This window comes from Pan paniscus, chromosome Y (assembly GCF_029289425.2).
Source record: "Pan paniscus chromosome Y, NHGRI_mPanPan1-v2.0_pri, whole genome shotgun sequence".
Lineage (NCBI taxonomy): Eukaryota > Metazoa > Chordata > Mammalia > Primates > Hominidae > Pan > Pan paniscus.
The window spans coordinates 9,579,796-9,723,974 of NC_073273.2; the positions used below are offsets into that span (position 1 = coordinate 9,579,796).

Sequence of the window (144,179 nt, forward strand, 5' to 3'; positions counted from 1 at the left end):
ATAACTTCTTTGTATTTATTATTGAAGTATTACAAATAAGAGGAAGAATAATTATTCTAGAACATATTTATATGTATTAATCTGTTTCTTAATAATTATCTGTAGTTTTTTTCTGGAAAATGCATTTGTTTTAATTTTATATTGATTTTTAAATAAAGTTACTTGCAAAAACTTTTCCAAAGTTGCTTTTTCTTGTCACCAATAAAAGTTATCCACAATGTTTAGCTTTGCAAGTGAACTTTTTAAAAAAAGTATCATATTGTTCAATTTTTTTTTCCTGACACAATAATATTTCAACAGCTTTATTTTGGTTCCAATGATTGATTAAAAATCAAACCCTTTTTAATCCAATTTTCTGTTTGAAACATCTAGATGGCATTATTCAATTATTTTGGAATTTCTTCTGTAGCTAATGGAGCTAATATACTAACAATTACTGATGCATATTTCTTAAGTGCAGAAAAATTAGAATTAAAAATGTACACAATTGTTTTTTAAAAATAGTAATTTGATGTCAATCAAAGCCAATCATCTCAGAATTATATGTTCAATTTTTCCAAATTCACATATTAAATCTGTGAAAATGTCATCTTCAGGCATAGTTTTCTTAATGTAACTAAGTATTACCTTTTGAAGTAGCAGCTGGTTTTTTCCCTCAGCCTTCTATATTCTGGATTTCTGGATATCACTTTTAGACTGTGGTCCCAATCACAGAATACAAGGCTTTATGATTACACCATGCGTTTATAGACACTTTTCAACCCATAATCTGATTGAAAAGGAAATTGAGTTTTTTCTTTTTGTTGTTGTTGTTGTTGTTGTTGTTGTTGTTTTGAGATGGAGTCTCACTCTATTGTCCAGGCTAGACTGCAATAGCACGATCTTGACTCACTGCAACCTCCACCTCCCAGGTTCAAGCGATTCTCCTGCCTCAGCCTCCCGAATAGCTGGGACTACAGGCATGCACCACCATGCGCAGCTAGTTTTTGTATTTTTAGTAGAGACGGGGTTTCACCATGTTGGCCAGGATGGTCTCAATCTCAGGACCTTGTGATCCGCCCACCTTGGCCTCCCAAAGTGCTGGAATTACAGGCATGAGCCACCGCACCCGGCTAGAGTTGTTTTTAATTAAATATCTACTTGCATTTTTTAGTCATTGCTGCTGAAACAGATTTTTTTTTTAAATCGTCATAAGCAAATAGCCCATAAATAAATAGTTGTAGGCATATGAGAGATGACAAAACCACTGTGGCCAGACCAATTAACTACTCTCTCTGTGCTAAGCTTCTATTTCTAGAACAGAATTTACATATATCTAGCCTATTATTTCCTTCTTTTTCCCCAAACCCACCATATGATGATCTGGCAGTGTCATGTAAATGAACCATATAGAGAAAACAAACAAACAAACAAACAAACAAAAAACTATGTCAAATACTTCTTCCATCACCAGGGAAGATTGGAAGGAGCTAGCCATTCCTAGCCAATACTGACTCAGTGCATATTGATTTATTATCAAGCACTCTGCTGCATGCTGTCCCTGAAAAAGAAGCATTATCTATGTTTTGTATAAACTGTGTTAGGAAAATAAAGTTGATTTTCAGACTTATGCCCCTACTGAAGTCATCATTCTGTTAATATTTTATTTTCCTCACCTAATGACGGAGCCCTGACAATAGCTATAATTATTAAACAAAATGAACATTTAACAAACACATGCTGGATATAATCAATGTAACTTATAATAATACTTCATTAAAAATGAAAAATCTAAGACATATGCTAAGCCAATTAGCTTGGATAAACAATAGTAATAAAGTGGTAGCCCTGGGACCTAATGAGAATATATTTCATCCCCTCAAAATTAAAACTGTATGCACACTGCAGTCCAGCCATTCTTCTAGTATATTCATTAGACACTCTCACACATGTGTACCTAGAGGCATAGGGAAGGTTTTTCTTTGTAGCATTTCGACAAACACATCATGGAACATGATGAAATTCTGTAGACTGAGAACTATGCCATCAATAATGGCAGCTCTCAATAAGAATGTTAACAAAAAATGTGAAATAATACACACCTTATGTATTCACAGAAACATTAAAAATTCACAAAACAGTATTATTTAGAAATAAATATTTTAATAAATTTATAAAAATATGAAGGTAATAACAGGTTGATGATAATGGCACCTCTGGAAATGGAGAAAAGCAAATGAACCTGATGGGGTGTATTCCAATTACAACCAGAGGTAATATACATAGAACAAGGAAAATAGTAATAGCTGTTATTTTTAAGTGGGGTAAAATTAGTATTTATTATGTTATTTTGTATTTGTATATATATTTTAATTTTACTCAAAACAAAATAATTTTACAATGAACAATATTCTGTATAAATTGGAATCACCTTGTGAAGTAATTGCTTTAAAATTTCTCTGTCCCCATTGCCGCTTTAAAGGAATTAAAAAAAATTAAAAATTGGAGAATGTGGTATCTTTCAAAGAAAAACATTTTACATTTATAAGTATGAAATAAAATGTATTACTAGCACATCACATTTTTTGACTCATTATCCATGTAAAATCATGTAGTAGAAAAAGAGAGAAGGACATAGGCAGAATTTGACCTATGAGTAGAGGAAATAATTGTATGTTTATTTAAAATATCTTCTTAACATATACAAGTGGATAAGAAACATAAGAAAAGTGCTCAACATCACTGATCATCAGAGAAGGGAAATCAAAATCACAACAAGATACCATCTCATACCAGTCAGAATGAGTATTATTATTAAAAAGCCAAAAAAAAAATATGTGGGCAAGGCTGTAGAGGAAAAGGAATACCTATACACTGGTGGAGGGAATGTTCAGCCACTGTGGAAAGCAGTTTGTGGATTTCTAAAAGAACTCACAATAGAGCTACTCTTTCACCCAGCAATCTTATTACTGTGTATATGCTCAAATGAAAATAAATTATTAAAGCTACCAAAAAAAGACACAAGAATTCTCATATTCACCACCATAGCGAAGACATAGAATAAACCTAGGAGCACCTCCATGGAGGATGGGACAATGACAATGTGGTACATATGAACCCTGGAATAGTACACAGCCATTAAAAGAACAAAATCATGTCCTTTGCAGCAGCGTGGATGCAGCTGGAGGCCTTAACCTAAGCAAATTAATGAAGAAACAGAAAATCAAATATTGAATATTCTCATAAATAGGAGCTAAAACTTGGGTGGGTGCACAGAAATAAAGATGAGAACTATAGACACTGGAGATTCCAAAGGAGGGACAGAGGGAGAGGGGCAGGGGCTGAAAACCTTCCTGTTGGGTACTATGTTCACTATCTGGGTGACGGGATCGATAGAAGACTAAATGTCAGCATCATGTAATACACCTCTGTAATAAGCCTGCGCATGTACTCTCTGAATCCATAATAAACATAAAAATAAAAATAAAAATATTAAAGGAATTATTAATGTATAAATTACATTTTAGAACTGATACTATTGCAGTCAGTCATACATGACTGAAACATGTTGATAAAATCTATGTAAGCTTTATAGAAACAGTGAATAGTCTCCTGACTGTCTTTAAAAGTATGTAAGATGGGATAGCTACCTTTATGCAAATTAACTAGACTTCAGTTGCACTAATTAAGAGAGCAACAGCTGAGTCAATCAAATGATAATAGACAAGTTATAATTGATGTCAAAAGTCTACCTTATTATAAATTACCTTTGAAATCATATCCCAAGTTTTCTTCTATTTTGAGAAACATCGTTATACTAATATATAGAACAAAGATTGATTTTGCAGATTTGCATGATTTCAGTAGAGCACATTTCATCTTCAAATATGATAAGCACTTTCCAATACATAAAACACTGTTAGAGGAAACTTTCAATCAGGCTAGACGCACATTTCAAAGAGCCTATGATGTTGCAAATCACTTATGCCTCACTCTCGTGTTACCATGATAATGCATAGCACTTACATAGTGTTTCTTAGCTTGAAAGAGCCTGGGAACTTTAACTAATCAATCCTTAGACTACCCAGTGAGAGAGTGATAAGAAGCCCCTGGAAGAGATCATGTAACTATACAATTCACATTTGCTTAAATATAATCCAGTGTATGTGCTGTGTTGTGTTTTCCTAGCTTTCTATTTCAATCTTCAGAGAAATAATAGTTATCTGTGAATATATGATGCATAGGCATCTCCTATGAATAAAATTATGTAGACTGCACTCTGTCTGCCATTAAAAACTAACAGATGTATGTATATCCAATGCATAGAAAACATCTGGTACATTCTGCTGTATTTTCTTATTCATTTCGTATCTTATTTACAGGTATTTCAGAGTGGACTTGTTAGATTTGAATAGGCTAAAACTTTTTAAAGGAGGAATATACAATTATCTCCCTAATTTTTATAATTGCTTTTTTTTTTTGGAAAGTGTTCTAAAATTAACTTTTATAATTATGCTGAATGTAAAAGAATATTGTATGTGAATGCTCCACCTAAAGAAAGAGTATTTAATACTCAGTTTAGAATCCTCTCTAGTAGGATTTCTTTCTCTGCAGGTAGCTGGCTGTAGGGGTCTACCAAAAACAATCTATTTCTGCAATAAAGGCCAACACTGGCTTACTCAGGAAAGAACTCTTTCAGTCTGCAAAACACAGTGCATCTTTTCCCTGAGTAAGAATAAATTCTTATCCAGTTTTACTGTTGCACTAAAATTCAATTAAAGTTAATCATTTCCTTTTTTATTACAAAGAAGTCTGCTTAATTTCTAATTACTTCTACTAAATCTATTCTCTGTAACTATCTAAAATTACATAAACATATACACACTCATACAAAAGAAACAGCACAACTGGAAGACCAAACAATGTGTACATATGAGCTGTTAAAAGAAAAAAAAAAAAAGCCTTTCTACACCTTTCTACTCTGCTATTTTCATTATAGGTTACAGTTGTAATTCAATCAGTGACCTATTTTAAATGAGTGCCTAAGACATCACTGGAGAAAGTATATACAATGTGAGAAACATTTCCCTATGCATACACTTTATGTGTAAATATATTTATACCGTGTAGTTAAAATGGTTACTTTTGTTGTCAAAGACTGATACTGGCTGAAGTTTTCTTAATATATGTGTCTGATGTGTTGTTTTGTATTCCATAATCCCTTTATGCTATATCTAAGACTTAAAATGTTTTAAACTTTGGATGTTGGTCTTTAGTGGGAGTGGGGGTGGGAGGGCCCATGCAGTTGCTGTCTGGGGGATCTTATCTAAACAAAGAAGTCAATAACAGGCAGCTGAGTGGGCAGTAGTGCAGTCCAGTGAGACATGTATAAGTTTCTCAGGAATTCTCAGAAGTATTTGAGGGAAATGAAACTGGTTTACCAATGCTCTTTTAAAAAACCAGGTAAAGAACATCCTGCAGTGTCCTGAGGAGAAAAATGAGCAAGTCACATAATTTGAGCCAGGAAAAATACTAGATGATTGCAGGAGAATAGAAAATGTCAGGCAGCAGTTTCACATGACTAGCAAAAACACACTGTTAAAGTAGCTGCATACACTAGAAGCTGATAAGACTGAAAAACCAGAGTGTGGGCAAAGCTGGCTAGCAACAACTGGACCCAACATGGTGTTGGATTTGAGCTAGGTTTCACCTTGGAGAAAATAGCAAAAAAAAAAAAAAAAAAAAAGTCAGTGCTACTACCATGCAGCTACGCTACTTCCATGCAGCAATGCAACTGATCAAAGGCGCCAAATGCCTAACTGTGGCTGGTTAACATGTGAAAACCGGAAATTCCTGTTTATTTAATTCATGTTTACTTTTTCTGTTACATGAAGTAAAAAACATTCCTTACCGACACAATGTTTCATTTTTCTTCCTTATTCTCCACCATTTATTTTCTTCTCACATTATAGTTTGTAACTTATTTTGTCAAATATATGCAATGAGGTAACACTGCAGTATTGCAGAAGGCACACTGCATTGGAAACAGACTTATAGTGCAACGGGAAAACGTCCCTTACCCCCGCTGCAGAGCTAGCAATGAGGACAGGCTGTGGGGCTCTGACCCCAGGCAGCATCCAGGGGTGAATGTTTACAGCTCCTAAATCCCCAGCGGGCATGTGTTACACGGTGTTACTTTAGTTTATCAATCTGTAGAGGGCTTGTGTCAGCTCAATTAGACACTCTGCCTTTCTGCAAAGACAGAAGGCTTTCTGGATCCTGGGGTTTCCTGCCTTGGTGTAGCTGAAGAATTGGCTCACACGTGGGCTTGGAGAGTAAGTGCAGGTTGCATTGAGTGGAAGTTGTCAGCAGATGGATGGGGAGCCAGAAGGGAGACGGAGCGGGAAGGTGGTTTTCCCTCGGAATGGGGCAGGTGAGCGCTCTCCTTCCACAGCCCCACGCAACTCTGTGTTCTTCTACGGTGGATGGCCTGCCGCCTCTGTCCTTGCGCTCTTCTTCCTCCGGTGTCTTCTCCAGGTCCAATTGCTTGTGTCTTCTTCTGCTGATGGTTCTTCTCGACGTCAGCTACTGTGTCTCTGCCCGCTAGGGTCTCAGGGTTTCTGATAGCACAGGATGGGGGTATGGCAGGCCAGGGTGCTCTTGGAAAACGCAACACTTGGGCAAAAAAACAGAAGCGCATGTCCTCACCAATTTGGGCAAGAAAACAGAAGTGCATGGCCTCACCTAGGTCAATGAGCACAGGCCTGAGGGTGAATCACTAGCCAAGAACCACACCCTCCTCTATCAGGCACTTCCCTGCCCTCCTGTCCATATCAATATTTTTTTAAATTTTAAACTCCAAAATAGTACCCAAATCCTTCAAAAAGACAATTGGAGAAAACGGCATTAGAAGAGTCAGTCTAGGATTCGGGTCACTACATGGAAAATGGAAACACAGAGAGCATGTCCTGCAGGCATGGAATCACTGTGGAAACATACCTTGCTGAGAAGGAAGGCGACACAAACTGGCTTCTCTCATCTTTTTGTTCTCTAATCTCTGCAGTGTCATCCCTTGGCTGAGCTGAAACAGGAAGTAATTTTTATGAGAGCCTAGGAACCCTGCCTCCCAGGGGCCAGGCCTCTCTATTACAGAATAGTGCCAGGGAGAGGTGAGTGACATAGCTGTGGGCATAAAAACCCAGGACCTCACACAAAGGAATATCAGAGACAAATATAGTATCAAGGGATCAAGAGAGAATTAGTCTCAGGAATGATATCATGCGTGATATTTGTGAAAACAACAAAAAGTAAAACAGAGCTTATGAGGTAGTAAACATAACAGGAACTTAAAGAAAGGCAGGCAAAATTGTAAAGTCCAGGGTATTCACCTTTGTTTCACTGGATTTTGAAAATCCCTTCCAGCATTCTTTTCCCAGTATCTTCCATTCATGGATTCATTCAAGAAATATTTATTGAGCTAGTATAGTCTAAGAATTGGGCAGATGGCATCATATGCACTGTTAGTATGTCTATCATTGATAGAAATAATGTTTCTTGTTTTCTACAGTGTTTTTCTCCCAAACATTCGTCTTGCAAATTTGTATCCTTACAGATGCATCAGTTGTTCCTGACCTGAGAAAGTTCCCCCAACCCCTGTAAACCCAGTTAAGCACTTCCTTCCTCTCCAGCTAAGTTACTAAATTGTATCTATTGTAACACTTGTCAGAGTACATTGCAATTATTGCTCTTCTCTTCATCCTCCAATTAAACTATGAATATTTTGAAGGAAAAGTCTATAAACACGATGGCTTGACATTTGTCAATATTTATTGTACAAAAGGTTATGAGATATTTATATATAATATTCTAACATTTATTCTAATTTTTGGAAAACAATATAAACAATGTTCACTGCCGATTCCCCATGAACTGCTTAACTTTTTAAACAATGTCTATGCTTTGGAGCAATTAAGCAAACTTCCAAAAAACAACTAAAAGTGTTTTTATTTTATTTTGTTTTGTTATATTGAATTATTTTGTAGAGATAAAGTCTTACCTCATGGCCCAGGCTGAAGTGCAGTGTGCAATCACAGCTCACTACAACCTTGAACTGCTGAGTAAATAGAAGATAGATGTGTGCCAGCATGCCCAATTTAATTAAGTATTTAATTAGTTACATTTGTAGAGATAGGACTTGCTATGTTGCCTGGGCTGGTCTTGAACCCTGCGCTTGAAGCAATCCTCCCTTCTCAGCATCCCAAAGAGCTGCAATTCCAGGCATGAACCACCAGACCTCAAAGAAAAAATTTTAGATTTTAGAATATTGCAACATATTAGACTTAATTTCTTCTTTCAATTTTGCATTAGCAGTGGCACTTGAGAATAATTGTATGTTACGGGGAGAGTGTGATTTCCCATATTTGGTCATCGAATTTTGAAATCTTTATTCTATTTACTTAAATCCTAATAACTGGTAGTCAGCCCAGCCAAAAGTCGAGTATATGAGTGTTTTTGTGTTGAGGTTATGAAGACAAATGTAGGAAGATATTAAGAACCAAAGACACTTATTTTTCATATATGCTAAAGCTTTATCCTTGCAGGTGAGGCATCATACATGGCATGGATAGTTTTATAAAATACCCCGAAATACATACTTTAGTAACCAGTTCAGCACTTGCAATTTCCCCACTTTGTTTTCATCAGGAGTTAATGATGTATGGCACTTCTAGTAAGTAAATGAATATTTAAATTGCTGTGAGTTATTTTAATTATTGCTCAGCTAATCATTTAAGTTATCAAAGATCTTTACTCGTGCAATATCATAAATGCTGGACATTAATCAACAGGATTTATGTAACTAGAAGCTGCCATCTAATGTGATATTTTTCAGTAAGATGACAGCAGTAATTATGCCGAAACATAGTCATTCCCGTAGTTTGAGCCATTATAGCAATTTCCACCCTAGGATTTCACAGTCAGAGTCCAGATCTGGGCAACAATGATTAACATAATGGTTATTAATGAGAAGAGATTTTGATACATCTAGCTGTGTTTAGATGTCAGTGCCTTGAAGGGATGGGTTTGGCATATTAATAAGAAAGGGTGCATTGGACTGGATACTAAGAAATGTATTGAATTGTTTTTCTTGTCCTCTATAACGTGAAAGGTCAATTAGAGATACAGAAGCAATGGAACATCTCACAGCATGGCCTGACATTTCACTACAGTTTTATTTTTTAACCATGTACAAAGTTCATTAAATATGCAAAGGTAGGACTGTTATAGGACAAAAGTGGTAGAGTCAGAGGTCACAATCCACAGCAAGGTGTTAGTCACTTGTGGGTGGCACCCTGAGTGCTGAATTAGAGTGAGAATTAGCTTTCAGGCTGCCAACAGGGATCAAGGAGAATGAAGCTATCAGCAGTTAACATCAATGGATTAATTGAAATGAACGTTGACAGAGATTTTGTTGGCTTTATATCAAATTCAGTATAGTACTTCGAATTGAGTATTTGATAAGGATAAACCCTTTTCAAATTTCCCACATGTAAAATTGAGGATTACTTAAAAGATTACACAACCCATACATTATGGATACCTCATTTAAATTTATAAACACATGTGCAAACTTGCAGTGTGCAAATATTTGTCTATATCTTAATATATCCAAATCCATGGATGAACAGTTAGAAATTTAGAAATTATTGTCCCATTTTACCATTCCCTTTCCTAGAATTTTGTCACAAATATAATTTTTTCCATCTGTTTGAAGTCTACTATCTGGAGGAATGTAATATGTAGATACAGTAAAGCTGTGAGATCAAAAAGGCTTTGTATCAGAGAAAGCAATACCACTGGTGTTATAAAAGATCCATTGTGAGGAGAAAGTTATACTTCACATGACTACAAATACAGAAGTATTATTTCATCAAAAGCTGATATCAGTCAATACAATTTGTTTTTAATGTTTTATTTAAAATATTTAATCTCAAAAGGATTACTTGAGTAGAATAATGTTATTGGTAATAAATAATGATTAAGAATTTTATTTAATTTGTTGATTATTTAAAATGTAAGTAAAATACTAAAGAGTAGAGTATAATGTAGTTTCATGAAGTATTCTCTATGGGTTTTGTAAAATTAATGGCCTCGATGGAATTTGTTGACACAGAGAAATTTCCTTATATCGTTTTATTATTGTACTTTCACTGTATTACTTGCTTGCATGTTATAACTGATAGAAATAAAAATATTTTATTTACACATATATGAAGGATGAATTTTTGTTTATGTTTTCTAGTGAGAGAAAGTCACCAATAATTTTATCTTTATAGGAAAATTTTGACAAGCCCAAAGCTCTTAACTTTCTTTGCTTTTGAAGGTTCTTATTTCAGTCTAGGTATGAGATGGAATTGACTGTGATCATTTTTTGATTTCACTATGAATACTGAGTTTCTGATCTAGTGTTACAAATATTTAGACTTAAAAGCTTACTTTCTTCTTTTTCTCCCTTTGGACCTGTACATGTGATACCTGCAGTAATGTGCACCGTTATCTGAAATGAGGTTGCTGAAAGATACAAGCATAAATGGAATTTTTTTATTTCTGTGAACCTTTAGGAACAAACAAATAAAACTAAAAGATAATTATGATATGAACTTAAATCCGCAGTTTCTCACAGAAGCACAATAAGGGTGAAAATGCATTTAAAAATACATACCACATCCAAAACATGAGACGGAAATGAAAAATTTAATGTGACATAAAGAACAATTTAAAAGTTAACAATTATTTCTGATGGGAGCAAGTAGCACTAAAAATCCTATTTTCCCTGTTGTAATTCATGAAACTATTACTGTATCTTCAGGCTTTAAAAAGAGTTAACTCTAACTTAAGCAACAACTTTTTGGCCATTTCAAACAGTGGGTGCGTCATCTTAGAATTTCTCCGAGAATCTCTTGGGAGAAATATAATCTAATCTAGCCCTATAAACAAGTGAATTAATCAATGAAATCATTATGACTGTAGTCTCACAATTTCATTGTCCTTCTCTTTTTGGTGTATACATATCTCTTTAAAATTCAAAAGCCCCTAGAAAGCATGTGATAAATAATAATGACTGAAACAGTTGAAAAATAAAAACTGAGCAGCAGATGTGTTTCAAGGTTTCCTTTATGAGAATGCTACACTAACTATGTAATATACACACGGTATAAATCACCATGAGAAAATAATATTTGGGTAGCACTTGACAATTTATCCAGCAACAGCAAATAGTCTCATTTGACCTTTAAGAGGATTTTTAAACACATGTTTGATAAATGAGGCAAATGTGATTTACTAATACAAATCAGACCTGTTACATCTCCTTAGGAACATGTCAGCCAATAAAGCAGAGGCATGAGTTTTCTTCTGGAGGGAAGAAGGAGGCAACGTTTATTAAAATCATGAGTCTTTTTTTTTTAAATATTTCATTGTTTATTAAAGTTTTGTTTATCAAAATCATTGTCTTTATTTCCAGTTACAGTTCCTGTATTTGCCTATTACAGCAGTTATCATACTTATTATTCCTCATTTATCTGTGCCTGTAACAACTGCACTCTCAGAAGAGCAAGGACCATGTTTTTCTGAGCTTCTTGCAGACTGTCAGGCTTATTGTAGCATTTAGAAACTATCTGCTGAATGTTTGTGACATTTTCATGTAAATTACATTCTAGGCCACTTGATACTAATTTTCGGCTTAGTATTTGGGTTTGGAGAGCTATTTTTCCTTTTCAGTTTTTTTTCATTTTTTTAAATTATACTTTAAGTTCTAGGGTACATGTGCAGAACGTGCAGGTTTGTTACATAGGGATACATGGGCCATGTTGGTTTGCTGCACTGATCAACTCGTCATTGACATTAGGTATTTATCCTAATGCTATCCTTCCCCTAGCCCCCCACCCCCCAACTGGGCAGATGTGTGATATTCCCCCACCTGTGTCCATGTGTTCTCATTGTTCAACTCCTACTTATGAGTAAGAAGATGTGGTGTTTGTTTTTCTGTCCTTGTGATAGTTTGCTTAGTATGATGGTTTCCAGCTTCATCCATGGCCCTGCAACCGCAATGAGATACCATCTCATGCCAGTTAGAATGGCGACCATTAAAAAGTCAGGAAACAACAGACATTGGAGAGGATGTGGAGAAACGGGAACACTTTTAAGTTATTTTTCTTTAAGTATATTTTAAGGATATACCTATCCAGACATGAAGGTGACAGTGCAGGCTGTAGGCAATGGGACCTCCAAAGGAGGCACCCTGTTGAAATTGGAGGCTCTGCAGGAGAGGGCAGCCAGGGCACGGAGTGTGGAGGTGCGCCTGTAGGAGGAGAAGGTGCTGGTGGTGGACGATGTCACGGCGGTGGTCTAGGTGGTGGTTGAGGAGAAAGCCGACATGGAGCGGCAGGTGGAGGACCAGTGAACACAGCCTGGCCCTGGCCCCAGCATGCCCCAGCCGGCCACAGAGTCGCTGGAGGTCCTTCACAGGGAGCTGGGCTCCGTGAATGCCCCAGGCCACATGCCCTGCCCATGGCTGAGGCAGAAGCTTTGTCAGAAGCGTCTGCCTGGCCTGGAGGGCACAGGGGCCATCATCCAGGGCATCTCCGGCTTCTAGGCCAGAGCCATATTCTTGTAACTGCCCATTCGGGATGACTGGCAGCAGGAGGTGGGAGTCGGGCTTCTGGGGGGCGGGTAGCAACGGAGCCAGGCCAGGGGCACACAGGGTCAGCCAGGAGGCAGGGGATGGGAGACAGCGAGGGGAGCCGAGGCAAGGATACTGCAGATAGTAGGGCAGCTTGCTTGCGGGTGCCCTGAGAGCATGTGATAGGGACTGGGAGCCAAGCTCAGCACTCACAAGAGAAAATAGGGGTGCCAAGGATCCTTCACTCACAGCAGAAAGTTGAAGGGCACGTTTCCCTGGGAAAGTCCTTGGAGGAAAGGGAGTCTGCATGCTCATACCAGCCATCGAACCACACCCACTCCCCGTGTGTGTGTCCAGAGGCCTCACACCAGAAACACAAGGTACTCAAGACTCGGGTTCATGGTGCATGGGGCTGCTGTCCTCTGCAAGGCAGGCACCAGCTACCCAGACAGTCTTTCTTCCCTCTGCCTGTGTTGCACCCAAAGAGCTGCGGGCCCTGAGCATATATAACCTCCTTTGCACACATGCCTCCGTTGCACACACATGAGCCCCATGGGGAGCACCAGGTACAGCCCTGCAGTCCTTTCTACCCACACCGGTTCCCTCAAGTGGACACACCCACCCCTCAGGGAGAACAGAAGAGGGTACCACACACCTTGACACCCTCAGCAGAGCCTATCTAGCACCCAGTGCACAAGGGCCACGTGCAGCTCAGGAACTCTGAGGAAACAGCTGCCTCACACCACAGCACCCCACACCCAATCCCCTGCCAACTTGTGCTCCCCACTCCTTGTTGGCAGAGTCTTTCTGGGCCTCCTTCCACTTGCCCACAAGACCACCATATCCGTTACCCTGCCCCTCATGCTGGACGGAGACAGGATCACCAATGCAAAGTGCCAGGCCAAAGGTCTAGGGGATAGCCCTGCCCAACAGTCTCCCAGCTCTTGCAAAGTTGCAGGGTGTTTCCTGGCACACCCACCCAGTCATCCGGAGGCTCCTTGACCGGAGGCAGATTATGACGCACACCCAGATGTCGGCAGGTTTCAGAAACCATGAGGAAGTCCTGCTAAGTAAGCTACATGATGGATTTGCAAATCAGGCTAGGGTGCCTGGGTCTGGGGGAGGGATCGAGGGTCCTGGTCAGGTTGAGGTCCTCTTGGGGTCTGGGGGTGTCTCAGTGGGAGAGCTGGGAAGGGAAAACGCATGCTTCACCCCAGCCAGCAGGCCCTCAGCCCAACTAGATGAAATGGATCCTTTGAGTCTGTCCTCTTCTTCTTGGTGTAGCAGGTGGAGGAACTCAGCCATCCAGGGTACTGGTGGCAGGATGAAGTGTTCCTTTTGTCACAGTCTTTATTTCCACAATGAAGTGATCTTTAAGGAATATCGTGTTGGCATCCTCGGTAAGGAGTGCCTCCCGGAATGATAGAGCGGGTGGAGTGTGGGAGGCTAGGCCTGGCATGAGCCTACCCAAATCTTCTTGCTCCAGGATACATGGCATCTGTCTCTACTGTAGTCCAGTGTTTCTAGAGTCATGCAGCAGAAGCCCCCAGCTTCAGGCAGGACACAGCCTAACTGAGCTTCTTCCGCTGGTTGGCTGACCGTGACCACTCAGGGTCAGCCAGGATTGCTGAGGTGGGCACCGCTGAGGGGTGTCATGGGAAAGGACCTTGCTGGTCTTTCCTTGGCATCTGGGGAACTGGCTTTGAACCATGACCTGACCAGTCACGGATCCCTTTTCTCAGTCCCCCAGATCATCATTCAGGGCCTCTGTCTCAATCCCCTGCAGCACTACCGGAAGGATTAGGCCCTCAGAGAGGAAACAGAGAGGAAACCAGGTAAGCAACCCAGGGCTGGGGGCTCAGGGGCCTGTGGGTCCTGGAGCTGGGACCCACATGGAGAACTCAAGGCTTGGGGAGGAGCCTGCCCTGAGAAATCCCAGGCCATCCCTGGGCTGAGGGAGAAAAGCCCATCAGGGAACTGTAACACTCATATTTCAGAACTGGGGCACCCAAAGTCACCTAAGACACAGAAGTGGCAAAGGTCAATGGGTGAGAAGCAATCTCAATGGATAGCTGCCGCATCATCCTTCTCTGGCTCCCTTCCATGCCTTGAGGCCTGCTACCACCTGGGACTCAGTTTGACCTCCACTAGGGCCCTCTTACCCACCACAGAGAGGTGCACATGAGGCGTGTCTAGGTCTGTGTCCTTCTAGAATGGCTATCCCAGTCGTGTCATGTTTTGTTTCAATGACCCCAGTCCCCCCTGACATGCTTTCTCCCCTCTGCCATCCTCATTCATGTTTCCCCGGCCCCTGAGACATTTCCTATGACATTAAAAAATAGACATAAAGTTTTTTAAATCCCTTAATAATACAGATGCAGATACAGGATTTTATTATAAAAAGTGCCCTTCCTCCTTACTTGTATCAATGTCTTTCATGATGGGCGAAAGAATGCAACATACTTTGGTAAGTTAAAAAAAAGTATGAAAGTAAAAGTAAATACCATTGTAGATGATCAGTTAAATGGCAGGGAACCTTCTCTGTGTGTGTAGCGAAGGAATGTGGCTGAGCATTAAGGTCTACATTAGTATTGGTGTAGTCCCCCAGTTTCAATCATACCAGTGTGAGGGTGGGTATGTTCTAGCCTCCGTGTCTGAGGTGTGCACGCATGTGCACACTTGTGCCTGTGTACCTTTGTGTACCTTGATTTGGGGGGGCCACAGTCTTGCCCACATGTGTGCCTCAAACTCAGCTCTTGAGATGGCAAGCAGGGCACTGCGGGGTTTGGCAATCCAACTTCAGGACCTGTGAAGCCTGCCCTTTTGGGAGACAGGAAGAGTCTTCATGGTTTTCACAAATGGCAGAGGTAGTAGGAGGAAATGGGTGCCTGGTGCGAGCTACCTATAGGAGATGTCATGGACCTGAAATGACACCTGGTGGGAAATAAAACCTAGCAGCTGGGTCTTCCTGTGTGTTCAGTTGGGGAAGGCAGGCATTCAGAGAAGAAGCAATGGAACCCACGTGGTTTTGGGATTCGCTATCCAGGAATCCCTGTGCACTAGACAGTGTCCAGCCCATGAGAGAGGAGGACAGCATGTGGGTCCAGCAGGTCCTGAGTCTCCAGGGAAGATGGCATTCTCCCCAAGAGGGTTGGTAGGTGGAGGAGAAACCTGGGCTGTGGGGTCATGTAGATGGGACACTTACCACTTAGCCAGGTGGGAGCTCAGGAGAGGGCCTGGTGAGCAGCGGCCTAACTGGCTGGTGACACCCCGTTCCAGTGCTGCACGTGTGCACATGAGCTTCGCCCCGCATATCCTCTCCAGGTTGCCTCACCTGGGCAGACAGGAAGCAAGGCACACAAGATCCTAAGCTTATGGTCATGAGTGGTCCCAGAGAGGGGGTCCCCAGGATGACTGCTCCCTGGAGAGGCAGGCATGCAGGGTCCCTTCAGGACAGGGATAAAAATGCACAAGTCCAACTCTCCACCCAGTGGGTGTCTTGCCCTGATGATGTCAGCCATGGCAGATACAGCTCTTCCACCTAGATTGCAGAACCACAGGCTTAACGACTTCCCCCCAGGCTTCTCCGGGACAGGCCCATGGACTCTGGAACAGCCAGTGCCCCATAAGTGTTCCTTCCCAGCCTCCAAGCTCACAGGAGGCTCAGTGAGGACTCTTCTCCTAGTACATGACCACCCACAGGCACTGTCAACAACCCAGGGCCCTTCTCCATTCCAGGGTCCTGCCGTCTTTCCCAGCAGCAGGATAATGGGAAGGGAAAGAGCTGGAACAGACAGAGCAGAGGCCACAAACCTTACCCTCCCACACGGCAAGGGAATGAGGGGATCCTTCCCAGCCCAGGGAGCTGCTTCCCGAACACACCTAGAAACCCAGCACCAGCTGAGCAACTCACTCTGCCACAGCTGGGCATGGCGGATTTCAACGTGTGCCAGAGAACTTGATCCTGGTTGTAGAAGGTGTACCTCTCCTTCAGGTCACATTATGCTGACACCCTCCTTAACCCAGATGGACTCCTTGTCCTCACTACATGGTGTTGGCTGGAAGTGTTACTCCTGGTGCCCCAGCCGCTGTTTCAAGTTGCAGAGACTGACCAGCAGACCCCTGAGTCCTTGTCCTCCTGTCCAAGTCATATCCATAGAAATAGTAAAATAGTGGCACATTAGACCTCATGACATTTTTAAGGCTGACCTCTTTATAAGCATTTCATGCAGATATTTATGAGTTTATCTCATTTATTTTATTTATTTATAGCTCTCATTTCAAAGTCAATTTTTTTGTAAGAATTATTTCAACATACAACCAAATGTTCAGAGCTATGACATCTAGGTTTTAAGCTTAAAAGTCTGTATCTGCTATTATGCTGGGTAAAACCCATCCAGCACTTATAAAAATAAGTAATTATTAGGCATTGCCATTGTACTGGTCTAAAACACTGAAATTCTCTGCAAACCCATTTGAAAATATTCCTGATGGGACTGAACACAGTACTTGCTTCTAATGAATAGAAAACAGTGCAAGCATTTTCTGGATACTGGGCCACTTCTGGCCTAGGTCAGAAAAGGTGACACAGCTCTGCCTAAGTCTCCTGCTCTCATGGGGCCAAACTCCTCAGGAGCCCCTGACGAGTATATCACGAAGTCTAACACCCTGATAACACTATGCAGAAGGGACATCCCATGGAGAGACTCATAGAAATAGAATGAGATGCCCGAGAATCTCAGCAGTCCAGCCCCACTATTTGAGTTATGCTAGCCATGGCACCAGGGAGATGAGAAGACACCTGACCTGAGCCATCATTAGATTGCATCCTCCTGAGTGCCCCTGAAACACAATCATTTGCCTGAGAGACTGTGGAAGACTGCAGAGACTGAAGTTAGTAAATTATAATTATTGTTTTAAGCCATTAAGTTTTACATAATTTTGAAAAGCACTTTAGACTCCTAGAAAAACTGAGTTGTCTACTGATTTGAGTAATTACGGAGAGCTTTAAAGGCCAATGTCATGAATGCTAATACCCTGGAAAAGCCAAACCATCGAGACTCTTCTAAACACAAACAGATCTTTAATGTCCCCTTGCTATGGCTGGAGAATAATCTAACATGTATCTGATGGAGTTTTTTGAAAGCTTCTGTTCACATCTCCTGGCTGGGTATGGGTCAACTCTGATCTGCTTTTATGCTAGTCAACTGCAGCAACTCATCTTTCATTTTAGGTCCTGGCCTACACTGATCTTTTGATCACTGACTGTACGTATGTTTTGAGTACTACCATATTTTATCCAAATGGGCTAAATAATAATGCTATAGTTGTTTTGTAAACATAAAGCATTCCAGGAAGATAATATTGCTAATCAACTGAGCTTTAAAACAGAAATGAGGCAGGGCACGGAGGTTCACACCTGCACTCCCAGTAGTTTGGCAGGCCAAGGTGGGTGATCTCTTGACGTCAGGAGTTTGAGACAAGCTTGGCCAACGCGGTAAAATTCCATGTCTAATATCATACCAAAGCTAACCGGGTGTGGTGGCCCATGGATATAATCCCAGCTACTTGGGAGGCTGATGCAGGAGAATCCACTGAACCCCGGGGACGGAGTTTGCAGTGAAGTCAGATCACACCACTGCACTCCAGCCTGGGCACCACAGTGAGACTCTGTCTCAGAAATAAAAATAAAATAAAATAAAAAATAATAAAAGAGATAGGAGAAATGACTGAGGAGAGAAATGCATAAAACTTGGTGGGCATTGTGGCTCATGATGGGAATCCCAGCATTTTGAGGGGCTGAGGTGGGTGGATCACTTGAGGATGGAAGTTTGAGGCCAGCCTGAGCAAACATTGTACAACCTGGCCTCTACTAAAAATACAATTAAAAAAAAAAAAGCCAGGATTGGTGTCATATGCCTGCAGTCGCAAGTACTCAGGAGGGTGTGACTGGAGAATCGCTTGAACCCAGGATGGGGAGGTTGCAGTGAGATGAGATCATGCTACTGCACTCCAGCCTAGGCAACAGAGTACGGTTTCACCTAAAAAAAAAAATCAAAGAGAGAAACAGAGATACAGAAAAATAAGAAGGAAGGAAGGAAGGAAGGGAGGGAGGGAGGAAGAAACAGAGACAGAGGGATGGAGGGAAGGAAGGGAGAGAGGGAGGAAGGAAAGAAGGAAGGAAGGAAGGAAGGGGAGAAAGGAGAGAATGAAGGGCATAAAACCAAAGGAAATGAATAAAAATAAAAGCTTGCCATTTTGCCTATTACCCACATCAATTCTGAACTATGTTTAAAATAATATTTTGGTGTCTAGTGGACTAACTGAAAGTTTAAAATAAGCTGGTTTATATTGTCAAAATTATTCATGTAACTAGGGTGTTAACTAAGATTCTTGTAGTTTTCAATAACTAAGTCTAATTGACATTTGTCATCAAATCACATACTATTAGGGGCAGGGTAGTCTGTGGTATGCTGCCTAATCTACACTAAATTAAAAATGAAACCAAATCTGCAAAAGATTTTATAGTTATTATTATCAGTAAAAACTGTTTTGTTTCCTGATTTGTGGAGGGTTTTATTTCCACAGTTTTGATGGCTCTGGCAGAAAGACTTCCTGATCCAAATTCACCCCTTATCATCATCACAGTATATACATGTTCAGGGATTAAGGGGAAAGAGCATCCAATCCTACTGCTTTCCTGCGTTGGTTCCCATACACAAGTAAATGTCCTGTGTTAGTGACTATCAAATATTCATTTATTTGATAAGGAAATTTGTGTTTCCAAACTGTAAAACAAAAATATTACTATCAGTTGTATTTTTATTATTTATTTACTTAGAGGCAGGGTCTTGCTCTGTCACCAGGCTGAATCACAGATCACTGTAGTCTCAGACTTTTGGGCTCAGAGGATCCTCCAACATCAGCTTCTCAAAGTACTGATATTACAGACTTGAGCCATTGTACCCAGCCTCAAGTTTAGAGATAAAGGTTAACGAATATATTGTAAACCATACAAATAAACGTAATTGCAGATTCTCTAAAGAGCTGTAAGAAACCACTGAAAAGATGCCATTGTGGACAAGGTTGCTGGCAACAATGTAATGCAAGCAAAGGAGTGGATCCTTCCCCACTGATCCTTCGGATGATACCAGAGGCTGGCCTGGCATTTCCACTGCAGCTTTTTGAGGGAACATGAAACACAGGTGTGTGCCTGTGTGTGTGTGTGTAAGCATACATACATAACCAGTTGAACAAACTGGGATCACCCACACAATGGAATATGATGCAGTTCTTTGTAGATCTGGTAGAATTCATCCAGAATCTATCAGTTCCTGGGCTTTTTTTTTGGCTTGTAGGTTATTTATTACTAATGATTCCATTTCAGAAATTGAAATTGGACAAGCTGAAGCTGAGACTGTGTCCACTTAGATTCTGTTGCAGAACACAGAATGGAATGCCTGTAATTTTGGCTGTGATGGTTACTGGAAGGTCTCTGCACAGTTGAGCTAATTTTCTGCCTGCCGCAGAAGGGCCTGGGGCTGACAATCAGGTCCCTTGACACCTGCTGTTGTACAGATCATTTAGAGCCTGGTCTCTCCTAAGAAAGTTGCATATTGCCCAGAAAGTTTCTCAAGGATTATAGAGTTCCCTGACTAAAGTGGAAGGGCCAGAGCTGAGAGTGGGTCATCCCTATAGGGGACAGAGGCTGGAGAGTCTAGATCCATTTTCTGCTGGACAGAGCCTGGACAGCCTACATTCATTAGCTCAGACAGGCCCTTTCCCCAGCAGGGTAGTTGCTTCCCAACAGCAGTGGGAGGGGCTGGACCCAAGACTGGAATTCTCTGTTTCTCAATAAAGTCATGTGCTCTAGGGATTCTAACACCCCAGTGATTTCCACTAGATACATCAGAAGTGAACTTCCTTCCAGGGGTACCAAGACTTATTATATAAGCTACTTGCCCACTGGGTCCAGGTAGGGCCAGAAACTTCATCCTTAACCACTAAATTGCCTCTGCTTTTCAGCCTGGGGATGGGTGGAGCACACAGGGCTAGGATGGTCAAAAGTATGGCAGCTGGGAATGGGTGGGGTCACATGACCCTTCCATGGATAATCACCAAGCTGCCTCTTTGTCACAGTCTTGGAAGTTTTGCAGAGAAAACCAGGGTGGGATTTGGCAGTTGGCCAGTGATTTGAGCCTGGCAGACCCATCAACCATGGTTGGTTGCTGCAGAATGATGCTGTTGCCTAGTTTTTCTGATGGTGCAACTCTGCTGGCTGGAATGCAAAGCCATGAGTAAGATTACTGTTATGGTCACTGTGAGCCCCATCCATGTACTTTGTTTCTAATTGACCGTCATTGTCCGATACCCCCACTGTTTCCCACAGGATAAGACTAGAGAGAACTTCATGTGACGAATTGCAAAATGGAAAAGAAAGGACAGAATGTACATCTTCAACTCTCTCCTCTGTGAAGAAACTGTGAGTCCAGGGGAATTTTTTGTATGCAACATTGTGCTGGCTTGGGGAGGAGAAAAAGCATCAAATTAAAACTGTTCTTTTATCCTATCTGTGTGGCTATTCTCAGTTCTACAGTGAAAAAAGGTGCGATAGATCCAATCCCAAGCTATAGAATCATTCACTCAGGTGTCCGTATCTAAGGATAGTTGTGAGTTGAGGTTTTTTGCAGAGAGGGTGGGAATTAGCAGAATCACAGAATGCCTGTTCTGTCGCATCAGACCCTAGAAACAGGCAAGTTAAAAGTCTGGTCCAGGCTGAGCACAGTAGCTCAGACCTGTAACCCCAGCATTTTAGGAGGCCAAAGCAGGCATATCATGAGGTCAGGAGGTCAAGACCATCCTGGCTAACATGGTGAAATCACCTCTCTACTAAACATACAAAACAAATAAATTAGCCAGGCCTGGTGGCTTGTGCCTGTTGTCCCAGCTACTTGGAAGGTTGAGGCAGGAGTATCTCTTGAACCTGGGAGGTGGAGGTTGAAGTGAGCTGAGATCATGTCACTACACTCCAACCTGGGTGACACAGTGAGACTCAATCTCAATAAACAAACAAATACATAAAAATGAAAACAACAACAAAATACTGTTCCTAAGGGAGGAGTTTAAAAGGTTGGGTGCTTCCATGGAAAAGCTGAAAGGTAGAGCAATCCAAGGGTTGGGTATAAGGAAGAGCTCACGGGACCTCTGAAAACCACCTCTTTGTCCCATATGGAACACAAGAAATGGTGAATGCTGATCTCCACTGCTTACTGATATAGGCAAGTTACCAGCCAGAGATACACGTCTTAGTCTGTTTGTGTTCCTATAAAAGAATATGAGACTGGAAAATTTATAAAGAAAAGATCTTTCACTGGCTCCTGGTTCTGCAGGCTGTAAAAGATCTGTGGTGCCAGCATCTGCATCTGACGAGAACCTCAGGAGGCTTCCACTCATGACAGAAGGTAAAAGGAAATAACGCATGTCACATGTGGAGACAGCAAGAGAGAGAAGGGGAGAAGGTAATCAGGCACTTCTCAACACCTATTTGGATGTAAGCTGCATTGTGGGAACTAATAGAGTGGAAAACTCACTTATTAACCATGGCGAGGGCACCAAGCCATTTATGAGGCATCCATCCCCATGACACAAACAAACAGCTCACACTAGGTGCCATTTACAGTGTGGAGGACCACATTTCAACCTGAGGCTTGGAGGGACAAATGTTCAAACTATATCAATAGGGAAGTTTAAAAATCATGCTGAGTTTTCACAAAACAATCCTTTTTCCTCTTTAGAATCTTGAGATTACAAAAAGCTGGGATTCATTAGCTTCCAGAGATTGGCAAGATGGTATTCAAAATCTTAGTCAGCAACCTGAGAAGTCAGGGCAATAGTTGGGTAGTTTGACTTCTTGGAAGGAAAATTTAGAAGCTCAGTATATTGCTAGAGTGAGTGACGATGAAGACTGATGAAAAATGCCTACGTGCCTGCTCTCAGAGGACCCTGACAGATACAAAAGTCAGGAGGATTAGAAGCAAGATACCTGGGCAGAAGCTATAAAAGTCAAGACATGGCTGGATGTGGTGGGTCACGCCTGTAATCCCAGCATTTTGGGAGGCCAAGGTGGGTGGATCACCTGAGGTCAGGAGTTTGAGACCAGCCTGACCAACATGGCAAAAACTTGTCTCTGCTAAGAAATACAAAAGTTAGCCTGGCATGGTGGCAGCCACCTGTAATCCCAGCTACTTGGGAGGCAGAGGTTGCAGTGAGGCGAGATCGTGCCATTGCACTCCAGCCTGGGCAATAGAGCAAGACTCCATCTCAAAAGAAAAAAAAAAAGTCAAGATGTTAGATGTACAATAGAAGTTCTTTGAGGTACAAAGTGGGAGCTGAGCTTTCTTGACTGCTTGACATCCAGTAAGCCAGGAGGAAACAGTTTCGGAAGTGCTTGAATGTCTATTTAAATCCCTCTTTTATCTTGGAGGTCCTAGGAGAGTTATGAATGCCAGTCTGTTTTAGAATCCAGAGATAGGCAAGTGAGGAATCATTTCATTGAGAAGCAGCTGTTAACAGCTGGGGCTTTACATATGTGGATTAATACTTCAGTTCTCTGAGAGAAGCTGTGAAATAACAGTTCCCTATTGATTCTAGGGCAATGTGTCAGAGATAAACGCTAGAAAAAGATCATGATTCAGTTTTTCTTACCATTTTTTAAGTAAGTATTTTCATAACCCTATGTGCAAGAGTATCCCAACTTGTTTCTAACTTTATCTCATAGGGAATTGATGTGGGTGTGGCTTTTTATTTGTTGCATTTGTGGATGGAGGAACAAATTAGAGCCTCCTATTTTATCACTTTGTTGGAGATACCCTTTTTAATTAATTTTTACTTATTTAAAAAATTTGTACATAAAAGTTGTAGGTATTTTTGGCATACATGTGATATTTTGATACAAGCAATGTTTACTGGTAAGGAAGGGATCAAAGAGGGGATGGGGTGTGTTAAATTATAGTCGCTTAGAAGGAATAAGATCTAGTGTTTAGTAGCACAGGATGAGTACATTTAATAATCACTTATCATATGTCTCAAAAGAATTAATAGAGCAAAGGTGTAATGTCGCACATACCAAGAAATTATATGCCAGGCTCAGTGGCTCATGGCTGTAATCACAACACTTTGGGAGGCCAAGTAAGGAGGATCACTTAAGCCTGGGAGTTTGAGACCAGCCTGAACAATATATCCAAAGCATTGTCCCTACCACACACACATAAACACAAAAGCTGGGCACAGTGATGTGTGTCTGTAATCCCAGCTACTTGGGAGGCTGAAATGGAAGGCTTGTGCATTTGAACCCAGGAGTTCGAGGCTGCAGTGAGCCTTGACGGTGCTACTGCAGTCCAGGCTGGACAACAGAGGGAGACCTTGTGTCTAAAAAAGAAAAAAGAAAGAATAAATGCTTGAAATGAAGGATACCTTATTTATTATTTACATATTTGTAGATTTATATAATTATTTTTGATTTGGAGTCTTGCTCTGTCACCCAGGCTAGAGTACATGGTGCAATATTGGCTCACTGCAGCCTCAGGCTCCCAGGTTCAAACAATTTTCCTGCCTGAGCCCCCCCGATTAACTGTAACATACTACAGGTGTGCACCACCATGCCCAGCAAATTTTCATATTTTTGCTAGAGATGGGGTTTCATGGTATTGGCCAGGCTGGTCTGGAACTCCTGACCTGAAGTGATCAGCAAGCCTTGGCCTCAAAATGCTGGAATTAAAAACCTGAGCCGTCACACCAGGGCAGTAAGATACACAAGACTAGGGAGTTTTATTTTTTCACTTCATCCTCACAATCCTACATTGTAGGTGAATGAAAACACAACTTCATAACACAAATAACTCACTTGAAAATCCAAGTTGGTAACTTCTCCCTTTAAAATTATTTGCACCCTTACCTATAGAAATTGAAGATCTTGTCAAAATTTTATCAAGAAAATATTTCCTCATTTCAGATTAGTCTGTTAATTGTAAGAATTATGGATTATAAAACTTCTGGAACTTCATGTATTTCATTTCTTTAGGTTGTATAATCAGAAAAATTAATTGGTTTAGTTATTTAAGTCCAAATCTTTTTATTTTTACCATTTGATGATTTATTAAACCTTTAAGCAATCCCCTGTCTGAAACGTTATGCTGTTGTTTTGTTTTATACACTTCACTTCCCAAAAGTATGAGGTTGAAAGTGCTTCCATTCATATAACCAATTAAATCTGATAGGCTGAGAGTGGTGGCTCATGCCTGTAATCCTAGAACTTTGGCAGTCTGAGGAGGGTGGATCAGGATTTTAAGAGCAGGCTGGCAAGTGTGGTGGAATGCTGTCTGTACTAAAAATACAAAAAATTAGCCAGCTGTAGTGCACACTTATCTAATACCAGTTACTCAAGATGCTGAGGCAGGACAATAGATTGGACCCAGAAGGTGGAGGTTGTAGTAAGCCAAGATGGAGCCACTGCACCCCTGCTTGGGTGACAAAGCTACATCCCATCTCAAAAAACAAAAAAAAACAAAAAACAAACAAACAAACAAAACTGATAAAATTCCAACCACTCTAGATTATTCCTATTTGTAACAACTTATTACTACACCATGATTTACAACAACCATTGTCAAAACTTTTAAGACAAAAACAACATGACTACCTCCCAAGACCAAAAACTTACTTTCCACCATTTAAACTAGGAAAATTTAATTTCATTATGTTATGCACTTGAGAAACTTAGCTGGTTCACGTTTCATTTAGGTAAAAAAAAGTTTTCATTAGCATTATCCCTCTTCAGTCACAGAATGCTTCAAGTAGAATGTTCTGGATGTCTTAAATTTTAGTATCAACCACATCTAATTATTTCCTTTGACCTGTACTATTCCTCTAAAAGATAAACATATGGTGAGGCAGAGAGTCTTGTAGTCTTTCTGAAGACTACTCAAACATTGTAAGCTTGTAAGTTTTTAAACAGAAACAGCCTATTTAGAAAACTTGTGCAGCTTGCAAGGGAGACATAACATATGCCTAATTTTGTATCTATTTATGTTCAAAGAAATCAAGGAAAATGTTCAACAAACAATGCAATTTACTCTCTCATTGAATTTGCTTTTAAGCATGTGCAGCTGAGCAAAAACATTAGGCATTTTGCATTACATGTAAAATTTTATTCTGAAAATTTTAATGTAGATATTACATCTAAACAGATAGTTTTCAAATAGCATTAGCAAGTATGAAATTACTTGGAAATAAAATTCCCTTTATTTATTGGAAATAAAATTCCTTTGAATACCTCAAAAAATTCATGGAGGAAGTTAGTATCTACCTCTCTCCACAAAACATACATGTTTCTTTTAGTAAGATGCAGGTAACAATGCAGAAATAACAGGTCAATTTTCGATTTGCAAACAAGGTTTAGTATGCAATAACTATTATTTGAATACTTGCTTTAATATCTGCTTCAGCCTCTTTTGTCAGATCCACCTTCCCCACCATCTCCTGTAGATGACAAATATCTTGAGCTACCACATGTTTCACAAGGAGCAGGGTGTACCCTATCCAGAGAAGGTAGATTGCTTTGGTCTTTTCTGTCAACGTGCCCACGATCACGGGAATAAAAATCACCACAGCTCCTTGAGTAACTCTCCTGACTTATGCCATATCTATCTCATTTATTGCTATAATCATGGTGGCTGCTTCCACCATAAGACAACAGAGGCACTCGTGCAGATGGTGCACCATGAGAGGTCCCTGCAGGGTTGATAAAATAATATGTTGGACTATATTTAAACATTATTACTGCTATCACTAAAGCATGATTAAGTTAAAGTACTATTTGGAAATATCTACTTTCCTCTGTCTTTGTGGACAGGATATTAATTATGCCTGCAATAATCTGAAGGTTTTATTAGTAAGAAGTGTAAGAGAAGTATTTTGAAGCTTAACAAATTTAATTCTAAAGTAAAAGTTGAGTCACATTTTCTGAACATGAACTGAAGTTCTCACCTTCATATCATTCCCTATGCTTTCTTCTGTTAAGAATACTCAATATTTCGACATGTTATATTTGTCCTTCATAATTTTCCTTAGAATTTCATTAGAATAACGATCTGGTCTATTAAATACAATTCCATAATTTACAAATCCATCCCGGACCCTTACCATATCTCTGAAATGCATCTCTATAAGAACTTCCACTTGGACGTTCAGAATGATCTCTAACATCATCTCACCACAGCCATCAAAATCACTAAATTGAAAAAAAAATTCTTAATGTCAGAATGAAGCATTTAAGAATTCTATTTGACAAATCCAGGAAATGTTACAATACCTATATCCTCTAGAGAAATGTTCATCCCGACTAGAATGACCATAATCATGGTATGCATAGTCTCTAGACAGTGGAGCATAATCCCTAGATTCTCGGGAAAGTGGATGATTTCTGTGGGCATAAGTTTAAACAACAAATATTAAATTTTCAACTTCTAGTATCCAAAACATAACTAACTTACAACTTAAACAAAATTAAAAGGCCAAACATCTAAACAGATATTTCTCCAAATAAAATAGGCAAATGCCCAAAAAGCACATGGAACAGATACTCATAATCAGTGATTCAGAAAAAGCATTTCAAATCCAAAGTGAGATACCATACTTCCCACACACACTAGAATGGCAATAAAAAGCAGGAAATAGCAAGTGTTTGAGAGGGTGAAGATAAATTGGAACCTTGATACAAGGCTAGTTGGAAGGGAAAATGATGCAGCTACTATGGAGACATGTGATGTTTCCTCAAGAAAACAAACATAATTATTACAGAACCAAGCAATTCCACTTATATATACACCCAGAATTGAATAAGTGTACTCAAAGAAATACTGGAGCATAGAAATACTGTGGTAGAAACAACCCAAATAAAATAATGGGTTAACCGCTTGTGGAAGGAGTGAAGTGCTATGATGTAAATGAACCTTCAGGACATCATGGAAAAGGAAAGGAGACAGATACAAAAAGTCATGTAGTGTTTGAGCCCATTAACATTAAATGCCCACAACATGTAAGTTCAGAGGCAGAGCAAAGACTGATGTTTGCCAGTAGCTGAGGGAAGGAAGAAAATGAAAGGGACTGCTTAACTGGTAGCTGGAGTTTTAGTTTGTAGTCATGAAAATGTTTTGGAACTCGATGGAGGTAGCTGCTGCACAACACAGAATGTATTTAATGCCACCTAACTGTTTACCTTATAATCTTTAATTTTATTATGTGAATTTCATCACCATAACAAAAAAATCAACCTCTAAAAATTTTTTTCTTTACCTTTCCTTAATTGCATAACCATCATCTCTTGGTGACATACGGTCATTTCTCCAGGAAGAGATTGGCTCTCTGCATGGAGGACCTCCATAATTCTCTCTTCCACATGATATGGGACCTTTAACATTAAAATGATGAAACAGGGAAAGAACAGCAAATCCAAAATACTATTTTCTCTTCTCTCAAACAACTTTTTAAAATTATTTCTTCTATGACTCCATTTTTCATTCCCTAAATTACTAGAAAGTCATGACACTGTGAATATTTCTTATGGCTTTGGATAATCCCATGGCTACTGCAAGGCCAGTTCTTCTAACAAAGCTGAAGACAGACATTAATTCTTAGGTAAAAGTTCATTTGTAATGGTAAATAACTAGTTAGTTATTATTTTTCTTTTCATATGAATTACTGATGACTACCAACGATACAGGGAAGACATGTAAAACCACCAGACTCTTCACAGATTTTTACGTTTACATACATTGTCCCTTCTCAGCTGAAGAAGGTAAATTTTCCTATGTTGTTCAATCCACCTCACACACACAAATGATGCTACCTTTGAATGATTGGATGCTAAATTTTTACATAAAAGGTCTTCTTTATCTCTAAGTGGTTGTCTCTACCTTAAATGTTGACAAATTGAAATGTACTAGTGAAAACTTTCTAATGATGACCAAGATTTACTTTTACTGCAATAAGCAATCCTGTTAAAGGAGTCATTACGACATTGTTGCTATTTCAAAATAGAAAATGTTCTCCTTTAATATACTCTTTACGTGCTATTCCTTAGAGTTCAGTCTTTCACCTATGATATGTTCACTGGCTAATTTTCCAATGGAAATGTGTTGCTTATGTATGCTGAAGTCAATAAACATCTAATTTCACCAATACTCTACATATGAAATGTAAAATTGAAAACTGCAGTTTTCAATTTCCTCCATATTAGGGTGGAGGACTAATTAAGAATTTTAATTTGTTCTGCCTAAACTTCTTTGCTAAGAACTTTTATTTACTGTCTTGCTTTCTTCTGTTCTGTCTGCAATCTTAACAATTCTCCTTCTCAAAAATATTACTTCTATTCAATCCTACTGCTCACCTCAGGTTGCTTAGTTCTAAATTCTCTCCTCAAATAATTTCCAGTCTTATGCTAAGGATCTTGTGTTAATGTTTAAACATCCCGGTATAATCTTAATTATTGATTTACATGACCTTATATTTCACACCTCTGCACTTCTGTGATATCCACTTAATTTAAGAATATTGGACTCCTTCATGTCTACCTTTCAAGACTTGATTTTATTTTTAAATAATAGGTAAGCCCAGTGACTCCTTTTCTGCTAAATGCTCTTGTAGTTCTTTTGAATCTTCATAGAAGCAGTAAGAATGCCTTGCACATAAACATTATTGAGGTCTCAGAAGCTGGATGGTCAGGCTCAGCGGCTCACAGTGCGAGCCAGTGTGGAAGGCTGAGACAGCTGGACTGCTGGAGCCCCTGGCTTTTATATCAGTTTTGACAATGTAGTGACATCCTCTGTCTACAAAAATACAGGGAAAAAAATTAGCTAGGTGTGGTGGTGCATGCCTGTAGTTGCAGCAACTCAGGAGGCTGAAACAGGATAATTGTTTGAGCCCAGGAATTTGAGGCTGTAGTAAGCCATCATTTCACCAATGCACTCTGACCTGGTAAGAGCAAGACTCCAACCCAATGAAGAAACTGAACAAGCAATTTTTCAATTGGCCTGCCAGGGGACCATTACCAAGGGACCTAGGAAATGGAAGAATTCATTAGAGGAAGAAGCCTATCATCAAAGAATACTGCTAGGGACTTTTAGAAAAATTAAGGGGAATTATCTAGCAAACACAGGATTAAGAGGAATGTTGGCCTCACTCTAATCACTTCTTTCAACTGCAGTGAGAAGCTCGAGTATTTCTTCAACATAAATCTGAGTGTACCTAGTGAGATAGAAAGTATAATAAAAGCTATCGATCAGTAATTATGCCCAATGATGTGTCACTTCTGTTTTGTTCAATGAACTTAAATTTAAGAATCCAGTTAAAATAGCTCATTTTTAGTCATACAAAAAATATGGTCTTTTATCAGGTAGCATTTACCTTGGCCTCCCATCCAACTATTGCTTCTTGCCACAGCAGAAGGAGCAGATGTTTCAGGAGGAGGACTTCCACTTCGTAAAGATGGACCTCTTTTAATTGGAATAGCTCCCCTAGAAGAACTCGTGTTGAGATCAAGAGCGTATCCACCATCATCTGTATTTCAAACAAAATCGTTTTAGTTAACTAGCATCACTGTTTCTTGAATGGCTAAGTTTTGTTGTTTTTCTACATATTAAAATGTTACAAATTCACATTTGTTTAAACTAATAAAATTAACATTTCTATATGAAATTAGTACAATTCAAGCAATAAAAGTCTGTTTAGAAAATCTAGAAGGAAACTCAAGAATTATAATATATTGGTGTGAGAGAGAGATGTGGGAAAAATGGGGAGTGAACAGGGAGCAGAAATCTATCAGTAAAATATCTAAGTATAATATACATAAAGAAAAAATATTAAAAAATGATAAATGACTGTTTATATCATTCTATTATGAGGAAAAATTTTCAAAGCATATCAAAAAGATAAACTAAATTCCATTCAAAGAAACTCAAATATTTACAATATCAAAAGGTGACACATCAGGAAAATATATTATCTCTAAAATTTGTTAACATAGTATAGAATTCTTACAATTCCCTTGTGAAACACTAATTTTCAGATTAGACTATGCTAAATTTTAATAATCTTTAAGAATTGCTTATTAAATAATATAAAAATATTTTATATATCTACAAATCTGTAGACATATGCCAATTACTAGGTGGTGTTACAGGTTAGAATACGCACATTCTCATACATGGCAGAGTATTATTGAATCTCACACTCAAGATCAGTGGAGACAAAATTACCATGAAGCTATGCATCGTAAAATGCAGCAAACACTGCAATTTCAACTTTAAAAACACATCTCCAATTAATTACACATCTGGTCATTAAAACACAAAATTAAAGATCGATTTTTGAAGGTTGGTTAATAGATAATATAAGTTAACCAATAGGTTGATTGATTGATTGATTGATTGAGATAGACTCTTGCCCTATTGCCCAGGTGGGAGTACAATGGCATTATGTCAGCTCACTGCAGCTTCTGCCTCCCAGGTTCCAGTGATTCTCCTGCCTCAGCCTCCCGAGTAGCTAAGATTAGAGGTATGTGCCACCATGCCAAGCTAATTTTTTGTATTTTTAGGACAGACAGTTTGCACCATGGTTGCCAGGCTGGTCTGGAACTCCTGACCTCGTGGTCCACCCGCCCCATACTCCCCAAGTGCTGAGATGACAGGCGTGACCCACCTCGCCCACCCCCATCCAATATATATATATTTTTAAATACATGGTTTGTTTTTCTTTTTTATGTAGAAATTGACCCCTCATTTCTATTGTGTAAATCACTCATAAATACCATTTTCAGTGACTCACCTTCCAGCAAGAAAGATACATACATATCTGTGAAGCAGTGGTGTTTTGTCCTTTCCAGAGTCATAGACTTTTTTTAGAAATTAAAGTTCTACGTTTCTTAAATTCAAAATGCTTTATGGCAGGCCAATGTACAAACTCTCCATATGAAAATTACAAAGCAATAGATTTGCATACATGTTTGCACATGTATACACAAAAAAAACAAATATTGGAAAATCAATCCTAAGTACTGAATTACTTTTTTTCCTGTTGGAAAGTTTTAAATATTCCATTGTATTTTGATAATACAACTGATATGAAGTTCTGGGCCCCAAAGTAGAAAACTCTATGAAGTATAATTAATATAAATGAGTTCTTCAGAAAACCTGTTGAGTACAGGCAATCAGCATTCATAAACTCAATTCAGTTTGAAATTTGTGTTATTTCAATGCAAAGTTATTACAATTTTAAAACAAATTTTAGATATTAGTGCAATCATTCTTATAATACACCTTTAGTACTTAGAAATAATTTTGCTTCTTATCAATAAGTTAATTTTCTTATCAATAAGAAAATTACTTCTTACCAATAAGTAAATTTCCCAAAATAAATAAAATTGCGAAATTTTGATATCTTCAAACTTATTTTCTTTCAGTCCTATGGTTCCATCTTTATATTTTAGAACATTACCCAAGTGTCCTTCATGTGAGGGCAGCCACGCTCTTGTTCCTCCACTACTTCCTCTTGCAGATCTCAGACTTCCTGAAGGGCTTCTGTTTCTTGAAGAAGGTGGTGGTCTCCGCCTACCACCACTTTGAAAAGATGGTTTCTTTGCTTGTTCTACTTTTATTTCTTTTCCATCCAAAGACTAAAAGTATTAAGAGTACTATCAATAACGTTGGCAAGATTAAACCTAAGCACATTTTACAAACATTTCTACATCAACCATAGTTCAATTCTAGATATTTTCTCCCAAAGCAAATTTTTTTTTCTCCTAAAATGAACACATCTTTCACAATACCAGATTTGAGACATTTACTGAACACACGCCTTCCATTAAGGGATCAAACACAAATTCTATTATTCAAATTCCTTGAAAACTCCTCAATTATTAAAAAAAAACACCTCAAACAAAAAACATTAACCCATCACACATTCTATGGAAGAATGTGGCATGTCTTTTTTTTTTACAATATATCATCCACTTCATCTTTGTATTTGCATCACTGACTTAAAAGTTTCAGTGTCCCAACGAAACTTGTGTCATTTAAAAAAATGAGGTTACTTATTCAAAATGATTAGTCACATTAGTCATATGAGTTGTTTCTTGTTTGATCTGCTAACACTTACGTAAAATATCCCCATATGATTTATAATTCTATGTTTACTCTAGAAACATTTCTGTAAATGTGATCCTTGTTTGATCTCATTAAGGTTTCTTGCCTTATTCATTTCTTATATTGCCTTAGACGTGCCCCTAAAAAATGACTCTTAATATAGTACTTCATGTTGTTTCTCAGAAACGCTTAAATGTGCTAATTAATTTCACAATAACATTTTTCAGTATGATCTTTTCTATAGGCCAAAGTATTTTTGAAAACGGTTCAGATAATAAATAACTCTATTTTAAAATTACATGTTTTTTGTTATTTGGGGGAAGATCTTAAATCCCTTACAAGACCTCTTGCAGCCACATCGCCAGTTGTTCCTACCTTGAAACTTCTGCTGTTATTTCTGGGCCCAAAATATTTTCCCCAGATTTGCGCATGGCTGCTTCCTTCCCAGTGTTTCAAAGTCAGTCAAAATTCCTTGAACTGTTAATTGCCCCTGCTAACTCTAAGAACCTCTTTTGTTGGCCGTCTTAACATTTATGTGCATATAACTTCATATTTATGTTTACACAATAAAATATGTGAGATGAAGTAATTCAGAAATAACGTTGGCTGGGCGCGGAGGCTCATGCCTGTAATCGTAACACTTTGGGAGGCCAAGGTGGGTGGATCATGAGGTGAAGAGATAGAGATCATCCTGGCCAACTTGGTGAAACCCAGTCTCTACTAAAACTGCAAAAATTAGCTGGGCGTGGTGGCATGCGCCTGTAGTCCCTGCTACTTGGGAGGCTGAGGCGGAGAATTGCTTGAACCCGGGAGGGGGACGTAGCAGTGAGCCGAGATCGTCCCACTGCAATCCAGCCTGGCAACACTGTGAGACTCCATCTTAAAAAACAAAAAAACCAAACAAGCAAAAAATCTATACAAATTACCTGCTCTTGTGCTTGAAAACTAGGGGGGAAAAGGAAATTATCATAGATTACTATACGTAAGTAAAAATTATCTCCACAACTACCACAAATTTACTCTGGGTTTCTACCACAGCTTAAAATACTAATTATAAGAGTGAATAAAAATGTACTTTCTGCTATGTGTCAGCAACTCTAGTAGATGCAACAAAAATAAAAGCAACTAGGAAGCCTTAAATATGCACTGTAGACAATTTAACCATCAATAGATTAATACACAGTACAGTGAGTATAAAATATCTACGATTTGCAACGGGGAAGAAAATAGAAAATTGAAGTTGTTTTTGAAGGATGAATTGTTATTTCTGAGACATACATAGGAAAGAATAATTGTCAAAAAGTCCAAAAAAGCATTTTAGGGGTAGCATAAAGAGTGACAGGAGCTAAAAACAGATTTGGATAATGTTATAAAGCAGAAAGACAGATTTGGATAATGTTAGAAAGCAGAAAAGCTCTAAAGGGCCCAGAATGGAATGATCTTGACTAGAATGTAAAGGAATTCAATAGTTAATAGAATTACATAAAATTTTAAAGCTTTAGTAAACACACAATCCCTAGATTTAAGACTCAATTGGACAAGAGACCATTGGTTTGATCAAAACACGTTCTCAAACACATTGGGAAAATGAGCAATTAGGTATTCATGTTACATAAATCACTCTGGTGACAGGAAAAAAACATCCTTAGGAGAAAAGAGCAAGGACAGGGCAAAAAATGCCAGTTACTTCTTCTGTTGTCCAACTTCAATGTTCTGATATTGTTTTCTATTTTCAAGTACTTAACACATCCTTAAATGTAAAGGTCTTATTTAAATGTACTTTCTCAAGAATATATTTGCAGAAAATGGGAGAGAATCTTTCCTTCCTGTGAGTCTGTCTAGATGTCTATCCACAGTTTGTATATGCTATAGAAGTATTTCCATGAATTGGAAGTAATTCCATTGATAGCATTTAAAAAATGTTGACTTAGTCCTTTCATTTAGAGGAGGGTTCCTTCTAGGTTTTAATGCTCTTGGAAACCTTTGAAAATCTATTTACACCCATATTGAAATACAAAAATAGAAAAAAAGTTACCATATATTAACTTATGTAATGTTAATTGCAGTACCCTTCCAAATACACTTGCATGTGTATGGCACAAAGAAGACGATGGCTAAAGCATTTTGGTCCATATGGCATTCTACTATCTTCAACACTTTAGTAATACTAAAAAGACCTAGAAATACTGTTAACTGAAAACCAGAGTTAGAGTATTATTAATAAGGGACTCTTACCTTTCCATTCATATCTCTGGCAGCATTCTTAGCATCTGCAGCATTCTCAAAAATAATGACCACAAAATCTCTGGACTTACTGGTTCGACCTTTTATCAAAGGAACTAAGATACATAAAAACATTTTATATTTATAGAATGGACTCACCAAGGTACTAACCATCTGAAAGTTACATCAAAAAATAACTGCATTTCACATCACTACTATGATTCTTAATACTAAGTCACCCCTATAGTCAGCCTATTTTATTCCAGTTTGTTCCCTAACTCCATAACACATTTACTTTTCCTCATTTTCCTTTCTAAGCAGTAAGTGATTCTTACCCTTCACCTGCTGCTATGAGAATTTTCCAAATATCAGATAGATACTTCAAAATAAGAGTTTACAAATCACAAGGTGTTTTAATGTATGTATACAATGAACTTTGAAAAATACATACTTTAAAATACATATATAACCTACATATTTTAAATAACATATTGAAATATACATACAAAAATACACACAAACAGAGACACGCACACACACAAAACATATGGCTTTAAGAGTTACCTTCCAAAAGGGGACCATGTTTTGCAAATACTTCTTTAAGCACCTTTTCATTGGCTTCTCTATTGAGGCCACCAATGAAAAGCTTGCCATGACAATCTGCTTCTACCATTGTGCTGTAAATGGTTAAAAAAAATCTATATTAGATAAAAATAAACAAACTAAAAAGATAAAATTTTATTACATACTGTGTTGAAAATTCAAGTAAAAGTCCCTTCCAGAGGCTAACATCTTTTTAGTATTTCTTAGTTTAAATATGTAAAATTCATAGCATACAGAGCAAAAGGGGCACTGACTTCATGGACAAATGCTGCATTTTACTATGTAGGTGACAAAATCTAATTTCTAAAAATTAGATAAGAAAAGCTACTGTAACTTTCCTAAGTTGCAATATGAAGGATGCTCCCAGTTAAATAATTTTATTTGAAAACTATATATTTATGAGGTATGGTGTGATGTTTTGTGTATTTTTTTTTCTTGAGATGTATATCTCCTGTTGCTAAAGGGCACTGCTCACTACAGCCTCCTCCACCCAGACTCAACTGATCCTCCCACGTTTCACCTTCCCAAGTAGCTGGCTGGGCAATTTGTGTGTGTGTGTGTTTTGTTTGTTTGTTTGTTTGTTTTTAAATAGACATGGTTTTCCTTATATTGCCCAAACTGGTCTCCAACTCCTGGGCTCAAGCAGTCCACTGGCCTGGGACTACCAAAGTGATGGGATTTCAAGTGTGAACCACCACACCCAGCGTGATATTTGTATGAAAGATTAAATCAAGCTAATTAAAATGTTCTAGGGGGAGATCATTTTAAGTATTTTACCATCTTTTAGTGATTTGAAATATATAATAGATCAAGGATCCCCAAACACTGGCCTTCACACCGTACCTGTCTGTGGCCTGAATGTAATGCCTGAGGATAACCTGTAATACCTGTCTGTGGAGAATGTAACGCCTGAGGATGACCTGATGTGGCAGAGTTTCATCCGGAAACCTCCCTAGCCGCCCCCCACCCCTCCTGCCCCACCCTGTCCCGGTGACAGCCCCACTGCCCCACCTGCCCCCTCTCACACCTCTTCCACCAGAAGCCCCGCCCCACCACGTGCCCCTCGGGGCCCTGCCGCCAGCCCGTACCCCTAAACGTGTCCATCTCACTGCCTTCTTCCGCTGGGCAACACTTGTCTGAGGAAAAATTGTCTTCCACCAACCGGTCCCTGGTGCGAAAATGGCAATAGAGTAAAGGAGCCCATTATGTTATTCAGGCTGGTCTCCAACTCCTGACCTCAAGCCATCCTCCTACCTGCACTTCCCAAAATGCTAGGATTACAAAAGTAAGTCAGTGTGTGAAGATAGTAGAATAACAAGCAGATTTATTTTGTTTTCGTTTAAGTCTATCCAACTCCATTTAACTCCATTACACCCACTTATTCGGTTTAAATTACTTAGGTGCCACAGATACATGAAACATGTTTCAAATACTGTCATACAAGGAAGGAGACAATTACAGGCTTTACAGAGGCAAATTTAAACCGAGGTTATTTATGGCCCCAGACTTCTACATACACTAAAATACGTCAATATTTGATAATTCCCCCCAAGCAAATCACATATGTGACATGTGCTGACTAAAGTACGGGTTTTTAATCGCAGTGGTTAAGTATATTGCCTGTATTTTGAATTATGATGACATTCACAGAGAAAAACTGCTTTAATAAAAAGTGCCCATGAAAACAATGGCGCCTTAGCACCACCTCCCAGAACTTGCCCACATGTCAGATATGTCCGACAGTTAAAGGTAGAATCTTCAAGAAAAATCAAAGAGTTTAACAAAAATGAGTTTCTTTAGAGCACTAAGGAGTTCTCTCCCCACTGTCTCCTCCCATAATTCAAGCCCATATATAGAAAGCCCATTCGCTTTGCTTTCTAGTCTTGCCGAGAGACCAACCTGTCCAGAGAAACAGAAAATACAGGTGCTTTTCAGTAGGACAAACAGCCTCAGGGTCTCCCGTCACTCAGGTCATATGCATCCGGCTTCGGGACACCACAGGGCCAACTGCAGGAAAGACCCCTGCAGCTGGCCTGAGTGGGAAGCCATGCCCGGAAATCACGCCTACCTCCAGCCAATAATTGGCATCTGCCAATTATTGCAAGAGCGGTAGGCATCTCCTGAGGAGCCCCTCCCCTGGGTGGCCTGCAGCTCCATCCTCCCGCGGTAATCCTCCTCTGAGAAGATGCTTGTGCAAGGTGGTGGTGGGTTCAGGCACACGCGGACTGTGAGCCCTTTGGAATTGTGACATGGAAGACCTATACCCTAACTGGCATCCTGAGTGCCGCAAGCCATTGACTCACAGGGAACACATGAAACATCTCACTTCATTAGGCAGGCTAGGCTGATGGTACTGAATATTGGAGATCCAGAGGCAAGAGAGAGGGTCTAGTCCTGCCTGCTGGGGCAAGGGCAGCGGCGGTGGTTTTCGGGGAGTGGGGCCGAGGGGGCATCTGGGAGGAAAGTCATCTGGCACCTTCCTGGGGTGGAATTCGTCAGCACCGGAATTCAAAACCCCGCAAGGACTCTTTCAGATCTAGGGAAATACAGACTCCAAGTTCTATGCATCCTCCCTAGGATGTTGCACTCCCAGGGGTATTCCAAAGGATCTCTTGTCCTATGCCCTGGGCACACCAGAGACAAGCTGCCGTGGTCGCCCATCCAATGACCTGTGTTCACTGCCTTGGTGGCGCAGAGGCTGCTGTGAGCGCAGCACCCACCGGCCGCGGTGCCTGCTAGCGGGGCTCTGGAAGTCCAGGGCCTCTGCCTATGGCTCCTGTATGCAGCTAACCATGCAGGGAATCTGGACCTCATGGTGACTGCGGCAGACTGTGGGCCCTGAGGGACTCCCCAGGAATCCTGGGTCCACGTAGGTGTGAGACCGTGATTCTCAGCTAGGCGAGGCCCCCGGGCCTCTCGAGGAGCGGCCCCCAGAGTCTAGGGGTGCCAGGGGCATGGGGTGGGCGGCTCAGACCTTGGTCTGTGGGAGCCCTAGGAGGGCACCGTGTTAAGTCTGGAGGCTCTGCGGGAGAGGGCAGCCTGGGGGGAAGAGGCGTCCTCCTGGTGGATGACATCATGACAGAAGTGGAAGTGGTGGCCAAGGAGGAGGCCGACGTGGAGCAGCAGCAGGAGGACCACTGGGCAGAGCCGGGCCCTGGCCCCAGTATGCCCCGGCCCGCAACGGACTCGCTGGAGGTCCATCATTTGCAGCTGGGCTCTGTAAATGCCTCAAGCCACAGGGCATCCCCGGTTTCCGAACCAGAACCATGTCTTTGCAGCTGCCAATTCGGGATGGCTGGCAGCAGGGGGTGGGCGCTAGGTCCCAGGAGCAGGGTTGCGGGGAGCCAGCTGGCAGGCACTGGAGGTCATCCAGGAGTCAGGGGATGAGGAACAATGAAGGGAGCAGAGGCCAGACTTCTGCAGATAGGAGGGCAGCTTGCTTGCAGTTGCCCTGAGAGCACGTAGAGTAGGGACAGGAAGCAAAGCACAGCACTCACAAGAGAGAATAGGAGCGCAAAGGACCCTTTATGCACTGCAGAAAGTCGAAGGGTACATTTCCCTGGGAAAGTCCCTGGAGGAAGGGGAGTCTGTATGCCCATGCCAGCCATGGAACTACCCCTACTCCCTGTGCCTGTGTCCAGCAGGCTTACCCCAGAAACACATGGTGCTCAAGACTTGGGCCCACATATGGACCAGGGTCGCAAATGATGAAGTCCTGCTGAGCTACATGATGGATTTACAGGTTAGGCTGCTGAGCCTGAATCTGTGGGAGTGGTCCAGTGCCTGGGTGAGGTTGAGGTCCCCCTGGGGCCCAGGGGTGTCTAAGCAGGACAGCTGAGAAGGGGAAACACATGCTTCACTCCAGCTAGCAGGTCACTTCAGTCCAGCTACATGAAATGGTCCTTTGAGTCCATCCTGTTTCTCCTTCTTGACCAGGTAGATGGAGGAACTCAGCCACCCCAGGTACTGGCATCAGGATGAAGGTTTCCTTTTGTCACAGCCTTTACTTCCACAATAAAGTGATAATTCAGGAGTACTGCGTTGGCATCCTCGGTGAGGAGTGCCTCCCAGCAAGGTAGGGGAGGTTGTGTGTGGGAGGGTATGTCTGGCATGAACCTTCCTGATTCCTATCCCTCCAAGAAACAGGGTGTCTCATTCCACTGCAGTCCAGTGGTTGTGGGATCATGAAGGTCAAGCCTCCAGCTGTAGGCAGTACACCTACATCTGACCTTCTTCAGCTGATTGGTTGCCCCTGGCTACCCAGGTCCCGGCAGGATTGCTGAGATGGGTGCCACGGTGGGGCATCATGGGAAAAACCTTGCCGGTCATTCCTTGGCCTCTGGGGAACTGGCTTTGAGCCATGACCTGACCTGTCCTGTACCCCCTTCTTCAGTCCCTCAGATCATCAGCCAGGGCCTGTGGCTCAATCCCCTTCAGTACTCCCCGAGGGAGGGAGGCCATTAGAGAGGGAACAGAGAGGAGGTCAGGTTAGGAGAACCCAAGCTTCAGGCAAGAGACTGCAGTGAGCAATCCCAGGCCATCCATGGGCTGAAGGAGAAACGGACTTCAGGGAACTGTAACACTCACGTTTCAGGATTAGGGCACCTTAAGTCACCTGAGAGGCATAAGTGTCTAAGGTCAGTGGGTGAGAAGCAAGTCTCAAGGGATAACTTGCTCAACATCTCTAGCTGGCTCCCTTCCCCACCCTGAGGCTGATTAACACTTGGGGCTCAGTTTGGGCTCAACCGGGGCCCTCTCACCCTCCATGCAGATTTCCCCCCAAGGCCTGTCTAGGTCTGCGTCCTCCCAGAATGGCTCTCCCAGGCCCATCATTTTCGGTTACGATGAACCCAGGCTCCCCTGACATGATTTCTCCTTTCTGCCATCTTCACTCACACTTCCCTGCTACCCAGACAAGAGAGGCCACTACACAGAGAATCTGGAGGACCACATTGGGCTCAGAGGAGGAAATGTGAAGAGACTGCAAAATGGCTGACTCCTCTGGTATGTGCCCAGGGAGGGAAACTGGCCGGGAATTAAGACCCACTTGGGTACTGGTGTGGACACCCAGTGTTGCTTATCATGATGAAGACCTGCTTTGTCGCATCACCTAATATTAATATGGAGGTTATTTTCTTAGAATAGTGAAACAAAGAGTATGAAGAAATAGTGTTTGTTCAGATTTGTATGGAAATACTGCAGACACATCCATTTTCTGTTGCAATTCTTATGTGAGACTTGAAGTGCTTACTGAGTTTTAAGATAGATTTTGATTGTTCTGCTCCTGCAAATTTTATGATCATTTTTGCAATATAGAGACATAGAATCCAGAAAATTTTTAAGTGACTTTCAGCTTCTTTTAGAGTACATACTTATAAATTTTGATTTTTTTCCCCTTGTGGTTCTCTTCAGTATATTATTTGTACTTTATATGCAAGGTGATACATTTGTTTTTTTTTAATTTGCCTCTTGTGCAACCTTTGTTTAAAGGACATTTTTGTTCCTGTTAGATATGTGAGTTTGCCTGTGAGCTCTTTTTCTAGTACAGATTTTTTTTTCCATTTTTTTTAGATTTGTGTGTGTGTGTATGTGTGTGTGTGTGTTGAGACAGAGTCTGGCTCTGTAACCCAGGCAGGAGGGAAGTGGCATGATCTCAGCTCACCTCAACTTTAGCCTCCCAGCTTCAAGCGATTCCGCTGCCTCAGCCTTCCCAAGGAGGTGTGATTACAGGCGCACGCCACAATGTCCAGCTGATTTTTGTATTTTTAGTTGACATGAGGTTTCACCATATTTGCCACGCTGGTCTCAAACTCCTGACCTCAAGCGATCTGCCCGCCTTGGCCTCTTAAACGCTGGGCTTACAGGTGCAAGCCATGATGCCCGGCCTCGTTTGTTTATGTATTTTAACCCTTGTTGTATTGTCTTCGTGAACATGTATTTTAGAGTTATTGAAATAATATGCTTTATTTATTTACTCAATACTTAAGTAGGATTTTAAAAGCAATGTTTTCATTCACTAAATACAGTATTGTGAATAGGTTAAACCTTGTTTAGTATTGTCATTTTCTTTTTCATAAATTCTTCAAGAACTCTGATACTGTTTTTCCCCCACCTGAGGAGAATATGTAGATAGTTACAAAAAATTGTGTGAGTTAGTTGGGATGAAAATATAATTTGAAAGACTAATATTCACAAATACAATTCCACATTTGTATTTCGCATCATTTTGAAAATTTTTTTGCTGATAAATAAAATCCTGCATTCACGTTCATGTTAAATATGAACTTTTGAATCATTTTCAAGAATGAAAACAATCCAAGACCATGCATTAGTTCAGGAAGTAGTAGAAATCAGTTATTATGAAGAAAAGTCATATTTATTGAAGATATATTTAGATAGATTTTGGAAGGCTAAGTCAAAATTTTCCTTGTTGATGCTCTGGCATTTTATCATACTGTGACCAGACTGTGGCATCAGTAGTTATAGTCACTAGGCTACCAAAGTCCTTGGGCTGCAGTAATTATTATTGAGGAAAGTGGCAGTGTGGTTGGCTGTTTAAGGAGACTAGAGGAGTTCGGAGTTTCTACCCAAGGCACAAGGGCCTGGTTTATTGAGTGACCTTCTTTTGCTGAAGTAGATAATATCCAGGAAAAATGTGGACTCACTGTAGTAGCTAGGGCTTTGAGACTGGTGAAGCCTATTTGTCTCCAACTGCCATTGTCAGATACTGGTCTGCACATAAATGCTTTTTGTAGGCTCACTGACTCCTGTAAATTCCAACATAGAATTTGGATTTAAATCCCTATTCCAAATTATTAATCATAGATTTAATAAGTAGATATTAAAACATGTATTCAGAAGAAAAAGAGACATCAGATAAGTGCATAATAAATCATCCTGATCAAATACCTTCAAAAATATTACTACAAAAAATCACTGAAGATTAAATGTTAAAAAGTTATTTTAATTGGGGAAATAGAAAAAGGTGAGACTCGTTTTAAACTCTGAGGTGTAAAGATACTATTATTAGAATAAGAGAATAATATAGAATGTCTGATTTGTGTGTACAGCAGCATAATAGCTATACAGTATGGCTAGAGATTGAAATCGTATGTAAGAAAACTCAGAGATTAAAAACAGATTTTTTTAGAGACTTTGTTCTGTAATTAAAGAATTTTAAAATGGTTTCCTACTGATCAATGATTCACTTATATTTATCATTTAGGCATATGCAGTATGCCCCTTTGTATAGGAACAAAGTTATAGTTTCTATCATGTAGTAAGAAAAAAAATTGATGGTGTACCACAATTTCATCAGAGTTTTTGTCCTGAGTAATGAAGCAAACAATGGAACTGCCTATGTCAGGGTACAGGTGGGCACAGCTGGAAGCTTTCATCACTTGCGCCTAACATTTCTGGATTGTCATTGGTCCCTCCTAGAAAGACAAATGGACTATATCCTTAAGAATATATGTTAAATTTAAACCCTGAATATTAAGATAAGACTATGATTTGTCTCATCACTTCTGTCTCGTCATTACTTTAAACTTGTATCTATAACTTTTACACAGAAATTCAGTTCATTTCATCACCATTAACATTTTACATCACACAATTTTTCTATTTCATTATCTTTTTGGTCACTTTCCTTTTCCTTTTTAAGGTAGAGTTTCGCTCTGTCACCCAGGCTGGAGTACAGCGGCCTGATCTCAGCTCACTGCAACCTCTGCCTCCAGGATTCAAGCAGTTCTCCTGCATCAGTCTCTTGAGTAGCTGGGATTGCAGGCACACACCACAACTCCTGGCTAATTTTGTATTTTTAATAGAGATGGTGTTTCCCCATGATGGTCAGATTGGTCTTGAACACCTGACCTCAGGTGATCTACCACCTCAGCCTCTCAAAGTGCTGGGATTACATGCGTGAGCCACCATGTCTGGCCTTTTTTTGTTTGTTTTTTTGTTTGAGACAAGTTCTTCTTAGGTCACCCAGGCTGGAGTGCATTGGCACAATCTTCACTTACTGCAGCCTCGACCTCTGGGCTCAAGCTATCGTCCTGCCTCAGCCTCCCACATAGCTGGGACTACCTGTGTGCAACATCAACCAGGCTTTGTTTTTGTTTACGTGTTTAGTGATGAAGTCCTGCTATATTGCTCAAGCTGGTATCAAATTCCTGGACTCAAAGTGTCCTCTTAGTTTAAGCTCCCACATTGCTGGAATTACCGGGGTGAGTCAATGAAGACAGACTTGTCACTTTTTAATAACATTTTAAATTCTACTCTGCAAAATTAACAAGTCAATTTTTACTTTTGAAATTCAAAATTCCAAGTCAAGTTAAGCTACATTTTCATAAAGAAGTAAAAATGAAACAAAACAATACAAAACCCTTCTTTTTCCTTTGTACCGAACTGAGAAAAGAGTTGGGAAGGAAATCATCTCTACCTTGCTTTACAAATCTGGACTGTACAGAGAAAGTTCCTCATATAATTTTTGTTAGATCTAAAATCCTGTGAAGTCATCATCAGAACCATCATCTTATAAAACAAAAACAAATCTCCTAGTGGGTCTCTGATGTGGATTAAATATCTTATAATTAATGATGTATACAAATGTGATTACACTTATGCCTTGAATCATAATATTAAAAATATGAACCTCATTTTTTTAGAACTACTACGCTAATAAGAAAAATAACCACTGACCTGGTGAAAAATTTGTGGCCTAGAGAGCTAGCATTCTGAACTATTCAGGTTCCTCAGATAGCCCAAGAGTGATAAGAGCCAAATGGGAGTCTGGACATCGTGGAGGAGTAGCAATTCCAGAATATTTCTTGCTGCCTCAGTCACCAACCAGAATCTGTCATGCAGTAGAATGGTAGACACCTTCACAACTCTCAGTGGTGCCTCAGGGTGCCTCAGGCCCAGTATCACAGCAGTGTCTTCAGGATTCCTGAGTGCATAGGCAAAGATTTAACACAGTGCAATCATTAGAAAACCTGAACCTTAAACCTACATCAGGCTTTCCAGAATATTGCTTTTGTCATGATACACAAGGTTCCTAGCTCATCTTCATTGAAATCAGAAATCTATGAATAAAGAGTCCACAGACAATGGGGTTGCGAGGAGATAACTAACAGAGGTACTAATAAGCCAAACACAGTGAGGCAATTTCTTTTTAGCCTAAAACAAAAAAGTTATTGTATAAGTGATATAGTCATGCATTATAGAAGTGAATTTGGACAGATAAACTTCCAGCAATGTAATTATGGGATAATGAATTATAGGACATGAGAAGAGGCAGGCACAAACTTACATGTTCCTGACACAGTGGGCAGCTGTGAGAATCCAAGAGCTGCCAACTATGGAACCACTGCAGATCTGACTGCCACAGATGATGATGACAGCCTTCCAAGGCATGGCATATCGCAGATAAATCTGATCTGCCAAAGCCAAGGGGAAAATTCACACAATTAATTTGAGTAGAATTGCCACATGTAGACCATTTAAAAAAAAATTTAGATCCCTCCTATTTCTGCTAACCAGGTCGGCATTGTTAAATATGACTAGCAAACACAAACTTCTACCTCTTTTCTGTTTTTCCTTTGTTTTTGTTTTTACATTTTTCTGAAAAAAAAAAGTTTTCCTCTTACTATTTTTCTAAGTTCCCAGTTTCTTTATGTCCTAACTTAAATTTCTTCAGTCAAACTACTGGGAGTCATTCCAGCTTTCTCCCCATTGCAACCTTTAGATAGCTATGATTTTAGCTACTTAAAAGTTATCAAAGTAGATGGGCAACAAAAAATTATTTGATTTGGAGATATTAGATAAACAAGGAAAAATTTGGAGATAAGGCTCCTGTCTCTAAATTGGAGGGGGCTTATCTTCCTGAACTTACAATCTTAGTGTGATATCAGAATGACAGTTTAAATAGAACATTCAAGTTTTGGGTTAAGGAAATAGCTCATATTTTAAAAAACATTTGAGAGTTTCTCAGAAAACTGAGTTGAAGCAATGCTGGTTAATGCATATATAGATATAAAAACGATGAAGATAGGCTCTCTCTAGAAGAAGTGAGGAAATATAGATGAAATTAGAAGCATAACTATGATCTTAAGTGTAGTTGTCTTTGAATCAGACTTTGCAGAATGTGAGCAAATAATTGTGGCCTCCTTTGTGTTTTAATGTGTTATTCACTGTAGCTATGACAATAGGTGTTAGCTATAATACAGCTGTGGTTAAGTGCACATTTAGTACATGACACCAAAAGAGATCCCTCAGTTTCTAAGGAAATAAGTGGAAGTACAGTAATGTGAAATAGCCATTGCTAATATTGTGATAGGTTTTCTGATAGCCAAGGGAAGGAGGAAACTGATAATCACAATGTAATACAGTCTAGTACACCAGCACCTAAAACACATTACTTACCAACTGCTATGCTGTTTCCAAACATCATAATGTCTTTAACTTAAAATATATTCAATTCAAAATAATTCTATTACACATGTAAGATACTGTGTGGTAGAAATGACTTTGTGTTAGGAGAGTGTGTCTTAATGTTAGTCCTATTCATCTTTTGCCATAAGAACTTGAACAATCCATTCTACTTATCTAGTATAAGAGTAAGCAATTAACATAACTATAGTAATCATGTTTCATGACCTGTATTATACAGTAATCTATATCATACAGGGATACAATGGAAATTGAATCATAGATCAAGTGTGAAATACCTTTGTAAACCACAAGAAAAATAATTTCTGTGATTTGGTAGATAAAAAACTCATATATTTTTCAGGAAGAGCTTTCTTTCCTCTCTGCTTCCCTCTCTTCTTTTCTAATTCCATTCTCTTCTTCCTTTATTACCTCTACCAAGTTTTTGAGCCTTACTCTGAGGCTGTGGCAGAGAGAAGTGTGGCCAAATAGAAGCAGGGGTGGAGGTAAAAGCTGAAGCATTTGTAGAGGTAGAGACTGAATGGGACATAGAAGCAGAGGTAGTCATGGGCCCTTGCTTGTACCAGGGAGCATAGCTAGACTGTGTCACTCCCTGGAGTCAGAAAAGGAAAGGGTGCACTTGACCGAAGACTTAGGGCTTTGTGCAATGGTCCTCAAAGTGACTCAAGATTCCCACTTGCACCCAAGTGTCCTTTTGCTGTAGATGGCATACGAAAGGTGCTCCCAAGTCACCTTGCAAGAAACAAGAGACAAGATATCAAACAATATTTTAAAGGAGGGCCAGAAGTAACTTTTGGTTTTCAAGATATTCCTCTTTCTCCCTGATATTTATACCCCATGAATTTGTCACCTGACAGTCAGCCTCCCACATGGCTTTCTTGGCCTCCACCCAGAAAGTGAGTTCATTCAGCTTGAGCCAAAATTGGGCACAAGTGCTGACTTGTAGGATGCTCAGGTGCCGTTTTTGCACAATTCCAGGACTTTCTGATAGAAAACAGAGAAGAGGTGTTTGTGTTTGTCTTCAAATTTTAGCCCACATTAGAGGGAGAAGTATGGTGAAGGGAAAGACAAATCTTTTATTATTCATGAGAGGATACTATTCTCTTCCTAAATATGCTTCTCTTTCATTCCAGTGTCTTCTTCTTTACTCACCCCCTCATAAGGGACCAACTACATAGCCAACAGTCATATAGTTGTATATTTTCTCTTGTTCCAGACATTGCTCCAGGCGTATAGGAAGGAACCTGGGTTGAAAATGTAGTGGTTGCTTCAGGAAGATCAACCCAGGTCCTAGAGGTCCTTTGGGACCTAAATAGGGCATGGCATGCTCAAAGGTGACAATCTCAGCTTGGGCAGGATCCTGGAGGTCAATAAGCCCCACTCGGACCACAGCCAGGGCTTCTGCATTTTTTCTGGGGAAAAAAAAAATCGAGGAAAAAATCTTATTATTTCCACAGTTCAGTGTGAAAAAATCCTGGAGTTCACGTGAATCACATGAAGTCCAGGTAAGCACTCAGTTGCAAATAGTACTTTAGAAACTATTTTCAAAGATCATTTGAGACCAATTGGTCAACATGATGAGAATTTTTCCTTACCAACAGCAAGAACAACAACAACAAAATTATCCAGATGCAGTAGCGTGTGCCTGCGGTCCCAGGTACTCAGATGGCTGAGGTGGGAGCATCCCTTAATATTGGGAGTTTGAGGCTAATGTGAGTCACACCACTGCATTTTAGCCTGGACAATAGAGGGAGAGTCTCTTTCTCTCTCTCTCTCTCTCTCTCTCTCTCTCTCTCTGTCTCTGTCTCTGTCTCTCTCTCTTTCCCTATCTCTGTCTCTCTCTCTTTCCCTATCTCTGTCTCACACACACAAACAAAAATAAATAAATAAATAGAAAAGAAACATATTCAGTAACAATCTCAATGTTTTACTTGCTTTATAATGATATCATAATCTTGAAATGAATTGCTCAGACTTACATAAAATTGACACATCTAGCTGTGCTAATGATCCACTGTTCATGTAGTATGGAGCCAGCGCAAAAATGGGAAAAAAACATTTGTGCAGAAATCACCCAAGAGATTTCACCAATTTCTGCTTCCCAGCAGTTGGGACAGACAGGGATAATGCCAGGGCATAATCCACACTCTGCAGAGGAACCCACACATGGTATAGAGTGATTAGTGTTACTACCCTTCCTTTTCTAAAATCTAAATTTAGACTTTTAGAAAAATGCTTGGAAATTCATTATCTTCAATTCTGAGAAAATACATAGAAATATACATTATTCATCCCACAATTTTAAATATAGTACAGAGGTTATCTTCATACTTCCCCTTCTAACAATAAAGCGTATATATATATATATATATATACACATACACACATATATATACACACACACTGTTACATATATACTACATATATACACATATATACTATATAGATGCTATATATAAATATATGTATATATAGTTTATATATGTAGTATATTATTATTTATATCTGATACTAGTATCCAAGATGTTATACTATTATCCAATAGTGTGTGTATATATGTATATACCTCAAGTGAAAATAATAAAACCTTTCTAAGGAGTAAGGCTATCTTTAAAATACTGCTCTCTGAATAGAATTGTGTTCATAACACATAGCTCATACATCCTGTTTGGCAAAAAAAAAAAAAAAAAAAAAGATATTCTCTCAATATTTACACATCTCTGCTGATTCACACAATAACCTAAATTTTGGTTTTGCAATGGTCTGAGAACATAACCTCTGTTGCTACAAACTCTGGTTTTAGGGTTCAACAAGAGTCTTCATACCAAGTACATTAACTCAAATATCTGACTCCACTAAAGCTGCCTGTGGTTTCATGGGAAATAACAGCTGTCCTGAAGAGCCAGAAAGCCTGGAAACTTTCTTTCCAAATCACAGCTAGTTGACACTCATCCAGGGAAACATTGAGTTCTGAATGCCTAAGAGGTTGTTGTCCAGGCTTGGGTCCAGACTGAGATCCAGGCATCAGGAGAGGTTGTTTTGTTAAAAGTGCGGCTGGAGCAGTATGCAAGGATGAAAAAGAATGAGAAAGAATTGACTCTTTAGTAAATGCTGAGGGAAATATATTCTGAGGAGGATTAGCAAAAGAGCCTATGGATAGCAGAATAGGAGAGGAGACCAGAGGAGAAATACCTGAGCAAGATGGGAAATACAGAATGAAGGGAAAGTACAAGAAGAAAAGACTGAACAAGAAGGGGTCAGTGTACATACAGATGGAAGAGAACAAGAATGAATAAAGAAAAAGCATAAAGAGAGATAAGAGAGGTACTTGGGACATGAGGGCTTTCTTTTGTCTTGATAATTTTTAATTTCCTGCCATAGAGCTGGTAAACAACTCTTCCAGGAAGCCAAATGCTTGTAAACTGGCTTGGTTGGATAGAATTGATTTTATATTGGCTTTGTGTGGCAGCTATCTCCGTTGACAAAGCTATAAAATACCGATCTGGGGAATAAACGGTTTTTACTAGCAAAAAGGGTACACGTTTGGACAAGCAGCCAAAATGACTTGTTAATAGTGTTTCTCTGTTCGGCTCAATTTCAGGAGGAGAAAATGATGCAATTATAACAGCTTTATAGGGTTCTGGGTCTTAGTATTTCTGTTTCAGGCTGGATCCAGGTTCTCACTTTGCCGGCTTTAAAAACACCGAAGGATTCAATAAGATGAACTTCAGACTGGATCCAGTGTCTGCTCGGGTTACAGGCAGTATCCAAGATATGAGTGTTCTTCCTTTAAGCAAGATCCATGGTTTGACTACTGGAGATAGAACCTTGGGCCAGAATCTTAATAGGAAGGTTTCAGACTGGATAAAAGAGTGAATTACATCAAGTTCAGGCTGGATCCAGGCGCCGACTATTTGATATTTCAAATAAACCCATGGTCTGCCTTTATTCATTTGAATGTAAAACGAAGATCTGTCTCTATCTTCAGTTTCTGCTTGATCCAGAGTCTCTCTGCTTGGGTTTCAGGGCGGGTCCACGAACGATTTGTAGTAACTCTTTGCTGAGTCCAGGGCTGAAATATACAAACTGTCTCACGTGTCCGTGTGAAGAGACCCCCAAACAGGCTTTGTGTGAGCAACATGGCTGTTTATTTCAGCTGGTGGCAGGCAGGCTGAGTCCAAAAAGAGAGTCAGCAAAGGGTGATGGGATTATAATTAGTTCTTATAGGTTTTGGGATAGGCAGTGGAGTTAAGAGCAATATTTTGGGGACAGGGGGTGGATCTCACAAAGTACATTCTCAAGGGTGGGGAGAATAACAAAGAACCTTCTTAAGGGTGAGGGAGATTATAAAGAACCTTCTTAAGGGTGGGGGAGATTACAAAGTACATTGATCAGTTAGAGTGGGGCAGAAACAAATCACAATGTTGGAATGTCATCAGTTAAGGCTATTTTCACTTTTGTAGATCTTCAGTTGCTACAGGCCATCTGGATGTATACGTGCAGGTCACAAGGGATATGATGGCTTAGCTTGGGCTCAGAGGCCTGACACCAGCTTCAGTGTGGGGCCAAGGAGAGAGTGGCTGACTTTCAGGACGAACCCAGGGTCTAATTGTATCACACTGAGTCTGTAAGCGAGATGTGACTGTATCAATTTCAATGAAGTTTTGGGGTTTTATTACTTGGCTTACAGTCCAAATTTGGAATACTTCAGTTTCAGGTTGGTCCCAGGATTTAATGAACTCATTTGAGTCTGGAACCAGTATCTTATCACTGTATTGGCTTCAGGGTGGGTGCAGGGTTGAATTTCAGAGTAAGTCCATGGTCTGATTGCAGCAGGTACATGCTGAGTCCAAGGGTAATTTATACTAAGTTGATTCTGGGTCCAGGAGTGGGTCATTTGTGATTCCACTTGGGTCCATGGCCAAACTGCATCGTTTTGTGTTCGGGACCAAAGTGCGAACATATCCTCTTCAGGCCACATCCTAATTGCTTGAGATTCAGGCTCAGTATGTTGTTTTATTTTATCAGTTTCAGAATGGGCCCAGAGTCTGACTGTATTGCTTTCAGCATAGATCCAAGGTTGCAGAACATCACCTTCAGACTGGGTCCAGGGTCTGACTGCATTCTTTTCAGATTGGTTCCATGGGTGGATTATTTGCCATTCTGGCTGCATCCAGGTAGTACCTGCTCGAGAATGAGGTTGAGTAACATTTATTCTTACATTGTTTTGAGTCTGAAACCAAGAACTCACAGTATTAATGTCAGGCATGGTCAAGCATTTTGCAGCTTGCATTTCAGCCTGATACAACAGTGTATCAGACAAGGACAGGGTCCAGGGTCTGACTGCTTGAAATTCACATGAGTCAAAAGTCTGATTGTATTAGTTTTAGGTTGAGTCCAGGGGTGGATTGTGCCTGCTTCAGTCCAGTTCCATAGTTTTACTGTATCTTCTTCAGAAATGGTCTGGGATCTCATTGTACCTACTTCAGATTGGGTGCACGGGTAGAAGACATCAGTTTCGGATTAGATCCTTGTTTTCAATGTAGTAGTGTTATGTTTGGCCCAGGATTATAGTTTACCAGGTCCAAATGGAGTAAATGTGCTCAGTGTTTGAAATTCTGGTTGAGCCCAAGGTTTCATTTTCTTCTGATCCAGTTTTAAACAAAGGTGTGCTAAGCAGAGCTTCAGGCTGGGGCCATGGTTCTGCTGCTTGTGGTACAAGCACTGTCCAAGATATAAGTGTTCCAAATTCAGACAATGTCTATTCATTGATATTTTCAATTTCATGATGTGTCCATAAAATAGATGCTTGATTTTCTTCATGAATCACAGGTCATGAGTATCAGGTTGAGGTGGTAATGAAACTCTAAATATTTTAGCTTCAGGCATTGTTCAGAGTTTCTTAGCTTCAGTGTTTTTTTTGTTTGTTTGTTTGTTTGTTTTTTTTTTTGAGATGGAGTCTCGCTCTGTCACCCAGGCTGGAGTGCAGTGGCACAATCTCGGTTCACTGCAAGCTCCGCCTTCTGGGTTCAGGTCATTCTCCTGCCTCAGCCTCCCGAGTAGCTGGGACTACAGGTGCCCGCCACCACGCCCAGCTAATTTTTTGTATTTTTAGTAGAGATGGGGTTTCACTGGGTTAGCCAGGATGGTCTTGATCTCCTGACCTCGTGATCTGCCCGCCTCTGCCTCCCAAAGTGCTGGGATTACAGGTGTGAGCCACTGCGCCCGGCCTCTTAGCTTCAGTTTTACGCATTGTCCAGTATGTGCCCATTTCGCTCTGTGTATAAGCATTTGCATCTGGAAAATCATCATAAGTCCACTTTGAGAGTGTGGAAGCTGCAGCGTCTGTCCATGTGTTCTTTACTGGAGACTCAGACTGGGTCCGCGGGGTGATTGATTCTGACACAGGTAGATGTCCAGGTTTTTCCTGCTGAAGGGATAACTGGTTGCATGGTAACACGGTGGAAACTACAGCCCATGCCCCTGAATTTTCTGCTGAGATTCATCATTGTTCCATGATATAAGAAGATATAAGAAGATCAGATCAGTCTGTATCCAGGTAATTCCTACTGGAGGCCTGCAGCATGCAGCCACAGTATAGTTGTGTGAGATACTGCCTGTGTGGAGGTAATCACTGCAGAAGATTCAACCTGGGTCCACAGCATAAGTATATCAGATACAGGATGTGTCCAGGGTTTTGTTTCTAAAAGCAAAGCTTTGGTCCAAGGTATGACTATGGAAGCTATTGCCTTTATTCACAGATTGACTGCTAGAGATACAGGCTGGGTCCACAATGATAATATATTAGATATAGGCAGTCTCCAGGGATTCACTGGTGAAGATTCAGATTAGATCAATCCTATGTATGTATCAGATGCAGGCTGTATCCATGTAATTAATGCTGCAGATTCAGATTGGTTGTATTAAATACATAAGGTGGTTGTATTAAATGAAGGCTGTGGCCAGATCTTTACTGTTGAAAATACAGCCTGTGCCGAAATTGTTACCGTATGAGCAAAAGGCTCTGTCTAAGGATTTACTGCTGGAAATTCAGCCTGGGTCCAGGGTATAATTTTGGAAGCTACAGCCTCTGTCCAGGTATTTACTGGTAAGCATTCAGTTTGAGCCCATGCTTTCAGTGTACCATGAAAAGTTTGTGAAAAAACGATTAATGATGGAGTTACAGGCTGTGTACACAGTGTGAGTGTATCAGCAACAGGCTTTGTCCAGGGATTTACTGCCAAAGATTCAGTCTGGGTCCATGGTATGACTATATCAGTCTCCACCTATAACAGAGGACTTGGGGCTAGAGATTCAGACTCTGTTCAGATCTTTACAATTGGAGGCTAAGATTGTATCATGGGATTTCTAGCTGGAAATTCAGCCTGGTTCCAAGTGATAACTGGTGTATATTTTGCTTGGGTCCGTAGTTCGACTGTGCCAGGCAGAGGTTACAACCAGAAACTGATTGCTGGTGATTTTGTCTGTGTCCATATTATGACTGTATCAGCTAGAGCCTCTCTCCTGGGAATTATTACTAGAGATACAGCCATGTACTGCAGTGTGACTATACCAGTTACAGCCACTGTTAAGGGATTTATTGCTGGCAACAGATCCTGGGCCCATGATGTGACTATTTCAGTTTTAGACTGTCTCCATGGGTTTACTGCTACACAAACATTCTTAGCCAACGATGTCACTCTATCAAGTAGAGTATATGTATAGAGATTGTTGATTTTAGAATGAGCCTGGTTCCACAGTATGAGTATTTCTGTTTCAAGCTTTGTGGAGGGATTTACTCCTACAGATTCAGCTTGGTTCAGCGGTATAACTGTAGCAGGTATAGGATGTGTCCCCTCCTTTACTTTTGGAGATTCAACCTCAGTACACCATGTGAACATATTCGTTTCATATGTTTCCAGAGATTTACGGCAGGTGATTTGACTTGGTTCCACAGCTTGATTGTATAAGCTATTGCCTGTGTCAAATTCTTTAGTGCTGAAGACTCAGCCTGGGTCCATGGTATGAGTGTATCAGACACAGATTGGATCCAAGGCTTTACTGTTAAAAATTCAAACTGAGTCCACGGTGTGTATCAGCTACATGTTCTGTCCAGCAAACTACTGCTGGAGATTCAGCCTGAGGCCATGGTGTGTCTGTGTCATACACAGACTGTGTCCAAAGATTTCCTGCTGGAGATTCAGACTGTGCCCATAGTGTGACAGTAGCAGCCCAAGGCAGTATCCATTGATATCCTGCGGTTAATTCAGCCCCTATCCACAGTGTGATGGCATCAGCTATGGACGTTCTCCAGGTATTTACTGATGGACATTCAACCTGGGTCCAAGGTACGACTATGGAAAGTATAGGCTGTGTCCGTGGAATTACTGCTGGAGATACAGCCTGGGCCCATGGTGTCACTGTGGAAGTTACAGCCTCTGTGAATGGATTTACTGTTGGAGACTCAGCTTGTGTCCACAGGATAATGGTATCAGATTCAGGTAGTGTACAGAGATTTACTGCTGAAGAGTCATTTTGGGCTCATGGTTTGATCGTATAAGATACGTACTGTGTCCATGGATTTATTGCTGGAGACTCATCCTGTATCCATGGTATAGTACTATCAACTACAGACTTTGTCCAGGGATTTACTGCTGGAAATTCAGGTTTGGTCCACAGCTGGTCTGCATCAGCTATTGCCCATGTCCATGAATTTAGTGCTGGAGAATCACTCAGGATCCTCTTTGTGATTGTATAAGTTTCAGACGGTGTCCAGGCATTTCCTTCTACATAAATTCAGCCTGGTTCCAGGGTAGGACAATGTCAGCTGTAGCCTCTCTCCAGGGATTCATTGCTGGCATTCTACCCAGAATCCATGGTAGAATCCAAGATACTGCTGGACTTTCAGCCTGGGTCCATGGTAGGAACATATCATGTGCCCAGGGACTTAATCCTAGAGTTTCAGCCAGAATCCATGTTGTGAGTATATCAGTTTCAGAGTATGTCCAGTGATTTAATAACTGATTCAGCCTGGATACGTGTTGTGACCGTATCACATATAGAAGAATATATCCATGAATTCATCACTAGTGATTCAGCATGGGTCCCTAATGTGATTATATCAGTTCCCAACTATTTCCAGGAAAGTATTGCTGGAGACTCAATGTGGGTTCACAGTGTTATTGTTTCAGTATGGAACTGTGTAGAGTAGTTTCCTACTGACAAATAAGCCAAGATCCACAATGAGACTGGGTTAAATTCAGATAGTGCCAGGTATTTACTGCTAAATATTCAGGCTGTATTTTTTCCAGGGATTTGTTGGTGGCATTTCATCGAGGATCCATGGTATGGCAGTTTCAGCTATAGTTTTTGCTCAGGGATTTATTGTTGGAATTCTATCCTGGATCTATGTTGTGACTGTCTTAGCGATAGGCTCTGTCAAGGGAAGTAAGGCTGGAAATTCTTCTTGGTTCCAAAGTGTGACTTTACCAGACACAGAATGTGTCCAGAGATTCACTGCTGCAGATTTGGCGATAGTCCACAGTATGATTAGATAATCCTCTGGACAGACTGGGGTGAAGTGACAAGATCATAAGTTATAGCAACATCAAACTCCCTGGTTCAAACAATTCTTTCACCTCAGCCTCCCAGGTAGCTAGGGCTGTAGGCACACTGCAAAACAAGCAGCTAATTTTTAAATTTTATTTATTTTTTTCTAGAGACAGCATCTCACTCTGTTTGCCAGCCTCCTCTGGAATCCCTGGCCTCAAGTGAGGCCCTGTCTCAGTTTCCCAAAATACTGAGATAACAGGCAAGAGCCACTGTGGCTTCAAAGGCTTCTTAAGTTCCCTATTTCTTAATTTTTTTAAATCACTGAAAATGCTTCTGGTTTATTTGTGATTAAGGAAAATGCATGTCTTTATGTGTATTTACAGAACTGTTAACGTGTTTCTACAACTGCCCCCCCAACCCAAAAATGCTAGCTTTGCCTTTATGTAGTAAGTACTCAGCAGTCTACTTGTGGCTGATTCTAGATACATAAATTATTATTTCTAGTCATGTGACTATGTTGATGGTGGCAGATGGAGGGATCTAGAAGCTTAACTGACAACGTCTCGATATTGCTGCCAAAGCTACTGTGATCTGAAGGAATAGAGATGAGAAGGATATGAGATATGCATTACTCCATCAGGCAATTGATAGCATGTTTTTCCTAAGAGATTTTATAGCATAGCTTTCAATCATTAAAAAATATCCCTGAGATAGTTCAAATTCTCCTTTCCTTCCATCCTATCTCATACAAACTTACTTCATAGACTCTTGGATTGTGGCAAATCACCTTACACCAAGTAACAGAATACAGAATAATTTCAATGCCTGATATTGTGACTTTACTTCCATTTTTACCCATATAAAGTTGAGTAATATGGGCTCATTTGTTTATACATTTTTTATAAACTTCTGCTTTTATTTCTCCATTAATTTTCTTTTTATTGTCCACCTCTAAATTATATTAATGATATAGAGGACATGACTTTTGTGGCTTACTTTGATATTGGTATATAGCCAGCAGTGAGATTGCTGGATCATATGGTAGCTCAAATTTCAGATTTTTGGAAAAAATAAAAGATTTGGAAGCAACCTAAATGTCCATCAGCAGATAAAGCGATAAAGAAAATGGGGGAGGGATAGCATTGGGAGATATACCTAATGCTAAATGACGAGTTAGTGGGTGCAGCGCACCAGCATGGCACATGTATACATATGTAACTAACATGCACAATGTGCACATGTACCCTAAAACTTAAAGTATAATAAAAAAAAAAAAAACAAAAGAAAATGTGGTACACATACACAATGGAGTATTATTCAGCCGTACAAAAAGAATGAGATCCAGTGATTTCCAACAGCATGGTGGAACCGAGATCATTATGTTAAGTGAAATAAGCCAGGCACAGAAAGACAAACATTGCACGTTCTCACTTATTTGTGGGACAAGAAATAAAAATAATTGAACTCATGGACATAAAAAGTAGAAGGATGGTTACCAGAAGCTGGGAAGGGTAATGGGGGCCTGGTAGGGAGATGGGGATAGTTAATGGTTTTAAAAAAACATAGAAACAATGATTGTGACCTACAATTTGATAGCACACCAAGATGACTGTAGTCAATAATAACTTAATTACACATTTTAAAATAATTACAGAGTGTAATTGTATTGTTTGTAGTTCAAGTGATGGGTGTTGAAGGAATGGATACCCCATTCTTCATGATTGGCTTATTCCAGATTGTATGCCTGCATCAAAACATCGCATGTACCCCATAAATATACACACCTACTATGTCCCCCCCAAAAAAATTAAAAAAAAATAATATTGTGAAGAGACTATACCAAGAGGGAAATAAGCCCTATCTTCCAAAGCATAATTTTTCTTTTACCAGGTTTGTTTTATTTATTTATTTTTTATTTCTCTATCTTTCTCTCTGCTACAAACACACACACACACCCCTTCATACACACACTCCTTCACACACACACATACACAAGATGATAATCTGGCCAAATGTAAGTTTGGAGATATTGAATTACAGTTTACCATCCAGATTGTCAGGTCTGAAAGCTATTAGAAAATGAAGTATCAATCATCTAATATTTGGAAAAAATTTGTAAGCACATATCATGGAAGTTATTGATAATATGATCTTTAAGTACTGTAGATTTTAATGCTGCTTTTAATGTTGGTTAAGTGGGAATTTTTATAATCTTGCTATTTTATAAGAACAGTTAAATCAGAGATAAAATATAATGTATTGCTGCACTAATTTAGAAGGTGTCATGAATACCATACATATGTATGGATGGATATATAGACATAGACCCTTTTTTTACAAACTTCACTGAATTATAGCATTTATTTTTGATGTTCTTTTACTCCAAGTGGGAAAATTACCTTTTTTAAAAATCACTAATTATGGTAAGTAAATACACTGTAGCCCAAATGTAGGCCCAGCACATTGCTGGTGTCTAGGCAAATTATTCCCCAAAGTTAGTAATTAGTAGAAATAGCTTTAGACTTTTACTAGGATAAATGCAACTTTGATTTTATGATGAGATTTATATTTAGTGTTGAAGACTTGTTTGATTAACGAGACTGGTGAGTCTATTAGGAAAAATAACCAAGACCCTCAGGGAGAACTACAAGCCTGAAGATCTAGATCAGCATAATTAGGGAATCCAAATGAGCCTCCAGCCCTAAGTGGAATCCAAATGAGCCTCAAGCCCTAAGTTAGACGATATTGCTCCCAGACTTTTATCACTGCCTTCATATTCATCTCTGGACTAGTCATTTTCAATGCATGGAAAAAAAATAGGTGCATGTATTTTTAAATTATTGAGGACAGTATCCTACTTAAGCACAATACTGTATTCATGCATTTAAGTGTCATGTAAGGATTAATATTTTGATTTACTCCAAAACAATAAGTTACTGAACTCCTAGAGGCCCATCCTAAATAATATAAATAAGATACAGTCACTATCTGTTGTTCACCTAATAAGTACCTGACACTATGCTAGGAAATAGGAGGTGGGTGGTGGGACTTAATGAGTCTGTCAGTCCATTGTTTTTATATATTTTATATAAATATATATATATTTATATATGTGTGTGTGTATAATTGCTGTTATAATTATTGAGCATCTGCTATGTGTCAAGCACTGTAATGGACACAACAGACTCAGTAGTATGCAAAACTAGCACACACTTTGACCCCATGGAGTTTGCAATGTAACTAGGAAAGTATATGTGAAACTGAATATTACAAAGAAGAATGCCAGAAGAGCAGGAAATATTTCAGGAAAAAAGAATTATTTCAGATGTTTATGAACTTCACCTACAGTTTCAATCTTGTAAATATAAACATGCTGTTCTTTATACAAAATCCCACTGTGGACTCACAAGCACAGATAGGGTACACGCAGGAATTGTTTTCCCAAAGCTGAGATAAATTGAGATTGAATATCAGCCACCCTCAGCTAATCTCTTAAATAGACACGCATACTTAAGGAATGCTTGGACTAAGTAAGCCTATGACACAGGGTGAAGACAATTTAACCCAAAATTAAATCAGCAACTTGTTCCCCCTTGGTTCACTTTAATTGTGCTAATTATCAAAAACCCGAATATGTGGTCAAGCTGGGCACAGAAGGCGTTAGAGAACTTCCACGTATTATTATTTACTTTTCAAGTCTCTACACCTGAAAAGCAGAAAAGGCAGGTGCTAGTAATACCATTTTATGGATGAAGACACCAAGACTTATAGCCAATAGCCCACCCAAGATCAAAAATACATAACAAGAGCTATTTCCAAACCTCAAAGCACAAATCTCTTGGGTATGAACTCTTGTCTCTTTGCTGAGTCAGATTACTTACTATTCATATACTTTGCATCATTACATAAAAGAAAATTGCTCAGTTACATGCACTTTAAGCCTTTTAGGTATATTCTATCAAAAACACAAGATCAATTCAAAAATAAAAATTGCTTTAAAATTTATAAATTTGAGCTATTTACTTGGTAGTATTCATGTATTCATGACTCAGCAGGTAGCAATATAATGTATGCTTGTCAGATATTATTCACTATAAAATAATAAAATAGTGCATCCCTGGGTAAAATTAAGAGCAAGACTCCATCTCAAAAAAAAAAAAAAATTCTACTCCCACGTCTACAGAAAAAACGCCAGTTTAAATTAAATTCTGCTTGCTCCCATAGAATAAAATAGCCCTGTGTATTTAAATTACAAAAACAGCAGCCTTTCTGTTATATAAATTTATGTCCCGAATGAGTGTAGTAGATAGTGCATATACCACCACTGATATTTGTAGCTGGGCAATTAGAAACATGTAACTTGCAAACATCTATAATATTTATATTTATAATATCAAATATCTATAATACAGAAAGCCAAACAAGAAGTATAGGTTGACCAAAAAAAAAAAAAAAAAAAAAAAAAGAATAAACAGGCCATATGCACAACTGCAGCTCAATAAAGCATGCTGCTGTCATTTTGTGGTAGATTATAGTTTTACTGTAACCAAGAACCAAACAACTCTAGAAGAAGTAGGTGTGCATTCATGTATGAGTGCACACACACATATTTTTGTTTTCTCATTTTTACTGATAATAACAGTAATAATTATTGCAGAAAATTCAGAAATGGAGTTTTTAAAACTCTAAAAATTGTACAACCATTCAGAAGTAAATGCTACTACCTTTTCCCCACATTTTCTTGCAGATCACCAATTATACATCAGATTTTTTTGTGTATTTATAATGATTATTTCCTCACTGCCATCTCTTCTTTAGAATGTACTTGAATCACTCTACTATAATTCATTTAAGTATTCCCTTTTTAAAGGAGGTTATGAATTTGCCAGCTGTTTTTCTTTTAAATGTTTGCAAATTTGATAGTTTGAAATAATAACTCAATGATTTATTTGCATTGTATTTATTTGATTACTAGTGACAGTGAACAAGAATCTCAATGTTGACTATTTTTATCCGTTTATTAGTTCGTTATTTGAGCATGCTCTTTATTTTATTGAGAACAGTATCTTCTTTCTCTAAAAACAATAACAACTACACAAATTCAAAAGTACATTACTGAGGAAACATATTCATATTTGGCAAATAAAATAACGTGATGGTCTCATAACAACCCTTTCAATGTGATAACTTAGAAATAGTTTTTTTTTTTTTTTCTAAGTTGTCTTAAGTAACAAATGTTGTCTTTCCAAACCTAGCTTCAGGGGTAAAATAATAATAAAAATGCATTTGAATCCAAAATATGCAAGAATCATTGTGTCTAGCTCCTGTAGGTAGACAATATAAGCTACTGAAATCTGTCTGATGCATAAAACGGGTCCTTTTTCCTCCTTAATGATTCAGTCTGCTGGATTTCCATATTCATATTAACAGCTAAATATTTCTAAGTCATCCAGACAGGACTTATGAACCAGAATGTGATCTTTGTACCAGCGATTCATTTAATACAATTATTTATGGCACTACTGAATTGATATTTTGAAAAAGTATGAAAAAAATCTTAGCATATATAAAAAATCTTTAAATGATATGAAATACTCCATTTTACCATTATTACTTCTAATAATAACACCAAAATTTGCATTTATGTTATTTGATCCTCACAGCAATCCACAGACCTAGAAAGAAGAGGCATTTTCATCCTATTTTTATAAAGAAAGAAAGCAAGGTGCAAAAGACATTGAGTAAAAACCCAAGGTGATATGTTTAATTTGTAGCAAGGAAGAGGCTGAAAATTTACCCTTCAGTTTCTAAATCCTTTCCTCCCTTTTCCTTAACACTACTGACCCTCCTTCCGCATAATTATAGCATCATTGTCAGAGTTCTAGGTTTCTGTTAATACCCTATTTGGTCTACAGGTGATGTTCAACTACACCTCTCTGTTTACCACCAAACTATGAAAGCGGAAGACAGGAGCTTTCCAGTGAAAACTTCTTAAGGAAACTTAGAGGGTGAACTGTCCTTTCAAATAATGTCTGCTAAGGATAAGTCTCTGGGTTAGCCCGATCTATTTTGTACTCTCATTCACCTGTAGCATTATTCATACAATTCTCTGAGCCTGGAAGCCTGGAAACCTGGAATGAATGCGTTTGTTCATGCTTTCTCTCTCCTTGCTTGCTTTTCTCTCTCCCTCTCTCTCTCTCCCTCCCTCCCTCCATCTCCCCTCATCTTTCTCATCTGTCTCCACCCACCCCATTCTCCAAGGCCCACCTCGTATGCCATCAATCTTTCTCATTATCTTCCACAAATTGAATGTGATAATTCTTGCCTCTGAACCAATACTACTAAGTAAACTTATCTTTTAATTCAAACCTATACAAGTTGTCGTACTCCCTTATCTGACAATAAAATGCTTTATGGTTTTGCCTCACATATGAAAGTGTTCAATATCATTAAGAAAAATAATGTACAGATACACATCTGAGGAGGTATTGGCATATACAATTGATATAGGCATAGAAGTCTCAAAAATGGGTTTATATCACAGAACAAGAACTACCCATTAGTATTAAAGTACAACCTACTTGCCTAATTGTAGCATGTAGCTGAGAACAACCTCCAACGATGTGAATAGTTTGCACTAGGGCCCTTCAGAAACTGATTACCCTTCCAAAATGCATCCAGCTTTGACTTTAATGACAAGTTCAATTATTTTTTCTCTAAATTCATTGATGGCAATGTGTGTTATTGCCACCTTCTAATTGTAGCTTTCTGCCTCTTTGAATATGTCCCATGGCATAAGTTACGTGCATTTCAGCAATAGAAGCAAAAAACACTTGTGCCCAAATGACATTTGGGACTGACTTCACAATCTGCTCCAGGATTTACTCTAGGTGTTGTTTCCCTAATGTAGATCTTCCAAACTGAACCGCTTCAATCTCTTTTAGTACATAGTGCTGGAGTTGTAAATAACTGCTCAAAAGTCAACTGTGGTATGATCGAGACCCTAAGCAAGAAATTATGTGTAAAGAAAAGATTTCTTCTCTTTCCTAGGCCTGTTAATTCATCAGCAAAAGTAAGGAATTAAAAAATAGGAGAGGTTTCCAAGTCTTACTGTGCAGAATCACCTGGGAAGTTTTTATTTGTATAAAAAGCACAGTTTTTTATCCTCATCCCAGTCCTATAGAATGAAAATTTCCAGGGATCGTTCTAATATATCTAGTCCATAGATCCCCGTTGAGATACAATAGATTATATGGTCTCTAAGGTCTCAGGCATCACTAGACTTTTATAATCCATGAATATTTATGAAATCCAAATGATAATAAGAAAATGCTTTTTTATCCATCTAGACGCATCAGGCAAGGCAAAGAATGCTCAACTGAGTATCAGGAGACTTGGAATAAATCGTGGCTTTTTCATGACTTTGTAATCTCAGAAAAGTCCTTTCCTCTTAGGGCTTCAGTTTTCTCATGTGTAAAATAAAATAATTGGATCAAAGCATAATCTAATCTGTGATGCCTTGTGAGTTGTGCCTGCAGAAGTTCAAATAAGATAGATGAGGATAAGGCTAACACAAAGACTTGTGCCACCAGGGGAAAGGCTGTTGACCATCTCACACGGTTATATTCATTATCATGATGCCAAGGCCTCAGATCTACTCTGCAGCCTTTTTGACTCAGTGATCTAAGTTATCAGCACTCAGAGAGTGGGTAGATTCACATTGTGCTGGATCACAAGACTGATCAGAAATACAAATAATTAGTTTGCAGTGAAAAACAGGACTATGATAATAACTGTAGGAACTGTAGATGAGGCATCTTTTTTTCTATCGACTTTATGTAAAAGATACAGCATGGAAAGCTACCTGTAATGAAAAGGCCAGGAACTTATTTATAATGAAAAAAAACATAACTGAAAGAGAAATAGGCAATATATTACTTTGGTGAGAGCAGTCTCTTTTTGAAAGTAAGATCTACCTAGAAGGACCCATAACCGACAGTATTCTTTTGGTGAGCCTAGAGCCATAGCAAAGGGAGTTAGGGGAATTAGCAAAAAAATTTGAATACATCTCTTACTGTTTTGATTTCAACTCCCTTTACCCTTTCCCAAATTCACTCAGAAACTTCCACGAACCTAGACTTGCAGGAAGTATTCAATAAGGATCTGCCTTTCAGAAGCTGAAAAAGACAAATAGGGCAGCAATGAGGTAGGGTGAAGTAGTAATGAGAAATAAGTTTAAGGACAAATCGTGGAGAACTCCAAATTCCATAACAATGAGTATAAACAGAATTCGTAGGTATGAAGAGTGATAGAACCTCAAATTTCAGTTAAGTGACATGTCTGACATAGAATTGAATTGGAGTTAATTGGTGATATCTTGAAAAGTTAGAATGAATATTGAACACTATCCAATATGTGGCTAGTGATTAGAGGTTCAAGTGTATTCATGTGATATTCCGTCAAAGTCTTGTAGCAACATATAGTATTTTAAAAGGGAGAGATGTTGGGAGTGAGTATAATTCAAAGAGGCATCTCAATTTCAAGTTAAGCAAAATATTAACATACATGTTAACTTTGTGAACTCCCACTGGACAGAAAAAGACATAATTTGAGCAATAATAACTTCAATCATCAAAAACACATCACATGTATAAAAGTAAATAAATTCAGAATGATAAAAACTTATTAGATATCATTGGAAGTTGCTAAGACATCGACCCATTTTTCTGAAAAGAGATGAAGGGGAAATTTTAAAGCATTCATCGTCCCTTTCCAGATGAAGAGCATTTTAAGATAAGCTGATAATTATGGAGAGAAAGTTATTCTTTGTTGAATTGATAGATTCAAAAGGAATGATAGAAGAAGAAAATCTCCATTTTGTGTCCCCTAAAAGCGTAATGTAACTTGACAACAATAATCAATTAATTCTAAAAACCTTAGTTGAAGTGTTGGTGAGAAATTTGATGATGGAAGGGTCAGGTTGACATCATCTGAACCCACAGTGACAGTTTCCATTACTGGAAGTAGGACAATCAGACATTATATGCCTCCAAGGCAGTGTAATGGAAAGTATACACCACCACTCACTAAATATTATTGCCTAAAATTGGAACAAAATACAATTAAGGCTCTGGAGCTACACACAATTTTAAGGGAAATACCAGAAAAAGAGGAGTATATTAAATGAAGTCATAAGGAACCAATCTGTGATATTCAGAATGTGGGATGGTCTATAGGACAAACGGTCCGGTTTCTCTCTCAATCAATTGCATGATCTGAGGGATTTTTGAGTATAGATGATATTAGATGGTGTTAAAGAATTTAATTAATTTTCTTAGCATAATAGGTTAATGTTATTAAGTATGCCAGTGACATGGTGATATGTAAAATCTATTTAAAATATTATTGTCAGAGATGTGTATTTAAGTATTTTCTGGTAAAATAACATAATGCTGTAATATTTTATAAACCCCTCTCAAATAAAATTAAAAAGAGTAGTTGGGCGATAGAAGCCTCAATATTCCAAAGTAATGATGGTTGTTGACTGTACATGATGGATACATCGCAACTAATTACTGTTCTCTTTGCTTTCATATGGAATTCAAAAATTTGCATAATAAAATGCTTTTTAAAATTACTGAATATGAATTGATCTGACTAGAGCAGAATTGGTGGACAACACCTGTCCAAGAGGTACACTGCAGAGTAGCAAATCAGGGATGCCCCTTCTAAAAGTTGTAATGCCATGCAGAACTTCCTCTAACATAGCACTTATCACTCTATATAATACTTACCTACTTAAATGCCAGTTTCCATATATTGTGTGCTGCTTATTCTTTAGTTTTTGCTACAGATTGATTCTCTATCTGTTTCCATGTTGTACTATTTTCCATAAATCTGGCTTGCTTGGGCTTCTTTACCCTCTGGCTTCCAACTACATTTGGCCAAAGGAAAATACTGGCTAGATATCTGCTATAGATTGATTCTCTATCTAGTTCCATATTGTAGTATTTTCCATGAAGCTGGCCTGCTTGGGTTTCTTTACCCTCTGGATTCCAACTAGATTTGGCCAAAGGAAACTACTGGCAAGATATCTGAGGGTGGAAGGAGAGAATGAAGTACTAATTCCTTTGTTTCCTTCCCTTAGAGACTGCAAGTTGTCTGGGCTGATTTGTCTATCTGTTAATAGCTCGTGTGGTCAAATCTTTCATACAGATAGAACTTTCACTGTGGGTTCCAGAAAGGATTTCCTCCCCTTGACCCTTTAGGCCTAGGAGTAGTAGTAACTTTTGAGTATGCCATCTGTTATTTGCTAAGACCCTGACTGATAAAGACTATAAGCTTCATTAAAGCTTACAAATTATCTCACTGTCTTTTGTTCATTGTGATACCTACAATATATGACTGCCTGTCATCTAGGAGACAAAAAATTAATATTAGCTAAAGGAAAAGGAAAATAGAAGGATATGAATAAAATCCCACATTAATTTCCAATTTTAAAAAAAGTAACTGAGAAATAGAAAATACATGCTTATTGTTTTCTTTTAAAAAGAGTCCATTCATTAGTCAGTTTCATATACAATGAATTGGCCATGCAGACGGCCAGTGCTGAAGAGAAATGTTTGAAATGCCTGCTCCTGTAACTACCAAACCTTTAAATTTATTTTCCTGAATACGTATTTCACAGGTAGGACAATTATCAGTAATTTGATTTACCCAATAGGCAGCTTTGCCTTGTTTATTTGTGCTTCCAAATCCTCCTCTTCATTTAATTTCACTTTTTCCCATTCCCAAATACAGCACAATCAGGAGCTGTGCTATATACTCTCCTGGCTCTGCTTTCCAGCGAACAGAAGTAGATATAACAATTTGAATTTCCCCATTGTAGTCTGAATCAATGACTCCTGTATGTATTTGTACCTCTTTTAAACTTAAACTAGACCTTCCTAAAAGTGATCCTATTGTTCCCAGTGGCAAGGGTCCACAGACTCCTGTTGGGACCTTATGTGGGTGTTCCCCAGGCGGAAGGCTCACAGCTTTTGTGCAGCATAAATCTACTGCCACACTACTGGCTGTGGCAGGGGACAGATATTGTACAGAGGTGAAGGAATGGCCTGAGCTGGAAATGCCCCAGTCTGGAGTGGGGGCTGGGATGGGCTGGCACCTCATGGCATTTCCTGAAATTGGGTTCCCATCTTTATCAAACTTAGAGTGACACTGACTAGCTCAATGTTTTCCTTTTTTACATTTTGGACACATTTCAGACTCAGCAGTTACTTTTTCCTGCTATCTGGCAGGCTGACTCACTGATTTTTTCTACATTCTTTTTTAGTATGAATAGCTTGTTTAAATTCTTGAGTAATTTAAAAGGAAAAGCCTCAAATATTTCCCTGCTGATCTGGGGGTGTATTCTAACAGAGTACTGCCAAGCCTCTAAATCACCCTCTCTTCTAGCTTGCTGAATTACTGCCTGTATAGAACTGAGAGCACTCAAGGCACTGCTTGAACACTCACTGGGGCAAAAAGTTTTCACCCAGGGTCCTCTGGAAAAGAAAGATCTGGAGGGCCTTTTTCTTCAGTATAATAATGAGGGGGTGCAGAAGGATAGGGATGAACCTCTCCCTCCTTTGCCGCTTTAGCTTTAGTTGGCAAATAAACCTGCTCTGAAACCTCCTGTGTTACTTCCGTTATACTCTCCTTCCTCCCCATCATCAGTGTGAAAAAGTTCCAAGGTGGAACTAACCACAGCCCGCACTGGTCCCATTGTTACCCTGATGCTTCTGAACTCCCCTTCTTACTCACCAAGGGGATTGCTTTAAGAGTCCTCGGGTGTCCTCCAGCTGGTTCCACATTCTCCAACCATCACTCCAGTGATCCTTTGACCTGGATTCAACCCCTTGCGTATGGGTGCCCCTTGCCGAGACAAGCTCAGCTGGGGAAACCCTAACCCAGCGGTGCTAGAGGAATTAAACCACACACACACACACACACACACACACACACACACACACGCACACAAATATAGAAGTGTAAAGTGGGAAATCAGGGGTCTCACAGCCTTCAGAGCTGATGGCCCTAAACAGAGATTTACCCACTTATTTACTAACAGCAAGCCAGTCATTAGAATTGTTTCTATAGATATTCGATTAATTGAAAGTATCCCTTATGGGAAATGAAGGGATGAGCCAAAATAAAGGGATGGGTTTGGCTATTTATCTGCAGCAGGGGCATGTCCTTAAGGCACAGATTGCTCACGCTATTGTTTGTGGTTTAAGAATGCCATTAAGCAGTTTTCCACCGAGGGTGGGCCAGGTGTTTTTTGCCCTCATTCTGGTAAACCCACAACCTTCCAGTGTGGGTGTTATGGCCATCATGAACATGTCACAGTGCTGCAGAGATTTTATTTATGGCCAGTTTGGGGCCAGTTTATGGCCAGATTTTGGGGGACTGTTCCCAACAGGTGGCATTTACAAATATTTTACTGTGTACCTATTTCCTGCAGCTATTAGTAGGTTGGCTCAAGATCCAGGAATGAGATGATACAATTGAGGTAACAAGGCCCCAGAAGAGCAATAGGAACTGGGGTCAAGATTGCAAAGAAAAAGGAGCATGGGCCTTGAAACGTAAACACATTTGCTTCCTCTGGGACAAGTAGAAAAGGAAGAATGTCAGAGGTAAACAGTCAAGTTGGGATAATGAGAAACACACTCTAAATAAGCTCCATCTTCTCAGGCAGATTAGAGGGTTAGATCATGGGTTTTAGGAGCAGCTCAGAGGTACAGAGCAGCTCAAGTGTGTAACGGAAGAACAGCTCTTTAAGGCACAGAGGACTGATCACCTGTATTGAGGGCCCAGCTGTAGTTGGGGGAGCCTGAAATTAAGTACGCCCAAACCATGTGCTTGTAGGGGAGTTTATTTTTTATTTTTATTTTTACTTTTGGTAGGTCTGTGGAGGAATTCTAAGCATCCATCTCTTCTTCACCTTTCAGTGAGGGTGGAAAGATGAAGATGTTTAAGGATTGGAGGTTTGCAGAGCCTACCTTATTTGATGTGAGAATGGCAGCCTATTTAACTGAAGATTCTGGGCTTATCTTGCATAGTGAAGGGAAGCAGAGGAGAAGGCAAGTGGCAGCTAACCCAGGGGGAAAGGGAGGGTGGATTAGCAGTCTCAGGGATCAAGGACTAGATCTGGAGAGACTGGCAGGTGGAATTATAACAATTGTCCAAGAGTACAGAATTGCAGGATTAGGTTTCAGGTGGATACTGGAAAGCAAATGCACTGTGCTGCCATTGGATGGAGTCATGGAAATGAACAAAGTTCAAGGTCCCTGGGGTGAAGGAGTCACCAGGGCTGCAAAGGTCATCCATGTGGCCATTTGATCTGGTCATCTGGGAAGTAACTGGACAAGAGAAAGTGAGGATGAGGAGTGGCAGGGAGTCTATTTCAGCAAGTGGGATTGAATCTATTTTTTAAGAACTCATATTCTGTTTCTAAGTGTGTGTCTTAGACCACACTGGATTTACAGCAGTATTTTTGGCCTACATCGTGAACTGCTGCTGCCAGATGTTAAAAGTAGCAAGGCTTTACCCTAGCATTAAGTCTTGCTTTGGGCTTCTCAATGAGACCTACTTGTTTAATGTTAAGTGCACACCCTTTACAATTTTGTATAGCATTGCTGGGAATTGGGCTTGCTCCAGCTATAAAAATGAATGTTGGAAGCACAGTTTTTTGAGATGTTTGGATTGTGTTTAGACTAATAACTTCATCTGCAAGATACAGGAGTGGCTAGATTCCTGTTTATTTAACTGTGAGTTTCTGAAGGCTTTGAGGAAGATTGTCATCCTCACACAAACCGCCATGGCTGTATTTCCTCACCTGGAATGTCAATCCTTTTCTCTTCCTGATAAAACCATACTGTCTTTCAAGACACAGCTGGACTGTCACCCTGGTGATATCTTCCCTGACTCCCACTGAGCAAATGATTTAGGTCTCATTCCTGCATGCAGTCTTTATTTACCTCAGTTATGAAGTTATACCTTATTGTGATTATTTCTCCCTGATTAAATTGTGAGGTCTTTAGAGACAGTGACTATATCTGTCTACATTTGTCTAACTTGTTCCCAGTATGCTGCTTGATATGTGTTAAGTAGTTAGTAAATTCTTGCTCTGTGAAAACATAAATGGAAGGATGGCCCATTCATTTAGGAGTTCATAAGAGTTTGCTAACTCTGAGTCAGAATGACCCAAGAACTGAAACATACAGAGAGCACCATCACTAAAAACTGTGGGATTATATTCTTTTGCAGTTTTATTGCTGAATGCACATTTTGTTCAATGGTTCTTCCTGAAGAACTCATCAATTTTTAGTTAACGGGACCAGGTGTGGTGGCTTATGCCTGCAGTCCCAGCATTTTGAGAGGCTGAGGTGGGCATGTCATTTGAACCCAGAGGTTCAAGAGCAGTCTGCGCAGCTTGACAAAGCCCATCTCTATAAAAAACACAAAAAATTAGCCAGACTTGGTGGTGTGTGCTTGTAGTCCCAGCTACTCGGGGGGCTGAGGTAGGAGGATCCCTTGAGGCCAGGAGGCAGAGGTTGTAGTGGGTCAAGACCACACCAGTGCACTACAGCCTAGGCAATAGGGCAGGAACCTGTCAAAAAATCTTTTTTAGATAAAGGACTGGAGATTTTAAAGCACTAAGTAGCATATATTACATAAGGGATGTTAGGAACATATGAAAATACAGGTAAACAGTAATTAGGAGAGTCAATTTGTATGCAGCTAGAATATCTAGTTGTATAAGTTTGAAACTTTGCTTTCCAATAGGTTGAAAAAATTCAAACTCAAGTCTGGAATTTTTTTTTTTTTTTAGATGGAGTCTCACTCTGTCACCATGGCTGAAGTTCCATGGTAATTATCAGGTCACCACAACCACCTTTGTCTCCCGGGTTCAGGTGATTCCCTTGCCTCAGCCTCCTGAGTAGCAGAAACTACAGGTTCCCGCCATGATGCCTGGCTAATTTTTGCATTTTGTTAGAGATGTGGTTTTACAATGCTACACAGGCTGGCCTTGAACTCCTGACCTCAGGTGATCCTACCACATTGGCCTCCCAAAGTGCTAAGATAACAGTTGTGAGCCACAGTAACCAGCCAAGTTGGAGTCTCTTGAAGGTGAAATTGTTGCTTTGTGGAATTTAGAAAACAGTATATTCATTTACATCAGTTTGGCTTTCATCAGTTTTCTTGTGAAAAATTAATAATTTTCTATGTAGATTGACATAAAAGAAATTTATGGCCAAAGGCAACTTTAAGTAAAAGCCATGGATTTGCTAAGAGGAAGAGAAGTAGTGCTGAAGCACTGGGTTGAAGCTTTTGAATTTTAAGTATGCATGTTTATTTTTGAAATTCAGAATTATGAGATTAAAAAAATTACTATATATATGCATATATATGTATATATGTATACACAGTAACCGTGATAAATATATATATAATATATAATCACAATATTCTAATGTTTATTGCCAAGTAGAGTTCTTCTTGATAAAGGTGATATCACCTATAATTAGAAAATACAAATTAAGAGGAAAAAACACTAGGGTTTTGCTTTTGACATATTAAATATTAAGATGAAAAAGAGACTGAGATGCTATCACCAGCTTACAGTAAGACCAGACAGAAAATTTTGAGAGGCCACCAATACTTGAACAGATCATACATTTTGCAGTTAATTTCAATCCTTCAGTTCTGATAGTTTTGTTTATGTCCAGTAACTGAGTTCCATATGTTCAGAACTGAGTTCTACACCTGCAGCTTTTACCAGCTCTATGCTCAACAAAGAAAGTATGGTAGTCTGACTTTATTTGCATTGGGTGAAACTATTTCTTTTGTGTTATTCACCTTTTTTAAGTGCTCACAAATATTTCATTCTTCAGATCTTACCTGGGATTGACTGAAAGCTCATCTGTCTGTAGTTTGTGCAATAAGCCTTATTTTCCACTGGGAATGTTTTGTTAATTGACAAAAATAGATATGCCAGGAATCTTCGTTCATTAAAAAATGTGCCTCCATATTCTTTAATATTGTTTTCTCCCTTCTTTAGATTTGATTTGTTTGATTCTAACCTCTGCCTACCTTACTCTTCTTTTGGCAATAATGAAAAAGTAAGTTAATCAAGAGAGACAGAAAAAAAATAAGGAACAACATTTTGGCAGACAGTTTATCACTTCCCTACCTCAATTTTCTCTACTGCTATTTCCTCTCTCTCAGGATACATACAAAATAAATGTAGTTTTTACCTCTCCATGGCCTTCCAGATTGCCAGCAGAGGGAGCTAATACCTAGAGCCTTTAACTTTCCTTAGAGTAGTCAGTGCTAATAGAGTTGCCCTGTTACTATGTAAGGGAACTTCCCCAACATTTGTGGGCATGCTGCATAAGTCACCCTTTATTAAAGGACTCTTAGATGACTTTGTCTGTGGGAGCCATCTGCTTTCTGCCTGGATCCCAACTGCTGCTGACAGATGCACAGATTATTTTGGATGTTGGGGATGTCATCAACAGGTAGACGAGACAGAGAGCTCCTTCTGTTCATGGTATAGAAGAGAAACAGCTATTTAGGTTAATCTGAGGATTTGAAAGAGTTCTTTTACTTGGAGTAGGACTCCAAGAGTAATAACGTTTGCAATAAAATGCACTAAATACTTTTGTTCTGAAATTTGAGTGTCAGGACTACTCTGAGCTCATTAAGTAGAATTAATATTATATTTATTGCATGAGTACCAAGAAAAGAAACAACAATGTAAAACCTGCTTAAATGTTTCTGTTAAATGAAATAAGAAAACTTAAGGTAGATAATGACTAGGATTTCTTTTGACCTTCTTATATCTGGCTCCACTGGCTCGTGAAATTGTGGTATTTCAGAAAGAACTGCAGAAAGCAGGAAATGCTATCATAGCTGAGCATGAGGAGTTCGAAAACCACAGGCCAGCTCTGCAGTACAACTGCAAGATGCAGTGAGTCTTGCTCCTTGCCAGTTCCACTTTGATACAAATACACTTCTTCAATATGTAGACTTGGCCCAAGTCACACCTGTGCAAATCAGATTTATTTTAATATCAAACATTACTCTCCCAAATATAGTAAAGTTCCTCTTTGTCATCTGAGAAAATTCTCTAGTGATAATATGATCTTACATTCATAATAGCAATAACATGGAGAAGAAAGCAAACACACCTAAACGTAAAATTTTCAGAGTGCCAGATTTTTTCCACTATTATCTCTGGATTCTCACCCTAAGGATTACAAACATTCACCGTGTCTTCTGCCCACATGCCCTAGAATGTTTTGATATGACTGAAAAAGATGGTGAAATCTGTTAAACCCACCTAGTTTGTGTTCTGTTTGTCATTTTTAAAATAGGGACCCTGTTGTTTACTGGCATAAATATTCTCAATTAAAAGAGTACAAACAGGATAAGAAAACGTCTCCTTGTGAAGCAAGCCGTGATTTGTTTTGCGATAATTTCTTTTCTGATTCCGAATCTTTTCAGAATGAGCATTCTGCATGGCTGAAGGCCCAGATACTAGATTACAAACTTCCATAAAAAGTTAAGTATTCAGGTAGCCGATTTTGTATTGCAACTGAAGCAAACTCAGACAGGTTAGAGACATTTTAAATCTATGAATATTTTTCTGTGTGTAAAGCTTCTGATGCTTGTGAAAATGGAATGACCCTAATTTATTGAATATTAAGTAATTGTTATGTTAGAGGAAAAGCCACAGAAACGTGTGTCATCTTAGAAGTAAAACTCCCTATCCACTTTGGTAATACCATCTGGATCATCAGCAAAAGTCACTTGTTTCATAGGTGCCTCATGGCTTGGGAGAGCCTTGTGTCTCAAATGGGAAAGGCGTGGTGGTGACATAGAAGTCTCCAGGTTTATCTTAGAATTTTCTTTTCTATTTGTTACCTCAATGTTAACAGCAGTTCAGTAGTTTCATGGATTCCTTGATAGATATATGCACACACAGGAGGAGCAAGGCGGTTTAGCAAAGAGAACATTGCTCTCAGAATCAGACAACTGTTCTTTTGGATCCCTGTTTTGAAGTTAGTTGTTTAATCTTGGACATGTTACCTTAACTTCGTTGGGCCTCAGTTTCCTCATTTTTAATGGGGAAAATAATGCCTATTGAGCCATGATGAAAGTGATGAAAGGAGATGGGTTACAACGCAGTGCCTGGCACATAAGAAAACACCCAATAAATGGTGATTGGTATGATTGGTATGATTTTATTATTGTGTGTTCACTGTGGATACATCTGTGCCCCTTCCTACTTCATAATAAGGATATTGAAGCTTAGATGCTTTCTTCTTCAGTTGCTTTCAAGGTCAAAGAAAGTGTGTTTGTGTTACCAGTTAACTGGTTTCTCAAACTTGTCCTGAGCCTTCCTCGTTCCCCTTTGCACTTTTTCCTCACAAGTTCCTTGCTCTCTTCTACCAGCACTTGACTTATTTTTAACTCTTTACACATTTCTTCTCCTTTCTGGTCTCATTTTCCTTTCAGTTCTGTTTGTGAAACTTCTCACAGCTGAAACCATAGTCTCATGTTAATAAAAATAGTTGAATGGGAATAGAACTTTTGCACTTGCATGCAATGAGGAGGGCAAGCTTCTTTCTCACAGCTTCATTGGAAGGCATTTCAGGACAGTGAGACACATGCACTGGCTTTGCCTTAGGAAAGTCCAGTAGCTCTTGAACCTGCTAATGGTGTGACCCAGGGTCAATAAGCTTTAGTCTCCCGTCTATAAAATGGAAGCTGTGAGAATTCCTTGACCACAGTGGTGTTGTGAATGCAGGTTCTTACGTTTTGTCTGAAACTCATGCCGTATGCTGTGGATTTCACAGCACACGAAATCCACAGCATGTGAATTCTGTAGGACCTGCTGTAGTGAAATGCATTAGTTATTTTCCAGTCAACTGTATGAATATTCATGCCGGGGCAAATAAAGATAATAAATGGGTTCACGTCAGTTCAGGTCATAGTATTTAACCAAATGAGTTCATGTCTGGCTAGGCTATGCCCCTAAGTTATGAATAAATTTTCAATTTTCGGAGCTGTGGGGATGTGGAAATTGAGCATAATGGATTCTGAAGTTGTACCGTGTTACAAAAGACACATGAAGCTGTAGCTGGTACAATAAGCCCTCAATAAATGTTAGTGGTTATCACTACCATGGCATCAGAAACTGTTTAATGTGGAAGTTTGTCCTTATTATTGCTCTCTTCAACTTTTCAAAACAATAATATTCTCAATTATACGAATTTTCTTCTCTTCTGTGTCCACTCACTTTTGAAATTAGCATTTTGTACTCTGCAGCCCTAGAGAATAAAGTGTACTGTAATCCAAAGCAGCATCTGATCCATCATTCTGTCAGTGGATTAATAAATGGCAATATGGTGCCTTGCAATGGTGCTATACATGAGGATTTCTTGAACGAATCTCTTAAACAGAAAAGAGGTATGGTTACATCAAGGATCCCAAATTATCCAAATGGAGCTGTGGAGGGTAGTCCTTCCAATTCTGACCTTGAGTTTGTAGTTAATACTAAGCAAGGGTCAAAGAGCTTAAGCAAGAGGCAAAGAGCTTAAGCTAGAGGCAAAGAGCTTAAGTAAGAGGACAGACCCTTGGAAAAGGCTTTCAGAAGTTGCTATCTGAGAGTCGTTAACATCATACCAAAAGCCCACTACCAGCAAAGAGCTCACCATCTCTGCACTTGCTGAAAGCTTTCAAAAACATTACTTCCAGTTCTCTAGAAAGCCGTATGTTTGCAGAGGACAGAGTTGTCTCTGAGCAGCCTCAAGTGAAAAAACTTAAAGATTAAAGGAATGGCACCTGGAAGCACTCATGGGCAGTGCAGTGTTGAGGCTACACAGTGGCAGTTCCTCCAGACAAGTCTTCTCTACCCCTTTTCCGAAAGCAAAAAGGAACCTTAAAGTGAAATGTATCTGGAAGGTTAGCCACCTAGACAAAGCGTTTTGTGCTGCTCTGGAGTTGGGTAGCTACCCTCCATCTCTCCACCCATGATAGAGGGTTGCTGTGAGAGTCAGCAGGACAGACTGGCAAGGTCTAGTGCCTCCTTTACACACAGAGGTGTTTAGATACTAAGAGCTGTCTTTCCTTTGCTGCCTGTTACTTTCATGCATTTTATTATTGCCAGTGCAATTAACTTAGGTGTTTGAATCATTAGTTTTGTGGATCTTATGCATCATAATTTGCTATTTGCAAGGATAACAATTTATTTTTGAACTAATAGAGCTCTTTAGAAACCTCTTGCTATCTTCATGCACCTGGTAATATTCTTGCCTTAGTTCCTTCTGAACCTTAGATCTGGACAGATTACATGTGGTTTCCCCAGTCCTTGTTCTGACAGAATGCCCCAGCAATCACCCATTGTGTCAAGGCACAGCCTCTCCATCCCTCCAGACCAAAAGTTTCGGTAAGTACAACTTTCTGATTGACTAGCTTCAGCTGAATCACGTTACTTACTCTGTCAGCCTTCACTTATTTTGTTCGTTTTTTTTTTTTAGATTAATTCTGCAGACCATTTGGCAGTATAGAAGTTAGAATCAGATTGCAAAATGATGAGTGATATTTGAGAATCATCTAAATTATGAAGAGAAAAAAGGACGGCTTTTAGCAAATAAGTGGATAATGCATATTTGCTACACTGGACATGTAGAACATGAGATATGGTATAAATAAGCATCTTCATAGTTCTGTCAATAGACTCAGTTTATTAAGAAAAAAACAAATGTACAAAATATGTGAAAGCAAACAAATGGAGGTTATTTCTAAACTTGGAAAAATTATACGCATCATTAAAAAGTCATTTAAAATATTTTGGCATTGAAATATAAACAGATACATTTTTGTTTTTTGTTTTTGTTTATGTTTTTGTTTTTTGGTGAGTGAGGGCAGAGTCTTACTCTGTCACCCAGACTGGAGTGCAGAGACATGATCTCCACTCATTGCAACCTCTGCCTCCTGAGTTCAAGTGTTTCTCCTGCCTCAGCCTCCCAGGTAGCCTGGACTACTGGAGTAGGCCACAACACTCGGCTAATTTTTGTATATTTAGTAGAAATGGTACTACACTACGTTGGCCAGGCTAGTCTCAAGCTCCTGACCTCAGTTAATCTTCCCAGCTCTGCCTCCAAAAGTGCTGAGATGACAGGTGTGAGCCACAGTGCCAGGCCTAGATAAAGTTCTCATTTCCATAACATTGCAATAAATTCAAACGTGGCAGTGGACTCTAGAGCATGATTCTTGAAACACTAAGGAGTGGGTGTTTTTAGGAACTGGACCAGTGGGTTACCAAGGCTGTGATTTGAGTCATGAGGAGACTTCTACCCATACATGGGTCCCACAGCAGAGAGAACTGACTCCACAATTCCAGGCTCAAGCTTCAGTGTCTGCACTGAAAAGAAAAGAAAAATAAATATCTATAACGTCTCTTCTTCTCTGAAACATTAATTATGACTATGTTTCCCAATGCTTGTATTTAGTAAGATTTGAAGCTTACTGTTTTTTTTTCTTTTCAATGCAGCTACAAGGCTACAAGCTCTGCAAGGCTAAAGTTATGCTAACTCAACAGTTATGCTATAAATTATGTAACCTGTCATTGTCAAATTAGCTTCTGTAGTTCTGCTTTTGTAATTTGGCTTACAAATATCCCCCTCAGTCTTTGTTCAATGCTCAGCATTTTTGGATATAAGTCTGCTGAGCCAGGGCACCTAAATACATCCTCCTATTTCCCCATATTAATCTCTGTGGTCCTCTGCTTCCCACAACATTATTGGCCAGTCAGCCAGGAGTGGAGATGACAGGTTTCCTGTCTCCTTTGCCCCTGGGGCTTAAGCCCTGGGTCTCAGGAGTCCTGTGACCCAAGGAGCACCATTGGGAGAACTTCAGCCTGGAGGGGAGATCAGCCGTTTTGTGACCTCGTGCCCCTACCAAGCAGTGCAATGGTACCTAATGGGTTATAGGACGATTCCAGGAACAGCTCACTTCAGAAACCACAGTAAGGTATTGGGACCCAAGGCAGGACACATCCCACAAGGACCAAAAGGGAGTCTAATCACCTCCTAGGATATAACTGGTAATCCAACCCAGAGGTGCTGCAGGCCGCAAGAGTGGTTCACCAATTCAGAAGAAACTTACACCTCAACCAACACAGCATGTGACAGTGGCTCACTAAATCAGCTCAGAAGGAAACTGGAGGTGGTGAAAGTGACTCGCCACCCCAATCAGGAACATGAGAACTGGTAGAAGGATGATGTGTGAGTGGGGAGGCCTAACTAGGCTAATCGGCCATAAAGTGAGGAACCACAAGTCTCTTAGTGAAGAATGTGTTCCAAGCCAAGTGTGGGGCTGATCAAGACTAGTGGTGATCCACATATGGCTAAAAGAAGCTACCCCACAACTTCAGCAATTGTGTTGGGCTTAAGAAACTCTCCAAAGCTAAGTAGTATCTAAAAGCCCCCATAATAGGAGATGGTCTAACTGGCTGGAAACAAAGGTAAAAAGTGAGCACGAGTACACTGCATCATAACTGAAAAGAAATGGGAAGAGAGTTGTCACAACATACATCATTCAAATATATGCTAAAAAAAAAACTTTAAGAAAAGTTTTACAGGTAACTATAAAATTAAGCTAACCCTGCAAAGGTAAAAAACTCTCTGTAAACTAAAATGGCCCCCTTTTGGTATTAAATAGGTGACCCAAAAAACTATACACACAGAAAGAATTGGTCATTAATTTGAGGTAATGACAGGGGTCTGAGGATAGCCAGGGTACCCAGACCAATTTTCTTATATTAACTCATAATTAAATATAATACAAACAAGAACAACATGAATCCAGCCCTGCTTCACAGCTTATTGCAAAACACTTGTAGCGCAGGCCGAGCCAAAAGTGAAAATAGAAGCAGCTTCACCAGCAAACACTGAGTTAAAAGGAAAGTCCCAAGGACAGAAAGGAAACCCAGTTTTAAAAAACTACAAAAGGAAAAAAAAATTCTGCTCCATATTTCACAGCCTACCTCCCTTTGCTGAGGCAAACAGGCCCCCAGGAGCTAGGTTCCATTGCCAGTACAACCCAGGTTTCACCCCAGAGGGAAGAATTGGAGCCTTGAGAGGCCAGTGATGGAATTCAGGATAGTGAACCAGGCTGCCTCAAATCTGATCATGGTCAAGCTATGTAAATACCTCTCAGGGAAATGCAAGGACTCAACTGTTATAATGACCAGTACCACATCCTGGTGTGGGGGGCAGCAAACTTTCATCTATCAGCCCTTTTCAACCACTGATCTCCTAAATGTAAATCAACACACTACCTCCTACAAGGAAAAGCCCCAAGCTCTCATAAATCTAACACAGTCCACCTTTCTAACACACAATCCAACCTGGCTAAATTGAAGATAACTTATGTTAACATTGTTTAACATGGAGGAGTGCCAGAGGATAACTCAGGCAGCCCATCAAGGGCTAGAAGCCAGTGCACCAGCTGCAAAATATACATGGTTTTGCAGGCACAAATACAACCCAGCTTACAGAAATGGCCACCAAAATGTAGGTTAACCATCACCAGGAAGCAAAGAAAAAAAAAAAAAAAAAGCAAATCAGAGGTTTAAAAAAGGCCAATCTCTTAGCAGCAGCTCTCATTAAAAAAATGACTAGCAATATAAAAGAATGTGGACGTGCACGTGCATGTGAAAGATGTCAATTTAGTCAAAAATTTAAAAGCCAGCCGAGGCTAGAGAGAAAACAATGTGTGTGATGGAAAAGAAAAATACTGAAAGAATAAATGTCCAGAAGGTAATAAAAAGTATAATCAGGACTGTGGTATAAAAGAGTCCGGCTAAGGGCTGCCTCACTGTGGGAAAACCAAATACGAATCTAAACAGGCTGGCTGGCACTAAAGGATATGGGTACTAGGACAGACCAGGCTTTTTCTTATTACAACTCCATTGGCCCATGGTCACATTAAAAGTTGAAGGCCAGCTGATGGACTTTATGTAAACACCAGGGCTACACATTCAGTACTGACTCAACCCTTAGGGCCACTATCTGAAGCTTTAAAACTATTATAAAAGCCACAGGAATCTCAGAGAAAAAAGCTGTTCTGGTAAGGAGGTGTGTCATCAAAGGATGGGAAGTTCAACATGAATTCCTATACCTCCTGAATTGTCCAGTTCCCTTGTTAAGGAAAAAAAATTACTCCAAAAACTGAAAGCACCAATTACATTTCAGCTGCAAAAACACAACAACAACAACAACAACAACAAAAAACTTTCTTTCTGACTCTCCAAAAAAGCATGGTGCTAACCCTTATCATCCTGCAGGCTAAGGAATGGAAAATTTATAGAAAGAAAGTGCAAGCAGCAAATTAGAATTGCAGGTGGGATAAAAAAATTCTTTCACTTAGTTAATAACATTCCTGGAGTATGGGTTAAAGGCAACCCACTTGGATTAGCTGTACATCATGCACGGGTGGTAGTCATGTTAAAACCAAAAGAAACTCTGATTTGGGTTCATCAGTACCCAGTCCCCTGAGAAGCTATTCCAGGTATCTGTAAATATTTAAACTGGCCTTATCAACATGAAATCTTAGCTCGATGTCAATTGCTCTAAAACACTCCACTTTTGGAACATGTGTATTTTAATAAATCTCATTCCAGCAAGTGCTACCTGATTTGCAGTCCTAAATTTAAAGAATGTATTCTTTTATATCTGCTTAGCCCCAGTTAGTCACCCTATATTTGCATTTCAATAAAACAAATAAGTTGTTCAACTCACCTGGACCAGGCTCCCGCAAGTTCAAAGACTCTCCCACAGTCTTTAAGGAAGCATTGACTTTGAAGCCTACAACCTGCCAAATGTTAACTGTTCCTTGTTGCAGTATGTGGATGACCTTCCTCTAGCAGCCCCAACCCAGGATGACTGTTATCAAAAAACTCAAGACCTCCTCCATCTCCTATGAAAAACAGGCTAAAATTATCTTTTAAAAAAGGACTAATTATTCTTAAAAATGTCAAATATGTAGGTTTCATAGTAAGCCATGTGGAATGCCAGCTTGGCCATAAGCAGAAACAGGCTGTTTGTGCACTCCTGACACAAACCACTAGGCATTACATTAAAAAATTCTTAAAAGAAGAAAAATTCCACCATATCTAAGTCACAAATTTTTCACTGATGGCTAAGCCATTATATAATATTACAAAAGGGGTAAAAACGAAACCCTCCTCTGGCAAACTAAACAGCAAATATCATTTAAAAAAATCAAAAAAACCCTTAACTCAAGTCCCAGCCTTTGGTCTGCCAAATGTAACTTAGCCTTTCTTTCTGTACCGGCATAAATGAAAAGAAATGGCTATATGGTTCTTCACTGAAATTATAAAATTATAGCATTGTCCAGTCAAATACTTATCTAAACAATTAGACTCTGTGGCACTAGGATGGCCTCCTTTCCTTAAGGCATTAGCCACCACTGCCTTGCTAATGCAAGAGGATAACACACTTACTTTGAGACAGCAGCTAACAGTCCATGTGCCACACTCAGTCAAAACTTTGATGAACAAATAAGGCATCACTAGTTGTCAAATCTGAGAATAACGCAGTACCAAGGACTTCTATATGAAAACCCTTACATTACTTAAAATACAGCAAACAACTTAAGCCCGACCACCCTTCTCCCAGTCAAATTTGATGCTCCCCTCCATAACTGTGTCTAAACAGGGGATCACGTATTTTCTGAACCAGGAGATCTTACAGATCAATCCCTCAAAAACCCAGATGTTGAATATTTCATAACTGAAAGAGTTTTGAGCTAGAAAAAAATCCAACAAGCCGAGTATGCAGTGGTAACATTAAACTCAATGATAGAAGCTCGATCTTTGCCTACTGGAACATGAGACCAAAAGGCAAAATTAATAGACCTAACAAGAGCCCTTTTGCTGCAAAAGAAAAAAAGGTCCATATTTAAACACATTCTAAATATGCTTTTACCACACTACATGTTCATAGAACTATATATAAAAAGAAAATTTCTTAACAACTGGAGGCAAATAAATAAAGTGGACAGAAAAAATCCTACAGCTCTTAGCAGCTGTATATGCTCCGAAAAAGTGGCAATAGTGCATTATCTGGAACACCAAAAGGCAGGGACATCAAAAGCCAAAAGAAACAGGAAAGCTAACACTTTCCCCACATAACCTTGATATAAATAAGCACCCAAAAAATGATGCCGACCCTCTACTCATACTACATAGCCCCAAAACAACATAGCCAGGCCCACTGCTACTCAGTTAATAGCTCTAACTAAATGTCAACCTGTGCCAAAAGAAGAAAACGTGCTTTCCCATAAAGAATAAAATGATACTAATGCCTTCGATTAAATTTATCCTATAAAATGATTTTTTTAAAAAACAGAAAAATTTGGCAAGACAAGGGTTCAAATGAAAAGAAAACATGTTTTTCTCTGTGTAGCTATCTCACTCCAAAGACAGTTATAAAATAACACTGTCTAAAAAGTTGAGGCCAAGGGAATGGGTCACAAATACCCCACACTGAAGCAAAGTTCAAAAGGAAAGCAAATTACTTTACTGTCTCTCCTTCTCTGAAGCATTAATTATGACTATGTTTACCAATGCTTGTATTTCGTAAAATCTGTATGTTCCTGTTTCTCTTTCAACCTAGGTGCAAAACCCAGCTATGCAAGGCAAGAAGTTATGCAAGTCAACAATTATGCTGTAAATTACATAACTGTTCATTGTATAATTAGGTGCTTTAGGTCTGCTTCTGTAAGTTTGCTCATAAAAACCCTTCTCAGTCTTTATTCAATACTCAGCCTTTTTGGATATAAGCTCACTGAGCTGGTGCACCTAAATAAATCCTCCTGTTTCCCCATATCAGCCTCACTCATAATACTCTGTTTCCATCAACACCAGTCATATTTCCAAAGTTTTTATCTTTTTTTGAGACAGAGTCTTGCTCTGTCACCCAGGCTGGGGTGCAGTCTCACCTTACTGCAGCCACTGCCTCCTGGGATGAAGGAATTCTCCTGCCTCAGCCTCCTGAATAGCTGGGACTATACACACACCACCATGCTTGACTAATTTTTGTATTTTTATTTATTTATTTTTTCTTTTTTTATTATACTTGAAGGTTTACGGTACATGTGCACAACGTGCAGGTTAGTTACATATGAATACATGTGCCATGTTGGTGTGCTGCACTCATTAACTCATCATTTAACATTAGGTATATCTCCTAATGTTATCCCTCCCCTCTCTCCCCACCCAACAACAGGCCCCAGTGTATGATGTTCCTCTTCCTGTGTCTGTATATTCTCATTGGTCAATTCCCACCTGTGAGTGAGAACATGCCGTGTTTGGGTTTTTGTCCTTGCCATAGTTTGCTGAGAATGATGGTTTCCAGCTTCATGCATGTCCCTACAAAGGACATGAATTCAACATGTTTTCTGGCTGCATGGTATTCCATGGTGTATATGTGCCACATTCTCTTGATCCGGTCTACCATTGTTGGACATTTGGGTTGGTTCCAAGTCTTTGCTATTGTGAATAGTGCCACAATAAACATACGTGTACATGTGTCTTTACAGCAGCATGTATTGTAATCTTTTGTGTGTATACCCAGTAATAGGGATGGCTGGGTCAAATGGTATTTCTAGTTCTAGATCCCCGAGGACTTGCCACACTGACATTCACAATGGTTGAACTAGTTCACAGTCCCACCAACAGTGTAAAAGTGTTCCTATTTCTCCATATCCTCTCCAGCACCTGTTGTTTCCTGACTTTTAATGATTGCCATTCTAACTAGTGTGAGATGGTATCTCATTGTGGTTTTGATTTACATTTCTCTGATGGCCAGTGATGATGAGTATTTTTTCATGTGTCTTTTGGCTGGATAAATGTCTTCTTTTAAGAAGTGTCTGTTCGTATCCTTCATCCACGTTTTGATGAGGTTGTTTCTTTTTTTTTCTTGTAAATATGTTGGATTTCATTGTGGCTTCTGGATATTAGCTCTTTGTCAGATAAGTAGGTTGCAAAAATTTTCTCCCATTTTGTAGGTTGCCTGTTCTCTCTGATGGTAGTTTCTTTTGCTGTGCAGATGCTCTTTAGTTAAATTAGATCCCATTTGTCAATTTTGGCTTTTGTTGCCATTGCTTTTGGTGTTTTAGACATGAAGTTCTTGCCCATGCCTATGTCCTGAATGGTATTGCCTACATTTTCTTCTAGGGTTTTTATGGTTTTAGGTCTAACATTTAAGTCTTTAATCCATCTAGAATTAATTTTTGTGTAAGATGTAAGGAAGAGATCCAGTTTCAGCTTTCTGCATATGGCTAGCCAGTTTTCCCAGCACCGTTTATTAAATAGGGAATCCTTTCCCCATTTCTTGTTTTTGTCAGGTTTGTCAAATATCAGATGGTTGTAGATATGTGGCATTATTTCTGAGGTCTCTGTTCTGTTCCATTGGTCTATATCTCTGTTTTGGTACCAGTACCCTGTTGTTTTGGTTACTGTAGCCTTGTAGTATAGTTTGAAGTCAGGTAGCGTGATGCCTCCAGCTTTGTTATTTTGGCTTAGGATTGACTTGGAAATGCAGGCTCTTTTTGGGCCCCATATGAACTTTAAAGTAGTTTTTTCCAATTCTGTGAAGAAAGTCATTGGTAGCTTGATGGGGATGGCATTGAATCTATAAATTACCTTGGGCAGTATGGCCATTTTCACGATATTGATTCTTCCTACCTATGAGCATGGAATGTTCTTCCATTTGTTTGTATCCTATTTTAATTCATTAAGCAGTGGTTTGTGGTTCTCCTTGAAGAGGTCCTTCACGTCCCTTGTAAGTTGGATTCCTAGGTATTTTATTCTCTTGGAAGCCATTGTGAATGGGAGTTCACTCATGATTTGGCTCTCTATTTGTCTGTTATTGGCGTCTAAGAATGCTTGTGATTTTTGCACATTGATTTTGAATCCTGAGACTCTGCTGAAATTGTCTGTCAGCTTAAGGAGATTTTGGGCTGAGACAATGGGGTTTTCTAGATATGCAATCATGTCATTTGCAAACAGGGACAATTTGACTTCCACTTTTCCTAATTAAATACCATTTTTTCCTTCTGCCTGATTGCCCCGGCCAGAACTTCCAACACTATATTGAATAGGAGTGGTGAGAGGGGGTATCCCTGTCTTGTGCCAGTTTTCAAAGGGAATGCTTCCAGTTTTTGCCCATTTAGTATGATATTGGCTGTGGGTTTGTCATAGATAGCTCTTATTATTTTGAGATATTCCCATCAATACCTAATTTATTGAGAGTTTTTAGCATGAAGCATTGTTGAATTTTGTGAAAGGCCTTTTCTGCATCTATTGAGATAATCATACGGTTTTTGTTATTGGTTCTCTTTATATGCTGGATTATCTTTATTGAGTTGTGTATATTGTACCAGCCTTGCATTCCAGAGATGAAGCCCACTTGATCATGGTGGATACGCTTTTTGATGTGCTGCTGGATTTGGTTTGCCAATATTTTATTGAGGATTTTTGCATCGATGTTCATCAGGGTTATTGGTCTAAAATTCTCTCTTTTTTGTTGTGTCTCTGCCAGGCTTTGGTATCAGGATGATGCTGGCCTCATAAAATGAGTTAGGGAGGATTCCCTCTTTTTCTATTGATTGGAATACTTTCGGAAGGAAAGGTACCATCTCTTCCTTGTACCTCTGGTAGAATTTGGCTGTGAATCCATCTTGTTCTGGACTTTTTTTGTTTGGTAAGCTATTAATTATTGCCTGAATTTCAGAGCCTCTTATTGGTCTCTTCAGAGATTCAACTTCTTCCTGGTTTAGTCTTGGGAGGGGGTATGTGTCGAGGAATTTATCCATTTCTTCTAGATTTTCTAGTTGATTTGCATAGAGGTGTTTACAGTATTCTCTGATGGTAGTTTGTATTTCTGTTGGATCGTAGTGATATCCCCTTTTTCATTTTTTATTGCATCTGTTTGATTCTTTTCTCTTTTCTTCTTTACTAGTCTTGCTAGATGTCTATCAATTTTGTTGATGTTTTCAAAAAACCAGCTCCTGGATTCATTGATTTTTTGAAGGGTTTTTGTGTCTCTATTTCCTTCAGTTCTGCTCTGATCTTAGTTATTTCTTGCCTTCTGCTAGCTTCTGAATGTGTTTACTCTTGCTTCACCCACTTTCCGACACTCCCCAGTGAGATGAACCCGGTACCTCAGTTGGAAATGCAGAAATCACCCGTCTTCTGCTTCACTCACACTGGGAGCTGCAGGCTGGAGCTGTTCCTATTCGCAATCTTGGCTCCACCCCCAGTGTGGTTTCTTTTTCTGTGTCAGGTGTTCTCAATGTTCAGCTCTGATTCACGAGTGAGGAAATGTAGTGTTTGGTTTTCTGTTCCTGTGTTACTTTGCTGAGGATGATGGTTCCATCTTTATCCATGTCCTTGCAAGGGACATGATCTAATTGCTTTTTGAAGCTGCAAAGTATTTCTTTGTGTATATATACTACATTTTCTGTATCTAGTTGATAATGTTCTCTGAGTAAAGTCGGCATTTGAGTTGATTCTATGTCTTTGCTACTGTTAATTGTACTGCAATAAACATACACGTGCAGGTATCTTTCAAATATGAAACATTTGTATTTTGGGGGTAGATAGCCAGTAATGACATTGCTCGGTCAATGGTGTTTCTAGATCCTTGAACAAATTACCACACTGTCTTCCACAGTGTCGACACTAATTTACTTTCCCTCCAACAGTTTAGAAGTCTTCCTGTCTCTCCACAGACTTTCCAGCATCTGTTATTTCTTGACGTTTTAATAGTCACCATTCTGACAGGCCTGAGGTGGTATCTCATTGTGACTCTGATTTGTATTTCTCTACTGATTAATGATGTTGAGCTTTCTGAGTTAAAAAAAACCTTTTAAGAGAAAATAGGTCAAGAAAACAATCAAGATGATTACTCAAAGACACCACATACAGGGTTTAATTAGATAGATTTGATAACAAACATTTATAAGGCCATGAGCAATAGTGTTAGTGCCAAAGCTAAGAACTTTTAAAAATAAGATTAGCACCTGTTTTACAGTACATGTGTCATATTCCTCTGAAGTTTGAAGGACCAATAACTCTTTTCTTACTCTAACCTGGTCTTCCAATATTAGCTCTTCAGTAGCCATTTCACCTGAGTTTTTAACACTGTTCTGGAGAAAGAAAAATATTATTTGCCCAACTTATAAGATGGAGATACAAAGGGGCTGGAAACTAGAACAGGAAACAGTTGGTGAAAAATCAGCACTTCTGTAAAATTTCCACCAACCTTTCTTTTCAAGCGGTTTCTTATTTCTTCTTCAGAACACTCCAGAATAGGAAATTTTAAAGTATTTTCATCGACAAGACACAAAGATATTTGCTCTCATTTTAGGCTGTTTCAATTTTTATGTCTTCAGATTTACTGAAGCTCAATCTGTTGTTAAAGTTATTTAATAGTTTTTTTTTTTTAATCCAAGTAATTGTGCTTCTTATCTCTAGATTTTTCAGGTTTTCTTTTTTAATTTGTCTTCTGGCAGGACTTTTTTAAGGAATCAGAGGGACTGATGGGGTTGAGGAGGATACTTATTATGTAGATGCACCGGCCCACTCAGATTAACTTCTGAAGGACTGAGCCCTGAACAAAGAGTTAAGTTACCTTTTGAGCATTCTGCCTTTTCCCATCAGGCAATGCAAGACTTTCCAATTATGGAGATTTGCAACAAGCAAACACTGGCTGAGGCTGCTGGCTTATTGGTAGGGTTTGGCGAAGTGAAGTTATCTTGTGGCATTAATTCCTTTGCCCCCCATGGCCACTGGTCCCCCGTATTAGTTCCTACACTTACATAGCATGAGGAAATTCCTCAGCCGCCAGCTATGTTTTCAGCTAGTTGAACAAACACATTTTTGGTTGATGGGGAAAGCTCAGGCATTGACTGATCAAAATGCTTACTTCTAGCCTTTTTGACAGTTAGCAGCAGAATTCCAGGGCCGGCTCCTTGTCTATCAACTCGTAATAGTGCTGTGCATCCTTTAGACCAAAAAGGTAGCTCTGGCTTTAAGGAGCTGTGTTAGTATAGATCACTGAATGTTACAGTCTGGGTATCCGATTTGTGGTCTCCATCTAGATGTTTGAGACTGCTGCTGTTAAACCTTTCTTGTGTCAAACCACCGCGGACTGCTTCTGTTTTTGTTTTGTTTTGCTTTGTTTTAAGATTATGATCATCCCCGTCCTGGCAGGCATCAAAGTACAAGAGAATAGGCCCTTTATAGGAGGGAGGGGCTTCTTCATGTTGATCTATAAACTCTCCTTCTTTTTCTCCCTCTGATTTAATATATACCTCAAACCAGAATTCACAGGGTAAGCACTTAGGGTCATAATATACATATAGCTGATTATTTCCTGGGTCACAGACTGAATAAGGGGTGATTGGTTTTCTTACATACAACTGAGTTTCTGCTTACACATTCTTTAATTTCTTTTAATTCCTGTTCCAATCTCACTGATATTCCCATGTTGATCTTTTATCTTTCATCTGTCATTTTTTATTTTTTCATACTTAAAACTGCAGGTTTAAAGTTTTTGTCTAAAAAGTTTAGGACAGTTTCAGTTTGTGTTTTTACTTCACATTAGCCATAATTTTGTGGGATTTTTTGTGCTTTTATTTTTTAGAACACTATATTTAAAATATTATAAGATGTTAACTCTGATAGTCAGGTATTCTTTATTTATTCAAGATGTGCCCTTTGTTGTTTAAGGCTTAGCTGGAATTCCAACAGCGTTTTGACAGAGTGTAATATAAAAAGATCAATTTTTAAAATTGGGTCTGTATTAACACTCCCCGTTATCATGTAGGGAGATAGCTTAAAATTCTGCATTAGCCTTCACCTTCTTCTCACATTAAAACTATAGCTAATTTTCTGAATTAATGCTTAGAGTTTTGTGCATTTTTGAAAATATCTTCTGTTATGTTTATGTAACTAAGTTTTTAAATACCTCAGGTTATTTTAATACTTTTGAACATCAAGATTTTTTTTTGAAATAAAGATCTATTCATCTTTTACTTTATTTTACACGTTGTCTATTTTATACATCAACTGTATCCTTTGCTCCCAGGACTTAAATGTTAGTTTCCTGTGCTTAACATTTTTAACCATAAATCAGTTCTGCATCAGACAAAACAGAGATAAGTGTGCCTCATCAATAATTTATGTAACCCCTAAAGGGTAGAACAAACTCAATAAATTAGCACAGATGTTATTCTTCACACCTTCCTAGATCAGAAATCCCAGCCTCACTGTGCGAATGTGGAATTTAACTTTTGAAACGTCATCTGTGCCTGGATGGTTGAATGGAAAGACTGCAAAAAATTTCCCAGCAGTTTCAACTTGTCTTTCTTGATTAACTCTTTGATTGGTTGATATAAATAATTATTGGTTTCCAAGGTCTAGACAATTTTTTAATTACTTGTTATTTATGAAGCGATAATTGTATTTTCACATGAGTTTATTTATATTTAGAAGATTTATAATTTTACCTGTTACTAACGTTGAGTAAAGTAAGTCAATCTACTAATTTGGATTCCTGAATATTAGGTGGTAATAGTATAAAGTCGGTTTTGTTTTGTTTTTGCTTTGTTCTTAAATAAGGTTATCAATTCCATATAAAATACATTAGGCAGGATTCTATATTACCAAGTACGTTTTGGTTGTATATAAAAAACTTATAAAATAATTTGCTTACATGGAGACTGTCAATATCTAAATGAAAGAACAAGAGAATAAGCCTGTAATTATGCAGTAGGATCAAAAAGTATAAAGACTCCTGGCATAAGCCTGCTTATCTTGTTAGGAAAAATGGCAAGATCACCATGGCTGAAGCATAGTGTGGAAGGGGAACAATTATTGATGAGCTCATGGAGCTGACACACATTCCTTGTGATTTTCTAGGGTTTTCTATAGATCAATAGATTTTACTCTAAGCCTGATTCATGACTGGGAGTGGAATTCTTAAGGTTGCTTTTAACATCTAGTGGTTAGATGCTAGAAATGAAGATAAATATTCTAAAATCTAAGTATTTTAATATCTAGAGTCTCAGGTGCCTATAAAAAATTGATAGCGTTGGACTATATCTTCTGAAAATTGTAAAGAAAGGCATACGTGTAGAACTTTCTGATATTATATTTTCAAGGTTTCTTAACCCAATCTGTGTTTTTTATAAATCACAGAGATGTTAAGAAGCTTTTGAAAAATTTGGTTGTTCAAGTTGAGATAAATGGGGTGAAGTCAATTATGTTGATTTATGATTAGAAGCTAAACCATAGAGTTTATATTTCTCCCCTTTTCTTTCTCATTACATTTTTATAATTTCTGTGCAACGCTAATATAGCAAATGAAACTCTAGACAGTCTAAGTTTCTGGGGTCCCAAGAAAGAAAATTCAGTCACTGATGATTGGTGAAGAGCTAAATTTCACTACAGCTGGAAGGCATACACAATACACATAAACATATGTATATTGGCACACCACATTATGCATACACATTATGCATACCGTTTTTATAAGACAGATACTGAATGTGTCTTTTGGTGTGTGTGTGTGAACATTTTTCTTTTTTTATTATTATACTTTAAGTTTTAGGGTACATGTGCACATTGTGCAGGTTAGTTACATGTGTATACATGTGCCATGCTGGTGCACTGCACCCACTAACTCGTCATCTAGCGTTACGTATATCTCCCAATGCTATCCCTCCCGACTCGCCCCACCCCTCAACAGCCCCCAGAGTGTGATATTCCCCTTCGTGTGTCCATGTGATCTCATTGTTCAATTCCCACCTATGAGTGAGAATATGCGGTGTTTGTTTTTTTGTTCTTGTGATAGTTTACTGAGAATGATGATTTCCAATTTCATCCATGTCCCTACAAAGGACATGAACTCATCAATTTTTATGGCTGCATAGTATTCCATGGTGTATATGTGCCATATGCAGCCAAAAAACACATGAAAAAATGCTCATCATCACTGGCCATTAGAGAAATGCAAATCAAAACCACAATGAGATACCATCTCACACCACTTAGAATGGCAATCATTAAAAAGTCAGGAAACAACAGGTGCTGGAAAGGATGTGGAGGAATAGGAACACTTTTACACTGTTGGTGGGACTGTAAACTAGTTCAACCATTGTGGAAGTCAGTGTGGCGATTCCTCAGGGATCTAGAACTAGAAATACCATTTGACCCAGCCATCCTATTACAGGGTATATACCCAAAGGACTATAAATCATGCTGCTATAAAGACACATGTACACGTATGTTTATTGCAGCATTATTCACAATAGCAAAGACTTGGAACCAACCCAAATGTCCAACAATGATAGACTGGATTAAGTAAATGAATGTGTCTTATGATACAAAATTTGCTAGAATCTTGTAATAAAGAAGCCAAGCAAATACCAGGTTTTCAAGAATTATAGTTGGGGCTAGATAATTCTTCTTTTGCAGAAGCTGTTAAACAGAAATAACCATCAAGTACTCTCTACTGTTTAAGAAAGATATTTGATAGATGATTTTAAAGTAGACATCTAGGATTCAATATATTTATGCTCTTTCTTGTTTTAAAAGAATCCAAACAAATAAGCACCTGACGTACAGATTCTCTTCTTAATGCTAGAGAGTAATCCACAAAGCAAAACCCCTACAGAGAGAGACTTTGCTTTCTCCCTGAGATTAAAAGATTGCTGCTCAATACAAAAAAAAGTTATTTAATATATGAAGGAAAAGCTATGCTAGTTAGGCACATTCCTGGGACCAGGCAGACAATGTGAAATCTAGACATTAGCAGACTTTAAGTGGTGTATGTGGGCTGGCATTATCGATAGAATTCAAGTTATTCCGGGCTAAATTGTATGTAGAGAAATATATTTGTTGGAGTTTTTACTTGGCTCAGTAATTTTTCAATGAGTCAGAGATCCAGATATTGGTACATTTTAACTGGTGTAAGTGCATTGGCATTATTTATGGAAATCAAGTTATTCAAATGAAACTTGTAGCTAGGGAGGTGTATTTCTTAATGTGTGTCATTTTCCTATTCCTGTGTCCCTGTGTTCTCATCGTTCAATTCCCACCTATGAGTGAGAATATGCAGTGTTTGGGTATTTCTCCTTGTGATAGTTTTCTGAGAATGATGGTTTCCAGCTTCATCTATGTCCCTACAAAGGACATGAATTCAACATTTTTTATGGCTGCATAGTATTCCATGGTGTATATGTGCCACATTTTCTTGATCCAGTCTATCATTGTTGGACATTTGGGTTGGTTCCAAGTCTTTGCTATTGTGAACAGTGCCACAATAAACATACGTGTGCATGTGTCTTTATAGCAGCATGTTTTGTAATCTTTTGTGTATATACCCAGTAATAGGGATGGCTGGGTCAAATGGTATTTCTAGTTCTAGATCCCTGAGGACTTGCCACACTGACATTCACAATGGTTGAACTAGTTCACAGTCCCACCAACAGTGTAAAAGTGTTCCTATTTCTCCACATCCTCTCCAGCATCTGTTGTTTCCTGACTTTTAATGATTGCCATTCTAACTAGTGTGAGATGGTATCTCACTGAGGTTTTGATTTACATTTCTCTGATGGCTAGTGATGATGAGCAGTTTTTCATGTGTCTTTTGGCTGCATAAATGTCTTCTTTTAAGAAGTGTCTCTTCATATCCTTAGTCCACTTTTTGATGGGGTTTTTTTTTGTTTTTCTTGTAAATTTGTTGGAGTTCATTGTGGCTTCTGGATATTAGCCCTTTGTCAGATAAGTAGATTGCAAAAATTTTCTCCCATTCTGTAGGTTGCCTGTTCACTCTGATGGTAGTTTCTTTTGCTGTGCAGAAGCTCTTCAGTTTCTTTAGATCCCATTTGTCCATTTTGGCTTTTGTTTTGTTTTGCGTGAATTTGATCCTTTCATTAGGATATTAGCTGGTTATTTTTCTTGTTAGTTGATGCAGTTTCTTCCTAGCCTCAATGGTCTTTACAATTTGGTATGTTTTTGCAGTGGCTGGTACTGGTTGTTCCTTTCCATGTTTAGTGCTTCCTTCAAGAGCTCTTTTGGGGCAGGCCTGGTGTGACAAAATCTCTCAGCATTTGCTTCTTTGTAAAGGATTTTATTTCTCCTTCACTTATGAAGCTTCATTTGGCTGGATATGAAATTCTGGGTTGAAAATTCATTTCTTTAAGAATGTTGAATATTGGCCCCCACTCTCTTCTGGCTTGTAGAGTTTATGCTGAGAGATCAGCTGTTAGTGTGATGGGGTTCCCTTTGTGGGTAACCCAACCTTTCTCTCTGACTGTCCTTAACATTTTTTCCTTGTTTTCAACTTTGGTGAATCTGCCAATTATGTGTCTTGGAGTTGCTCTTCTTGAGGAGTATCTTTGTGGCGTTCTCTGTATTTCCTGAATCTGAATGTTGGCCTGCCTTGCTAGATTGGGGAAGTTCTCCTGGATAATATCCTGCAGAGTGTTTTCCAACTTGGTTCCATTCTCCCCGTCACTTTCAGATACACCAATCAGACGTAGATTTGGTCTTTTCACATATTCCCATATTTCCTGGAGGCTTTCTTTGTTTCTTTTTATTCCTTTTTCTCTAAACTTCTCTTCTCCACTTCATTCATTTCATCTTCCATCACTGAGACCCTTTCTTCCAGTTGATCCAGTAGCAGATTCAGTACAGATCCAGTAGTAGCTGTATCTCATACAGCAGTGGTCATCCAGCAAATTCCAACTGATCTGCTACTGAGGCTTGTGCATTCATCACATAGTTCTCTTGCCTTGGTTTTCAGTTCCATCAGGTCCTTGAAGGACTTCTCTGCATTGGTTATTCTGGTTAGCCATTCGTCTAATTTTTTTGTCAAGGATTTTAACTTCTTTGCCATGGGTTTGAACTTTCTCATTTAGCTTGGAGTAGTTTGATTGTCTGAAGACTTCTTGTCTCAATTGGTCAAAGTCATTCTCCATTCAGCTTTGTTCCATTGCTAGTGAGGAGCTGCATTCCTTTGGAGCAGGAGAGGTGCTCTGATTTTTAGAGTTTTCAGTTTTTCTGCTCTGTTTTTTCCCCCATCTTTGTGGTTTTGTCTACGTTTGGTCTTTGATGATGGTGACATACAGATGGGGTTTTGGTGGGGATGTCCTTTCTGTTTGTTAGTTTCCCTTCTAACAGTCAGGACACTCAGCTGCAGGTCAGTTGGAATTTGCTGGATGACCACTCCAGACCCTGTTTGCCTGAATATCAGCAGCAGAGGCTGCAGAACAGCGGATATTGGTGAACAGCAAATATTGCTGCCTGATCGTTCCTCTGGAAGTTTTGTTTCAGAGGAGTACCCTGCTGTATGAGGTGTCAGTCAGCCCCCAGTGGGGGAATGTCTCCCAGTTAGGCTACTCGGGGGTCAGGGACCCACTTGAAGATGCAGTCTTTCCATTCTCAGATCTCCAGCTGCATGCTGGGAGAACCACTATTCTCTTCAAGCTGTCAGATAGGGACATTTAAGTCAGCAGAGATTTCTGCTGCATTTTGTTTGGTTATGCCTTGCCCACAGAGATGGAGTCTACACAGGCAAGCAGGCCTCCTTGAGTTGCGGTGGGCTCCACACAGTTCGAGGTTCCCAGCCTCTTTGTTTACCTACTCAAGCCTCAGCAATTATGGGCGTCCCTTCCCCAGCCTCGCTGCCCCTTGGAGTTTAATCTCAGACTGCTGTGCTAGCAATGAGTGAGGCTCCTTGGGCATAAGACCCTCTGAGCCAGGCACAGGATATAATCTTCTGGTATGCCATTTGCTAAGACCATTGGAAAAGTGCAGTATTAGGGTGGGAGTGACCCGATTTTCCAGGTGCTGTCTGTCACCCCTTTCTTTGACTAGGAAGGGAATTCCCTGACTCTTTGCACTTCCCAGGTGAGGTGATGCCACACCCTGCTTTGGGTCATGCTCACTATGCTGCATCCACTGTCCTGCACCCACTTTCCAACACTCCGCAGTGAGATGAACCCGGTACCTCAGTTGGAAATGCAGAAATCATCCGTCTTCTGCATCGCTCTTGCTGGGAGCTGTAGACTGGAGCTGTTCCTATTTGGCCATCTTGGCTCCACCTAATTTTTATATTTTTAGTAGAGACGGGTTTTCACCATGTTGGCCAGGATGGTCTCAAGCTCCTGACCAAGATATCTGCAAGCCTCAGCCTTCTAAAGTGCCAGGATTACAAGCATGATCCACCACACATGGCCAGGTTATTATTATTTTTTTTTGTACTTGTGATAAGTGAAAAGGAAGGATAAGACGCACACATATGCCAAGTAGGGCACTCTGGTCACTCAATTTTCTGCTAATGCCTCCTCATCTGGCTCATGCTGATTATATGCAGAAATTGTTTTGGAAATGTTTTATTATTATTGAAAAAGTAAACTCCTAGGAGTAGCATTCAGAGTCCAACATTATTCTTCCTTAACAACTGTAGTACCCACTTCACAGCATAACATAGTTACAGTGAGTAACTGAGTAAGCAGGTATTAATTGCTGAGAACAGTGCCTCATGATGGTGGTGAGGTGGAGTAATCTTTACAAAAAAAAGAGAAAAGAAATTTTTCAGAGCATTTTCTTGAGTAACAGAAGGCTTTTTGCCACCTGATGCTCTTGGGTTTTCCATTATTAGAACTTCATATTCATGAATTTTATTTTTCCAATCTAGCCTTTACCACAGACAGAGGGAACTTCAAGACAAAAGTGAATTTTCAGTTGTCAACAAGCTAAATTTTAAGGACAATGACTAATTTGACTCACCTTTTAAAGGTAAGTTTCAACATAAGTACCAGTTTTTATAAGTTGAAGATGTAGAAAAATTAGTTTTGGTGAAACATATCTATTGGTATCAAAAAAAAGCAGCTACAAATTGGAACATTTTTATTCTGTGATAAAACTACAAGTACAGCTGTGTCACCTCATTTTCCTATCATGAAACTTTTTATGGTTGTGTCTGTTTACTTTTAAAAATCTCAGCATGACAAATTTCAGAGTTTGGGCTAAGCTCATAAATACATCATTAACTTATCAGATTTAAAATGAGTGATTTTAGAGAACGTATTTCTTCTGAGGTGGGCAGATCATGAGTCAGGAGATTGAGATTATCCTGGCTAACACAGTGAAACCCCATCTCTACTAAAAATACAAAATATTAGCCGGGCATGGTGGCAAGCACCTGTAGTCCCAGCTACTCTGGAGGCTGAGTCAGGAGAATGGCATGAACCTGTGAGGTGGAGCTCGCAGTGAGCCAGGATCACACCACGGCACTCCAGCCTGGGCTACAGGGTAAGATTCCATCTCAAAAAAAAAAAAAAAAAAAAAAAAGGAAATAAAGGGTATTCAATTAGGAAAAGAGGATGTCAAATTGTCCCTGTTTGTAGACTACATGATTGTATATCTAGAAAACCCCACTGTCTCAGCCCAAAATCTCCTTAAGCTGATAAGCAACTTCAGCAAAGTCTCAGGATATAAAATCAATGTACAAAAATCACAAGCATTCTTATACACCAACAACAGACAAACAGAGAGCCAAATCATGAGTGAACTCCCATTCACAATTGCTTCAAAGAGAATAAAATACCTAGGAATCCAACTTACAAGGGATGTGAAGGACCTCTTCAAGGAGAACTACAAACCACTGCTCAATGAAATAAAAGAGGATACAAACAAAAGGAAGAACATTTCATGCTCATGGGTAGGAAGAATCAATATCCTGAAAATGGCCATACTGCCCAAGGTAATTTACAGATTCAATGCCATCCCCATCAAGCTACCAATGCCTTTCTTCACAGAATTGGAAAAAACTACTTTAAAGTTCATATGGAACCAAAAAAGAGCCCACATCGGCAAGTCAATCCTAAGCCAAAAGAACAAAGCTGGGGGCATCACACGACCTGACTTCAAACTATACTACAAGGCTACAGTAACCAAAACAGCATGGTACTGGTACCAAAACAGAGATATAGATCAATGGAACAGAAAACAGCCCTCAGAAATAGCGCCGCATATCTACAACTATCTGATCTTTGACAAACCTGAGAAAAACAAGCAATGGGGAAAGGATTCCCTATTTAATAAATGGTGCTGGGAAAACTGGCTAGCCATATGTAGAAAGCTGAAACTGGATCCCTTCCTTACACCTTATATAAAAATCAATTCAAGATGGATTAAAGACTTAAACCTTAGACCTAAAACCATAGAAACCCTAGAAGAAAACCTAGGCATTACCATTCAGGACATAGGCATGGACAAGGACTTCATGTCTAAAACACCAAAAGCAATTGCAACAAAAGCCAAAATTGACAAATGGGATCTAATTAAACTAAAGAGGTTCTGCACAGCGAAAGAAACTACCATCAGAGTGAACAGGCAACCTACAAAATGGGAGAAAATGTTCACAACCTACTCATCTGACAAAGGGCTAATATCCAGAATGTACAATGAACTCAAACAAATTTACAAGAAAAAAACAAACAACCACATCAAAAAGTGGGCGAAGGACATGAACAGACACTTCTCAAAAGAACACATTTATGCAGCCAAAAAACACATGAAAAAATGCTCATCATCACTGGCCATTAGAGAAATGCAAATCAAAACCACAATGAGATACCATTTCACACCAGTTAGAATGGCGATCATTAAAAAGTCAGGAAACAACAGGTGCTGGAGAGGATGTGGAGAAATAGGGACACTTTTACACTGTTGGTGGGACTGTGAACTAGTTCAACCATTGTGAATGTCAGTGTGGCAAGTCCTCAGGGATCTAGAACTAGAAATACCATTTGACCCAGCCATCCCATTACTGGGTATATACCCAAAGGACTATAAATCATGCTGCTATAAAGACACATGCACACGTATGTTTATTGCAGCATTATTCACAATAGCAAAGACTTGGAACCAACCCAAATGTCCAACAATGATAGACTGGATTAAGAAAATGTGGCACATACACACCATGGAATCCTATGCAGCCATAAAAAATGAAGAGTTCATGTCCTTTGTAGGGACATGAATGAAATTGGAAATCATCATTCTCAGTAAACTATCGCAGAACAAAAAACCAAACACCACATATTCTCACTCATAGGTGGGAATTGAACAATGAGATCACATGGACACAGGAAGGGGAACATCAAACTCTGGGGACAGTTGTGGAGTTAGGGGAGAGGGGAGGGATGGCATTGGGAGATATATCTAATGCTAGATGATGAGTTAGTGGGTGCAGTGCACCAGCATGGCACATGTATACCTATGTAACTAACCTGCACAATGTGCACATGTATCCTAAAACTTAAAGTATAATAATAAAAAAAGAAGGCACCTCTCAGGTTTTAATATGTACAATAAACTGAAGATCTTGTGCAGAAAAAAAATATATGTGTATATATATATATATATATATATCTTCCTTTATATGGAATACAAGGGTGTTATTTTTCTTTAAATTTACTGATTATGTTGATTTCCTCAGATTTAGAAAACCTCATTTTTTAGTGAAAGAGTGGAGATAAAAGAATATTAAGAGTCCAGAATCTGGTGTCCTGGCTATGGCCCTGCCTTAGACTGTTTCTCTTTGTCATCACTTTGTAAGTGTAAAATAAGCATGTAGAGCTTATCATCTCTAAGATTCTTTCCAGCTTGAGAAATCTTTTGAGAAATCTATATTTGTATGTAACCCACTGGTTAGTCTTGTAAAAGTTATCTTCAAATCTGGAAGTATAATATTTTGCAAAGTTAAATGAGTGGGCTTAGTAAATTTTGTGAATGTTTGTTAAAGTCTTTGGTTAAATCACTGTCATTTCAATAGAATTCTAATGATTATCAACAAGCCATTTGAATTCTTCACCGTCACTGAGTTGACTTTCCTGTTGAGCAATCCAATTCTGTATACAAAGTTAATTATTTCAAGTACAAGAACACTCTGACAAGCAAGTACTTTGGCAAGTGGTTATGTGTGGAACTTCACAAAATCCTCTTAGGAAAAGGTGCACCTAACTACTTTGGCTGCAGTTCCCATGCTCCAGCTAGTTACCTCCCCATGTCACTGCTCTCCTTTTTCTTGCTATTATTGTTAAGGAAGGACTCATGGGAGAACCATTTATGCCTCATGTAGATGCAGGAAACGTGCCCAGGTGTCTTGAAATGGATGAGTTCTCTTCTGGAGGTATGCCTCATGTGGATGCATATCTGGAGGTATGTCTCATGTGGGCACTGCTGCAGCTGCTGTGCCAATCTCATATCAGCACCCAAGGAAGGTCTTTATTTTAACAAAAAAATCAGCAGGGTCAGGACTGTGTACTCTGTGTACTGTGTATTCTGTGAATATTTCATGTATCCCTGAAGGTCTTTTTGTAGGTGTAAATTAGTCAAAGTATTGACTTGGGTCTTATAGTGTCATTATGTTGTTAATGACATTTCTGAAGTAATTTCTGTGTTAACACGTAAAGACCCTGCTGAGGAAGGGACACATTGCATGAAGGAATTCTCATTTTGGCTTCTAGATCAGTTGCCTAAAATTATTTTCATTAACTATTCAGTGTCTAGCATACTAGGTGGACTTTTCCCCATAACTCTTCTGCAAAAACTATCCCATGTGGGCCTATGATCTGGAGAAATCATTATGAAACATTGAAATAATAGTTAAGGCCCATTATATAACTTTAGTGTGATGGAAATATTTAAATATTATTTCTTTTTCCATCTATATGCTTCCTTCGTGTCTTAAGAAATCAGGGGAAAAGAGGTTGTGGTTCCAAGATGGCCGAAAAGGAACAGGTCCAGTCCACATTTCCCAGCGTGAACAGTGCAGAAGAGGGGTGATTTCTGCATTACCACCTGAGCAAATGGCACACAAGGAGACTATATCCCATGCCTGGCTCACAGGGTCCCATGCCAATGGAGCCTCACTCATTGCTAGCACCGTAGTCTGAAATCAAACTGCAACACAGCAGCGAGACTGGGGGAAGGGCTCCCTCCATTGCTGAGGCTTGAGTGGGTAAACAAAGTGGCCTGGAAGCTGGAACTGGGTGGAGTCCACCCCAGCTCAAGGAGGCCTTCCTGCCTCTGTAGACTCCACCTCTGGGGGCAGGACATAACAGAACAAAGGGCAGCAGAAACCACTGCAGAATTAAATATCCTTGTCTCACCGGTTTGAAGAGAGTAGTGGCTCTCCCAGCATGGAGTTTGAGATCTGAGAACAGACAGACTTCCTCCTCAAGTGGGTTCCTGAAACCCAAGTAGCCTAACTGGGAGGCACACCCCAGTAGGGGCAGACTGACACCTCACATGGCTGGGTAACCTTCTGTGATGAAACTTCCAGAGGAATGAGCAGGCAGCAACATTTGCTGTTCAGCAATATTCGCTGTTCTGCACCCTCTGCGGTTGATAACCAGGCAAACAGGTCTGGAGTGGTCGTCCAGCAAACTCCAACAGACCAGCAGCTAAGGGTCCCAACTGTTAGAAGGAAAACTAACAAACAGAAAGGGCATCCACACTGAAACCCCATATGTATGTCACCATCATCAAAGACTAAAAGGTAGATAAAACCACAAAGATGGGGAAAAAACAGAGCAGAAAAGCTGAAAATTCTAAAAATCAGAACACCTCTCATCCTCCAGAGGGACACAGCTCCTCCCCAGCAACAGAACAAAGCTGGATAGAGAATGACTTTGATGAGCTGAGAGAAAAAGGCTTCAGATGATCAAACTTCTCTGAGCTATAGGAGGAAATTCAAACCCATCACAAAGAAGCTAAAAACCTGGAAAAAAGATTAGAGGAATGGGTTACTAGAATAATCACTGTAGAGAAGTCTTTAAATGACCTGCTGGAGCTGAAAACCATGGTGTGAGAAGTAGGTGATGATTGCACAATCTTCAGTAGTTGATTCCATCAATTGGAAGAAACGGTATAAATGACTGAAGATCAAATTAGTAAAATGAAGTGAGAAGAGAACTTTTGGGAAAAAAGAATAGAAAGAAAAGTACAAAGCCTCCAAGAAATATGGGAATATGTGAAAAGACCAAATATACATCTGAGTGGTGTACCTGGAAGTGACGGGGAGAATGGAACCAAGTTGGAAAACACTCTGCAGAATATTATCCAGGAGAACTTCCCCAATCTAGCAAGGCAGGCTAACATTTAAATTCAGGAAACACACAGAATGCAACAAAGATATTCCTCGAGAAGAGCAACTCCAAGACACATAATTGGCAGATTCACCAAAGTTGAAAACAAGGAAAAAAATGTTAAGGACATTTCACACTAACAGCTGATCTCTCAGCATAAACTATACAAGCCAGAAGAGAGTGGGCACCAATATTCAACATTCTTAAAGAAAAGAATTTTCAACCCAGAATTTCATATCCAGCCAAATGAAGCTTCATAAGTGAAGGAGAAATAAAATCCTTTACAGAGAAGGAAATGCTGAGAGATTTTGTTACCACAAGGCCTGCCCTAAAAGAGCTTCTGAAGGAAATACTAAACATGGAAAAGAACAACTGGTACCAGCAACTGCAAAAACATGCCAAATTTTAAAGACCATCAGGGCTAGGAAGAAACTGCATCAACTAACGAGCAAAATAACAAGCTAACATCATAATGACAGGATCAAATTCACACATAATAATATTAACATTAAACATAAATGGTCTAAATGCTCCAATTAAAAGACACAGACTGGCAAATTGGATAAAGAATCAAGACCCATCAGTGTGCTGTATTCAGGAAACCCACCTCATATGCAGAGACACACATAGGCTCAAAATAAAGGGATGGAGGAAAATCTATGAAGCAAATGGAAAACAAAAAAAGGCAAGGGTTGCAATCTTAGTCTCTGACAAAACGGACTTAAGCCAACAAACATCAAAAAGAAAAAGAAGGCCATTACATAATAGTAAAGGGATCAACTCAACAAGAAGAACTAACTGTCTTAAATATACATGCACCCAACACAGGAGCACCCAGATTCATAAAGCAATCTTTAGAGACATACAGAGAGACTTAGACTTCCAAAGAATAATAATGGGAGACTTTAACACCCCACTGTCAATACTAGACAGATCAACGAGACAGAAAGTTAACAATGACATCCAGGATTTGAACTCAGCTCTGCACCAAGCAGATCTAATAGACATCTGCAGAACTCTTCACCCCGAATCAACAGAATATACATTCTTCTCAGCACCACACCACACTTATTCCAAAATTGACCACATAGTTGGAAGTAAAGCACTCCTCAGCAAATGTAAAAGAACAGGAATTATAACAAACTGTGTCTCAGACCACAGTGTAATCAAACTAGAACTCAGGGTTAAGAAACTCACTCAAAACCTCTCAACTACATGGAAACTGAACAACCTGCTCCGGTATGACTACTGGGTACATAACGAAATGAAGGTAGAAATAAAGATGTTCTTTGAAACCAATGAGAACAAAGACACAACATACCAGAATCCCTGGGACATATTTAAAGCAATAAGTACAGGGAAATTTATAGCACTAAATGCCCACAAGATAAAGCAGGAAAGATGTGCAATTGACACCCTAACATCACAATTAAAAGAACTAGAAAAGCAAGATCAAACACATTCAAAAGCTAGCAGAAGGCAAGAAATAACTAAGATCAGAGCATAACTGAAGGAGATAGAGAGAAAAACAACAGTTCAAAAAATCAATGAATCCAGGAGCTGGTTTTTGAAAATACCAACAAAATTGATAGATCCCTAGGAAGACTAATGAAGAAGAAAAGAGAGAGGAATCAAATAGACACAATGAAAGATGATAAAGAGGATATCACCACCAATCCCACAGAAATACAAATCTGCAATCAGAGAATACAATAAACTAGAAAAACTAGAAGAAATGCATAAATTCCTGGACACATACACCCTCCCAAGACTAAACAAGGAAGAAGCTGAATCTCTGAATAGATGAATAACAGGTTCTGAAATTGAGGCAATAATTAATAGCTCATCAACCAAAAAAAAAGTCCAGACCAGACAGATTCACAGACAAACTCCACCAGAGGTACAAAGAGGATTTACTACCATTCCTTCTGAAACTATTTCAATCAATAGAAAAAGAGAGAATCCTCCCTAACTCATTTTATGAGGCCAGCATCATCCTGATACCAAAGCCTGGCAGAGACACAACAAAAAAGAGAATTTTAGCCCTTACTCCTGATGAACATCAATGCAAAAATCCTCAATAAAATACTGGCAAACAGAATCCAACAGCACATCAAAAACTTATCCACCATGATCAAGTTGACTTCATCCCTGGGATGCAAGGCGGGTTCAACAAACGCAAATCAATAAATGTAATGCATTACATAAACAGAGCCAACGACAAAAACCACATGGTTATCTCAATAGATGCAGAAAAGGCCTTTGACAAAATTCAACAACGCTTCATGATAAAATATCTCAGTAAATTAGATACTGATGGCATGTATCTCAAAATAATAAGAGCTATTTATGACAAACCCACTGCCAATATCATACTGAATGGGCAAAATCTGGAAGCATTCCCTTTGAAAACTGGCACAAGACAGGGATGCCCTCTCTCACCACTCCTATTCAACATAGTGTTGGAAGCTCTGGCCAGGGCAATCAGTCAAGAGAAAGAAATAAATGGTATTCAATTAGCAAAAAAGGAAGTCAAATTGTCCATGTTTGCAGATGACATGATTGTATATCTAGAAAACCCCATCGTCTCAGCCCAAAATCTCCTTAAGCTGATGAGCAATTTCAGCAAAGTCTCAGGATACAAAATCAATGTGCAAAAATCACAAGCATTCTTAGACACCAATAACAAACAGAGAGCCAAATCATGAGTGAACTCCCATTCACAATTGCTTCAAAGAGAAGAAAATACCTGGGAATCCAACTTACAAGGGATGTGAAGGACCTCTTCAAGGAGAACTACAAACCACTGTTCAATGAAATAAAAGAGGATACAAACAAACGGAAGAACATTCCATGCTCATGGGTAGGAAGAATCAATATTGTGAAAATGGCCATACTGCCCAAGGTAATTTATAGATTCAATGCCATCCCCATTGAGCTACCAATGACTTTCTTCACAGAATTGGAAAAAAACTACTTTAAAGTTCATATGGAACCAAAAAAGAGCCCACATTTCCAAGTCAATCCTAAGCCAAAAGAACAAAGCTGGAGGCATCACGCTACCTGACTTCAAACTACACTACAAGGCCACAGTAACCAAAACAGCATGGTACTGGTACCAAAACAGAGATATAGATGAATGGAACAGAACAGAGCCCTGAGAAATGATACCACACATCTACAACCATCTGATTTTTTACAAATCTGACAAAAACAAGAAGTGGGGAAAAGATTCCCTATTTAATAAATGGTGCTGGGAAAACTGGCTAGCCATATGTAGAAAGCTGAAACTGGATCCCTTCCTTACCCCTTATACAAAAATTAATTTAAGATGGATTAAAGACTTAAATGTTAGACCTAAAATCATAAAAACCCTGGAAGAAAACCTAGGCAAAACCATTCAGGACATACGCATGAGCAAGGACTTCATGCCTAAAACACCAAAAGCAATGGCAACAAAAGCCAAAATTGACAAATGGTGTCTAATTAAACTAAAGAGCTTCTTCACAGCAAAAGAAACTACCATCAGAGTGAACAGGCAACCTACAGAATGGGAGAAAATGTTCGAAATCTACTCATCTGACAAAGGGCTAATATCCAGAATTTACAAAGAACCCAAACGAATTTACAAGAAAAAAAACAGGCAACCCCATCCAAAAGTGGGTGAAGGATATGAACAGAAACTTCTCAAAAGAAGACATTTATGCAACAATCAGATATATGAAAAAAATGCTCATCATCACTGGCCATCAGAGAAATGCAAATCAAAACCACAATGAGATAGCATCTCACACCAGTTAGAATGGCGATCATTAAAAAGTCAGGAAACAACAGGTGCTGGAGAGGATGTGGAGAAATAGGAACACTTTTACAATGTTGGTGGGACAGTAAATTAGTTCAATCATTGTGGAAGACCGTGTGGCTATTCCTCAAGGATCTAGAAGTAGAAATATCATTTGACCCAGCCATCCCTATTACTGGGTATATACGCAAAGGATTATAAATCATGCTGCTATAAAGACATATGCACACGTATGTTTATTGCGGCACTATTCACAATAGCAAAGACTTAGAACCAACCCAGATGTCCATCAGTGATAGACTGGATTAAGGAAATGTGGCATATATACACCACGGAATACTATGCAACCATAGAAAAAGATGAGTTCATGTCTTTGTGGGGATATGGATGAAACTGGAAACCATCATTCTCAGCAAACTATCACAAGGACAAAAAACCAAACACCACATGTCTCACTCATAGGTGTGACTTGAACAATGAGAACAGTTTGACACAGGAAGGGGACTATCACACAGCAGGTCCTGTCTTGGGGTGTGGGGAGCGGGGAGGGATAGCATTAGGAGACATACCTAATGTAAATGATGAGTTAATGGGTGCAACACACCAACATGGCACATGTATACATATGTAACAAACCTGCACATTATGCACATGTACTGTAGAACTTAAAGTATAATATTTTAAAAAAGTAAAAAAAATAAGGAATTGGGGAAATAGATTTCGTATTTCAATTTTTGGAAAAGCTGTAACACTGGTTTAACTTAGCACTATACAAAAACTGGCCATCAGACTTCTCTTGTCTGTCCCACTTTCTTATTCCAGCCTTCTTTAAGATTACCAACTTTCCTTGCTGGAGGTGGAGGGAGATGGGAAGAGAGATGCTGGAGCTTTGCACTTTGTTCCAGGGCTGAGCAAACATCCAGGATCCTTTCTTTTGGGATCAAAGTGTTTAATCCTCAAATATGAAAGATAATTTCTCAAGTTAAGCCACCTCTTTGTCCCCCACAAATATTGAAAATACATCTTCTTCAAAACATTACCAAAACGTCTGGTTAGCAGTTTTTTGGGTGTAGTCATGGCACTCAGGAACACACAGAATTACTTAAATAGGCAAGGGATTTTGAGAAATTGTGTTTTGCTGATTCCAGAGTAAATCTGCTTTGGAAAGCACTCAGTGAGACTTGATCTAGAGCCTCTGTCTGCTGGGCACTTTCCTTGGGGCTGAACATACAACAGTGAACCAAACCAAGCCTTTGTCTTCCTGATTTCTAGACATTGAGGCAGATGGTCAGCAAGCCATTACCCAGGACTGCAGAAGAAACGGGCTGCAGCTGATGCACAGGGGACATGGCCACAAGAGGGAGTTTCTGACAGGCAGCCATTTTTCACAGGCCTGAGCAAGGGAATAAAAATAACATGTTGGAATAAAAGAAATCAACTGAGTAACAAGGTGTTCTACCTCTGAGAGAGAATGTACATTATAATATTTCCCTTAAAATTTTTAAGCAGCATAGCGAGTAACATAGTTGTTATTGAGAAATTTTTATATTCATCATTTCACCTCTGCATCTGGGCACAGATGATATGGAAAAGGCTGAAATTTGTTGTCTCTGATATGAGGTACCCAATAAACATACTTTATTTCTTTGCCTTTGTGTCCAAAGACATTTCTGTATTCCACCATACAGGTGCAAAACACACACCAGAGTAGAAAAGTAGTTTGTTCTTCCTATTTATTTCTCAATATAAATGTGCTTAAACAACATTGCTATTTTGAGAATACTATTCCACATAAGAAAGCAATCTCACTTTAGAGTAACTTTTGTTTCTTCTTTAAACAAGGAGGAAGTTGCATTTCTGTCTGCAGAAATGATCAAGTGTCCCTTTTTGTATTTTAATTTCATCAGAAGTATTGAGAAGAGATGGGTGGTGATGAAAGAAAAAATTGTGTTGCTTCTCTCTTATTCGTGAAACTAACTAACTCCCTGCTGATGACTTTAAAATAAGGAAGAGCAAAAGGGTGCAGAATCCTCCAGTAAGCCTATGAATTTTTCTTGTTATTAGCATTGCTAGCTTTATAAAAAAATAAGTTACGTGTCGGAACTTGAAGAGAAAGGTCAGTAAAATTGTTTCTGAGCATGAGATGCAATTAAACATGTGAGATGCAGAGATCTGTGCCAAGATGCAAAGGGAAGAGACAATTTATTAAAACATGGGCATTCCATGGATAAAATAGAAGTGGATGAAACAAGTATCTGTAGGTTTTCAAGAAGCAGGTGCAAGATATCGTGCAAGTAAGGTGCTGGACTGGTTTGGTTACTTGTCCCTTCAGAAATAAGGAGGAGATGACATTTCAGTTAGGTCTTGAATAGCATATCAGGCTTTATGACAGCATGGGATTAATACAGGCTCAGGATACAGTAAAGGCAAATGCCAAGCAAGGAAGACACAGCCATGGCCAGGCCCCAGTGAGTGGGTTGAGAGAGATGAAATATTTCTAGTACAAAGCTGGTGGTGTTACAGGAAATCGATATGGAAAGATAAAGGCAGATTATTGGAGCCCAGACTACCATGGTGTTGAATTCTACCAGAGCACAGACACTGCACAGCAGATACACATCTTCCCCTCAGGAAATGCCTGGTGGAAATGACCACAAGTTACTAGAAGGTACAGACTGACTTCAAGGAGAGTCCTGACTGGGCTGTTTAAGTATTTCAGGGAGATGGTGTGGAAGACACCTGTTGCAGCTGAAATACAGGGAATATGAATGTGCCAGTGCTGGTTGCTGGGCAGATGGAGGATGGAAAGAGCATGACCGAAAAAAAAAAAAAAAAAGAACTAGAATGATCACGCCCATGATGAAGCTGGTGTTGTGGGGATTTCACATGTCTATAGTAGAAAACTCTCAGAACTGTGGATGCGAGGGTAGGTGAAGAGAGCAGGAATAGAGGAAACGATATGGAAAGGATCCACATCTGAATAATAGTGAAAACCCCAGGAAGGGCTGCCGTCCATTTGGAGGAAGTGGGAAATGAACAGTGAGATGGCTAGAATGGCTGGGGGAGTACAGGGGTTTGATGTCTGTTCTGTTTTTCAGAGTAGAACAGACTTGAGCATCTTTATGGGAGTAAGAATTATAAAACTGCTCTGTATAGAAATAGGGATCAGTGGCTCAGTCAGGGTCATACAGATAGGAGAGGTATTATAATGAAAGGCAGAGGTTGAAATGTAGGCTTTGCTTTCAAGAAGAGAAAGGAGATCTGTGTAAAGGACAAGAACCTGTGACATGGAGGGAGGCTATGTCAGTTGGAGTCGGCCATGATGAGGGTGACTTGTATTCATCTCAGCCAAGTGAAGTGGAATGCAGTGGCAAGGAGTTGGGATTGGGGGCCTGAAGTCAATGAACAGGGAAGAGCAACTTGAAGCAGGTCACATGTCAACCAAAAGCCCAGCAGAATCTCTCTGGATCTTGGCAAGGACTCCTGCAGAATGGTCCTGCATTCATTTGAACAATGTGACACGGGCAGCAATTTTTTATTTTCTGTTCTATTAGATCTAGATCAGAAAGAAATTGAAGAACAAAAGGAAGAAGAAAAAAATGTGGAAACAGCAAGTGAAAGAATGAAGGCAGAGAGAAGAAAAAAGGCAGAGTAACCTACATTTTAGAAAGGGAACAGAGGGAACTAGACAAACTGGATCAAGAAAGGGTAATAATTATGACCTAATTCTCTGTACAAGTTGCTGCATTGTTCACCTTTAGTAACTACATTGAGGTGAGTGAAGGGAGTCAATTAGTGTCCAAATTCAGAGGAGTGGCAGGTGCCCGAAAAGGAATCCCTGTCCTCTTCTTGTCTTACAAGCAGTGAGAAATGCTGTGTAGAATACGCAGCTTAGGAGTTTGGTAGTAAATGGTTGTTTTTGAAGGTAATTTTTGTGCATTCTCATCTGATCCTTAAATAAGGCTGTAAAAAAGTAGATTGTGCTTTGCTTCAGAATGTTGCTTTGAAATCAGAGTTTAAGGAAGAGGCTGTCAGTGTCAGCTAGCTGGTACTAGAAGAACCCAAAGGTGGAGATGGCTGCCAGTCCAAGTTTGCTTCCAGGGGCGTATGCTGCACCCCCTTTTCCTCAGGTTCTCTTCTTCCCATCTGTATTCTGATTCTTGTCCTATCAGATGGATTACTCTGTCCACTTAACACCCTTGTTAAGTCTTGCTTGAATTACTGTAACATAAGAATGTTCCCTGGATTCCTGGTTAATTCAAATCTAAAGCGCATGACACTTGAGGGAAATTAATGGCTTCCTTCATTGAGATGATCTATTTGTTTTCCATTGATGATAGGAATGACTTCCATTATGAAAAATTAGTTCACTGGCACACACACTGTGGGCGGGGACACACAGGGCTTCTGTGGTTTATTTTTACTTCTCGAAACAAGAATGCACATCCAAGTAATTGTTCTTCTCCGTTGAAGACAAAAAGGTGAAAAGCATAAAAAATCGAAAGTTCAGATGGAACCTCGAGTCTTTTAAAGGTATTACTCTTTTGATAAACATTTAAGATAAAATATTTCATTCTTAAGACAAAATATTTAAGAGATTTTAGTTTGTCAAAATTTGTAAGGTAGGGTGGTTCACTGATTTAGGACCAAGAGAAAAAAGCTGTTATCATATAACAAGGACATTAGTACTGACATTAATATTTTATATGTCAGAAGCATCATGGTGTTAAATGCATACCTTATGGTTTATTTTGATGTGCTTGCTAAATTTTGTGTTTATAAGTCACTGCTTTTTTAGGCTTTCAAATTACATATATGTTTCAAAAATGGTTCTTAGCCAAGTATTTCATAAAATTAATGCATACCTAATTTCAAAATTCTTCCCTTTCCCCCAGGTAATCAGAGCTCAAGAAAGGTGGTTCAGGAAGGCTCCCTAAAGACATGCTTCAATCTAGTGACAAAGTTGAAATGGACTTGGTTTCCCCACACTGTGTTTTATATGTGAACGGTTAATTGCTTATTTTTTCAGCCAAAAGAAATGGTTAGAAATTTGAGGTTGCCTGTAAGAAGTTATTGAATCAGTCAGAATTACTGACTATAAAAAGAAAGGATTGGATTTTCTAACTTGTGAAATTGATCCTAATATAATTGATAAGCAAGACCAGAAACTCCCCAGAAAATAAATTGAGAACATTACAAAGAAACCAAATAAATCTGACACAAATTTTCAAAATTTTTACGTTTTAATTTTTGTCTCCCCTTTGGTAATTGAACAGGATTTTCTCATGAAGGACCAGATGACTCTTGAAAACCAGGTTTGCTCTCCAGCTTCTATTGCAATATAATGAGAAGATACATAACATTTACCCCTTTGTAAATGTTTCTCTGTCATCAGACAAAACTCTTGATAGAAATCACTGTGTAATCCAGTGTATTTGTTTTTTCCTAATTGTATTTGATACTATAGTGTATGAACCAAGAATAATCAAGTCAAGTGAAACCCCTTTTCCAGTCATAAAATGTCTCATTCATTACACTAAAAGGAGCTGTTCTTTTTAAAAAACATTCTTATTTTGGTCTCAAATTTTTAAATGTGTTTAACCTATCTTATTTGTCAAATCTAGGCCTATATTTGGGAAGGGTAAGCTGTGTTCTTTCCTCTGAAGAGCTGGGCTGCCTTCTGTAAAACAAGAGGCCATTTTTCCCAGCGCATTTCTGTTTTCTACCTGAACATTAAAATACAGATTTTTCTAGGCATTAGAAATAGTACAATATTGCCTCTGGTCTTTGCATTTGATGCCTGTGGCTTTAGTAATTGTGTCCCTCCAGAATTTATATGTTGGAATTTAAACACCCCAGAATGGTAGAAGTAAAAATTCAAGATTTTGGGAGGCAAATAAGAGAGCAATTAGCGACCTTATAAAAGAACTCAATGGAACTAACAAAGCTTTTTAGCCCTTCCACCATTAGAGGAGACACTGTATTTGTCCTCTCTAGAGAATGCAGCAACAAGGGGCCATCTTGGAAGCAGAGACCAGGCCTTCACCAGACATGGAGACCATCAATGCCTTGATCTTGGACTTCTCAGTCTCTAAAACTGTAAGAAATTTATTTCTGGTTTTATAAGTTACCCAGTCCAATGTATTGTGTTATAGCAGCAGGAATGTACTGAGATAGCATCTTTATTGTGGAACCATTGGTCCTCATACTTAATGAATGGGCTTCAAGTGTTTCATTAATTTTAAAACACATGGCTCCTTCTTTACAATTGATTTCATTTTTATTTTCTAAAAATCAACGTTTACAATGCAGAACTGGAAAAAAAAAATCTCTACTGAAACCTGTAGATTGTCCTAGGTTTTTTGGCAGAATCACTGTGGATAATTTAGAGGCTGCCTGTGATCACATCTATGTATTATTTAGTTTCCTGTCTATTCATGTGACTTAAATAATTGCACAAAATGCTACTTAAAAGTAGGCAGAAAGGAAGGTGACAAATAGCACACTAATTGAACTGCTGACTGTTTTTCTGTCATGTATGAATAAAGGATGGTGATCCAGAGTCAGCACCTCAATTAGGAGTGGGCATGTGTCAATAGTGACAAAGGCTAGGCCTCACTAAAAAAGGTCAGATGCAGACAATCCAAATTCAGAATTATATTGACAAATAAGGAGTTGAAAAACATTATATAATAAAACTCTGAGTAACATATTTAGCTCTGCAACTCTAGAGAGTAATTGTTAGAACTGGTTGCTCTATATTTCTGAGTACATCTTTCAATTTTTATACCATCGATTTGAAAAATAAACAACTACACATGGGCACCGATTGCTTGTAATTTGCACAGGTTTAAGCCTTGTTAATCTCATAGGTAGGTGGCTTTTATTTGTTTCAAAACTAGTCAGGAAAGTACTTACTATATACAGAAAACTACAGAAGTGCTTTTGGCACTTTTATACCCAGTACAGCCCGGTAGATTATAATATTTTCTTAAATGGCTGAAGAAAATTTTCCAGAAATAAACCAAGTAGCACTCACAGACTTGACTACCACACCAGTGTGAAATCTTTACTATGCACATTATTCAAAAGTCACAGCATACTGGGGAAAAAGAAAGATAAGATTTGTATAAAGTAAAAAGGCAAGTGAATGAAGCTATACTTTCATTTCATTTCTCTTAATATATCCACAACTATTTTCACCAATATAGATCTTCACTTGAGTAGAACAATAGGAAGCCCTTGACACTGATTGACAATGTGGATTAACTGTTAGATTACAAAAAATTATACATAGCAAAATTTAATTCTCTTTACATAAAAAATAAGGCTACATAAACAAAGCTTTCAAAAGTTTCTGACAATAGCTACCAGAATTAGAAAGTTAAAATTAGGCTTGAGGCACTACATCTTCTGCAATACTGGACTCTGAAGGCACCACCATTGCTGGAAATAATAGTTAATTTTGTCATGCAACAGGAAAACAAAACACGTAACTATTTTGGAATATTTGTTCTATACAGAAGAGAGCTTCTCTCAGTTAAAATAAAAAAATCCCAAACAGGCATTTTTATAGAGTAACCACAAAAAAAAAAAAAAAAAGAAAAACCCACTGATACATGTGATACTTGATGTTCAAATTTAATAGCATCCATATAAAATTGTATTTCCTTTCTTAATTTTGAGTACATTTCTGCACATGTGGTGCTCTCAAATCCAGGAAACAGCCAAATCACAAGTTAAATTTTAAGGTGAATATACACAATGGATCCTGTATTAAGCAGCCCATTTGAAAAACACTGATGTACCTAACAGTTATATAGAGTATTTCATAAAGAACTGCACAGAGTTTACCATCACTAACACACAGTAACTATGGTCACTGAATATCTGGAATACAATAAGGCAGAAGGCAAATTTCTTTTGAAAATGTCTTAAACTCAGGAAGTTTTCTTATGCAACACCAAACTTTGTTATTCCAAGGAATTAAGATTTAGATAAGAAGAAAATGAAATACCAACCCTAATTTAAATTACTTACATCTTCAAGTCTATAGAAGTCAAAGGTTACAGGTCTTTGGCCAATTTGAAATTAGGTTTTAGATAGTGGATGTGAAACTGTTTACTCAGACCACTAAAAAATAGTTTAAACTGGTGGTTGTTTTGGTGAGGTAAAAATTCTTAATTTAAAAAAATACATAGAATGAAATTCTGTGAAAGATACTTAGGTCATTGGTTTTGACATAAATTCTGAAAAATGTATACCAAATACTCTTTAAGGCAGAGATGACATTTATTTCTCAAGGATAATAAAAACTAGATCAGTATTTTGTTGAAATAAAACCTATTATAAAAGTGCTTCTGGAATTCTTGTCAATGAGTCTGAATCTAGATTTTTTAGAGTATCTAGTAGAGTCAGCAGAATTGTACCTACTTTTAGGATTAGTGAAAAATATTTTCTTCTTGGCTGAGGAAATTAATGGGACACGGACTTGGGAGAGAAAGCTAATTTAAAAAGTCATGAGATGAATCACGTTACTTATGCGCCAAAGTTTAATAAGTGCCAGCTGTCAGAATTGAAACTTCACACCAATTTCACTTTATTTCCTATGTAGGTAACACTTATTTGAGAATAGATAGCATATATATGAATTTATCGTCTCAATTTTTGATGCTGGCATGTCACAGGTCCTTATCAAAGAGTATCACATATTCCATTGAGTGTCTTGAGAGAAATGTTCTAGCAGCAAATGTGAATGTGCCACAAATTTCCAGAGTGAAAGGTCATTTTGTCAAAGTGTTACCTTTTAAAATTGCTAACATATAACCTGCAATATTTGCTCTAAAGAAAAAGATGTACTCACTGGAAGGTATTCCAGGAGCTACATCTCAGCAGCTTGAAACAGAAAGGTGTTTGAACGTCTACTTTAGTTTGGTGGGATACACATCTGTAATGCAGAGCAGTTGTCTGATAATTTGTCAGAGCTGTCAATGCGTTGGCTGAAACACTCTGGCAAACATTTATGTGTAAGAAGTGAGTTACTCCTTTTAGAGAAACTGGATATCTTGCAGTTTGTGTTCTTTCTTTGCTTTGATACCCTGGTAAGCCTGTATTTTGCTGGCATCCATGTAAGCCAGTTAGAAGACAGTATCATGAGAAAGTGGATCTGGAAAAGAAGGTTGAGCATGATGACTAGTGAGCATGTCAGAACGTAAAGCAAGGTGCTACTTAGATTAGATAGACTTGATGTTAAAGGGGATGAGGGTTATTCTGTATTAATTCTTTCTCTACTAGCAGAGCTGTCAAATCCTGAAAATGTGCTCTACTACTAGGCTTCACTTTAAAAACCTGAAGAAAAGTAAGTACATAAACATTGCAAAGTATATCTATTAACTATTAAATTTCTGTATACTCATCAGTCTAAGTGAGTAATATATTAAACACCTCTCACTACAATTGGGATTTGTCTACATAAATAGATATTCATAAAATTTGCCTCAGGTGTAGGTTGAGACAATGCTGCTGAGACATTTAAATTTGTGACTGTTATATTATCTTTAAAAGATATTTTCATATTTTGATATTTCTTATTTTGTCTGTTACCTCATAAATTATATTTTATTATCCCTCTTTATTGTTTGTATTTTCCTTAAAACTCTCCTTTGCCTTGTATAATATCAGTGACCTTACTTTTTTGATAAATACCTGTTGATTTTCTCTAAACCTTTATTTTCAATATTTCAGGGTGATTATTTCTAGGTAAAAGCAATTTTTTCTCAATCTAATATTAGAGTACTTTATATTTTAACACAGAAATATAAACTGTTTACATCTAATATGGTTACTCTCATATCTCTCTAACTAATATCTGATTAGAGAATTGTTCTACCCTAGATTTTCTTTGTCTCTGCTTTGGCATATCTGCCTTAGTTCTTCTCTCCCCTTCCCCACCTGCCACCTATTTTCCTAATTGTGTTGATTTAATTTTCTTACTCATATTTATTTCTTTTCCTGCTTTTGACATTTGTCACGATATTTCTAAACTTTCTTAGCTAATCAGTAGAACCCAGTTAACTTTTTTCTAACAAAGTAAAACATTTATTAGCCTCATAAAAAATTCTTGTAATACCTCTTTCATTTGGATATTTATTCTTCTTGCTAAAAAAAGGAAACAAGGAAACTTTTATTCTTCTTTTCCTTGGTGTTTTGATAGGTCTTTGATATTTGCATAGTCTTCATAAGTTGAAAAATGTATCTCTAAGTAACAAAAACATATGTGGAATAATATTCTGTGTAGAGATTATTTTTGTATTCTGCCTGTTGCCGTTTCTAAACATTTTTGTCTCATGGTGTTTTTTTTAAATGCAGATGAAAGTTTCCTAATCTGAGCTCAACTTTCATAACTTCCCTTTCATGTATGGTCACCAGATAAAATGAAGGATTCCCAGTTACATTTTCATTTTAAATAAACAACAAACAGCATTTTAGTATAATTCTCAATAGCTTTGTAATTTAGTAATATTCTCAATATTGCATGGACAGACTTACACTGAAATATAATTCTTTGTTGTTTGTCAATACACTGCCAAATTTCAAATTAAAATGTGATATTTAAATTCCTGTATTTTCCCCCTACATCTGGCAACTTTACTTTCACATCTACTTAGGAAATTACTTATTCTTGCTATATTTATGCTGAATCTTCTGTATAAAAAACAAACAGGCCAGGCGCGGTGGCTCACGCCTGTAATCCCAGCACTTTGGGAGGCCAAGGCGGGCGGATCACAAGATCAGGAGATCAAGACCATCCTGGCTAACACGGTGAAACCCCGTCTCTACTGAAAATACAAAAACCATTAGCCAGGCATAGTGGCGGGCGCCTGTAGTCCCAGCTACTTGGGAGGCTGAGGCAAGAGAATGGCATGAACCCGGGAGGCGGAGCTTGCAGTGAGCCGAGATCGTGCCACTGTACTCCAGCCTGGGTGACTGAACGAGACTCCACGTCAAAAAAAAAAAATTATTTGATTTCCCTTAATATATGCTTCATTTAGACAATGATGAATAATTGTCTATTTAAAAAATTTGTATCCTGTTACCCACTTGTTTTTCCCTTAGATTCCATTTCTTCATCCCCCGAAACACCTAACCCTAGTTATTATGAAGACTCTTTTGATTTAACTTTTCATTTTTGAGGGTGACCCCTAAGCATCTTGACTATCTCTTAGGGCATGGAACTTCCAACATTGATTTTGCAATGTTGTCTTTGAAGTGGTAAATAAAAGTTAACCTTTTAAATGTAAAGTTATTATTGGTGGGTGGGCAGTTTTATATTAATCTTTTCAGGTTTTTAAGAACTTAATTGTTCAATCTAGTATTTTATTCCAGTTTCTTATTTTAAGGTGGTTGTATATTTCAGGTAACATGAAAATCATCTCTTCAGTCTAGAATATCACACTGGATAGAGGTTGAGATATGAAATTTTATGTCATGGCTTTGAGTAAAAACCTCATTCTGTGTTAGATCCCAGTATCTGTGGGCATGGCTTTCAGTATTGACTCAAATGTTCCCACTAAATGTCTGAGCAATACGAACTTTCACCAATGATTTAGGCAGGGGGTCCAGCCCTCTTGAACAAAGAAATGGTTTCTTTCCTGGGAGTATATCCAACTTTACTCCCCAATTGACTACTTCAACAAACTACTAAGGTTAATCTCAACCAATATTATTGGAGTCCAAACCTCAGAAATGATGTTTTTCTTGATAGTGAGTTTGAATTTTTAAAAAATAATTTTGTCTTACACTTATAGTCTCTGGCTGTCATGAGAGTTGCTTTTGCAAATTTTCACTTTGCTCCAGAGAGCTAGAAATAAGTGCTTGATTTCTATCAAATCACTTGTTACTTAACAAAGAAAACCTCTGAGAAAGGTGTTATTACTATATCCCTTCTGCAGTTTAGGCAAGACATATTTTTGCTTACATTTTCTGAAAGCATTGCCAATGATATTATTTTTCCAAGTGTATGGAAGGTATTCTATCTTTTCTTCACTGTCCTATATTATTTATATGCTATAAATCATTGGCTATTTCACATATATTTCACATATATTATAAAGACTTCTTTGAGATTATTTAATTTTGGTGAAAACTTTATTTTATACAATCAGTTCATTGTAGGTAAATCTAATCATGCCATTCTCTGTAATATTATCTTCCTATGATTTCTTTGCATGATACTTTAAAAGCCTTTCTATAACTTTCACTTTTTAGAATTCCCAGTTACACTGCAACACACCAATGTTTCTGACATAATGTCAGAAGGGAAACACAGACTCTGAAAAGTAGAAAGAGGAAGACATTTTCTCTAGGGACTTCACAACTTGAAGAGTGACAGTATGTAAATTTACTGGGATTTTTAGGTCTTTCATGTATCCCAGATGATGGACTGTAGAAGCTTCTAATTGACAAAGTCCAATAGGCACAGATAAAAAGGGCTTCAAGGAAATACTGTTTTCTCCCAGTCAATGAACCAGAAGAGGATGACCTACCAACACACAAATCCAAAGAACACTTCTAGAGAGAATATCCAAGCTACTCAAAAGTCAAGCCCTGTCTTTGTTTGGGGCTCAGTGTTTAAACGTTAATCTGCTAAATCAGGGTGCACACAATACAATTCTTCTTTTCCACCCACTGGTCTCTACTATTCCTTAATTCCTGCAACATTTTCTGGGAGCTCATCCAGGATTGGAGAAAACAGGTATGCTGTTTCTTTTGCCTGTCAGACTGGAGCCCCAGGCCAGGAAAGACCTGTGACCCCAGGTGCACCATCAGAAGAACTTCAACCTGAAAGAGAGGCCAGATGTCCTGTGACCCTATGCAGCCCCCGAAAGCACAATGGAACTTAAGGGGCTACAGGACAATTCCAGGGACAGCATGCTGCTGAACCATGGGAAGGTTTGGGGCCCAAGGAAGGACCCATACCATAAAGATGGAATGGGAGTCTGATCACCTCCCAGTGTGTATCCAGTTATCCAAACCAGGACACAAGATTTGCTCTCTAATTCAGATGAAACCTACGCCACAACCTCTGAAGAGGAACTGAGAGTGGAAACTGTGTGAATGCATGTGCAAGAGTAGGGTGATGTATGTGGGGCTGCAAATCTCTTAGCATAGACCATATGTCCCAAGTGAAGTGTGGGACCAACCGGGATTACTGGCAAATGTCCTCCGGAACTACCACATATGGCTTAGTCAGGCACCACACAATTTAGTGATTGTGGTGGTCTGGGTTCAGGGGTTATACAAACCATCCATTAAAGCTAAGCATCATCTGAAATACTCCCACAAGAGAGGTTGTCTAATCATTCTGAAGCAAAAGTAAAAGAGTAAGTGTATGACACTATAACTGGGAGGAAATGTGAGGGAAGTTGTCAAAACCCACCATATTAGAATACACGTTAAAAAGTTTAAGAAATGTTACACTGGGAATTGTAGTATCAAGTCGACTCCCCAGAGGTAAAAGAGTCTTTGTAAAATAGAGTAGCCCTATTTTAGTGTTGGGTGGCCAGCTGAAGGAACAATAGATGGGGAATAATTGGCCATGCACATCAAGTGGTGACTGGGGTCAGAGAATAGCCAGGGTATCCAGACCAATTTTTTTATATTGACTTATGGCTAAATATCATCCCAACCAGCATGGCTACAGTCCTTCCTGATGGCTTACTGCAAAACGCTTGTTGCTCAAGCTGAGCCTAAAGTGAAAGAGGAATCAGCTTCACCAGCAGCAATGGAGAAAAAGGGAAAGCCATAGGAAGGGCAAGGAAAACTGGCTTTGTGGAAACCACCAGAAGAGACAGAAATCCCTTCTCCTATACCCCAATTAGCCCCGTTTTACCAAGGCCAATGGCCCATGAGGAGTCAAATTCAGATGGTGACACACCCCGGGTTTCACCCCAAAGGGAGAAATCAGAGCCCCTGCCCCAGGAGGTCAAGGAGGAGTGTCAGAATAATCAAGTGAGCTGCCTCTGCTATGGCCATGCCCTGGTTCTGCAGATGCCTTTCAAGGAGACTTGGGGAGGCCTCTACTTTGATGAATATGGCCATACGTAAGGGGGGAAATGGACCCTTATCTACCAGCCTATTTCAATCACTGATCCCCTAACTGGAAACACCATATTCTCTCCTACATGGAGAAGCCCCTGGCCCTCATAGATCTGATACAGTCCATTTTCCAGACACATAATTCAATTTGTCCAGATAGTAAACATCTTCTCCTGATGCTGTTTAACACCAAAGAGCACAGAAGGATGGCTCATTCAGCCCTCAACTGGCCAGAAGCCCCTGTGCCAGAAGGCACATTTAATTTCCGGGCATACTCTCAGGTCCAGTTCCCAGAAGCGCACTCCCACTGGGACCCAAATGATTTGACCAGTTTCAGCATCTGCAGGCATCCTGAAAACCACTCTTGCAAAGGCTAAAGGAAGGCAGAAAACAGGTAATCAATACAGAAAAAATCTCAGAAGTGCTTCAAGAAACTGACGAGAGCCCTAGCAAGTTTTATTAAAAACTGTTTGAGGCATTCTGGCTTTACACTCCATTTGACCCCAAGGATAAGAACCAGCAGATAGTAAATGCAGCATTTGTAGGACAAGCCCAGGGGGACATAAGATGAAAACTGCAAAAGCTAGATGGTTTTGCAGGCATGAATGCCACCCAGCTTTCAGAATTGGCCACCAAGGTGTACGTTAACTGTGACCAGAAAGCACAAAGTGAGGCTGATTGGAGACTCAGGAAGAAGGCCGATCTGCTAGTGGCAGCGCTCATAGAAAGGGAAGCTATCATCACAAGCAGATGCAGATGCAGACACAGATGTGGAAGGGGCCAAGCAGGGCAGAGACCCAAAAGTCAGCTGAGACTAGATAGGGATCAATATTTGCACTGCAAAAAAAGGGGGTCCCTGGAAAAATAAGTGTTTAGCGGGTAGTAAAAGAAATAACAGAGGACACAAAACTATCAAACAGCCAGCCAATGACCACCACACCATGAGGGAGCCAGGCATCAACTTAATTGGGCTGGCAGAGACCGAAAAATAGGAAGACTATGCAAGACCGGGCTCCATCTCCCAAGTCCCCAGGAGCCCATGATCACAGTAGAAGTAGGGGAGCAACAGATGGACTTTATGGTGAACACCAGTAGTGACACAGCCAATAAGGCCACTATCTAAACATGATACAACTATTATTGGGGCTACAAGGGATCCAGAAAGGAGGCCATCTTGCTGGCCTAGAAGGTATGTCATAGAGGGACAAGAAGTCCAACATGAATTCCTATACCTCCCAAGTTGCTCAGATCCCCTACTTGGAAGAGATCTGCTCCAGAAACTGACAGCACAGATTTCTTTTGGGCCACACGAGGCTATAACTTTAAGCCTAACTCACCCAAAGGTCATGGTGTTAACCCTCATTATTCTGCAGGCTGAGGAATGAAGAATATAGACAAAACAGTCACCAGAACTGTCTCATAAGCCAGGGCTGGAGAAAGTGTTTACACTACTGAGTAAAAATTTTGGAATATGGGCTAACAATAACCCACTGAGCCTGGCTGTAAAGGCTGTAAATCAGGCACTGATAATAGTAAAGCTAAAACCAGGAGCAACTCCAGTTCAGGTTCACCAATACCTATTTCTCTGAGAAGACACGTGGGGTATTCACAAACATTTAAAGTGACCCTTCAAACACAGAATCTTAGTCTGGTGTGAGTCACCCTGGAACACTCCACTGCTGCCAAAACAAAATACAGAGTCTGGTAAATCTAAACCAGTGCAAAACTTACATGAAATGAACCAGGCTGCTGTAACCTTCCACCTGGTGATACCAAATCCGTACATGCTAATAAGATTCATTCTGGCAAGTGCTGCCTAATTTACTTGACTAGACTTAAAGAATATTTTCTTCTGTCTTTGCCTGGCACCAATTAGTCAGCCCATCTTTGCATTTCAATGGGACGATTGAGTCACAGGCACAGGGGAGCAGCTCACATGGACTACCACAAAGATTCAAAAACACTCCTACAATCTTTGGAGACACACTGGCCTCAGACATCAAGGCCTTCACCACACCAAATGACAACTACACCTTGCTACAATACATAAACGACCTTCTCCTAGCAGCCCCAACCCCAGGGGGCAGCTACCAAGGAATCCAAGACTTCCTCCATCTCCTTTATGAAAAACTGGTTATAAGGTATTCAGAAAGAAGGCCAAATTTGCCAAGAAAGTGTCAAATATCTGGACTTCATAGTAAGCCAATGGGAACACCAGCTCAGCAGTGAGCAAAAGCCATGTCTTTATGCACTCTCAACTCAAACCACCCAGTGCCAAATGAGAAAATTCTTGGGGAATGCAGGGTTCTGCTGTATCTGGATCCCAAATTTCTCACTAATTGCCAAGCCCTTATATAAAGGCACAAAGAGAGGGGAAAGGAAACCCCTCCTTTGAGAGGCTGTCCAGGAAAAGAAGGTGTTTAAACAAGCCAAAGAAGCCTTAACACAGGCCCAAGCCACAAGACTGCCAAATATAAGTAAGCCTTTCTTTCCACATGTCCATGAATAAAAGGGATTGGCTATAGGTGTCCTGACCCAAGTTGTGAAATCATGAATTCGCCCAGTGATGTACTTATCCACACAATTGAACTCCTTGGCCCTAGCATAGTCTCCTTGCCTTAGGGCACTAGCTGCCACCACCCTATTGGAACAACAAGATAGAAAACTAGCTCTAAGACAACAACTGACCATCTGGGTATACCACAGTCAGTTCTAACTTTAATGGATTAGACAGCGCACTATTAGTTATCAAATCCAAGAGTGACTCAGTACCAGGGGCTCATAAGCAAAAATCCCGACATAACTTTGGAAATAATAAACATCTTAACCTGGCTACCTTAGTCCCAATCAAAGCGGGGGTCCTCCTTCATGACTCTGTGGAAACAGTAGATGATGTATTCTCAAGCCAGAAAGACCTTATAGAGCAACCCCTCTGGGACCCAGATGGTAAATACTATATACTGAAAGGGGTCCATGAAACTGGGTATGCAGTAATAACATTAGATTCAGTAGTAGAAGCTCAGCCCACCAGAACATCAGCCCAAAAGGCAGAGCTAATAGCCCCAATGAGAGCGTTCTGCTGACAAAACGTAAAATGGCCAATGTTTATACTGATTCCAAATATACTTTGCCACGCTGCCTGATAATGGGGCTATATATAAAGAAAAAGGATTCTTAACTGCGGTGGGCCAAAAAAAAAAAAAAAAAAAAAGTACAAAGAAAAACTTCTGCAACTCTTAGATGCTGTATGGACTCCAAAGAAGACAGCTGCTATGCACTGCAAGGGGCACCAAAAGCCAGGATCACTGGAAGCCAAAAGGAACAAAAAGGTAGACAGGAATGCAAAAGGGGCAGCAATGACTACCCATAGACAGACAGACAGCCATAGCTGACTCTCCTCCCAAATATGCACCTCTCAGAGGTTTCAAGTTACCTCCAAATGAGAAGCTCTGCTTTTCCCAAGGGTCTGGAAAATATATAAAAAGGGATGGTGAAAATTCTCCAATAGGAGGCTAGCCAACCACGAAATGCTGGCCCCAAAATTTGTGAAACAATTCCATCAAGGAACCCACATGGGAAAAATGGCACTGAAAACACTGTTAGGACACCATTTCTATGTGCCACAGCTCACTGTCATCACTTGATCTGTCTGCAAACAATGTCTAACTTGTGCCCAGAACATTCCATGACAAGGGCCCACTTGGCGCCTGGGAATTCAGGAAATGGGAGCCACACCCTGTGAAAACCTTCTTAGAAACTTCACTGAGATGCCCCAATCAGTGGGCTGTAAGTACATACTGGTGATTTTCTGTACCTTTTCAGGATGAGTTGAGGCTTTGCCCACCCTAACAGAGAAATCATGAGAAGTAACAGAAGTACTGTTAAGAGACGATATCCCCAGATTGAGAATGCCTCTAACTCTAGGGTCAGAAAATGGACTGAAATTTGTGACCGAGACAGTTCAGGGACTATTTTCCACTGGCCATCCCCAATCATAGCTCAAATTAGGGGTGAACTTTGCAAACTAGGGAATTAACTTTAAGAAGGCAAATGCAGGCGTTAAAGAGAGCCATGCAAGAGGTCCATGGCTGGGTATGGGAAAGATTGTCCATAAGCCCAACAAACACAGCACACCACTTTAGACCTGGGGACTCTGTGTAGGTCAGAAATAAAATCCAACCACTCTAGAACCCATATGGGATGGGCCCCATCCTGCAACCTTGTCCACTTCCACTGCTGTTAACATTGCAGAAATTGTGCGTTGGATCCACCACAGTCAACTAAAACTTGCAGCCCAAGACAAGTGGACCAGCAAACATGACCCAGACCATCTGAGCTGGCTAATCCTATGACCAAGTTGCCATGAGAAATGATGAAGTCCTACTCTGGTCATTGCGAAAGCTGACTAGTCTGTTCTCAGCTAAAACTTGAGGAGTCAACAGCCCTGCTCTAGTCATCCTGGAAGCTGACTACTCTACATACGTTTGAAGCTGGAGTAAAATATAATAAAATAGTGATAAAAATCTTAAATCCAATCATTGTTTTACTATTGTTCTGTCACTTTGCTCAACCTCCTCCCCCATGTAAAAACTTCTTCTTTTCCTCCCTGGTATAAACATGTTACTCTTTACTTATTTCCTATTCCAGGCACAAGGAAAGCTAAGCCCACTTCTTTTCCTCCTAACTATAATACTCCCCTTATTTGTTTCAGAAAAGGAGACCAGAGAAGAGTGCCCACACTGAACTAACAATATGGTCAGGGAGCACCATAACCAAAACCCTGTTATGTCACACTTATTAAAAGTGTACAGGGACCCGCCTAGAAACTTGTACTCACAATGAAACTACTCAGTCTGTGACCCAGGAAATGGCTAGACTTATACATGTTATAACCCCAAATTCCTACCTGAGACCTCTTTTAAAATTCACGGGTCAATAGAAGGAAACCTGCTACACCAAACCAAGGTCTCATCCTCCTATTGGGGAGTTATGTCCTTATCCTTTAATATATGCCAGTTAACATCCATGGGCTCAACCTTTCCCATAATCTCTAATTCCGAAGAGCACTGTAATAGTTGCCACAAAAATATATGTTCACCCCTTGCTTTCTTTGCCAGTTTCTCAGAGACAATTTGCTGGAACTGCATAATTCAGTCCTGTAACCTGCAATCACTGGGGTGAGTCATACTAACATCAAAAACAAACTGTAAGGCAAGCACTTGCTACCTGGAAAATCTCAGTACCTTAAAACCGTATCTGGCTGTATGGACTACAAGTTTAAAGGCTCCTCTAGGAATACAAGTTAGTGGCCAGAAAACAGACTCAAAAGCCTATTTACATATTATCAAGAAATCTCGGATGGTTACACTTGAAAACTCTGTTTTAAAATCATTCTGTAAAAATTTCAACCAGGAACTGTTTGAACCCTCTCTCTTAGCCAGAAGCCTATTCAGCTGAAGTATATGGAAGCCTATTCAGTTGATGTATATTCAACTGGCTGAAAACATAGCCAGCAGCCTACATATCTCCTCATGCTATGTTTGTGGTTGGACCAACATGGGACACCAATGGCCATGGGAGGCAAGAAAGCTAATGCCCCAAGATAACTTCACTCTTACTGTCTCTTCTCCTGAATCTGTGTTCACAAGCCAGAGCATCTGATTCTTAAAGACCTCCATTATCATAATATTATGCATTTCTTGTTGGAGAAAAAACCTTACAGGCCCAGTAGGAAAGTCAACTTGCCTAGAACAATAATATTACAATAAAAGAGTAGGAAAAACTGTATGTTGGGGTAAAAATAATTCCAAACTGCCCCAACCAGGCCCATTCTCCTGATTCCCTTCTTTAAAGCATTGTTTGTACCAACTTAACTCTCCTAATACCCGTCAGGTGCCCTCTGAGCTCTACTGGATCTGTGGGCCATGGGCATATTGCCTATTGCTGGCTAAATGGTCAGGGGCCAGTGTACTGGAAAAAATTAGGCTGTCTCCTTTCTAATCGCCTTAGGACAGGGAGGACCTTTATGGTATCTGGTCTATTATAAAACAAATACAGAACAAACAAACAAAAGACATAACCATAAGAAATTGGTAAAACAATAAATGACCCCCTAAAAATTCCAACACCATGGCTCAGCCACCTGGACAGAAAATGGAATTTGGGGATACTGCACTCCCATTTACATATTCTACCACAACATAAGGTTACAGGCAGTGCTGAAAATTATTACTAATAACACTGCAAAGACCCTAAATCTGCAGGCCCAACAAGCCACAAAAATGAAGAATGCTATTCATCAAAATAGACTGTCTTTAAACTACTTCCTAGTCCAGGAAGGAAGGGTATGTGGAAAGTTCAATCTAACTAAATGCTGCCTAGGAATTAATACCAACAGAAAGATCATTAAGAATACAACTTCCAAAATCCAAAAATTGGCCCATGTTACAGTCCAGCCTTTTAAAGGGTAGTCTCCAGTTTCCCTCTTTGGGGGCTTGTTTTCATCCTTTGAAGAATTTAAGATCTTAGTAAAAATAGTTCTAGCCATACTAGGATTCTGCCTTGTTCTAATTTGTCTCTTACCCTCCTTGTTAAAAACATTCAAGCAGCCATAGAGGCCCTTGTAAACAAACACACGACTACTCAACTAATGGCTCTAACTAAACATCAACCCCTGCCAAATAGGGAACTGCTCCCCCTTGAAGAATTACTATGTGATTCTCTCTATTAATCCTCATTTACAAAAAGCATGAAAGGTGGAAATGAAACAGGGAATGTTAAAAAAAAAAAAACATATTCTGTGTACTGAGCTGACTCACTCCAAAAACCCAGGGATAAGCCAAGCCCTGTTGGGGCTCTGATAGCACTATCAGCAGAGATGTAAAGAATGGGTTCCAGGAGCAGGAGTGAAAATAACACGTTCTTATCTGTTTCCCCTCTATAGTACTCTCACCCAATACCGTTATTCTTTGATCTGCTCTCACATATATTTTTATAACTACTTCTGGAAGTTGACAAAAATTTTGTAGGTTTCTGTTTTCCCATCCATATATTATTGAAAGTCATGATACATGCCTGAGTTATAACACCTGTCACTTTTTAAAAAACTCTCTTCATTCTACTTCTATAAGCTTGCTTGCCCATCCTGCAGATTTCATGCCATTAGCTGGCCAACCCTCTTCAGTTGCATGTATGAAAGTCAAGCCCTATCTTTGTTCAGGGCTCAGTCTTTAAATGTTATTCCGCTAAGTCAACGTACGCCCAATAAAATCCTCCTGTTCCACCCATTGGTCTCTCCTGTCCCTTAATTCCCACAAGAGTGGGAGCTTTGTCCTTTGTTTCAGGGATGAGCAAACAGCCAGGCTCTTTTCTTTTGGGACCAAAGTGTTTCATCCTCAAATATGAAAGTAATTTTCTCAAGTAAAGCCACCTGTTAGTCCCTCCCAAACATTGGAAATACATCTTAAAAATATTTCCAAACTGTCTGGTTAGCAGTTTCTTGGGTATAGTCATGGCATTCAGTAACATATAGAATTACTTAAAGAGGCAAGGGATTTTGAGAAGTTTGATTTTGCTTATTCCAGAATAAATGCGTTTTGGAAACCACTCTGTAAGACCTGATCTACAGCTTGTCTCTGCTGGGCAGTTTCCTTGGGGCTGATGATACAACAGTGAATCAAACCAAGCTCGTGTCATCCTGAATTTCTAGACACTGAGGCAGATGGTCAGCAAACCATTACCCAAGACTGCAGTAGAGTTGGGCTGAAGCAGATGAGTAGGGGCCATGGCTACAAGAGGGAGTTTTGACCGGCAGCCATTTCTCACAGACCTGGGAAAGGGACTAAAACAAGGTAATAAGATAAAGGAATTCAACTGAATAACTTGGTGTTCTGCCTCTGAGGTGGAATGTAGATTATAATACTGGATTTAGAAATTATTTACTGGGTGCAGTGGCTCTTTTGGAGGCTGAGATGAGTGCATCACAAGGTCAGGAGATTGAGACCATCCTGGCTAACGTGGTGAAACACCATCTCTACTAAAAATACAAAAATTAGCCAGGCATGGTGTCACAGGCTTGTAATCCCACCTACTTGTGAGGCTGAGGCAGGAGAATCAATTGAACCCAGGGGGTGGAGGTTGCATTAAGCTGACTGCTCAACTGCACTCCAGCCTAGGTGAAAGAGTGAGATTCAATAATAATAATAATAATAATAATAATAATAATAATAAATTATTAAGCAGCATAGTGAGTAACATTGGTGTTACTGAGAATGTTTTATATTCATCATTTCACTTCTTCTAGGCTCAATGGAAATGGAAAAGGCTGAAATATGCTCTCTCTGATGCAAGGGGCACAATGGACATACTTCATTTCTTTCCATTGTGTCCAAAGAGGTTTCAGTATTCCACCACGTAGGTACAAAATATAAACAGAGCAGTGAAGTAGTTTTGCTTCCTTTCTTCCTTAATAAAGAGGTGCTTAAATAATATTACTATCTTGAAATTACTATTTCATATAAGAAAGCAATCTCATTTATAAGTAACTTTTTTCTTCTTGTTCTTCTAGCACACAGAAAGTTGCATTTCTACTTGCAGAAATGATCAACTGTCTCTTAAGGTATTTTAATTTCATGAGAAGGATTGAGAAGAGATGGCGGGTGGAGACAGAGAAAAAACTGTGTTGCTTTTCTCCTGTTTTTGAAACTAACTCAGTCTCTGCTGATGACTTTAGAACAAGGCAGAGCAAAAAGGTTCATGACCCTCTGGTGGATCTATAAATTCTTCTGTATATTTGCATTGCTTACTCATAAACAAATAGGTTATGGGTAGAACTGGAAGAGAAAGGTCAGCGTAATTGTTTCGAGAATGAGGTCTATTTAAACATTTGAGATGTAGGGACCCATGCCATGATGCAGAGGGAACAGACAATTTGTTGAAATATGGGCCTTCCCTGGAAGAAATAGAAATAGAAGAAACAAGTATGTGTATATTTTCAAGAAGCAAGTACAAGATATTGCACAATTAATGTGCTGGAGTGATTACTTTTCACTTCAGAAATAAGGAAGAGTTGGAATTTCAGTTTGGTCTCCAACAGCATATCACCCTTTATGTCAGAATGGAAATGTCACCAGCTGAGGAGATAGTGAAGGCAAATGCCAAGCAAGGAAGCTACAGCCATAGTCAGACCCCAGAAAATGGGTTGGTACAGATGAAACATTTGTAGTACAATGTTGGTGGTGTTATGTGAAATCAATCTGGAAAGAAAAAGGCAGATTATCAGAGCCCAGAATACCATGGCATTGGACTCTACCAGAGTAGAGACACTGTACATGAGATACAATCTTCCCTTCAGGGAATGCCTGGTGCAGATGAGCACAGGTTTCTCACAGGCAGAGACTGAATTCACAGAGAGCCTTGACAGGGCTGTTTCAGTATTCCAGGCAGATGATGAGGAAGACCCCTCTTGCAGCCACAGGACAGAGAGTGTGAATGTGCCAGGGCTAGTTACTGGGTGGATGGAAGATGGCTCATGAGCGAAGGACTGGGATGATCACTCCTGGGATGAAGCTGGTGCTGTGGAGTTTCTACATGTGTATGGAAGGAAACTCTCAGAAATGTGGATGGGAGGCTAGGTATAGAGATCAGGAGTAGAGTAAAAGATATGGAAAGGATCCACATCAGAGTAATCGCTGAAACTCTAAGAAGGGCTGCCGTCCATTTGCAAGACTCAGTTTCAACACAAACAAAAAATTAAGAATAATAATAAATTTAAAAAAGAGCTGAAATAAGAGGCTGTCAATGTCAGCTAGTTGGCTTTAGAAGAACCAAACAGTGAAGGTGGCTGCCAGTCCAAGGTTGCTTCCAGGGGCATACATTGCCTCCCTCCTTCCTCTGGTTCTCTGCTTCCCTTCCATATTCTGATTCTGGCCTAGCAGATAAATTTATCTGTCCAATTAATATACCTGCTAAGTCTTGCTTGAATTACAGCAACATATGAATGTTCCTTAGATTCCTGGTTAATTCAAATCTGAAGCACACGACACTTGAGGGAAACTAATCACTTCCTTCATTGAGATGACTTATTTGTTTTCCATTGATGATAGCAATGATTCCAATTTTAAAAATTAGTTCACTGGCATACACGATGGAATTATAGTACTGCATTTTTAAACACTTAAAAAGTTTTATAAATGTGTTTGTGTATTTTGTGCTTTCATGCCCATCTGTTTTAGAGACGATGATTCTGGAATCAATGAAGATGTTCGACAGCTTCTCCAGTCACAGAATTTCTCATTCATTACACTAAAAAGAGCTGTTTTTGTAAGCTTATATTTCCTAAATTTTAAATGAGCATAACCTATCATATTGATAAACTCCAGGCCTACTCTTTAAAGATTAAGCTATTTTCTTTCCTCTCCAGTGAAGGACTGCCACCTGTAAAATGAGGTCATCTTTTGCCAGCACATTTCAGTTTTCTTCCGGAACATAAAAACACACAGAAATTCCTAGGCTTTATGAATAGTACAATATTGCCTCTGATCTTTACATTTAATACCTGTGGTTTGAATGTGTGTGTCCCTCCAGAGTTCATATGTTGGAATTTAAACCCTCCAGTGTGATAGAATTAAAAGGTGGGGGCTTCTGGAGGCAATTAAGAGTGCAATTAGCAACCCTATAAAAGGGCTCAATGGAAATAACTAGGCCCTTTTGCCCTTCCACCATTTAAGGACACTTTATTTGTCCTCTCTGGAGAACACAGCAACAAGATACCATCTTGGAAGCAGAAACTAGGCCTACGCCAGGCATTGAACCTGCCAGTGCCTTTACCTTGGGCTTCCCAACCTCTAAAACAGTAAGAAACATATTTCTGGTTTCGTAACTTACCCAGTCTAAGGTATTGTGTTATAGGAACAGGAAGATACTGAGATAGCATCTCTATTGTGGAAACTTTGGTCATAATACTTCATGAATTGGCTTCAAGTATTTCGTTAGTTTATAAATATAGGGTTCCTTCCCAGGTGGCAAGATCACTTTTGACAATTTAGAGACTTCTGGTGATCCCATCTATTACTTACACTTTCCTCTGTTGATTTGTGTGAATTAAATAATTGCACAAATTGTTACTTAAACAGAAGGTAGTATGTAGTGTAACAAATAGTACACCAATTGAACTGTGGACTCTTCTCCTGCCATGCATGAACGAAAGGAGATGATCCAGAGTCAGAACCTGAATTAGAGATGGCCATGTGTCAATAGTGATAAAGACTATGAGGCACTAAGAAATGTCAGATGCAGAGAACCCAAATTTAGAATCATGTTGACAGATAAGGAGTTCAAACAGATTATTAAATAAAATCCTGAGTAACATATTTAGCTCTGCTACTCTAGAGAGTAACTGTTAGAACCAGGTTTTTTTTTTTTATATTCCTGAGTAAACCTTTCCATAGAATTTTGTACTATTGATTTGAAAAAATAACCAACTACACAGGGAAACTTATTGTTGTACTTTGCCCAAGTTTAAGCCTCGTTAATCTTACTGGTAGATAGATTTTATTTGTTGCAAAACTGGTCATAAAATGTATAACTTCATACAGAGAACTACAGAAGTGTTAGTGGCACTTTTATGCCCAATAAAGCCCAGTGGATTATAATATTTTCTTAAATTGCTGAAGAGATTTTTGCCAAAAATAAAACAAGTAGCACTCACAGACTTGATTTTTATAACAACATGAAATCTTTACTATGCACATTATTCAAATGTGACACCATACTGGGGACAAAGATAGATTTATATATAGTAAAAAGGCAAGTAAATGAAGCTATAATATTACTTCATTACTCTTAGTACATCTACAACTATTTCCACCTATGGATGTCAGTAAAATAAGCATGCATAAATATTGACTATTTTCTACAAGTATTTATTGTAACGCTTGATTAGGACTATAGGAAGCGCTTGGCACTTGGGCACTGACGGAAGTTTTTTCTTTTTTCTTCTTTTTTTTGAGATGGAGTCTGCCCTGTTGCCCAGGCTGGAGAGAATTGGTGCAATCTTGGCTCACTGCAAGCTTTGCCTCCCGGGTTCATGCCATCCTCTGGCCTCAGCGTCTGGAGTAGCTGGGACTACAGGTGCCTGCCACAACGCCCGGCTAATTTTTTGTATTTTTAGTAGAGACTGCGTTTTACCGTGTTAGTCAGGATGGGCTCAATTTCCTGATCTCATGATCCACATGCCTCGGCCTCCCAAAAGTTCTAGGATTCAAGGATTGAAAATGTTGATTCACTTTTAGATTATGACAATTTATACACAGCAAAATTTAATGCTCTTTACATAAAAAATATTAGACTACTTAAACAAAACTTTCAAAAATTCCTGCAGCTACCAGAATTAGAAAAGTAAAATTAGGGTTGAGACACTCCCCTTCTAGAAAACTGGACTTCGATGCATCACCACTGCTGGAAAAAGTAGTCATGGAACAGGAAAACAAACAGTGAGATATTTTGAAATAGCCGTTCTGCACAGAAGACAGCTTCTCTCAATTAAAAAAAAATCCCAAATAATAAAAAAAAACCCAAAACTCTACCGATATATGATACTTGATGTTCAAGTTTAATAGCACGCTGATAGAGGTGTGCTTCCTTACTCAACTTTGAATACATTTCTGCACATGTATATTATAAAATTCAGGAAACAGCCAAATCACAAGTTAATTCTTGACATGAATTTACACAGTTAATCCTATTCTAAGCAGCACATTTGAAAGCACTGATATACCCAACAGTTACACAGATTATTTCATAATGAAAAACACAAAGTTTACCATCACTAATACCCAGTAACTGTAGTCACTTAATGTCTGCTACTCAATAATAATGCAGGAGGCAAGCTTGTATTGAAACTGGCTTAAACTCAAGTACTTTTCTTGCTAAACATCAAACTTTATTATTCCAGGAAACTAAGATTTAGATTAAACAAATAAATACTAAACCTGATTTAAATTCTGTCTTTGAGTCTATAAAAGTAAGAGATTAGTGGCCTATGGTCAGTTTGAATTTAGGTTTTAGAGAGTTGGTATGAAACTGTTTAACTAGACCACTGAAATGGTTAAAACTGGGGGGTCATTTTAATAAAGTAACATTTTCTATTTAAGAAAAATATTTATGGAGCAAAATTACATGAAACATATTTGGGTCTGTGGTTGTGATACAAGTTCTTAGAAATTTAAACATATCCTCCTTAAGATGGAGCTGACATTTTTATCCCAAGGATAATGAAAAATGGATGAGTATGTTGTTGGAATATAACCTATTATAAAATTGCTTTTGGAAATCTTGTGAATGAGTCTTAATCCAGATCTGTTAGGAGTAGATTATAAAATTGCATTTGGAAAGCTAATCAATGAGTCAGAATCCAAATTCTTCTGTAGTGGAGTCAGCATAATTGTTGCTAATTTTTGCATTTTTGAAAAATATTTTCTTATTGGCTGAGGAAATTAAGGGAGCCTGGACTTGGGAAGAAAAGCTAATTTGAAAAGTCAGTCATAAAAATCACATTATCTTTGAGGCAAAGTTTAATAAATGCCAGCTGTAAGAATTGAAACTTCACCCCTATTCCATTTTATTTCCTATGTAGATAGCAGTTATTTGAGGATAGATGGCATATATGTGAATTCGTGGTCTCATCCCTTGAAAGCTGGCATGTTACAGGTCCCTATCAAGAAGCATCACATATTCCAATGAGTGTCTTAGTAGAACTGCTCTAGCAACAAATGTGAACATGCCACAAATTTCCAAAGTATGAACAATCATTTTAACAAAGGGTTGCCTTTTAAAATTGCTAACTTAAAACCTCTCATATTTTTTCTGAATAAAAAGATTTAACCACTGGGAAGTTTTCCTTGGAGATACATCCCAGTAGCTTGAGACAGAAAGTGAGGTATTTGAACATTTACATTAGTTTGGTGGAATACATATGTTTACTGCAGAGCAGCCGTGTGATGATTTGTCAGAGCTGTAAATGCTTCAGCTGAAACACTCTGCCAAATATTTATGTGTAAGAATTGAGTTATTCATTTTACTACGACTTGATATCTTGCAGTTCCTGTTCCTTCTTTGCTTGGATATCTTCACAAGCCTGCATTGTGTTGGCATCCAAGTAAGCTCTGTTAGAAGACAGTATCATGAGAATGTGGATCTAGAAAAGAAGGGTGAGTAGGATGTCTAGAGAGCATGTGAGAAGGCAAAGCATCATGCTAGTTAGGTTAGATGGAGTTGACGTTGAAGGGGAAAAGTGTTATTCTGTATTAATATTTGCTCTATTGCAGAGCTGTGAAATTCAGAAAACATGCTCTACTACTTGGCTTCACATTTTGAAACTGAAGAAAAGTAAGCACACAAACATTGCAAAGTGTTTCTATTGATGACTAAATGTCTGTATACTCATTAGTCTAGATGAGTCACATGTATAACACATCTCACTACAATTGGGGCTTGTCTATATAAATAGATATTCATAAAATTTGCCTCAGATGTATATTGTGATAATGCTACTGAGGAATTTATGTTTGTGACTGTTATATTATCTTTAAAATTTTTTAATATTTTGATGTTTCATATTTTGTCTGTTGCCTTGTATCTATAGTTCTCCATCTTTATTCCTTGCATTTTTTCCAAAATTCTCATTTTCCTTATATAATAACAGTGGCCTAATTTTTTTTGGATAAATACTTGTTAATTTTCTCTAAATCCTTATTTTCGATATTTCAGTGTGATTATTCCTAGGTGAAAGCAAATTTTTATCAATCTAACGCTAGAGTATTTTATATTTTAACACATGAGTTTAAACAGCTTACATCTAATATGGTTACTCTCTTATCTAAATAACTAACACCTGCTTAGTCAGTTTTTCATTTACCCTAGATTTTCTTTGGCTCTGCCTTTGCCTCCTATCTGCCTTTGTTCTTCTCTCCCTTTCCCCACCCGTCACCTGTTTTTCTAATTGTAGTCATTTACTTTTCTTACTCGTATTTTTTTCTTTTTGTGCTTTTGACATTAATCACCAAATTTCTACAGTTTCCGTAGTTAATCAAATTCAAAAATCAAATTTAAAAAATCAAAAAATTAAATTAAAAAAATTAAAGAATCAAATTAAAAAAATTCGATAGCATTTTTTAAACAAAGTAAAACCTATTTCTAGCCCCATTCAGAAAACAAAACAAACAAACAAACAAACAAAAACTTCCTGCATACCTCTTTTATTTTGAGATTTATTTTTCTCTTTGCTAAAATAAAATAAGCTTTATGTTTCTTTCTCTTGGTCTTTTGATAAGTCTTTAATATTGGCATAATCTTTCAGAGTTAAAAAGATGTTTCTAGTAAATGATAATTTATGTGGATAAATATTTCCCGTAGAGATTATTTTCATAATCTGTGTGTTTCCCTTTCTGTATATTTTTGTCTTCTTTTGTTTCTTGTAAATGTATATAAAACCTTCCACCACTGAGTTCCACTTTCCTGACTTCTGTTTCATTTACGGTCACCAGATATAATACAGGATTACCAGTTATATTTTCATTTTAAATAAGCAAATAGCATTTTAGTATAATTCTCAATATTCTAGTAATTTACTAAAATTCTCATTATCTCATGGGACAGGCTCATACTGAAAACAAATTCTTTATTGTTTGTCAAAAAGTAATCAAATTTTAAATTGAAATGTTATGTCCCTGCACCTGGCAAACTTACTACAGATCAACATAGGAAAGTACTTTTCCTACTGTACTTGTTTGGGGTCTACTGCAGAAGAAACAAACAAACAAAATATTATTTGAGTTCCTTTAATATACGGTTGATTTTTCAATAATGTATAATTGTCTATTTAAAAAAGATTATTTTTTTCCTCCTACCCACATCTTTTTTCCTTTAGATTCCATTTCTTCATCTCAGAGAACACCTAAACCTACTCATTATGAAGACTTTATTGATTCAACTTTTTATCCTTGAGTATGACCATTAAGTGTGTCTTCCTTGGCTACCCCTTAGGACATGGAACATCCATCTGTGAATTGTTAATGTCGTCTGTGAAGTGATAAAGCAATCTTTAGTTCTTGAGTGTAAAGTGATTCTTAGTGGGGCAGTTTTGTGTTAACCTTTTTAGGTTTTTAGGAACTTGATTGTTCAATCTAGTATTGTATACCCATTTCTGCCTTTGGGGACCTTATATTTTGTAGGCAACATGAAAAAATCTGACCTCAGTCTTGAATATACCACAGGATAGAGGTTGAGATATAAATCTTTCTCTCATGTATTTGAATACAAACCTCATTCTGTGTTAGATCCTAGTATCTGTGAGACATGACTCTCTGTACTGACTTAAGTATTTTACCAAAATGTCTGAATCATGCTTTCTTCCACCAATTATTTAGGCAGGGTGCCCAACCCCATTGGACACAGAAATGGTCTCTTTCCTGAAAATATATCTAAATTTACTTCTCAGTTTACTGTATCAATGAACTGTCAGGTTTAATCTCACACTAATATTGCTGGAGTCCAAACCTCAGGGATGTTTCTTTTCTTGATAGTCAGTGTGTTATTCTTTTTTAAAATTTTATCTTACACTTAGAAGCTCTGGCTTTCATAGGAGTTGTTTTTGCAGCTTTTAACTTTGCTCCAGTGAACTGAAAATAAATGCTTGATTTCTATTAAATCATTTGTCATTTAACAAATAAAATCTCTGAGAAAGGTCTTTCTACTATAACCCTTCACCATTTGAGGAAGAACACATTTTTGCTTATATTTTCTGGAAGTCTTCCCAATTTTGTTTTATTTTGAAGGGTAGGATATGTATTTTATAATTTTTTTCATTTATCTATATTATTAATATGCTCTAAATCATTGGCTATTTTACATATATTATAAAGGCTTTGTTGGGAACAGGCCCCAAAATCTGGTCATAGATTAGCCCCAAAACTGGCCATAAGCAATATCTCTATAGCACTGTGACATGCTTCTGATTGCTATGATGACTACAATGAAGGTTGTTTATCACAATGAAGGCCAATGACACCTGGCACACGCAGGGCAGAAAATCACTGAAGGTATTCCTGAACCACAAATAATACCATGAGCGATCTGTGCCTCAAAGACACGTTCCCACTGCAGATAACTAGCCAGAGCCCATCCTTTGTCTCCTGTTTTAGTTAATCTGTAATCTATGGAAACAATGCTTATCACTGGCTTGCTGTCAATAAATATGTATGTTAAACTCTGTTTATGGCTCTCAGCTCTGAAGGCTGTTAGCCCCCTGATTCTCACTGTGCACACTATATTTGTGTGTGTGTGTGTGTGTGTGTGTGTGTCTTTAATGCCGCTAGCGCCATTGGGTTATGGTTTCCATGACCGAGCTGGCCTCGGCAAGTGGTGACTATACGGGGTCTCAAACCCAGGTCAAAGGTCACCGGAGCAATGGTTGGAGAATGTAGGACTACACTGGAGGACATCTGGCTACTCTTAAGCAATCCCCATAGTGAGTTAGAAGGGGAGTTTGGAAGCATCAGGTTAACAATGGGACAAGTCCAGGTTCTGGTTTGTTCCACCTTGAAACATTTTCACATTGATGATTAGGAGGAAGGAGAGTATAGCCAAGTAACAGAAGAGGTGACAGAACAGGTTTGTTTGCCAGCTAAAGCTAAAGTGGCAAAGGAGAGAGAGGTTTGTCTCTGCCCTTCTTCACTCCCTCACTATTTTGAAGAAAAAGAGTGGTCTGACCCTGTAGATCTTTCTTTTCTGGAACCCACTGACCAAAAACTAGTTGCCCCATGATTGTTCAAGCAGTGCCGTGAGCAATTGCTCTTTGTTCTATTCAGGCAGGAATTCAGCAACCTAGATGAGAGGGTGATATAGAGGCTTGGCAGCTCCCTGTTAGGATACATGCCCCAGGTCAACAGGGAAATATTATCACTACTTTTGAGCCTTTTCCTTTTAAATTACTCAAAGAATTTAAACCAGCTATTAATCAATATGGACCAGGTTCTTCTTTGGTAATGGTACTGTTAAAGAATGTTGCTGTCCCCAGTCAGATGATTCCTACTGAATGGGATGCTGTTACTTGAGCTTGCCTGACTCTCGCTCACTTTTTACAGTTTAAAACTTGGCGAGGAGAAGAAGCTTTTTTCAGCCTTCTCACAATGCACAGGCCCAACCTCAAATTAATATAACTACAGACCATCTTTTGGGGGTAGGCAGCTGCGTTGGTTTGGATGCACAAGTGGTCATGCTGGGTGATGCCATAGAACAGCTTAGAGGAGTATGCATTAGAGTTTGGAAAAATAACGTCAGGAGGAGAACAATATCTTTCCTTTAGTGCTATAAAACAGGGACCAAAGGAACCATATGCAGATTTTATAGCTTGGTGATAGGAGTCTCTTAAAAAATGACTGCAGATTTAGCTGCTGAGGATATAGTGTTGCAGTTATGAGCTTTCGAGAATGAAAATCCATATTTCCAGGTGGCTCTGTGACCTATTAGAGGGAAAGCACATTTAGTTGACTATATCAAGGCCTGTGATGGTATCAGAGGTAATCTGCATAAAGCTACTTTGGTGGTGCAAGCCATGACAGGACTGAAAGTGGGTAAAGGAAATACTCCATTTCCTGGAGCTTGTTTTAACTGTGGGAAGCATGGACACACTGAAAAAGAATGTGAAAAAAATCAGTGACTCAGGCCACAAGTTGAGGGATAAAAGGAAAACTGCTGAGCCTGGAATATGTCCAAAATGCAAAAAGAAAATTACTCGGATAATCAGTGTCACTCTAAGTTTGATAAAGATGGAAACCTGATTTTGGGAAATGCCATGAGGGGCTGTCCCAGGCCGCTTTCTAAACCAGGGCATTTCCAGCTCAGGAAATGCCCTATATTTCATCTCAAAAGGTGGAGTTTGCAGCTGTAATTGAGGTATGGACTTGTTTTCGTATGCCTATAAATGTGATTTCTGATTCTTCATATGTGGTTCATTCCACACAGTTACTTGAAAATGCTCAGCTATGACTCCACACAGATGAGCAACTGATGACTTTATTTACCTAATTACACACAGCAGCTAGAAGTAGAATGAACCCTTTTTGCATTACTCATATTAGAGCTCATAAACCTCCTCCAGGACATTTGACTGCAGGGAATCAAATGGCTGATCCGCCAGTTGCTACTACAATATCTAATGCCAGACACTTTCACAATTCAACCCATGTTAATGTTTTTGGTCTCAAACACATTACAGCATTATCTGGAAAGAAGTGAAAGCTATTATCCAGCGACACCCAACTTGCCAAATGGTGCGTTCCTCATCTTTTACAGGAGGAGTTAATCCTCGAGGATTGGGACCTAATTCTCTTTGGAAAATGAATGTCACACATTTTCCCTTGTTTGGGAGACTAGCTTATATACATGTATGTGTGGACACCTTTTCTCACTTTGTCTGAGCTACTTGCCAATCAAGAGAGTCTTCTGCCTGTGTTAAATGTCACCTTTTGCTGTGTTTTGTGGTGATGGGCATTCCAGCTTCTATTAAAAAGGACAGTGACCCAGGCTATAGTAGCCAAGTTCTAGCTACATTTTTCTCTATATGGAATATTAAACACATTACTGGTATCTCATATAATTTTCAAGGACAAACCATAGTGGAAAGAATGAATCTCTCCCTTAAACAACAGTTGCAAAAGCAAAAGGTGGAAACAGGGACTGTGGGATACCACACATGAAATTGAATCTAGCATGATTTACTCTAAATTTTTTGAGGCTGTCTAGGACCAGATGCTATCTGCAGCCAAACAGCATCTACAGAAGCCAGCTGCAAAGACAGAAGCAGAAAAACTGGTTTGGTGGAGAGATCCAATAATGGAAAGTTGGGAAATAGGTAAAATAATAACATTGGGTGGAGGTTATGCTTGTGTTTCTCCAGTACCAAATCAACTGCCAATGTGCATGCCATTGAGACATCTGAAGCCCTGCTATGAGCCAGATACCAAGAAAGTGGTTTTGAGAGGATTCCAAAGACACATCGGTGGCAGTCTTCTCTAAGTTGACCCTGAGGAGGACCCCAAATATCATGAGCAACACCCATCAAAAGCAGCCACCCACCTGAGGACAGATCAAGAAGCTGTCACAGATGGCGGGCAAAAATCTGAGGTGGGACAACCAGTCCCAGCGAGTAATTTAATGATAGCTATCAAAGTGGTGATCACCATTGCCATGAGTATTTCTTTAACAGAACTGACACAGTCCTGTCCATGCTGACACACATGCTTTCTGGTCTCAGTATATTTCATAATAAATCTGCTCCTATAATTGAGGCATACCACCCTTAAAAACCTATTTGTAAACAGAGCTGGACGTCGCCAGAGAAAATGAATGTACTTGTTTGGGAAAATTGCATTGCAGAACAGACTGAGGTGCTGTGTAACAATTCCTAGGGAATCCTTATTGTTTGGCCCCCTAAGGGGATGTTTACCTTAAATTGCAACTCTCAGTCTGTGTGCCACGGCCACATTATGTTCAGCTGGTCTGAACAAAGCCATCAGATGGTAAAAATGGTAAGAAGTACCGCAAGAGTTCCTCTGGAAACACGGCAGTATAATGGCACCTCAACCTCAAATGATATGGCTCGCTCTAGGAGCTAAAAATAAGGATTTGTGGAAACTATTAATGGCTCTTCGTAGTATAAACATTTGGGAAAGAATAAAAAAGCATCTAGAAGGACACTCTACGAACATGTCTTTGGATATTGTAAATTAAAATAACAATTATTTGAAGTATCCCAGGCACACTTGACCTTAATGCCAGGAACAGGGGTACTTGAAGGAGCTGCAGATGGCTTAGCAGCTACTAATCCAACAAAATGGATAAGAACTCTTGGAGGTTCTGTGATTTTAATGATGATTGTGCTTTTAGCCTCTGTTGTTTGTCTTTGTATAGTCTGCAGATGCAGATCCCGATTCCTGCGAGAAGTAGCTCAGAGTAGTAAAGCTGCATTTGCTTTTATTGTCTTAGAAAAACAAAAAAAGAAGACATGTTGGGAAAAGGCCCCCAAATTTGGCCATCGACAGGCCCCAAAACTGACCATAAGCAAAATCTCTGAAGCACTATGACATGCTCAAAATAGATATGACGTCTACACTGAAGGTTGTGGGTTTACCAGAATGTGGGCAAGGAACACCTGGCCCACCCAGGGCAGAAAACCGCTTAAGGCGTTCTTGAACCACAAATAATATCATGGGTGATCTGTGCCTCAACGACATGTTCCTGTTGCAGATAACTAAAGAGAACCCCTCCCTTTGTCTTCCATTTTACTGAATCTATAATCTATAGAAACAACGCTGATCTCTGGCTTGCTGTCAAGAAATATGTGGGTAAAACTCTGTTCATGGCTGTCAGCTCTGAAGGCTGTCAGCCCACTGATCCCACTCTGCACTTTAGATTTCTGTGTGTGTGTCTTTAATTCCTCTAGTGCCACTGGGTTAGGGTCTTCACGACCTAGCTGATCTCAGCAGACTTCTCTAAGAATATTTAATTTTGGTGAAGACTTTATTTTATAAAACCACTTTATTGTAGGTAAATCATATCACGTCATTCTCTATAATCATATCTTCCCATGTTTTGCGTTATGAGATTTGGTTTGCACGGAACTTTCAAAGCCGTTCTCAACCATTCACTTCCTAGGATTTCCAGTTACAATGCAACAGCCCAGTGTTTCCTCTAAACAACTAAAACACCATGGATATAATGAGAAAAAAACAAGGACAGGCTCTGAAAAGCAGAAAGAGGAAGGCAGTTTGTCTAGGGACTTTAGGACTTAAAGATTGATAACATTGTCACTTTACTGGGTTTTCCTATTTTCTTCCATATATCACAGATGATGGACCGTAGAATCTTCCAACACAGAATCTCCAATAGGCACAGATAAAAAGGACTTCAAGCAAATCCTGTTCTCTCTCAGCCAAAGGACAAGGAGACGATGGCCTAACCATACACAATCACACAAAACATTTCTAGGGGTAATAACCAAGCTATTCCAGACAAACGCTACGAGAAAAAAAAAAAAAAAAGCTAGTATTGCCATTTGTGTGGAGCCATATACAAAGACAATCTTCTCACGGGGCAGTAATGCTTGATTCTCCATAAAGTCAAAGTAGGCAGCAATTTTTTTTTTTTTTTTTTTTTTTTTGAGCTGGAGTTTCTTTTTTGTTGACCAGGCTGGAGTGCAATAGTATGCAATCTCAGTTCACTGCAAGCTTCACCTCCTGGGTTGAAGCAATTCTCCTGCCTCAGCTCCCTGACTAGCTGAGATTACAGGAATGTGCCTCCACACTGAGCTGATTTTCCATTTTTTGTAGAGTCGGGGTTTCTCCATGTTAGTCAGCCTGGTTTTGAACGCCTGACCTCAGGTGATCCACCTGCCTCGTCCTCCCAGAATGCTGAGATTACAGGCGTGAGCCACCACGTCTGGCCAGAGGGAATCTTCTATCACCCTCCCGGAGAAAGCAGAGGAGAGCATTCCAATTCCCTTATGTCAGGAGTCTCTGGTAGCAAGCTGATCATCTAGGTTGACTCAACAACAACAATTTTTAAAGGGCTAGAGCTGATTAGGACTGATTGCACTGTGTGGTTTGACTGCCTCCACACCACCCTCCTCTATTCTATCCTGTCAGTGGGCTTTAGTGGAGAGTTAACCATCTACCACCACCCACCCTCCTAGGAACTGAACAACTGAAGTAAATCTAAACTAATTAGCACTCTGCTATTTTCCCACACTGCAGGTCAACAGGACCCCAAATTAGCAACTGTATGATCTACAACTGCTCCAAAGAACATCAAATGTTTTGATATGCATTTAAACAAAAGAAAACATGTATGAGATCTATGTGCTGAAACATGTAAAACACTGTTGAAAGAAATCAAATAGAGATAATGAGAGATACACTATGTTCATGGATATGAAGACAATATATCCTGTTAATTTTCCCCAGCTTGATCTATATATTTGGTGAAATTCCTATCAGTATCTCAGCAAGAATTTTTGCAAACAAAGCAAACTTACTCACCATGATAGCTAAGACAATTATGAGTATACAAGTATATAGTGGGAGAAATTCATCAACATTTCTAAGACTTATTACACAGCTAAAATGAACATAACAGTTTGGTATTGGCATAGAAATAGATTCATATAAAAATGGAGCGGAAGAGAAGGCCCAGGAATAGAGCCACACTGGTGTGGATATGACCAAGTGATATGACACAAATCTGGCAAGCAGAAATCAGTGGAGGAAAAACAGCCTTTCAACAAATGGTGCCAGGGCACGTGGATATTTATAAATTTAAGAAATAAAGCCATAACATAAATCTTATACTACAGAAATTAACTCAAAATGTCTCATGAATTTCAATGTAATATAAAATTACAACACATTTTATAAAACTTTTTCAGAAAAAAGAACGTAAAAAAATTCAAGCTTCTTAGTTGTAGCAAAACGTTATTATATTTGATACCAAATGCATAAGCCATAAAAGGAAAAAAAAGATTAACTGTATCAAATCAAAATTAAAAACTGCTGCTCTGTGAAGGATCTTATGAAGACATTCAAAAGCCAATCTGCTAAAGAAAGGAGTACCCTTCTTGCTGATTGCTGTAGACAACGGGAGGAGAGCAGTACCCTCTCCACTGAGAGCAGCAGCTGCAACAGAGAGCTTCACAGACCTGCAGAGACATCTAAAAGACTTGCCGACAGACAGGAGCCTCTCTACAGTGAACACACCATAGGAAGACGTGCCTATAGAGGAGAGCTACCCACTCCTTTGTGAGGTATTGCTCCTCACAAGAGGGCACTAGCTGCAAGGGTCTGCCCGCAGACCCTGACCCAAATTGCAGATGGATAAACCACACACTAGCACATAGATACTCTTAGCTGAGTGTCTGAGCACCTGCATGACAAGAAAAGTTTGTTACTGAGGCCGGCCCTGAGCAGCTCGCACTCCAGGCATTTATTTAGTATACAATTAACAACAGAAGCTTTGAGTCAGCACACTTGTGGATAATGAACCTGGCTGAGAGAGTAGACCTGTGAATGTTTAAAGCTCAGCTACCGTGGTCTAAAGTAAATTACAGTAAGGGGCAATATCCTTGGTCGACCTCCCTCCAATTGAATAATTGTTCAATTATTACAAGCTATGTAATCTTTCGGCCTTCCAAAAAGTTTGTGACTATTCCCTATACCTTTCCGTAATATTTCCATTTCATATTTCTGCCACCGTACTGAATGAATCCCAACACTTTGAACCGTTTTAACGCTAAATAGAACTCTGCTTCTTCTTTACCTGTCACCTGTCTGTGTACCTCATTCTTCCTGCAAACAGGACAAGAAGTCAAGCAAAGGCATCATGGCCACAGAAGTTTCTGGCAAGAAAAACTGACACCATAGTGATCCTTTAACAGTAGCACTAACATTTCTGTGTGAGATTTTTATTTGAAAGTTAAACATTTGGGGAAATGTTAGGAAACTCTGAACCATATTATGACATCCTATTTGTTCCTTTGTAGCTGGCTTTGTCTGACACCACCCTAACAAAGGAAAGTGTATGCTTGTAAAGGAAGGGCACAATTCCAAATTCTCTTCTTCACTTCCTTTGACATCCAAGGCAGCCCTTCTAGTTACTGATAAATAAATATGCAGATTCCAGCTTCAACCTGGGTGTTACTTGTACCTCCCTGGCTAGAAGCAGAAGGGTGTCCCCATGTGGCAGCATTGAAAACTCTAACTCTCTAATTTCCCTTATGTGATTCCACTCCAGCAGAGGGTTGGGGTGCCTCATTACTGCCTGGTGCTCTCTATGTTTCAACTTAAACATTTTTGTCCTGGCTAGCTTTTTTGGTTTGCTTTGTTTTCTGTTGTAATGTTTGACTAAAGTAGGAAGGCTATTGTAAAAATATTTTTCTCTTTGTAAGGTGTCCCTTTCCTAGCCCTGTGGCTATAGAAGTTGGGTTTTGGGAGAACTTTTTGCCTGTACTTATTTACATTTTTGGGTACCAGCTCCATCAGGATCAAGTCTGTGATAACACCAGGCAAAAAGAATCCAGGGAACTCACCCATCTTATCACTTGTTGCATCTTAAATTTCCTCACCCGTTTATCTTCTTGCTCCATCCTTCAGTCTTATGTTTGCTTTATATACATTATGTGGTGCTATTAATTGTATTTATGTAAGGGGGAAAGTACATTTGCTCCATCTACTTCATTACT

At 39.1% G+C, this 144,179-nt stretch overlaps 3 pseudogenes; 1 reads left to right on the top strand and 2 right to left on the bottom strand.

Moving 5' to 3' along the window:
• Positions 1-26,740: 26,740 nt before the first annotated feature.
• LOC129395715 (RNA-binding motif protein, Y chromosome, family 1 member A1-like) lies at positions 26,741-35,784 on the bottom strand (annotated as a pseudogene).
• A 6,389-nt stretch (positions 35,785-42,173) lies between these two features.
• LOC129395679 (uncharacterized) lies at positions 42,174-52,225 on the bottom strand (annotated as a pseudogene).
• Positions 52,226-54,484: 2,259 nt separating this feature from the next.
• On the top strand, positions 54,485-108,520 carry LOC129393059 (centriole and centriolar satellite protein OFD1-like; annotated as a pseudogene).
• Positions 108,521-144,179: the final 35,659 nt, after the last annotated feature.